The 144179-nt window shown below is 42.3% G+C and overlaps 3 protein-coding genes across 23 annotated transcripts in view; 2 read left to right on the top strand and 1 right to left on the bottom strand.

Moving 5' to 3' along the window:
• The window catches only part of KY (kyphoscoliosis peptidase), a 54457-nt gene extending 38925 nt beyond the window's left edge, over positions 1-15532 (top strand). Inside the window, exons 9-11 of one of the 2 annotated variants that reach the window (XM_040233057.1) lie at positions 5366-5554; positions 7127-7317; positions 11185-15532. In XM_040233057.1, coding sequence (XP_040088991.1) covers positions 5366-5554; positions 7127-7317; positions 11185-12080 — 1276 coding nt within the window. In that variant the 3' untranslated portion in view covers positions 12081-15532. The remainder of the gene's footprint in view (positions 1-5365; positions 5555-7126; positions 7318-11184) is intronic. The other variant, XM_040233066.1, reaches the window with a different exon arrangement.
• Positions 15533-35701: 20169 nt separating this feature from the next.
• On the bottom strand, positions 35702-115146 carry CEP63 (centrosomal protein 63). Of its 12 annotated transcripts, XM_040232880.1 has the most exons (16): positions 113642-113734; positions 111228-111265; positions 104040-104108; positions 101606-101783; positions 84554-84649; positions 83592-83714; positions 78157-78270; positions 55087-55320; positions 54695-54834; positions 51056-51193; positions 47682-47796; positions 46608-46805; positions 45203-45289; positions 39138-39343; positions 38076-38361; positions 35828-36227 (listed from the first exon to the last, which is right to left on the bottom strand). In XM_040232880.1, the coding sequence occupies exons 2-16, from the start codon at positions 111254-111256 to the stop codon at positions 36069-36071; spliced, it is 2172 nt and encodes a 723-aa protein (XP_040088814.1). In that variant the 5' UTR covers positions 111257-111265; positions 113642-113734; the 3' UTR covers positions 35828-36068. The 12 variants fall into 12 exon arrangements, with proteins under 12 accessions (XP_040088805.1, XP_040088840.1, XP_040088845.1 ...); XM_040232871.1 differs by lacking the exons at positions 111228-111265; positions 113642-113734 and adding an exon at positions 115080-115123 and having other exon boundaries at positions 35702-36227; XM_040232906.1 differs by lacking the exons at positions 111228-111265; positions 113642-113734 and adding an exon at positions 114704-114839 and having other exon boundaries at positions 35702-36227; positions 84554-84702.
• On the top strand, positions 114895-120981 carry ANAPC13 (anaphase promoting complex subunit 13). 9 transcript variants are annotated; one of them, XM_040233035.1, is made up of 3 exons: positions 114895-114931; positions 116238-116368; positions 120575-120981. In XM_040233035.1, the coding sequence occupies exons 2-3, from the start codon at positions 116270-116272 to the stop codon at positions 120698-120700; spliced, it is 225 nt and encodes a 74-aa protein (XP_040088969.1). In that variant the 5' UTR covers positions 114895-114931; positions 116238-116269; the 3' UTR covers positions 120701-120981. The 9 variants fall into 9 exon arrangements, with proteins under 9 accessions (XP_040088969.1, XP_040088980.1, XP_040088917.1 ...); XM_040233046.1 differs by lacking the exon at positions 114895-114931 and adding an exon at positions 114940-114958; XM_040232983.1 differs by lacking the exon at positions 114895-114931 and adding an exon at positions 115122-115264 and having other exon boundaries at positions 116236-116368.
• The last annotated feature ends 23198 nt before the right edge of the window (positions 120982-144179 follow it).

Here is a 144179-nt window from a genome sequence, read left to right as displayed (position 1 = left end):
ACTGTGAAACACAAGTCATGGTTATGCATGTCATGCTGCAGTGTAGAAACCACAAACTGGTTTCCCCGGTGGCTCAGTTGGTAAAGAATCCGCCTGCAATGCAGGAGACCCAGATTCCATCCCTGGGTTGGGATGATCCCCTGGAGGAGGGAAAGGCTACCCACTCCAGTATTCTGGCCTGGAGAATTCCATGGACTCTATAGTCCATGGGGTTGCAAAGAGTTGGACACGACTGAGCAACTTTTGCTTTCACTTTCGTTTTGGAATTATATACATACTTAGTTTTTATTGAAATATAGTTGATTTGCAATGTGGTGTTAGTTTCAGGTGTACAGCAAAATGATTCAGTTATACGTATATATATTCATTTTTACATTCTCTTCCATTATAGATTATTTTAAGATATTGAATATAATTCCCCGTGCTAGATGGTAGGACCTTATTGGTTATCTATTTTACATATAGTAGTGTGTATGGTTTAATCCCAAACTCCTACTTGATCTCCTACCCCGCCTCCCCTTTGGGAACCATAAATTTGTTTTCTGTGACCTTCTTGAGGACCATTTTGGGAACTACAGGCCCTAAAAATTCTAATTCACGTGTTTTCCCGGTTAAACTGGCCATTGGGCTTAAAGGTAATGAAACCGTGTTTCCTAATTTTACTATTAGAAATCGCCATGTTTTCCTCAAGACAGGAAAACAGAGCATGCTTCGCTACCTCTCCTACAGCTCCTTTCCACCCTCCCTCTTTCCCATGTGGCCCCGACATCCAGGGAGAAGTGGTCAGAGCTAAGGAAGCCCACTGTGGTCAGAGGCTGATGTGTGCGGGGTGCACCGTCCACCCCAGGCCGCTCAGCCATCCTGCTGTTGGGGCCCGGATAGTCGCTGGTTTTTTTTTTTTTTTTTTTAATTGGAGGCTAATTACTTTACAATATTGTAGTGGTTTTTTTGCCATACATTCACATGAATCAGCCATGGGTGTACATGTGTTCCCCGTCCCGAACCCCCCCACCCCGCCTCCCCATCCCATCCCTCAGGGTCATCCCAGTGCACCAGCCCTGAGCACCCTGCTGTTTAAAGTGACAGTCACAGTCTGGATCCATTGTCTCCTCAGTATTACCCCTGGCGCTGAGGTTTTCCAAACTGTCAAAAGTAAAAACCAAGACTCTGCAGCCTGAGGTTATTAGACACATCTCCTTGGCTGATATTTGGGGCTCTAGGATGGCTGGTCGGGGTTCTTTAAGAGGTGGAAGTGTTTCTCATCCTCTGCCCGTTCTTCACTGCTCTCTCAGATCTTTCCAGCAAATTCCTCCCCCTTTGGGTTTCCTGAAAGAGCTATGCTTAGTTACTCAGTTGTGTCCAGCTCTTTGCGACCCCATGGACATAGCCTGCCAGGTTCCTCTGTCCATGGGGATTCTCCAGGCAAGAATACTGGAGTGGGTCGCCATGCCTCCTCCAAGGGATTTTGCCAACCCAGGGATCAAACCCAGGTCTCCCGCATTGCAGGCAGGTTCTTTACCGTCTGAGCCACCAGGGAAACCCAAGAGCTATGCTTATCACTAGCATTTTTGTCATGGTTCACATATTCATTCTCTTCCTACTATGAGAACATCTAGGGTGGCCAGTGAGCTTTATTTTTAGAGCATTATAATTTATTATGTTATAGAATTTATTATATTTCTAAATGATATGATATGGGATATTATATCATACAGGGGATATGATCCCTTGTACAGCGCTTTGCAGAGTGTGTACAGTCAGCAGTCTTTGGAGGCCTGAGGTGGTTGTGGGTCACCTGACCAGCAACTAGCAGCTAGAATGACTAGTTCCACATTTTTGCGTGAGAGTTATGGATTATTAACAATAATATTCTACATTATGACTGCTTTGTCCAACTCATCTTGCACACTGCTGCCTGGTAATAAAATATCCTCATATCATAGTCAAGCGTGGCAGAAGCTTACCGCTGAGGGGATTTTTTTCATCTTTATTCTGCCCCAGGCATTCCCCACAGTCCTCCCAGCTTCTCCTCAGCCTGTCAGTGGAGAATCAACCCCTAGAGATCATTTAATACCAACCTTTCGTTTTGCCCGTGATGAGCCTGGCAAGGTCACAATGGAGTGAACAGGTTCTCCTGGCTCAACCCAGGCCAGTCTCACCCCCTCCCCCCTGAGCGCTCAGGGAGGACATCCAGACACTCCCTTCTCCCTCTTGCAACCCTTCCCAGGCACAGGGTGGGGTGTTCATGCTTATTCCCCGACTTGGTGCTCAGATCTGACCTCCAGTTTGGCCCTGGGTGGGAGGATACCTCTGCCCATGGCCACGGCTTCTCCCAGGAGGACACTTAGCTCAAGCCAGCCCTCTACCCGCATCAACACCAGCCCCGTCTTTATCATAGCCCCCGGAGGCCATGTGGGAACTCAGTGCCTCTCCTGCCTCCCCTGATGTCGGGTGGCTCTGAGTGGAGGACAAGCGTGCTCCTGAGGACCATAGCTCCTTCCCTTCCCTGCGAAGCCACCCCTTCCCATCCTTCACGTGCCGGCCACTCATTTCTCCCTCCTCCAGTCCTAGAAATTCATGGGCACCAACATTCTGGCCAAGAAAGGAAAATAACTCACTAAAAGTGTCATTTTCAAGTAGCACTTATGATTTTTTTTTCCAATTCGAAAAGCAACACATAATCACCATTGAACATTTTAAAAATAGAGAGAAGTTTAAAGAAGAAACTTAAAATCATCCCAAATCCCATCACTAAGAGACCAGATGACTTTTGTGCTGTCTCTCTCACTCTGCCCTCCCCCTCAGTTTCTGGTTCTCCATGCACACACGTGCACGCATGCACATGCACGCGCACACACACACACACACACACACTCAGGGATTGTGCTGATGATGGGGTTTTGTAGAAGGTTGTCAATTAACAGTGAATGTGTCAGGAGCATCTCTTATCTCGCTAAATATTTTTCACCACATTCCTTCTCCTTATTCACTCTCTGAGTATGTGGAGGCCTATCTCCAATGGAAGGCCCCGCCTATCCCAGTATCTTCATCGCACCCCTCTGGCCTTGCATGCACCCCTCCCTTCTCAGGGATTCCCTGGTGGCTCTGCAGTGCTGGAGGCTGGAGTTCAATCCCTGGGTCCGGAAGATCCCCTGGAGAAAGAAATGGCAACCCACTCCAGTATCCTTGCCTAGAAAATCCCATGGACGGAGGAGGCTACAGTCCATAGCATCACAAAGAGTCAGACATGGCAGGCCGCAGTCCATAGGATCGCAGAGAGTCGGACATGGCTGAGCAACTGCACTTTCACTGCATTTTCACTTTCTTTCACTTTCTCCCCTCTCTAAGGGGAAGGTCTAAAAGACCTCTAAGTATTAGAGGCCTTTTTTCTCTAAGACTGCAAACTCATTCAGATCACACCTCCTGAGAACAAACCCCCTGGGCCTCGCGTCCCATTGTAGCTATGAGGAGGGGGCTGTCCCAGTATGCCTGCTTCTTCCCCCTGCTCCCGCTCCGGGCTTCTAAACCTACCCACGCTGGGCCTCCTGCCTCTGGGGGGCTCTTCTGCTCCTGGAGTCAGTGTTGGCTTGCGCCAGCAGAATCCTGACATGGGATCTACTTTCTCTTGCTCTCTGCTCGCACCCCCGAGTGCTTCCGAAATCCTTCCCACGGGCCCAGCTGGTCTGTTCTCATGGGATTTCTTTGACAGTCTGGGGAGCCTGAATCTCCTTTTGTGAAGCGGCAGGCAGAAGGGATGGGGACGTGGGGGGCAAGGGTGGCTGTAAAACTTCCCAGCCCATAAGGAGCCTCAGCAGGGCAGGCCTGCCGCTGGGCAGAAGACGGGAGTTCAGGCCATGTGGGGACATGAGTGGTGCCCTTGGCAGGGTGGAATCTGGTGATTTGCAAGCTCCACATCTTGCCCCACTCGCTCTCTCAACAAGTGATATGTAAATGCAGATAAGTCATATTTAATCCAATATTCTGCTAATTGTTCATTAAACATTCATTTTTATATGGATAATGTCCAATTTCTGTCCCCATGCCTATCCTATGGCCATTTCACCCCATTACCCTGAGGCTCCATGACCTCTTGTTTAGAGCAACTGAGGCTGTAGACCTGCTTCTGGAGGGACCCCCACCAAGCGCTTCCCTGATAGAGGCCCAGCCACACTAGGAGCACAGCCCCAGTTCATGCGAGGGGAGGGCGGAGTCGGCAGACAGCTCGTGCTGAGCCCCATCTGATGGGCTGGTGCGAGCATCCTGGGTATCACCCATTTGGGTGTTGATTACACCAAGGTTCCACAGTGAAAGGAAAGGGGTCTTGAAAAAGGAGTCCCTTGTTCTAACTCATACAAAGGCCCCAGAAAGGCTAGCACAGAGGGTCCCCTGGGTCAGAAGAGCAGCCCACCCCTCGACTGCCATGAGGGGGGCAGGGCTGCTGACGGGCAGGGCCAGCTGCCCATGGCAGGACTCTCAGGGTGCTTGCTGTAGCCGTGGGGCGATGCCCCAGCTCGGGTCTGAGCCTCAGGGTCTCAGCTACGCGTGCCCGGTGCACGTATAATTTGCCCGCGCTGTCTCCAGAGGTGACCAGCGCCCACCCGCCACTGTCCAGGCCAGCTTGTTGCGAGCACTGGGGGAATGCATTGTCAAAGGGGTCTTGATAAAAGCTTGGCTGACCGGTCATCACTTCCACTCCCGGAATGACAGCCATCAGGAACTCTGAAATCATGGCCAGGCCACTTAGTCAGAAAATAGCCTTAATGCACCATGGTGGTCCTGGCAGTGGGCCAGTCCTCTCCAGGTCCGGGCAGGGACCCCAGCTAGCCTGCCCCAGGGGTCCTCCCACAGCTGTCTGTGGGCTGGACGTGGAGGGGAGGTGGGCTCAGCTTCCTCCTGCACCCTCATATCTAGCACCCCTCCCTGACACCTAGGTGTCACCTAGGCCCAGCTCCCCAGCCACGTGTCTAGAGTCACTCTGGTTTTTCCGGCACACTGTCCTGCCCCTGGTTTCCATGTTCACCAGGCAGAACTCGCTGTTGCACCGGTGTCCTCCTGCAGCTGCCAGCAGAGCCCCCAGGTCGACTCGGGGGACAGCCCGAAGGGCTGTGTACAGGCTGGAGGAGCCTGCAGCCAGTCTGTCTGTGCCGGAGGTGGCAGGGGACCAGCCAGCCCATGTCGCCTCCCACCCCCACCTCTGCAGATAAAAGCCCTCAGGCTGTGTGTGTGTGACTGTGTGAAAGGCAGGGAATAGGAGAGGTACGGAGGGGCTGACGGCAGGCAGGCCTGAGGCAGGGCCACAGACAGACTTGCGGGGGCGGAGGGACCCCCAGCAGGAGCCGCCTCTCAGAGCCGTGTCCCGCCCCAGGGTCGCTGGCGTGCAGTGCGTGACCGTGCCTGGCTACTCCAAGGGCTTTGGCTACCAGCTGGGGCAGAGCTTCTCTGGGGAGTTTGACCACGCCTGGAATGCCGTGTTCCTGGAGGGGAGATGGCACCTGGTGGACAGCACCTGGGGCAGTGGCCTGGTGGATGCCTCCACGTCCAAGTTCACCTTCCTGTGAGTACCTCAGCTCTAGGGGGTCTGGTCGGTGGAGACAGGGGTGGGAGGAGCCTGAAGGAGGTGGCAGTGGAGAAGGCCGGTGGGAGGGGAAGGAGAGCTGGGGGCCTCTGTGTGCGGCGGGCCCTCACCCCCTTCCTCTGGCTTCAGGGGTGAGCTAGCGCCAGGCTGGTGACAAGAGCCCAGACCTTTCTGTCACCTCACCCTTCACTGTCTCAGTTCCCCTTCTGGCTCCCCAGCACTCCTCTTCCACACAAGGGCTAAAAGCACAGTGTCTGCCCACAGGCCAGGTGCCAAGAAAGACAGGGCTGAGAAGCTCCTTTAAGTGTCTGGAGGTTCCCGTCAGGCTTTCAAAAAGGCCTAGCTGCTCAGTTGTGTCCAACTTTTTGCCACCCCACGGATGGTAGCCCGCCAGGCTCCTCTGTCCGTAGAATTCTCCAGGCAAGAATACTGGAGTAGGTTGCCATTTCCTTCTCCAGGGGATCTTCCTGACCCAGGGATCAAACCAGGGTCTCCTACATTGCAGGCAGATTCTTTACCTTCTGAGCCACCAGAGACTCATAGTCGGGCCTTTGGCCATTGACTATGTTATTATTTGAGATGCCAGGATTCTCTCCTACTGCTTCTCCCAGAAAGCAGGGCTTCTCCTCCTCCTCTCCGGTATAAATGCAGCCATATCCCACCTCTGAGGGGGGGGTCTGGCTTGAGGGAAGGGGTGTCAGGGTGCTCAGCATCCCTGTGGGTACTGCAGGGCAGGGTGGCTGGGAGGCAGGTCTGGAGCACGTTTGTCCTCCAAGGCTCTGGCCTTAGCCTAGGCCATGACATTCGCGCTAAAGCTTGATGTCCATCAGCAGCTCAAATGCCTTTTCATCCAGAAAAATGAGAGTGCCGCCCCACTTGTGCAGTTTAAATCCTGACAGCCCTGCATGCGGGGCAGACACAGTGGGTACACACAGCCCGTACTGGGCGGAGGTGTCAGTCACACCCGCCTTTGCTCCGTCAGCTCTGAGTGCTGCCCGCCTTGGGCTGAGTGAAGGCTCTCCCATCTTGGAGGGGTCCCCCCTTCTTCTCCTGATCCCCATCACTGACCTCTAGAGAGCTGCGTCTAGCCAGCCCAGGGGACCACATCAGGGCCTCCCCCTGCACAGCTGCCCACAACAGGTCACAGAGTGCATGGAGCTGGCTCCCCAGTCTCCCTGCCTGCCTTCCCGCCAAGCCACACCCACCTGGTCCCTGGGTCCTGGCTTTGCTCCCTTCAGATCCCTTTGTTTTTGAGAGCAGGGGAAACCCATTCTCTGCCCGGACACACACTGCCAGGGCGGTGGCCTTCTCTTAAAAGGGGGCCTCAGATCCTGCTTTGTCTTCTATTTCTGGAAGCAGTTACTGAGGGGGCATCTGCCATGCCCATGTCAGGGTTGGAGATGGTGCCTCTTCCCTTTGGGTTGTGGGTAGGACCCCCCATGTGTTACCTTCAAGAAGACCCCAAAGACCCTCTGTGGGCCCCGCCTGCCCCTCTGCACGGCTGGGGCCTGTGCCTCCAGCATGGCTTCTGACCAGCCATCCCCGCTCCAGCTACAACGAATTCTACTTCCTCACCCACCCTGCACTGTTCATCGAGGACCATTTCCCAGACAACAAGAACTGGCAACTGCTCAAACCCCCTCAATCCCTGAGGCAGTTTGAGAACAACATGTATCACAAGAGTGAGTTCTACAACAAGGGGATGCTGAGCGCCCAGCCGCAGACTTCCATCATCAAAACAGGTAACCGGGGCCGGTGGGTTCATGGGCTGCCCTGCCAGTGCCCAGCTCAGTGGAAGTGGTATGTGGGGGCTGTGCAGGGGCGACTGAGGCCGCCTAGGCCATTGGGCCATCAGGGCAAGACGCAGCCGCAGGTCACATCTGCAAGGACAGAAGCCCCTCCCACCAGCATAAACCAAGACAGGGGCGTGCAGCTCCGGAGGGCTGAGCTTTCGGCCAGGCATGCTGGAGAGCCAGGGCTAGTGGACCCACGCTGGGGGGCCTCTCTCAGCTCACACAGCAGGGAAAGGACTGCTTCAGCCTGGCTTCCGCCGCCTGCCAGCTCAGGTGCGTGACAGAAGCTCCTAAACTCCTGGTGTGTGCATGCCAAGTCGTTTCGGTCATTTCTGACTCTGAGACCCCGTGGACTGTAGCCCTCCAGGCTTCTCTGTCCCATGGGGCTCTCCAGGCAAGAATACTGGTGTGGTTACCATGCCCTCCTCCAGGGGATCTTCCTGACCCAGGGATGGAACCTGTGTCTCCTCCATTGCAGGTGGGTTCTTTACTACTAATGCCATTTGGGAGGCCCCAAACTCCTCCCAGCAGGCTCCAAAGGCCTCCCAACAGACCCAGGTGAGCTCTGGCCTTCTCTCCTGGAGCACACAGGCAGCTCTTGGTGGGAGTGTAGGGGTGCACTGACCCTGCTTAGCTGAGCCCTAACTGTGGTGCTGCCCCGCCTTGGGACCCGACTCCCAAATGCCTCCCAGTCCACATCCAGCTGCCTGTGGCCCCTGTGGAGAGATGGGGAGCGAATGCCAGTCCAGGCCAGCCTTGGGACAGCTAGGGGTCCTGTACACCCAGCCCAGGGGAAGTTGCCTGGAAAAGGCTGGCTCTGCCTGCAGGCAGGAAGGAGGCTGATGAACAGTCATCCAGGTGGTGAGGGGAGCCCTCAGAGGCCGAGCTGCGTCCCTGGAGCCCAGCCTTCATCTGGGGCACCTGAGCTCAGATGTGGGAGGCCTGCTGGGTCCTTTCTGAAACATGTCTGTCCCTGTCTCCTGTGATGCCTGCTCTCCTCCAGTTCCCAACACTGCTGCTCAGCAGCCACCTTCCTTATAAAGCCCCCAGCACTCTCTCCTGGGAGACCCCCACTGCTCCCCGACTAGCTCCTTAGGCCACTGGCATGCAGAACCCGGCCCAGCTTGGCCAATGCATGCCCACACTCAGGTGACAGGGCACCCATGTTAGTCCCAGCCGATTCTTCCCTTCAACCTCACGACGGTCTCCATAACCAGGCTGCCGAGCTCTGGGATAATTTTTAAAACGATGAATGCCTCCTGCTGCTAAAATAACAGCGTGAGGCTGCTGTCTCAGAGAGTGTGCCCGTGCCCCCGGCAAGCTTGTCAGACAGGGGCTGCTCCAGCCAGCAGGGGCCACAGGGAGGAGTGCGCCAGGCCACACAGATGCCAAAACAGTGCCACCAAGGAGCTCACCTCTTTAAGAGACAGAGAAATGTAAACACTGGGTTTCTGAATACACAGTAAACCTAAAATTTGATTGCATATTCATGAAGCATATTTAAAGAATAGTTCTTTGCCGGAGCTAGTTTTGTTAAGAGGGGAGATGAAAAGAAAGCAGAGAGGGAAACACTTAGGCTAAATGCAAGGAGGGGATAGTGAGAGGGTGACGGAGGGATGAGGGGAGGAGGAGGTCACAGGCTCTAACAGAGTCCCAGCGGTCTCCGATCCTTTATTTCCAGCCTTCCCAGCCATTCAATTCACCTTCACCAGGAACCCCCTGAGGTGGGCACCCCAGCCAGGCCCAGGACATGGCAAGAAAGGAGACAGGCGGGCCCTTCCCCGTGGTGCCCACACCCAGCAGGGAGGATCCGCATTACCCATCACTGATACATTACTATGCCGCTAAGTTCCCTGGAGGAGAGGGAGGGCCGGGGAGCAGCTTCCAGGTCACTCAACCGCCTGCCCTACCCCAGGGCATCAGAAAAGCCTTCTTTGTGGTCAGAACATTGCCTTGAGGTCTTAGCCAAGTTTGCGGGACGCTGAGCATATGTGAGGGCCCTGGAACATGAAGGGGTGTCCCCATGGAGGAGGTACAGGAATACCATGTGGGCCTGAGGATGGGCCTGACTCGGGCAAGGCAGGAAGGGACAGACCTCTCCACTGGCCTCCAGTTTGATGGTGACACACAGAACGGAGCCCCAGGGTGACTGGGTAAATATTTTCAGGAGCCCTCAAGCTGCCATGTGGAGATGCCAGGAGCCCTCATGCATCAAAGCTGAATTGCACAGGGACCTCACCACCAGCTGGGGCACGACTTGGAGCAGGACAGGGTCCATGAGTATTGAGGCAGCTTCGGCCCCCGAAGAGGGTTTCAACTGAGAGAAGTTGATAGTGATCTGCTGTTCTTGGTCACTTTCCTCTGGAGGTCACCATGTCTCATGGTGGCTGACAGCTATGGAGAAGGAGCATACACAAAGAAAATAGCACAAAAACACAAAGAATACCACCATTCATGTAACAGAAAGGAAAGGAATCAGAGGCGGTGGGGAGGCTGGGCTGGGGAGGGTGGCGGATGCAAGACGAGCAGCAAGGTGGATGTATGATCGGCAGCCCAGATCCTCCAAGGAAGTCACTGAAGACCTGGATAATGGGGCCGAAGCCAGATTTCAGAGAGCTGAGTGAGTGGGAGGGAGCTGCAGTAGGGAGGGGCGTGGGAGGAGAGGCAGGTGAGGCGCTGGCAGCACCTGAGAAGGCAGGGAACATCTTCTGGTTGGAGGAGCCACAAAGAAGGTCTTGGGGAGGTGGGGGAGGCCAGTGGAGCCCCCTTCCCCGTGTGGGGACTCTCACTCCCAAGGTGGGAGGCAGCATTGAATGCAGCAACTGAGCAGCCTGGAGTTGGGCCTCGTGGCTGATTAGATGGGAAGTCTCACAGATACTCATCCTACAGCATCCTTGAGCATGCTTTCTGCCTCCAGAGCAGGAATTCTGGACCCCGATGGGGGAGAGGCTACTAGAGAGTGTGAATGAGACAGTAGTCGGAGGTGGCTGGGTGGAGGGGCAGGTGATCAGCTTCTGAGGGAGGAGAAGGCAAGGCTCTCAGAGAAGCCCTGCCCCTCCCTGTGGTCCTGCAAAGCAGCAGGGACCAGGGAGGGGAGTGCCTGTGGGCTGTAAAGACAGAGAACTGACCCCCCTGTACCCCACAGCAATGACCAGGACACAGGAAGACGGCGCAGGAGGGCAAGGGGCGAGGCGCGTGTGGGATGCACACGATCGTCTTGTGCACTCGACTCCATTCAGGAAGCACAGCCTGGAGTGGAGGGTGGAGGTGGGGCGCGGGGAGGACCCGCAAGGAAGCGGTTCTGTCCCTGGAGCACAGTCTCCAGGAGGGAAGCATCCAACGAGTTGTTAAGGTGATTGTTGACATGCCAGCTGTGAAGGGAGCAGGGTGAAGCAGGACTTGAGACTGGAGGCAGAGTCAGAGATGGCTCTCCAACCAGGGTCTTGGCCTCTGTGCCCCTCAGCTCTCTCCCCTGCCCTGGAATCAGGTTAAGCCCCCTGCAACATTTACCTGATGTGAATCAAATGGGCAAGGCAAGCACATATGACTGGGGGCAGGTTTTTCTTGAGACCCACCACCCCCAGCTTGCAGTTCTCGAAGAGAACCGCCCCTCTAGAGGTATGCTGCCACCGGCTTATATGATGTTCAGTGAGGTCATGCTGGTGGCTTAAAATTATTGGGTGATGGTATTCCGACCAGGGAAATGGGCAGACGCTGTAAGTCAGGGTTCCCCGCCCAGAGATCCTATTGTTACACGGTTACCAGCATGTCAGCACAGGTCGGGCTCCTCTCACCTGATCCTGGCTCTCCCCACAGTGAATGGAAAGGCCACGGTCACCATCGAGAGCTGTGCTCCGACGCTGTTCATGTTCATGCTCAATGGCAAGCAGGAGCACGGGCTGCTGAGCCTCCGGAAGAATGGGATGAAGCTGGATGTGTACCCGCCGACCGCGGGCACCCACAAGCTGCAGATCTTTGCCAAGGGCAACTCGGAGATCTACAGCTCCGTGCTGGAGTACACGCTCAAGTGCCACTGTGCAGACATGGACGTCCGGCTGCCAGCTGAGTTGCACCAGCCCGTGGGCCCCAGCTGGTTCTCAGAGCAGATGGGCATCACCAAGCCGTCCCACCCCGAGCCCGTCATCTACACCAGCGACGGGCGCTGCTCCGTCAGCTTCGGTGTGGAGGAGGGCATCAGTGTCCTGGCTTCGCTGCACGGAGACGATGGCCCCGTCACTGAGGAGACCCAGCGCCGCTACATCTTCCAGCTGCACCAGGAGAAGCGGACGGAGCTGAAGGTGCAGCTGCCGCACGCCGGCAAGTTTGCGCTCAAGATCTTCGTCAAGAAGAGGCAGGAACCGGGCAACTACCTCTTCGTCTTCAATTACCTCATCTGCTGCACCAACAGCAAGGTGAACTGGCCCGTGTTCCCCGAGAGCTTTGGCAACTGGGGGGCGGACAAGGAGCTGCTGGAGCCACTGTCGGGCGTTCTGCCCGCCAACCGCAACGTCCCGTTCAAACTGAAGCTGCACGGCGTCGCCAAAGCCCTGGTGAAGGGGCAGGACACGCGGCCGCTGACCCTGAGCCCCGAGGGCTACTGGGAGGGCAGCTGCAGCACCGCAGGCTGCCGGGAGGTGTACGTCATGGTGCTGGAGAATGCCAACCACAGCTTCTACTCCTACATCCTCAAGTACCAGGTCAACGCCCAGTGAGGGCCACCTGCCACCCCCACCCCTGCCGGGCCACGCCCAGAGCCCGGACACCACTGAGTCTGCATGGAATCCCTTCTGGACCTCTGCCTCGTGTTCCTGCTCTGCCGGAGGCTGCGACGTCAGTGGCCAAGGGGACAGAGGCAAAGGCCCTTTAGAAGACAAAGGTGCTATGTAAATCCAAGGTATTGTAACTGTACTCACTGCCCAGACACCCGCCTTCTCATGCTAACGCTGTCCTTGTTCTCAGGCCCGGGGCCAAACACGTTTCCCGTGATGGGGAGAGAGAAGCGGGCGTGATCCAGGAGGCTGAGTCATCCTGAATTCTCAAGCCCCTTCCCAGGAGCTGCACAGAGCTTCTCACCAACTCTTGGACCCCAGGGGGAGGTCAGACTGTCATCTTCTTTCCAGACCTGACCATCTCCTGCATTCCCGATGCTGCTTCTTATTCTTCCAGGTCCTGAGAAGGAAGGTGCAGAGAGGAAGCTAACTGCCCCCCAACTAGCCCCGAGCCTGAGGGCCTCCACAATCCCTGTATGTGCCTGAAATGTGGCACCAGAAAGGTCATGGGAGACTTCAGGGCCGAGAGCAGCCAGTGCCTGCTCTTGTTCTGGGTAGGGGCCAGAGAGGCAGGGATGTAGTCTCAGGATGTAAGACCCCTGACTCTGCTCTCAGAGAGATTAATTCCGTCTACTTGGTCTATTAGCAGTTCACTCAGCTCCTGCAAGCCCTCTCAGAGCCTGTGCCTCAGGCCCCAACCTGAAACCCACACTGGGAACCCCAGGAGGCTTCTGGGCCCTTAGAGACCCCTGGCAATAACCCTCAATAAAGACTTCAGGTAAAGCAGTAAGAACCCTGCAGTGCTGGGGGCCCCCACAATAGCAGGGTCCCACCAGCCCCAAGATTTCTACCACCAAGGTCACACCTGGGGAACCTCGACCTGCCCTGGGAGCAGTTTGTATCCCATGTCCCTTCCTTCCTCTCAAGAGAGACCCCCAGGGTCTACCTTCTGTAGGGATCATCCAGACCTCCTTGTTTGCTCAGGCCTGAGAAGTCTCGCCTGCCCAGCCGGCCCTTAGCAGCACCTCAGGCCAGTGTTGCCATGGCAACAGCAGAAAGACTGGCTCCAATGAGGGCAGCAGGAGGGAAGGATGGAGAGGCCCTGAGAGGCCCTGCATGGCCACTGCAGCACCATCCCAGCACATGACAGGTTGGAGGTGGCCTCACCTGCCCTCCTGGCTCCTTCGGCTCTGCAGCCCTGCCTACCAGGGCCTGGGCCTGGAAGAGCCAGCGCTGCCCAGTACTCCCCTCCCTGCACTGCCGCTCCGGATGCCCTGGGCTAGCTACAGCCGAAGCTGCTGGGGCTCCTCACGGCGTCCTTGCCTTCACCCTCACATTTGTGTATTCAACCAATGTTCGTGGAGCACTTAACCAGGTACTGTATCAGCCGATCCTTCGTTCTGGGGCTGCAGCCCTGCCCCGGCCATCCCAGAGCAAGGGTGGCAGCTGCCGCCCTTGTCCAAGCCTGTTTCAAGTTCCAGGCTCCCAACACTCCAGTCCATCATCTCCCTAAGGTCCCACCCCACAAAGATCCCCACCACCCCCAGCATGAACCCGGTCCAGAGGAATGTCTCAGGGGGCCCATCCTCCACCAGGCCGGGGGTCCTGGAACACAAGGGCAGTACACCACGGTGGGCTGAGCTGCCCTGGCTTGTGTCCAGCGTCCTCTGGCAGGCTCTGCCACCCAGGCATTCAGCACTGTGTCACTCACGCCTGGAAAATGCACAAAGGCTGCAGAGGCGGAACTGCTGTGCACCACAACAGGGAAACAAGAGGAGTTTTTACACCCTGGAAACAGCCTTTTCTCACCCCTTTGATTTTATGGGCTGAAAGAAATGCGCTGTGTTTCGTCAAAATAATAAGTGCCTTCTGTGACTCATGTCACTCACTGGACCCAGAGCTGGCTGCTAGTCCTGCTGGGAACAACTTGCATCCTCTACAAAACAATATAATTAGTCTATACATTCTGGAGCACACAAAGGATGCCACCCAGCAAAACAGGAGCTGTCCCAAGCAGGAGACGGTGGCCCAGCCTCTCCAAGCGCCTGGGAGCATCAGCAACCCCTCCCTGCTCATTTAACCAGGCGCCCCCCCCCCCGCCCCCCGCTCCTTGTAAAGACAGCTGTAGGCACAGACAACACCTGCATTTCTTTCCACTGAAGTAAAAATACATGAAATGAAATCCAATCTTCATGAATTTTTACACTCATGCTGCTCAGGGTAGAATTCGGGGTTGCATTTTGAAGTCTTTTATTCAAATCCCCATCTTTGTTTCCCGATCGAGGCGTTCTAGCGGCCAGTGGAATGGCACGGGCGTCCCCTGCTGTCCGATATGAGAGCTGCAGGTGCTGCAAACTCCCGTGAGGCTGGGGTTTTTATGCAGCATTTGAAAAAATGCGGCTGGGATGTTTATATTAAATTCAGAGTGCCTTCTCGTGGCTTCTCAGAGTTTTCTCATGTATACGTGGAGCACGTCGTTCCCACACAAGTTGTGAGGCGAGGCAAGGAACTTCCTGGCATGGTGCGAAGACGAGAACGTGATAACAGTTTGGGAATATTTTGCTCGGAAATCGGGTAGAAGTGGATGGGACAGTTTGACCACATTCATTAGTAAGTCAATGAAAAACTGGAACTGACCGAACTCCGAAAGCTTTTGCTGCCAGGCCTAGGATGGCAGCCCTGAAGCTACAGAAGGGCACAGAGGGTCGGGTAGGGTGGGAGAGTGGGACGAGGCAAACGGGCGAAAGCCACAACTGCAATTAACTTCTGTTCTACCTGTTTTGGAAGCGCCACCAGCGCAGCTGGACTCTGCCTCCAATCTGATTGTGATCATTGTGTGTTCCCCATATGTTACATTGTCCCACCAGGACAAACCCCTGACAGCCTGCTGAGATTAAGAGGAAATAAATAGATTAACCGAAGCATGAAGGATTGGGGCTAGACATAAAGAAGTATTTCCTGTTGTTAAGCAGGAGGGACAAGTTGCCAAGAAAGTTTGTGAAATCCTCTTCTCAAAGGACTGGAAAAGTAGAAAAAATTTCTCAGTGGTCTTGGGTCTTTGCTGCCATGCTAACCAGTTCTTTCCAAACCAGTTTAATTCTTGAAATTCACTGGATTACTCACAGCAAACGGGGGACCGAATAGCGTGGTAGCGTCCTTTGCTGTTGGCAAAGCTTTCAGAGGTGAGAGGTGGTGAGCATCTGCGTCCCCCGTCAGTTTATCTGAGGTCGATCATTTCTTTTCATTTGGAAGCATAGTTGGAGCTTTGAAGAGGTGATTACTTTTCATAACGTGTGCATTGAGTTGTGTGGGCCCACTGGCTGTTAGGTATGCTTTCCCCTCATTGTTGCTGGTGTTGTTTTTCAATAAAATTTATATTCATTTTTACCCAACAATGTAATTATCGATCCGTTCTTATCACTGTTCTCACAAGCAGGAGAAAAAAAAACACTTTCATGTTCAAAGGGAACGTTAGGAAAAAAATCAATGTCCCAGCTATTTGAATGTGATGGTGAGATGCAAATAGAATGTCAGGCAAATAGCTATTTCACATTAAAGGAAACATAATTAGGTTAGCTCCAGCCCCTCTCCAGCTCACATGCCTTTGAAGAACATGAAGGCAGTGAATCTTGTTTAACTTGAAATTTTTAAAGTTGATCCTAATTTCTGTTTTTAATGGGAGAAAAAAAAATGTTCCAAAAATGCCCATCAGCCTACTTTTTGTTGTTGTAACTATATATAAATATATATTCCTTGATATTCATATACTTGTAGAAACTTTCCAGCAGGTTACCTAAACAGATTATTCATAAATTAGACATTTAGGGAAATATAGCAAATGAAAATCTAGACATCTCTGAGAAGCTGCTGTAACCATGGAGACCATTCTTGTAGCTGTCATGTGAAGGACAAAAAGAATTCGTGTTCCCAAATTTGGCCTTGTTGCGCTCCTCACTGCTAGACCCACAAACACGAGCCCGCGCATGCTTCTCCTTACCAAGGCTTCCACGAGTGACCCATATCTTTAACAGCATGTTAAAGGAGAGTCTGAAGAAACAGTCTTTGAATAATAGAAAGAAGAACTCTCAAATTGTTAGAACAGTCTGAAAGTGCCAGCCCTGAGGCTGCTGTGGATGACCTCTAAAGTCCCTTCCAGTCCGGAGAGTTTGTGATGCTGTGTCTCCATGAACAGATGCTGGCAGGCGGTAGGCCTGAGATTGTCAGTGGCGGAGCATCTGAAGGGCCCTGCTGTGTTAAGAGCCTGCCCTGCAGCCCCCACCAGACTGCGCTGCTGGCTCTTTTCTTGCCCGAGGGCAAGGGGCTGGAGAAAACCCAGCAGAGGGACCAAAGGGGAAGCCGCAGCCTCTGACAGGATGTTGCTTCTCTCTGATTTTGCGAACAGAACTAAAGAAAACCAAAAGTCAGGCAGCAACTGGGATGCCCCCTCTTGGATGTCCTGCCAGCCTCCCTGAGTCAAAAGACTCTGAACCCAGGTCACTTCTCTCCCCCAGATTACCTCTGCCTCCTCCTGGACTGCCAACACAGTAAATGTATCCCCATGCCCAAAGTCAGACTCATGGGGGCCACTACTGACTCCTGCATCCCTTTCAGTGAGAAATCTGCTCCATTCCACCGTGTTCCATATTTGACCTGCTCCTCCAACTCCATGTCCACTCCACTCCAAAGCCTTTGTCATCGTTCAGGCCCTCCTCACCTCCCAGGGATACATGTGATTGCTTCCTATCATGTCAAAAAGCATAAACACTTTTACTGGCAAAGTCTGAATATTTTCAGGGCTGCCTTCAGGAGGGTTGATGTCTCAGAAAACAATGGTCCAGTGAACATCAGAGCTCCTGGTTCTTTAAGCATCATTGTCCCCAAGACTAATCCTCTCAAGAGAAGTGCTTGCAGGATGAGACATAAGAAAGACAAAATGCCCTCAAGGTCCTTGTGTATCCAGTGGCAAAACTGAGACATGAGGTTTTGAGAATGGATGAGAAGGAAACCTGGGCTTAAAACAGCTCTCCCGATGCTTGATCACTGCTACCTGCGTACCGGTTAAGGATTCTGAGGTCACAGTGGGCTCAGTAGGAAAGAGGACTGTGATTAGCAGGTGATCCTTAGACACTGGATTGAAGAGTGAGGTGTGCCATGGATTTGCTGAGTATGACTAAAAGGAAGGCAAACCCAAGCTAAGATCAAATGACACAGGAGATTGTTCAGACCAGTGAGTGAGTGCTGGCTTCCCAGCAAACTCACCCACTGACAGACAACAAGTCAACTCCCACCATAGGTGCAAAGATGCTCTGGAGGTATCCTGACAGCCTCTGGGAGCCCACCCAACCCACCGCATGGAGCACCCAAATGCATAGCACTCCAGGAAGAATGAGGCACCCTGAACTTGTGCACTTTTTCATCTCATGATGAAATGGTACCTTACATTTAGACTAAACGATCACTATGTATTCAAAGTGAACATCAGTTGTTCTTTCAAAAACAAAATTCTAGACCATTGGCTTTATTTACAGCATTGTTGACCCAAGAGATTTTTTTCCCAACTAACTAAAAAGTATACGCAATGAGCGCCTTTGCCTCTGTGGGAAATGTGGGTTTACAGGAAGGCAAAGATTGCCACCTGGCTCTGCGCACTCCTGGTGTTCACCTCCAGGAAGCAGTCAGGGAACTGATTGATCTGAGGAGTGCCCTGCTTCCTGGGGGGCCTGCCGCCCTCAGCTTGCATTGGGATTGCTTTGTTTCCATCAGGGGGATGGCTGACTGCCTCCACGACACAAGGAATCAGCCATCATTTCACCCTGGCTGTGCAGGGACCAGGTAGGGACATCCCATTCCAGACTGGTGGGGAGGATGGTGGGGAGGTTTGTGCCATGAGGGCAGAGGGGCAGCCACACCGTGAACGGCCAAGAAGAACTGGTGCACGTGATTAATGGAGAACAGATGTCAGCAGTGAGGGGCCCCGGGCAGCTCCCATATGGACAGAATGGTGATGGAGGAGGAAACTGTATATGGAAGAAATGACTGCAGGATGACAAATTGTCCAGTGAACACTCTGCCAATATGTATTAATATATGTATCAGTGTGTATGTGAACACCAAGCAGAATCTGAAAGTTAACGTTGATCATTTCATCATATTACAAAAAATTAAATGTATCCAAGATACCGCCGGTGTTTGGAGGCCCGACTCCATCCTGTGTGGTCATCCCGCCCTCAGGACTGGGGTGAATGTGGATACCGTGAACTTTTCATGTCCATTGCATCCGCACCAGACCCCTTCCCCACCTCCCAGGAGAAACAACAGAGAGAACCTGATCCCATGAGGAAATCGCCTCTGTTAAAGCTTCACTTGACGTTTTTAGACCTCAGCTGCTGCTGCTAAGTCACTTCAGTCACGTCCGACTCTGTGTGACGCCATAGACGGCAGCCCACCAGGCTCCCCCATCCCTGGGATTCTCCAGGCAAGAACACTGGAGTGGGTTGCCATTTCCTTCTCCAATGCATGAAAGTGAAAAGTGAAAGGGAAGTCGCTCAGTCGAGCTCAGCAATAGTGTTCAAAGTCCATTTTAAAAAGAAGCCAATGGGCTTCTTCCTGGAAAGGTGACCTCTTAGCCTGCTGGTCGCTGAGGACTGAAAGCTGTCATGTGGGGTCAAGAGCCACAAATGCAGGACTGAAGCCTTTGTTTCTCTCTGTAAACCCTGGCTTGATTGGGGGCTCCCCAGACACCTCTTCCAGCAGAGCTCCCAAGGCTGGGGGAGGCCTGCAGCCCAAATCCCTGGATGACATCTGGATGGTACAAGAGTTAAAGGCACCAACTCTGCAGTCAGCCACCGGGCTTCCATCCCTGCTCGGCCCCCTACCGCTGCTGTTGGCAAGTTAGCGAGCCTCCCGTCTCAGTGTCCTCAGCAGTAAAATGGGGGTAATCATAGCACCCACCATGGAAGCTTCTTTCGGGGTTTGAATGAGTGAACAAGGGCACAGTAAATGAAGTCTCAGCACTAGGGGGCGCTGAGTGAGGCTCAGCAGTCACCACCACATCAGTCTTCCCCAGCCTGTGCGAAGATATTGACGTGTTGCGTGTTGTTCCCTGAATAATCTGAAGGTCATAGGCCCCTCATAAAATCATACCAGCCCCTGACCTAATTAGAAGAAATCCTGTCTCCAACTGTTGGCCACCCTGCCTCTCCTAGAATCTTCAGAGACCAGGAGTTCAGCTAGGCAACTGTTACATTACTGGCACTTCTTTGAAGGGAGCCTTAGTTGAGAACAGTTAGCCAGTCTGCACACTGGCTGGGGAACATATCTGTTACATTCCAGGGCCACCGTGTGGCAGGAACCCTGAGCCCCCAGCGCAAGACCCATCTGAGGCACCCAGCCCCCTCACCCTTCCCCATCTCCTGCTTCAGACAAAAGGGTGGGAATTCTTACTTTCTCTCAGTAACATTTAGTAAACTTTTGTAGACCCTTGAGTATCTTTTATCAGATGTATTTCTAGATATGCATGGATGTATTTTTCATGATGCAGTAAATGGTATCAATTTTTAAGTTCATTTTCTGCTTTTTTTCCCTAGTGCATAGAAACACTATATAGTACCTGAAATCTTGCAGAGTGTTCTTTGTGAATGCATACAAATACAAAGATACGGTTGTGAAATGTTAACACCATCATGAAATTAGAAGGGCCACAGAAGTTTTCAGCAATCTGTTATGTTAAATAAGTTTTAAAGCATATATGATGAAATGCTGGCATTTGTTAAATACAGGGGGAAATGAACCATCCATATCACCATCTAAGAAAAAGAATCATTGCCAAACCGAGATCATGAAGATTTTCTCCTGTTTTGTTCTAGAGGTTTTATCTCTTAATGGAAGTCACTCTATGATCTCTGTTCTCTCAGGGGGGTGGAAGGAGCATGTGGCAGCCAGCCAGCTGCCGCAGCGTCAGTATCCCTCAGAGCCCTGCAGACAAGGGAAGATGGCCTGTCCTCCTGCGGTCCTACCCACCCCCTGTCCTGGGCGCCTTGGCTGTGGTGATGGACCCTGGCCCCAGGTCAGCCTTATCACCCCCATACTGGGGTGGGCAGAGTTTGCAGATCTTACTGATCAGCCTGTACAGTGTTAGCTGATGAGAACATTTAAAAATCAGTGGACTTCCCTGGGGGGTCCAGTGTTAAGACTTCACTTTCCAATGCAGGGGGGTGCCAGATCCATCCCTGGTCAAGGAGCTAGGATCCCACATGCCTCATGACCAAAAGAATCAAAACATAAAACAGAAGCAATATTGTTACAAAATTCAGTAAAGACTTTTTAAAATGGTCCACAGCAAAAAAAACCTTTTAAAATTTAAAAAAATAAAATAGCATTTAAAGGACTTCTCTGGTGGTCCAGAGCTCCCAATGCAGGGACCCAGGTTTGATTCCTGGTCAGAGAACTAGATCCCACACGCTGCAACTAGAGACCCTGCAGGCCACAGCAAAGATCCTGACTCCCACTGCTAAGACTCAGCACAGCCAAATAAATAAATATTTACAAATAAGATAATATTTTAAATAAACAAATAAAAGTGAAAATTCTATCAAAATCTGATTGACAGCCTTTCCCGAGAAGCCTGTGAAAACCTCCACAAGGAAGAGAGCTGCAGAGTCCCTTTTGGACAGGCCAGCTGCCCAGGTGTCCCCACGCCTCTCCCTCTGACTGTCTCCCAGACCCTAAGGCCACCCATCCCTGAATGGATGCTTTCCTACAGCTGCCCTCTACAGTGGTGGGTCTTACCTGTGAGGTCCCATCTACAGCTTTTTGATTCTCTTCCCTATTCAGCATCTCACCTGGCCTCACGACAGCCTCGCTGAGTGAGTATCAGAGTCTACATTCTGCATATGAAGAAACTGCCCAAGGGTGTACAGCTGCTAAGTGGAGAGCCGGCTTTGAGGCTTCCCTCTCCGAGCTCAGACTCATTTCACTCAGCCCATTGCCCTGGGCACTGGGGCCGTCTTTACCTATTGATGATGCAAATTGCTATGCTAAGGGCGCAGGTGTGTTACTAGACCCTCTGAGCACACTTGTCAGAGGTTCTGGGAGCAAGAAGGGAGCTGGGGTCTGTGTCGCCAGCATCCTCAGGGAAATGCAGGAGCTCACTCTGCAAAGATGAGAAGTTTGCTTGATTAAATATTTGATGAATGAATTAATAAATGGATGAACTGTCATCTGAGTAGCCCACATACATTTAACCATTAATCAAAACACATTTTAGCTGCAGAAATATTTTAGCTCAGGCATAAAGGAAGGGAAGGGAGGGTTGCCTAACCAGCTCCAGACCCTCCCTCACCACCGAGGTCTTTTCTGCTCATTTAAGGGAGGACTTTCCAGGAAAAGCATAGACAATAATATGTGCACAACCCTCTGGGGTAAACTGGAAAGGATTTAAGGGTGTCTGTTTGAGACAAAACTCATTAGATTTTCTCTCCAATATGTAATTAAGATGATAAAAATAAAATGCAAGTATTAGGAAAGACATTGAACTTATATAAAACTTCTAATATGATCATTTCAAAAATTTTAATGAAAGCCCTGAGCTTTCTTTCATGATCTTAACATTTTTATTGAAATATAGTTGATTTACAATATTGTATTAGTTTCAGGTGTAAGCAAAGCAATTCAGTTATAAATTTTACAGATTATGTTTCATTATGTTAATATGAAATATTGCATACTGGTCCCTGTATTACCCAGTAAGTTCTTGTTTCTTATCTATTTTACATGTAATAGTTTGTATCTGTTAATTCTATACTCTTAATTTATCCCTCCTATAAGTTTGCTTTCTGTCTCTTTGAGTCTGTTTCTGTTTTGTAGATAAATTCATTGTTTAGATCCCACATATAAATGATATTGTATGATATTTGCCTTCCTCTGTCTGACTTGCTTCACTTAGTATGATAATCTCAGGTCCATCCATGTTACGGCAAATGGCAATGTTTCATTTTTCATGGCTGAGTAGCATTCCACCTCTTCCTTACCCATTCCTCTGTCGATGGACACTTAGGTTGCCTCCATGTCCTAGCAATTGTAAATAGTGCTGTGATGAACATTGGGGTGCACTGGTCTTTTGGAGCTAGAGTTGTTGTTTCTTCCAGATATGTGCTCAAAAGTAGGACTGCTGAAACATACGGTACTTCTAATTTTAGTTTTTAAGGAACTTTCAGGCATTCTCCACAGTGGTCAACCCAGCTTACATTCCCACCAGCAGTATATGAAGGATCCCTTTTCTCCACACCCTCTTCAGTATTTATTATTTGTATTCTTTTCGATCATAGCCATCTGACCAAAATGGGATGTTGTGGTTTTGATTTTTCATTTCTCTAATGATTGGCAATGTTGAGCATCTTTTCACATACCTGCCAGCCATCTGTATGTCTTAAGAGAAATGTTTCTTTTGGCCTTTGCCCATTTTTTGATTGGGTTGTTTGTTTTTTGATATTGAATTGTATGAGCTATTTGTATATTTTGGAAGTTAACTCCTTGTTGGTCACATCATTTAAAAGTATTTTCTCCCTTTTTGTAGGTCGACTTTTCAGTTGGTTGATGGTTTCCTTTGCTGTGCAAAACCTTTTGTTGATTAATGACCTTAACGTTTTATATCAGGATTTATGCTGGAATTTGTTAAAAACAATTCCTACGATGTTTTTAACTAACAGTATCTTTAAATTCTTTCTAGTCCACTTTGATGAGAAACTTACGAGAAACATTATTTTCACTATAAAGTAGTGATAATTTTCTTTACAACATTAATTTGAAGATTACAACACCACAAATGTATTTAAAAACTAATTCAATTCCTCTAATTTAACTGACAGATTTATTGTTGAAGTTTCTAGTAATATTATGGAGAGATTTTGAATCCAATCAACGTTTTTAGTGCAACTGTTAAATTATGAGAAACACTAATTTAGGGAACTTCTGTTTCTTGTTGGAGCAGTCATCTTGCTGCTGGCTTGGGATGACAGGCAGCAGACACAACAGAGAAGTACAAGTATCTGACCATTGCTGGTTAAAACGTTTGCTTTGTCTATAGGATTTAATTTTAGGCCAAGGGTCTAAAATGAATGTCTTGAGATTCAAAGACAACTGGATTATTTTGTGAAGACAGATTCAGGCCTGCCATCTAGGGTAGTATCCACAGGAACATCAACTGGCTTCTCTGTTACCACCCAGAGCTCTTGGCCTCCTTAATCAGTAGAAATTGATCAGAGGCCAGAGGAGACATTCAGGAAAGTCTTTACTGTGGCCCCTGCTGCAGGAGGGAGGAGCGAGAAGAAGTCCCCTTGCTTGTTGGGGCAGGCAGGGGTGCCCAGGGTGGGGGTTAGGGCCAGCTGGATCTTATATCCTTATATTGGGTGAGGGTAGGGCCAGATGGGTGGTTTAGGTGGTCTGCCTACCCCTTGGTGGTGCTGTGTGGGGTTTTGGTCTTTTTGTATTTTGTTGTTAGTAATTTGCCCCAACTGAGCATGCACACTCTTATTTTTAGTCCTTTACAGTTTCTTTGTATTTTGGTGTTTGAGGAGACTTTTGTCCAGGTGCAAGCCCTGCAGCAAAGGGTCCCAGGTGTCTCACTCAGTCTGTCTCCCCTGCACCAACTACCCTCCCCTTGTCCCCTGCCCCACAGTCCCCAGGTGGCTGCACTTGGGCCACACAATTCTCCCTGCATGCACAGAGCCCCAGCTCCCCCGTGTGTCATGGCTCCTTGTCCCCAGCAGACAGTGGCATCCTCTGCAGCTCTGTTGGGGGAGACATCTGAGTGGTCCCGCTTCTCCCTCTCTCCCACTGGGCTTGTCACCTCTAGGGACCATGGGCTGCTTGACCAAGCCTAGTTTTCTCCCAAGTAGCCCCAGGTCAGGAGCTCTGACCCTCCCAGGCTTGACCTGGCTGTCCTAAATTCTGAGGGCAGCCAAGGGCCCAGGGTCCCCCACAACTCGGGTGGAATGATCTGACCTGTTGAGTGATGACACTAGCTCTCCAAGATTCCCCAAAAGGGCTCCCCTTGCACAAGTCAGTTTATGATCTCATTCGTTTAAGGACTGAGTACTTAGAATCACAGGTGACACTAAGTACAAATATTGCCACCACCACACAAGTGAATGTTCACAGGCAACCAGACTGACCAGGGACAAGGGGAAGCATGAGTGAACTCTAAGCCTCTAAATTCTTAATCCAGCGTCCATGGACTCCCTGCCAAGGGATCCAAGGAGAGAATTTAAGTTTCTATGAACTTGGATGGAAAAACTTGATGTCCTTATTCTCAACTGAAGCTCTAATTGAAATTTAGTTTCCATTCTATTAGGAATCTTAGCAATAAACTACAGCAGTGTTAGCAGTACCTGCAGCTTTATTCCAAGAGAAATTAAGATATGTCCACATCTTACAGCAATTGTTGCAGACACTCAGAATAGTGTGTTCATGCATCATTGCTTCGAAACCTAGTGGGCAATGGACCTAACCTCAATCTCGTCATTTAATGAGTTAATAAAGAGGTACATGTCATACCTTATCACAAATCTATTTCTTATTAGATTTTGAGAACTGAATGTCAATGTGATTGGTTTTCTTTTTAACACTATATATTTTATTTTGTGGACTTGGTCACTATTTTGAGGGATCCACGGGATTCATCACTCTGCCAGAGAAGTCCCTGGCACACAAAGGCCCAGTGGCCTGGGAAGTAGAGGGGGCCCATCAAGGGATGGGAGAGCCAGTAGGAGGAAGAGAGGCCGCTCCCTCACTTCATCCCGGCACTGAGCGGATGCTATGCAGCCTTTCCCATTCTGCTTTGGTACATGTCTAAGGAACACTTATCAACACTTTGAGGACATTCAGATCTCTAGAAAACAGTTGGAGAAATGTGGATTTAAGGAATGACTTAATGTGGGAACACACGGGAATTGAGTGGTAGTGTTAAACCACGTGTTGGAGTTACACCTTTTGGGAATAAAATAAAGAGTTCTGTGATGCCTTTGTCGTTCACAAATGGTAGCTCATGCAGGGAGCAGCAGTTGAATACATCATCCATCTAGAACTTTCTCCACCCTTTGCTGTCAGTCCAGCACTTCCTAATATGAACGGGCTGCTGCCGTGTCTCCACGCTGGGTTGAGGGGCCTTTACCCCAGAGGGGCATCCCTGGGGAAGCCGCAGGGCTCCTGCCCCAGCCACCGCTGTCAGGCTACACAGGGACCTACACAGCTGAGCACACGCTCCTGCTGGGCATGAGGGCTGGGCTCAACCATGGCTGAAGGGATTAACTGGTAGAAAACATTTGCTGCCTTTTTATGGCTTTTACTTTTAGGCTGAGGACTGAAAGGCAGGCCCTAGACTACAGAAAGATTCAGACTGGTGAGCTGTTTATATTATACATCAGGGTCAAGACAGATCCAAGAGACAGTCCAGCGAGCAGCCCTTGTGGCTTCCTCAACCAGGATAGCTCTGGGGGCTGGTGGCCAGCTCATCCACACCGGCTGCCTCCCAGAGCGCGGCCAGTCCCTAAGAGCAAAGTCCTGTGGGGCAGCGTTGCCTGATCTGCTTCCCACAGCTGAAGATGTGGGCGGCTGTATGTTGTGTGGCTGGCTTTTCTTACTGGCCACCACGCTTGTAGAGGCCCTGAGGACTGGCCTGCTTGGGGCACAGCCCCGTATTCCCACACTTCCCGTCAGTGGTCAGGAGCCACAGACGTTGTTGTCAGGGCCCTCAGCTCTCCTGGAAACCAGCCCCATGGTGGACAGCATGAGCCCGCGCTCCACTGCCAGGACAGGAGCCCTGGGTGGCCTGGCTCCTGGTGAAGCCTGTACCCATGGAGCCTCAGTGAGGCTCCACCTTGCAGCCCCACCCCCGCCCAAGCGACTGTTCAGGCAGAGCTGGATGTCCACCCCTAAAGAGGGGCACCACGGTCACTCCCAAGTGTGAAAGTGGAGAATATGAAATTTTAGAATAGCATGTGTTATATGTGCTGTGATGTTTTCTGAATATAAACTTGACTTTTTTTAGGTGTTGCTGTGCATCAGAGGGTTTTTTTCCGTAAGAGCCTTACTAAAATATAATTCACGTGCCATTTAAGTTACCCATTTAAAGTGTACAATTCAGTGGTTTTCAGTTGTGCTATATTCAGAGTTGTGCAGCCATCACAATCAATTTTGGAACATTTTCTTAGCTCCCAAGAAATTTGTACCCTTTCGTCTTCACCCCTGGCCCCTCCACACCCCCCAGCCCTCAGCAACCACCAACTACTGTCTCTATAGATTGCCTATCATAGATTTTTCATATAAATGAATGAAGCCACACATATGTGGTCTTTTGTGACTGGCTTCCTTGGCTTAATGCTTTCAGGTTTCATCCATATTGTAGAATCATACTTCATTCCTTTTTATTCCCAAATAATACTCCATTGTATAGATATACCATGTTTTGTTTATCCGTCTATCACTTAGAGGACCTTTAGATTTTTTCCATTTGGGGGCCTCTTATGAATAATCCCATGAACGTTCATGTACAATTCTTTATGTGGACATGTCTTCACTGAGCTTGGGCGTATACCTAGGCTTGATATTGCTGGGTAATATGGTAAATCTAACTTTTTAAGGAACTGCCAAATTGTTTTCCAAAGTAACTGAACCATTTTACATTCCCATCAGCAGTGTATGAGTGTTCCAATTTCTCCACATCCTCAACACTTATTTATCGTTTTATTTATTACAAGTGCGTGTAAAGTGTTTTGAGTTGCATTTCCCCGACAACTAATAATGAAGAGCAACTTTCACGTGCTAATTAGCCATTTGTATATTGTCTTTAGGGAAGTGTCCTTCAGATCCTTTGCCCACTTTTAAATTGGGTTGTCTTTTTATTATTGAAAAGCTTGAATTTTTCATAACTATTCAACTGCACTTTAAAACTCAGCCCCAATAGGAATTGGTTAGACGTCTCCAATTTTGTATCTCTCCCCAGGAAACAGAACGCCATTCTGGGAGAATTCCAGCCCCTAAAATTGTGGTTCTTAATCTCTTTTTTGGCTCACAGATATCTCTGAGAGTCTGGGAGGAATTATGGATCCTCTCCCTGCATTTAATATCAGGGAGTTCCTGGACCTTCCACTATTCAAGCTTCGCCTTAACTAGTTTCTTTTCATAAGAAGAGTATAAACCTACTTCTGATTGGGTTGTCAAATCATTTGAACTTGGCCTTAATGGGCAATGTTAGTTTCCCAAATTCTAGGTTCCCACAGAAAGAAAGAGTGAACTGTTATTCAAATGATTAAAACTGCACAGTGGAGAAATAGCTTTTTATGGGAGATTGCTTTTATAGATGATTGCAGTCCATCATGCCTCTAAATTTTCCCTTTTCATCAAGCCAGGCTACAAGAGCTTCACGCTGTCATGTTGGTGACTTCTGAAAACTGGTTCCTCAGTTGCACTCCAGCATTATGCCAACAGCCTGCACTGAAGCCCCCTGTAAGGAAGCTGTACTGATCCTCTTATTATTCAATTACAAAAATGCTATGGCCCACTCCCACTGCTCAGACACACACAGAGTACTTCTCTTGAACCCATGGTGTGTTTCAATTTTGTAATAATAAATATTAATTTAATTATGTACTTAAGTAATAAATAATACTTTTTTCTCTTCTCCTTTGGCCTTTAAGAAGCTCAGAGGTAGTGTTGCTACCTGCCTCTACCAACCAGGCTGGACTAGCTGTTCCTCTGTGACCAGCATTTAAGGCCCTCACTTGCCCTCTGGCCCAGTCCCACCATTTGTTCCTTTTGGATGCATTTTTGTACACTATTTCAATCTGTTTCTAGAACAAGTCAACACGTTTCTTTTTCTAACCTTGCCATTCTGCACCTTATGTTCTACACTTCATGAAGTGCTGTGCATGACAACTGTTTACTCAGTGTATGTTCTCAATGACAAAGCTGCTTCTGTAGTTATTTTTCTTACCTGTAACTTTTAGGTTTTGGCCTCAAGGGCATTTTGCAAACAGACCACCATCACCTATAGTTTGCCTGATGTCACACATCTGTGTATGAAAAGGATGACAGAATTTTCTGCAGCTAAACCGACATAATCGAAATAAAGAGCATGGTATTGTTTCTATTCAACAAGATACTTCCATAATTTTTACTGGATCAGGCACTCTTCTAAGTGCTTCACAAACACTATGAGGTAGATACGATTTTATCACCCCCCACTTTACAGATAAGAAAACTAAGGCCTTTGAGAGGTTATTAATTTGCTCAGGGTCACGGGGCTAGTAAGTGGCAGAGCAAGGATTCGGAACAGGGTTGTGTGCCTGCAGAGGCCACACTCTCTACCCGCAGGCGCTGTTAGAAAGCCAAGCCACTTAAATCCTTCCTGGCACATGGGAACAACGACACCCACTGCCTCCTAGACTTGTTGAAATCAAAAGAGGCTCCATGGAAAGGTCATGTCCAACCCATAGTGGGAATTCATCTTTGTCTTCTTCATCTAAAATCTGCATAGAAATCCAGACACAACTTCACTAGGATCCAGGCCAAGAAGAATAACTCACCCAAGAAAATGTCATCTGAAAACCCACAACCAGACGACAACACCCTTATCTTTTCAGCTAATTCGGGCACCCCACTCACTGGGAGGTTTCGTAAAATGTATATGAAGAAACTGACTCAAATTTAATTTTGACACATTTTAATATTTGGCATATCTTTTTGAAGAATAAAGTTAAGAGATTAAATTACAATTAGATGTTCTGACAAATTCAATCAGTTAACGATTTCAGCTTAAAATAACACAGTACTGTATAAATTTAAGAAAATACATAGCACCTCATGACTCTTTATTTCCAGCAACTACAGTCTGCCATGGTTTCTCCTAGTCAACAGGTAGTATGAACATTCCATAAGCTTGGGACAGTCTTAAGACTCAGAATCCCCTTATAACAGTCCATTTTGATACAGTATTTCCAGAGTCTACAAAGCCCTTTCAGAAATATCTTTTCAGTAAATCCACTCAGCCCCCTGAAGTATGATCCATTTTACAATGAAACCTAGAATGGTGGTGATTTTCATCCACCTAGTACTTGCTTAGTATGTACTATGAAAGGCAACCTGCGGACTGAGGACAGCCCCTGCTTTTGAGGAGGTTTCAGTTCAGTGGAAGACACAGAAATTGAAGAGAAAGCACAGGGCGGTTTGAGCTTTGAGAGGTGCACATACAGAGCACCGTGAGAAACAAGGAGGCCCCCTTCCCGGGATGTGTGTGGGAAAGCTTTGCCAAGCAAGGTACTGGGGCATGGGGCGGGAGGTATGTGGGAAGAGAGGCTGGCTGAAGGGTTGGCAGCATGTACGAAGGAAAAAAAAGTGTGGCATCTGAAGAAAGACATGTATTCCCTGGTTTCTGAACTACTTGAGTAGCTCCAAGTGCTGGGCTTGTGTGGAGAGGTGAGGGCCCCATCAGACAGCAAAGTCCTTCCCCTCAAGGAGCTTAATTCTAAAGGCAGAAGTGACAATAAAAACGCAAATCAAGGGACAAAAGGATTGCAGAGTGCTGAGTACTATGAAAGCAGTAACTCTGGGCAGGGAGCAAGAGAAACCGGGAGAAGTGGATTTTGGAGACGGCAGTCAGGGAGGATATGGAGAAAGCACCTATCGTGGGTGAAAGAATGGGACAGGTAAACAGCAAGTGCAACGACCTGCACAGGTTAAGGCTGGCAGCACTCAAGAACAGAAAGGTCAGGGAGGCTGGAGCACAGGGAAGGACAGTGATGGAGTGGGTGATGGAGGTGGGCATGGAGTGTTACGGGTCTTATGGGAGATGACATGCAACTCACATTTAAACAGTGGAATACGGAGCCTTTGCAGGATTGGAAGGGAGGTAGCAGGGACACTGTTTAATTCACATTTCTAAAGGATAACTTAGGAGGCATTATGGAGAATGAAGTATTGAGTCAGGAATAGGAGTAATAGCAATTAGGAGGCTACTGCTGGAATCTAGAGACTGAGTGGCAGGCATGAGGAGAGAAATGGTTGGGTCTGAGACAATAGGCAGAATTGACAGGACCTCCCAGAGGCTTGGATTCGGAGGTGTGGGTAAGGAAGGAATTAAGGAATAACTCCTACCAACTGGCACACATGATGCCACCCTGACATGGAATCTAAGCAACAGGGAGATTCAAGAGCTCTCGGAAATCTTCAGCCTAAGGTTCTTATCAGACATTCAAGTGGAGATATTCTAAGGCAGGAGCTCTGGGGAGAGGTCAAAGGGGTCACTGACCTACAGATAGAATTAAAAGCTTAAAAGTTGAATGCTTTTAGAACTAAACTAAAAGTTGAATGCTTTTTAGAACACCCAAAAAAGATGTCCTTTTAATTACAGGGGACTGGAATGCAAAAGTAGGAAGTCAAGAAACACCTGGAGTAACAGGCAAATTTGGCCTTGGAATGCGGAATGAAGCAGGGCAAAGACTAATAGAGTTTTGCCAAGAAAATGCACTGGTCATAGCAAACACCCTCTTCCAACAACACAAGAAAAGACTCTACAAATGGACCTCACCAGATGGTCAACACTGAAATCAGATTGATTATATTCTTTGCAGCAAAAGATGGAGAAGCTCAATACAGTCAACAAAAACAAGACCAGGAGTCGACTGTGGCTCAGATCATGAACTCCTTATTGCCAAATTCAGACTTAAATTGAAGAAAGTAGGGAAAACCGCTAGACCATTCAGGTATGACCTCAATCAAATCCCTTATGATTATACAGTGGAACTAAGAAATAGATTTAAGGGCCTAGATCTGATAGATAGGGTGCCTGATGAACTATGGAATGAGGTTCATGACATTGTACAGGAAACAAGGATCAAGACCAGCCCCATGGAAAAGAAAAGCAAAAAAGGCAAAATGGCTGTCTGGGGAGGCCTTACAAATAGCTGTGAAAAGAAAAGAGGTGAAAAGAAAAGGAGAAAAGGAAAGATATAAGCATCTGAATGCAGAATTCCAAAGAATAGCAAGAAGAGATAAGAAAGCCTTCTTCAGCGATCAATGCAAAGAAATAGAGAAAAACAACAGAATGGGAAAGACTAGAGATCTCTTCAAGAAAATTAGAGATACCAAGGGAACATTTCATGCAAAGATGGGCTCGATAAAGGACAGAAATGGTATGGACCTAACAGAAGATATTAAGAAGGGGTGGCAAGAATACACGGAAGAACTGTACAAAAAAGATCTTCATGACCCAGATAATCATGATGATGTGATCACTAATCTAGAGCCAGACATCTTGGAATGTGAAGTCAAGTGGGCCTTAGAAAGCATCACTACAAACAAAGCTAGTGGAGGACATGGAATTCCAGTTGAGCTGTTTCAAATCCTGAAAGATGATGCTGTGAAAGTGCTGCACTCAATATGCCAGCAAATTTGAAAAACTCAGCAGTGGCCACAGGATTGGAAAAGGTCAGTTTTCATTCCAATTCCAAAGAAAGGCAATGCCAAAGAATGCTCAAACTACCCCACAATTGCCCTCATCTCACATGCTAGTAAAGTAATGCTCAAAATTCTCCAAGCCAGGCTTCAGCAATACGTGAACCGTGAACTCCCTGATGTTCAAGCTGGTTTTAGAAAAGGCAGAGGTACCAGAGATCAAATTGCCAACATCTGCTGGATCATGGAAAAAACAAGAGAGTTCCAGAAAAACATCTATTTCCGCTTTATTGACTATGCCAAAGCCTTTGACTGTGTGGATCACAATAAACTGTGGAAAATTCTGAAAGAGATGGGAATACCAGACTACCTAACCTGCCTCTTGAGAAATCTGTATGCAGGTCAGGAAGCAACAGTTAGAACTGGACATGGAACAACAGACTGGTTCCAAATAGGAAAAGGAGTCCGTCAAGGCTGTATATTGTCACCCTGCTTGTTTAACTTATATGCAGAGTACATCATGAGAAATGCTAGACTGGAAGAAACACAAGCTGGAATCAAGATTGCCGGGAGAAATATTAATAACATCAGATATGCAGATGACACCACCCTTATGGCAGAAAGTGAAGAGGAACTAAAAAGCCTCTTGATGAAAGTGAAAGAGGAGAGCGAAAAAGTTGGCTTAAAGCTCAACATTCAGAAAACGAAGATCATGGCATCCAGTCCCATCACTTCATGGGAAATAGATGGGGAAACAGTGGAAACAGTGTCAGACTTTATTTTGGGGGGGCTCCAAAATCACTGCAGATGGTGACTGCAGCCATGAAATTAAAAGACACTTACTCCTTGGAAGAAAAGTTATGACCAACCTAGATAGTATATTCAAAAGCAGAGACATTACTTTGCCGACTAAGGTCCATCTAGTCAAGGCTATGGTTTTTCTAGTGGTCATGTATGGATGTGAGAGTTGGACTATGAAGAAGGCTGAATGCCGAAGAATTGATGCATTTGAACTGTGGTGTTGGAGAAGACTCTTGAGGGTCCCTTGGACTGCAAGGAGATCCAACCAGTCCATTCTGAAGGAGATCAACCCTGGGATTTCTTTGGAAGGAATGATGCTAAAGCTGAAGCTCCAGTACTTCGGACACCTCATGTGAAGAGTTGACTCATTGGAAAAGACTCTGATGCTGGGAGGGATTGGGGGCAGGAGGAGAGGGGGACAACCCAGGATGAGATGGCTGGATGGCATCACGGACTCGATGGACGTGAGTCTGAGTGAACTCCGGGAGATGGTGATGGACAGGGAGGCCTGGCGTGCTGCGATTCATGGGGCTGCAGAGTTGGACACGACTGAGTGACTGAACTGAACTGAACTGAAAAGTTGAATGCCATAGCCTAGGGAAACAGCATGTTGAGTGAGAAAACTCACACCGAAGTCCTAGCGGGGTCCTTTAGTAGGGGAAAATTCAGAAGAGTAGAATCAGACGGAATGAGTAGGAGTGTCAGGTCAGAGAAACCAAGAGACGGTGAGGGGGAGACCAAGCGTCTGAAATGCTGCTCAGAACTGACAAAGTCACTGGCGGCCTCCAGGCCAGGAGAGCAGTTTCACGGTGGGGAGACAGGTGGGGTTAGAGAGGATTAAGTTAAGAAAATAATGGGACACATCTATCATCTTTGACAAAGAAAGCAAGAAAATACAATGGAGAAAAGATAGCCTCTTCAATAAGTGGTGCTGGGAAAACTGGACAGCTACATGCAGAAGAATGAAATTAGATGTGCTCATTTAACATGCTAGTAAAGTTGTGTTCAAAATTCTTCAAGCGAGGCTTCAATAGTACATGAATCGAGAACTTCGAGATGTACAAGCTGGATTTTGAAAAGGCAGAGGAACCAGAGATCAAATTGCCAACATCTGTTGGATTATAGAAAAAGCAAGGGAATTCCAGAAAAACATCTACTTTTGCTTCACTGACTATGCTAAAGCCTTAGATGTCTGGATTACAACAAACTGTGGAAAATTCTTCAAGAGATGGGACTAACAGATCACCTTATCTGCCTCCTGAGAAACCTATATGCAGGTCAAGAAGTTAGAATCAGACATGGAACAATGGACTGGTTCCAAACTGGGAAAGGAGTACATCAAGGCTGTATATTGTCACCCTGCTTATTTAACTGATATGCAGAGTACATCATGTGAAATGCCAGGTTGGATGAAGCACAGGCTGGAATCAAAATTTCCAGGAGAAATATCAACAACCTCAGATATACAGATGGTACCACTCTAGTGGCAGAAGGTAAAGAGGCACTAACGAGCTTCCTGATGAGAGTCAAAGAGGATGAAAAAGCTGGCTTAAAACTCAACATTCAAAAAACGAAGTTCATGGCATCCAGTCCCATCACTTCATGGTGAATAGATGGGGAAACAGTAGAAACAGTGACAAACTTTATTTTCTTGGGCTCCAAAACCACTGTAGATGATGACACAGTCATGAAATTAAGAGATGCTTGCTCCTTGGAAGAAAAGCTATGCTAACCTAGACAGTGTATTAAAAAGCAGAAACATCACTTTGCTGACAAATGTCCATATAGTCAAAGCTATATGGATATGAGAACTGGACCATAAAGAAGGCTGAGCACTGAAGAATTGATGCTTTTGAATTGTTGTGCTAGAGAACTCTTGGGAGTCCCTTGGACCGCAAAGAGATCAAACCAGTCAACCCTAAAGGAAATCAACCCTGAATATTCATTGGAAGTACTGATGCTGAAGCCCCAATACCCTGGCGACCTGATGTGAACAGCCAACTCATTGGAAAAGATGCCAAAGATGGGAAAGACTGAAGACAGAAAGAGAAGGGAAAAACATAGGATAAGATCGTTGGATGGCATCACTGACTCAATGGACATGAATCTGAGCAAATTCTGGGAGATAGTTAAAGACAGGGAAGCCTGGCATGCTGTAGTCTATGGGGTCACAAAAAGCCGGACACGACTTAAAGTCTCTGAACAACAATAACAGAACACTTCCTAATACCATATACAAAAATAAACTCAAAATGGATTAAAGACCTAAATGTAAGGCCAGAAACTATAAAACTCTTAGTGGAAAACATGGGCAGAACACTCTTTGACATAAATCTCAGCAATATCCTTTTTGACCTAGAGTAATGAAATAAAAACAAAAATAAACAAGTGGGTCCTAATTAAACTTAAAAGCTTTTGCACAGCAAAGGAAACTATAAACAAGATGAAAAAAACAACCCTCAGAATGGGAGAAAATAATTGCAAATGAAAACAACTAACAAAGGATTCATCTCCAAAATCTACAAGCAGCTCATGCAGCTCAATAACAGAAAAAAACAAACAACCCAATGAAAAAAATGGGCAGAAGACCCAAACAGACATTTCTCCACCGAAGACATACAGATGGCTAAGAAATACATGAAAAGATGACCATCACCACTCATTACTAGAGAAACGCAAATCAAAACCACAATGAAGTTATCACCTCACACTGGTCAGAGTGGCCATCATCAAAAATGTCTACAAACAATAAATGCTGGAGAGGGTTTGGAGAAAAGGAACACTCTTGCACTGTTGGTAGGAATGCAAACCAGAGAGGGCTGGGTCACAGGAGCCCCATCTTGGGTGACAAGAGCCCTCCACCTCGCCTTCTGGTCTCTGGTTGCACGTTCCAGCTCCTCTGCTGGATCTAACCACATGATGCTCATGTGCTGGTGTCCTTCGGGCCCCAAGTTCTGCTCTTCTCTCTCCTTGCCCTCCTCCTCCAGATCTCCACAGCTTCAAATGCCTCTGCACCTTGACATCTTTGTCTCCCCTTCAAACCTCTCCTCAGAAATGCAGATGCCGAGATTTCTACTGAGTGTCCCCAGGCTCCCATGCTAGCCCAGTCCCAGGCCCTGTGCCCACCTCTTTCCCACATCTGTCTTTTGAATAGGAGAGGGCTTCCTGTCAAACTTATCCAGCCCCTTCACATAATTCCGCCTAGCCTCGCACATTACCAACCCAACTGGCTAGTGAGGAGCAAAACCAGTACAAAACCCAGCAAAATCTGGATCACTCTGAGATCCACGCTTCCACTATAGACACTGCTCCCAAGGGAAGCTCCTACAGTTACTTTATTTCCAATATGTATCATAAAATCTTTAATTAGTCTACAGCTATTACATTTAAGTCAGCAAAAGAAAGTATTACTTTATGATAATAAATATTAATGTGAGAAAAAAGTCTAGCAAAGTGGTTTATTTACATGCTATTGCTGGAAAAAGTCCTTTAAACAAGACAGTGCAGAGAAAACACCTTAGAGCTAAGTATCAGCTTCTCAGATTCCTCATGGCAGCTTCAGTACATCTCATTTTTATGGCTTCTATATAGTCATATGTTCAGGTTTTCAAAGAGCTGCTACTTCATGATGACAGTAACTCTTCAGTGTTTATTTTTATTTCCAAGTTTGTGATTTTTAAGAGGCTACTTTAGGACTGTGAATTGTTTCACTGTCTTTTCACTTTCTCGCTTTAGTTCTTCGATGTGGGCATCTAGGCGCTCTAGAATATGATGAGACCTCAGCTCTTCCTCTTCCAAAAATCTTGTGGCTATTGAACCAAGAGGAGACAGAGGCAAGGGACACTAGAAGAGAAACAAATTTTGACATGTGTAAGTTGAACAGTATATTTCTAAGACACAGTATTCATGATATTTTCTAACTACCAATATCAAAAGGGGAATGTTCTCCTTTGACAAGATATTGTCTTTATCCTAATGATAATAATAGTTAAAAAAAAAAAAGGTTCCACAAAAATTAACACAGATCTCTTCCTTTCTGACACAGTTATGTAAGTGTGAAGTGGCATATAAATATATTAGTTACTCATTTGAAAACTTTCAGAGCCTTCTATATACTAGAAGAGATATACTTAATGCCTATTTATTTCAAACTCACTTATAAAAATCTGAATGTTACTTTTTAAAGCATAGAAAATCTACCTGTAATAAATTAGATACCAGTTAAAAATCAATATTTTCCTTCCTCCAAAATTTGAGTCTACAGCCCCTTGTCTGAGATCACTGGTTTCAGAATTTAGATGTACCATATTCAGTTGATCCTTATCTGCAGTAGTTATTTTCTATAACGTCACCTCTAACACTGAATTAATGAATATTGAAACACTGCTCTTATGGGAAACACAAACACATACATACAAACTTCACACAGATTATAACCCCAACTTCTAAAAATAACTCACCAGGTAGATTCTGTTTGCTTTATTTCACAAAAAACAAGGTTCACAGTGTTTAGTGACTTGCCTGAGGCCATCCCATTAATGGGTGCCAAAGTGGGGGTTCAAACCCTGTTCAAGCCCAGCATCTGAGCTTCGTGCACTGTACTGCCCCTGAGTGGCTCTATCTTCTGGGCCTCTCAGCACAAGAGCTGAAACAAGAGGGTAACATACCACCTTGGCTGACCTTAGCTGTAAACATGCAAGTCCAGTGACTCACATTTTGTCCAGCTCTGCCATGTTCAAGAATAACTGTGGAAGTGCTTATGAGTTCTGCTTACAGGTAACAAATAGTTTAGCAAGTAGATGAATTCACAAATATAGAATACAGGACCTATGATGAGTCTGAGGTAATATCCCATCATCAAACACATTGGTATTTCTGACATAAAATGTTAAGTGGGATCAATCAACATTTTATCACATCACATTGGTTCAGGCCAGGTCAGGTCTTAGTGCCAAACTTAAAAAGAAAGTTAGTCATCAGGTCTTTTTTGGATTTCAGAATTATATATATAGTACATTTATTTCAACAACTAAAAGAGAACTCCTATGGACTTGTTGGCACATTAAAAAGTCAAAAATACTGAACTTTCACAGATACAGGACCATCAGGGTGATGAGAATGAACGGCCAGAGGTGAGTGCTTCAGCACAGAAGGGTGGAGAGGAGTCCTCACATCTGCTGCAGGAACAAGGGGCCAGCCCTGTCGAAGGGCAGCGTCTGCCACCAGGGCCCCATGGGGCGGCCCAGTCTATGGTCTATAACAGACACATCATCTGCCATTACTTCCTCTGCCTCAACCCCACTCTTTCCCTTTCCAGCCATTCCTTTTCTCCTTCACCACTGTCTATGCCCCAGGACTATCTTGGCAGGCAGAGATATTCTTTGAACCAATCATTTCCAATACAAAGGTGACCCTCTCTGAAAAAAGGCAGGAAGGGAATTTTCAATTTTGGCTAAAAATAAATGAGTCCCTATAACTTATATTTAATAAGACACATTTTGAAAAGTACTTGTGGCTGAAGTCTTCACAGGCAAAATCTTAGGACAGAAATAAATAAGAATAACAAAGGGTACTTAAAAGAAAGAACCAGTAAGGAGACAAAAAGAAAAAAAAAATCCTCCATCTTAAAATTTTTAAAAAAATCAAACTAAACACACTTAATAAACTAGTAAGATCAGAAAGTTTCCATACCGAAGATGTAAAGTCTTCTGGGTCATTTATACTCTCAGAGATAGTGTCAGAAAAGTTGGCTTCATTTGTATCTAGCACTGAAGGCAGAGAGTTAGTTTTGCACAGAAAGTTAGATGGCAGGGAGACATTGGAGCAGCAAGAGCTGATCTGATGGCTCAGTGGGCTGAAGCCCCGGGACAGGGACACAGGCTCTATGCTATCTGACGCTTGTCCTTGCGGAGAATGAAGACCTGCTTTGTAGGGCTCAGCCTTCATCCCATCATGCCTGTGCTGGCCATGGGCTGAACTGGATAGCAGATTAGAAAATAAAGCAGATAAACATTGTAGCAATTTTCCTCCTTTAAAGAAACAGACTTGTTGTTGGAAGTTCAATAAAAATACAGAACCAGACTAAGGAGAAGGCTATAATTTACAAAATCAGAAGCCCGTTCAGACCAGGCATTCTTTTTCATCACCCTGGCCCCAAATACCCAATCCCCATGACCACGTCCCTGCCCCCACAGACTTACACAACAGCAAGGAAGACACGTAAGCTATCTAAGTGCCCTAGTGGGGTTGGTGGTAGGACAGAGGGAAGTACTGTGCAGAGAGAAGTCCCTTATCTTCACCTGGGGGTGAGGTGGGAGTGGCAGAGAGGGTGTCAGCAAAGGTTCCTGGTAGGAAAACATGTAAGAGCTGAAGCCGGGTGGTTTTTCATTGAATGCTGATGTTTTAGGTAACAATCTATTATTAGTTCACCAAAAATGCAAAAGAAGCTTTTTATAAAAAGCTAACTTCCACTTCTTATGGGACAAGTGAAGCTAGAAAGGTGGGAAGCAGCATGACAAAACTCAGGGGAATTAGGCTGTTATTCTCACCTACATCTAGAAGTTTATAGGAAAGTAATATATAACCCCCTGCATTTTTTAACCTAACAGCTTTACTTGTACACACTGTACATCAGAATTAAACATAGGGTCCTTTGATAAGGGTTTAATTTCTATAAATTGGAAATTATTATCAAAGAAATGAGCGTTACATAATAAAGATACATATTTTAAATAAACTATGAAGAAAATTTACTTGAACTCTGTATTCTTGAACTCAGGTACTCTGCTGTGTATTGGTTTAAAGATCCTGTCCCAGTTTTTTTTGCATATCTGAGTAGAAATCTCCAGCTGACCTTTGGTATCCATCAAATCTTTCTGTAGTTGTTGATTTTCAGATACTAATTTATTTAATGCCTCAATATAATTTTCCTGGAGGTCTGCTAGTGAAATCTCTTTTGCCTAATAAAAAAGAACAGAGGCACTTAATTTGCAAAAGAATACTTGTGATCTGTGATAGTTCTGGTGGAAAACTACTTTTAGCTGTGACTAGTTAATCTATGGTTTTACTTAGGAAAAAGTATAGATCTGGTTTTGGCACCTTAAAAAATAAAAAGGATGTATTTCTTACAGTTAATGGGGTAGGAGCACAATGGGCTTCCCTGATGTGTGAAGGAATATCCAAGGAGCTGGAGGAAGGCTGGAACTAGGATGGAAGAAAGCTACCAATGAGAATCAAATACAGACAAAAAGAAAGAAAACAGTAACCATGAATTCTTTTTTAAGAAAAGAGAAAGTTGAGCTTAGTGAAATAAATCAGACAGAGAAATACAAAGACTATATGTTATCATTTATATGTGGAAACCAAAAAATAAAACAAATGGATAATACAAAACAGAAACAGATTCACAGACACAGAGAATGGTTACCAATGGGGAGAGGGAAGGGGGGTGCGGCTAGACAGGGGAAGGGGATTAAGAGGCACAAACTACTATGTATAAAATAAATAAGCTACAAGGATATATTACACAGCAGACAATATAGCCATTAATTTACAATAACTTTAAACAGTATAACCTATAAAAATATTGAATAATTATGTTGTACACTTTGATATAATATTGTAACTATGCAATTATACAACTACAGTTTAACTTAAAAAAAAAAAAAAGAAAAGAGGGAGAAAGGAGGTTGAATAGCCCCACAATACCTGTGGAAGAAAATCAAGAGACCTATTTCAAAGAAAGACATCTGAACATAAGGTTCTGAAAAGGAATTCTGACTGGCATGGACAACTTTTAAATAAATAACTCTCTGGTCTTAAAACTTTTACATAATGTTGTACCTATTCTGGTATGTGAGATTGATTTTGACATGATAAGTCAGTATTCAACAAGGATAAGGTACAAATTACTACTCTGATATGGTTTGAATTCTGTAATTACAAATTTTACTGCTCTTCAATTCTAGGTGTTTCCTAGTAATACAGTACCTAAAAAAACAGAAGGCTGGACCATTTTTTCCTAATGACAAAATATTTTCATTAGCATTCTGAAAAATTATGGTTATCATCTTTGGAATTTAATATGATGTTTAGCTTGCCCTTTTCTATAAAGAATTTTTTGAAAATAAGCTGGTCAAGTAGTTTGACAAACACAATTTACCTAACAAAAAAATAAAGCTTAAAATACAACCATTTAACTATCTGTACTAGTAGTGACAATAAGTTATAAAATCTTGCAGCAAGTTGTTGACAGGTAAAATCTCAAAAAAAAAAAAAAATCTGCAGGACATAGGAGTTAAAACTATGAACTACTGGAGACTTTTATTTTCACTGTGATAAATAATTTATCAGAGCTATTGCTCTCATTACAAAGCTAATTAGATACTTTTATTAAGAGTTATTTAGCCAAAATTATTCATTTGTAAAAGTAATATCACCTTCCTAGGAAGGTAAATGCAAAATGGAACTTTCTAATAATTGTTCTTAATACATACATCATGTTTATACTGTAACTTCAAAATCAGAGGAAGTCTAAACTGCTGACATGATCCACAACAGCCAGAGTTTGATATCTGATATCATTAAAGATATCTTTTAGAAGAAGATAATGTTTGCTTTTTCCAGGCAGGCATCATTTAAATTTATCTCAAATTTACTATTTTATTAATAATAATTACAAATAAATGAATGTGAAAAGTAATATAAAAAGTGCATAGCAAGCACACACCTGGCTGTGTGAAGAAAGGACATCACTACCACTGTTAGAGGTTTCAGGAGAAATTAAGCTGAACAGAATCTCTGGCCATAGTCTGGGTTAAGCACCTCTGAGAGTTCCCAACTCTACAATATGAACATTACATAAGATGAAAGTCTCAATCAGCTATTTCCAAATCCTGAGCAGTGACAGGCTTTATTTTCTTGGGCTCCAAAATCACTGCAGATGGTGACTGCAGCCATGAAATTAAAAGACTTTTGGAAGAAAAGTTATGACCAACCAAGACAGCATATCAAAAAGCAGAGACATTACTTTGCCAACAAAGATTCATCTAGTCAAAGCTATAGTTTTTCCAGAAGTCATGCACAGATGTGAGAGTTGGACCATAAAGAAAGCTGAGCACCAAAGAAATGATGCTTTTGAACTGTGGTGTTGGAGACTCTTGAGAGTCCCCTGGACTGCAAGGAGATTCAATCAGTCAACCCTAAAGGAAATCAGTCCTGAAAATTCACTGGCAGGATTGATGCTGAAGCTGAAGCTCCGATACTTTGGCCACCTGATGCAAAGAACTGACTCATTTGAAAAGACCCTGGGAAAGATGCTGGGAAAGATTGAAGGCAGGAGGAGAAGGGGACAACAGAGGATGAGACGGTTGGATGGCATCACCGACTCGATGGACATGACTTTGAGCAAGCTCTGGGAGCTGGTGATGGACAGGGAAGCCTGGTGTGCTGCAGTGCATGGGGTCGCACAGAATCAGCCACAACTGAATTGAACTGAAATACTGAGCCTTTTGAAGACTCTGGTGCAAATCAGGTTCTTGGTTTTCTCCACTAGCTTAGTATTGCTTATCAAGGTGTACAAAGTTGTTTTCCTTCCTTCCATCTATGCATCCCTCCTTTCTTCTTTCCTTCTTTCCATCCACCTTCCCCCTTACAAAATACTTAGCTGTTGTCTCCTCTCCTACTCTTTCCATCCTTGTTGGTTTGCTTTAAAAAACAAAGTCCTTTCACTTTAGTTTTAGAGGCATTTGGCGAGGGAGCATATGTTCATCTGCCACATTAAATGACGGCATAACATTTTCCTAGTAAAGAAAATCCAGAAACCATCCCTCTACAGACTACATTTTTAAAAAATTTTGGATCCTGCAAACAACACTGAAATGACCGTTTCCAATCATTTGCTTCTCCGGGATGGCTTCTCCGGGATGGCTTCTTTGGGAATGCAAACTGATGACAAAAGGAGAACAATTCAGCAATGACAACCAAAATCAGAAATGCACATGACTCAGGACTTTATAGACTGCATGTATTTACATTCGGTTTAATGGACATTGCTAAACTGCCCTCCAGAATAGCTGTGTCAATTTACTTTCTCATTAACAGAGCACTAAAGAGCCTGTTGCTCTATATCCCTGCCAACACTGGTTATATCAGTTTTTAAAAAATCACTGTCATGTCAATAAACAAAAGAATATTTATTTCTTTTGATTATTAAAGGGATGTAACTGCTTTTCTTCTTGCTGAATTTCTGCATTACTTCTATGATTATCTGTTTATGGACTGTGTAGATCACAACAAACTGTGGAAAATTCTTCAAGAGATGGGAATACCAGACCACCTTACCTGCCCCCTGAGAAATCTGTATGCAGGTCAGATAGAACAGTTAGAACTGGACATGGAACAACAAACTGGTTCCAAATTGGGAAAGGAGTATGTCAAGGCTACATATTGTCACCCTGCTTATTTAACTTATATGCAGAGTACATCATGAGAAATGCTGGGCTGGATGAAGCACAAGTGGAATCAAGACTGCTGGGAGAAATATCAATAACCTCAGATATGCAGGCTTAAAATTCAACATTCAAAAAACTAAGATCATGGCATCCAGTCCCATCACTTCATGGCAAAGAGATGGGGAAACAATGGCAACAGTGAGAGATTTTATTTCCTTGGGCTCCAAAATCACTGCAGATGGTGACTGCAGCCATGAAATTAAAATACACTTGCTCCTTGGAAGAAAAGCTATGACCAGCCTAAATAGTATATTAAAAAGCAGAGACATTACTTTGCTGACAAAAGTCCATGTAGTCAAAGCTATGGTATTTCCAATAGTTGTGTATGGATGTGAGAATTGGACTATAAAGAAAGCTGAGTGCCGAAGAATTGATGCTTTTGAACTGTGGTGTTGGAGAAGACTCTTGAGAGTCCCTTGGACTGCAAGGAGATCCAACCAGTCAACCCTAAAGGAAATCACTCCTGAATATTCACTGGCAGGATTGATGCTGAAGCTGAAGCTCCGATACTTTGGCTACCTGATGCGAAGAACTGACTCATTTGAAAAGACCCTGATGCTGGGAAAGATGGAAGGCAGGAGGAGAAAGGGACGACAGAGGATGAGATGGTTGGATGGCATCACCAACTCGATGCACATTAGTTTGAGCAAGCTCTGGGAATTGGCAATAGACAGGGAAGCCTGGCCTGCTGCAGTCCATGGGGTCTCAAAGAGTCTGACACGACTGAGTGACTGACCTGTACTGAACTGAACCTATTTTCCTACTAGATCCCAATGATTGTATTATCTTTATAAGGCCTTATATATTAATATTTTATATTAACCTTTTGTCTGTTAACAGATTGTTTTCCTCTAGTCTATCAGTCTTTTAAATGGGGCCTTTTGCAGTCCAGAAATTTTATATTTTTATGTTGTAGAATTCTTTATGTTGTAAAATTCTTTGTGGTTTCAAGATGCTAAGGGAGTCTCACCCTCTCAAAAGATTATAAAAATGGTTCCCTGTATTTTCCTTTAGCTGAAATAAAGTATTCGTGTAGTGTTTTGCATGTTCTTACACCCCAGCCTCCACAATCCTTGAGAGTGAAACTAAAACTACTTAGGAGCCAACAGGGCCATTGTATAACCATGAATTTTTGGAGGCATAGACTCTCCAGAAAAAGAGAAAAGAATTTCTAAAATCTCTGGGCATTTGACCCATATCAAGAAAAGGGGTAAGCAACAGATGGGTCATTTTGCAAAAATAACAATTTTATAACAAAATAGTTAAAAGAGCACCCACACAGTTGGTAACTCTCTGTTAGCTACTCCTGTTCTCTGGTTTCATAGACGCTTGCTTACATTTCTTATCCTCCCTATTGGATTACCCTCAGTCTTGTAAAGACAAGAATCTTATTCATCCTTGTATCTATTACACCATCTACTAAATATTTTGAGCATAAAAGATTCTAGAATATTTGATTAAATGAAGTGTATTTTCTCTAGTGGCTCAGACGGTAAAGAATCTGCCTGCAATGCAGGAGATACGGGTTTGATCTCTGAGTTGGGAAGATTCCCTGGAGAAGGGAATGGCTACCCATTCCAGTATTTTTGCCTGGAGAATCCCATGGACAGAGGAGCCTGGAGGGCTATAGTCCATGGGGTCGCAGAGTCAGATACAACCGAGCAACTAAACCTTTCACTTAACACTTTTACCTTGTAGAAATATATTTAAAACAAAAATACTTAAAAGATGACATACTGTATAATGAAAAGACTGTGAAAATAGTCATTACAGTAATAATAACAGCATTAAATATTTATTATATACCTACTAAATGCCAGACATTATGTTAAACCCTTTATATATATTCTATCTTACATGTATTTTTATCACATATAGTATTTTTTAAAATCTTCCAGTTGCTGGAGTGAAGAGTGATATTTTGCTCACTCCTATCACTGTCTTGACTTTTTTTTGAGAAAGTTTTTGCAGAAGGATCATTTCATAGTTTGATCTTAGCTTTCTCTTTACAATATCAGTATTTACAAAGTAATTTCTTATATGAGCTTCCCTGGTGGCTCAGACGGTAAAGCATCTGCCTACAATGTGGGAGACCCAGGTTCAATCCCTGGTTCGGGAAGATCTCCTGGAGAAGGAAATGGCAACCCACCCCAGTATTCTTGCCTGGAAAATCCCATGGATGAAGAACCTGGTAGGCTACAGTCCATGGGGTCACAAAGAGTCAGACACAACTGAGCAACTTCACACACAGCAGAAAAGCTATACAAGAGGCTTGTATAGCAGAAAAGCAAGTTTCTATATATGTACCTCATGTAAACCCAATTCCAATTTCATCACCATTTCAGAAAGATGACGATTTTCTAACTTCAGTGATTCCAGCTGACCCAACATCTCCTGAGAAGGGAAAAGTAGAAAAAACTAAATAAATGTAATGAATAAATCAAATGCATCTTAAAAATTTTTTCTATATATAATTTTCATTAGGTGAAATTACATTCTTCATTCATATATACAAATACTTTCTAAAACATTTTTTGAAGAGGTGTTTCAACATGAATTTGTACTCATGCAATTAAGAGTATTATTCTAAACAGATCAATCCAGGCACTGGTGACACCCTGGCACTCCTCTTCCTGGCCTCTACCTCCAGTATCTTGTAATCTGCACTCCTTTCAAGGATAGCAGCTTATTCCTACTTGAAGATTCCTGCCTTCCTTGGCTTCCTGCTTCTTTTGTGAAAACTATCTGGTTTTCTTCCTTATTGTCTCTTTCCTTTTTAGCATCATTCTGGCACTTTTTTACCCTAAATGAGTAGTTTCCTAAGTTGGGTTCAAGTCTCTTCTCTTCACACTCTATGCCTTCCCCTTACAATATCTAAGTCTCCTGGGGTTTCAAATGCCAACTTCATGTAAAGACTTCCACGGCTAAATGTCTTACCTTGATTTTAATCTTGCACTCCAGGCCTTCTGTGGAACTATTAGATATTTCCATATGAAAGTCCAGATTTTATCTCAAACCAGTGTCCCATCTGCCAGCTTCCCCATTTTTTGTCCCTTTCATACAAATTCATTATCCTCCCCAAACCTGCTCCTTATCTTTTCTATATTTCATTAAAAAGCATCACTCTCTCTAATCAGTTTCCCAAGCCGGAATCCTAGTGACATCCTTCCCTAACTCTGTCTAACTCACTCTCCCTGTCCAGTCAAATACAAAGTCTAGTCAATATTACCAAGCAAGTATCTCCAGAATGCATCCATTTCCCTGGGTCTCCCCTGCGCAGTGCTCAGGCCACCATCTCACTGCTGTGACAGCATCTGAGTGGTCTCTCTGCCTCCCTGCTTATTCTCCATACAACCACAGAAACTTTTTACTCCTGTTTAACCCATTCTCTACAGACCCCAAGATAACATAAAAACTCCTGCACAGGGCAGGCAGGCCCTTCAGGAGCTAATCCCTGCTTTCCCATTTCATCCCTCACCACTTGTCCCACCTGCCACAGTGAACAGGGTAACCTTCACCACTCACCATAGAAATAGTCTTTTCACTTGTCTGAACTACTTAACTCCTGCCAATCTTCACTAGACTACTTGTTAACCAGCCTAAAGAAGAGGGTTAATAAAAATTTACTGAATTAAACACTATGGAAATTATACCTTTAATAAATTGAACCTTCAAAAACAAACTTCAAATAAAATTTTTGTTCAAGTTTCACCTTATGCTCGACTGCTTTTTCTTCTGCCTTTTGTATCTCTGCTCTGAGTCGCTTTTCCATGTCAGAGGAAGAACTTTTGGTGGAAGCAATAGTGATATCTCGCTGATGTAACTCTCGAGTTAGCTGGGAGATCTCCATCTTCATTCCTTCTAGTACAGAACTGTAACTCTGTTCAGCCTGTAAAATCTGTTCTTTCAACTGCAAAAAAAAAAACAGAAAGCATTACAAATTGAGAGAAGACATGTTAGATAGAAAAATATATTAATAATAGAGTAATTTTTACCTTGCCTCAAGTCATAAATTTTTCCCTAATTAAATCTGCAAAAAATTAGCAATTTACCAAGCTGCATATCTGAACTGAAGGTCAGGTGGTTATGCCCACAATTATTTATTAGATCTCCAAACAGTGAGAGATGGCTGACTCAAATGCTGAGAACCAGCATCAAAGAGCTGAAGCACACATTGTTTAGAGGACAGCATTTGTTACCTTCACTCTTTCTGGTTGCAAATCTAAAACTTTTGTGTATATGGTTTCCTGGTCCACAGAAGATAACAGAAAAAGAAAAAGAAAGGAGCTAGAAGTAATCTCAAAGAAGTAATAATAAAAAAAAAAAAAACTGACTCAACAAATAGGACAGCTAGGGCCCACTAACACAGAGACTAATTCTACAAACTTCAAATGCCAATGAGGATATAACTACCCACAGTACAGAAGCGAATACACATTCATCACCACCTTCAGTCAGTAAGAAAATACTAAATGCTATCTCAGTTAATATGTTCATGTGTTCATGCAAGCAAGAAGGTGTGTTATCTTTTAGAAAATTTTTCATCAAGACATATTTAAAATAAAGTTGTAGAGTTCAAAGGGAGCAGGCTTCAATTATCTTGAAAATACTTAAACGGCATCCCTGAGGATGACACAGAAAGATATTCTCCTAAGCACCTTACAGGTGCTCTACTCATGAGCATCACATGGCCTCTGGATGAGATTTTTCTCTCATTAAAATTCAGTACTATAACCTCCCAACCCACTGCTCAGTCTACAAACACAGCGGGGTTTGCACCTCTCACCTTCTTGATCTCAGCCCTGTACTCATTGTTGTGCACTTCCATCTTCTTCAGCTCTCCATATTTTTCCATTAGCTCTTGGCTCAGCTGTTTACATGTTGCACTCACAGATTCTAAGCTTTATGACAAAAATAAGGTCACATAATTAAAACAAAACAAAACCCTGAATCCCACAAGTTGAGTTATTTAACTACCCTCTTAATGTCCAAGAAATAAACATCACTTTGTCCCCCAAAATAAAACTCATTTCCAATTTCCATATCAGTGGAGTCAGCAAAATCCAATCCACATTTCTGGGGAGAACTTTTGACTTCTGTGTTCACCTATATACCTTCTATCTGCTTAAAATACTACTGGTTACAAAATTCTAAATGTTATAGCAACTTAGGCAATTTTTTCTCTCTAGTTGTACACGAACTGCCATCATAATGTCAGTCTTCACCACGCTTAATTACAACCCCATCCTACACACAGCTGCCAAAATAATCATGAGTTTCCAACCTGTCACCTTTATTTATCCCTCATCAGATATAAGAACCTCATGGACACCATACCTCTCTTATCTCACAGCTCATACCCACTATAAAGTCCTTTTGCTCCTAAATTGCTAGGCTTTACAGTCTGCCTTGCGCCATGTGCTAAGCCTGACTTCTTTTCTTTTCACATATCACCTGCTTGGCCACACAGGACCTCCCCCTACCACCTGACAATGGACAGTCAACATCCTTTCAAGAATCGAATCAGCATTTACCTGGATGGAGCCACCCCGACCCTCATTCCCCTGCTGCTGCTGCTGCTAAGTCACTTCAGTCGTGTCCGACTCTGTGTGACTCCAGAGATGGCAGCCCACCAGGCTCTCCCGTCCCTGGGATTCTCCAGGCAAGAACACTGGAGTGGGTTGCCATTTCCTTCTCCAATGCATGAAAGAAGTCGCTCAGTCATGTCCGACCCTCAGCAACCCTATGGACGGCAGCCTTCCAGGCTCCTCCATCGATGGGATTTTCCAGGCAAGAGTACTGGAGTGGGGTGCCATTGCCTTCTCCTAAATCATCTTAAAAACAGTCTACTTTCAATTGTTAGAGTTTGAATGTAGATACTTTCTAGAACTTTCACTGAAATTGCTCTTAGGTCTTTTAATGTACATATTCTGTCTCTCAAACTACAAATTCTATAATTAAAATAATATCTTTAACTTCTCACTTCCCTTTAACCTTGTCCACCATACTCTTGGGCCCTTCATCATTCGGTTCCAGACTGTTCAATAAAGGCTTAATAACTGTTAGACTGTTCCCCCACACAGCCAATTTACCAGGTAAGCTATCGTTCAAAGTATCACCTTGGCAATACAACAACACGAAGCAGTCATGTGCATTCCTCCAGTTCCTGCTGCAGGGAGTGTTCTGTTCAAACTGAACGATACAGATAAGCTGCCTAAAAGGGTTCCTTTTTCCACCTGTCTTTTGCTATATAAAAATAATGTTTAAAGTCATTCAGTTTTATTACTGAACAGGGGTATTTGTATCCATTTATTCCAACCTCATTTCTAAAAATCCTAGAATGCTTATTATGTGGTACTTAGTACATGGCTATAATATGTCAAATAAAACACTGAGGTAGAGAGAGAAGAAAAATCAGAAATAATCTCGTCCTATCTAAAGATGGGAAAATTGATGCCTAAAGAGAATAAGGTGTTCCAAGTGGGCAGTGTGTCAGAAGCAAGACACAAGTCTTCAGAGTCTGCCGAAAGCATAGCAAAACATGTAAAAGACCACTAAAAAGTTAATCAATGGAAAATCTATGATAAAAAATATAAATGTTAGCTCTAATATCAATAACAATTTGTCATTGCTGTTTAGCCACTAAGTCGTGTCCACCTCTTTTGTGATCCCATGGATCCCCACCAGGCTCCTCTGTCCGTGGGATTTCCCAGGCAAGAATTCTAGAGTGGGTTGCCATACCTTCTCCAGGGCATCTTCCCAACTCAAGGATTTAACCTGTGTCTCCTTCACTGGTACAAATGGATTCTTTACCTGCTGAGCCACTAGGGAAGCCATGTCAACTAAGCTATGCTTAGTTGCATCCAGCTCTTTGCGACCCCATGGATTGTAGCCCACCAGGCTCCTCTGTCTATCGGGATTCTCCAGGCAAGAATACCCAAGCCCTCCTCCAGGGGATCTTCCCAACCCAGGGATTGAACCCAGGTCTGCCGCATTACAGGTGGATTCTTTACTGTCTGAGCCACCAGGGAAGCCCATCAAAAGAATACTAAACTTTATTTTATTCAACCTACAGTGTGAAAATATACTTCAGTAATGAGAGTTAAGAATATCTTAAGTATTTCAAGGTGAGAAAGAAAGCAAAAACTCTGTGGATGCATGTATATTTACTATGCAAAGAAAATACTTAGTGGTTTCCAAAAACAGAAATAAAAGATATATTAGTTAGAGTAGGGATAAAAATTTGTTACTTAAAAAGGCAAAATGGAAATTTTTGGGTTGTTTGTTTCCCTGCAGGCTGTTTATATATTTTTATCTTCTACATGCAGAAAACATTAGAGTACAAATGACTGTGATTTATGTTTAAAATAAAATATCAAACTGCTCCCAATCAAAAAGTTCTGCAGTATGACACACACAAAAAAAGTTCACTGTATTGTAATACAAGTGAGCTGGGCATAGTACAGCATAAATAAGGATTCAATCAACACACAAGGACATATCAACAGCATTTCAGAACAGAAGGAAGGAGCACCACATGTCCAGTGAGACCTCCCCAAGAGAAGCTCCAGTGAGGTGGCTGGTAGAGGGAAAGTCAGTCTAACTGAAGGCCTTCTGCATGGGAGAAATGTGAAGACATACAGAGAGTTAATACAGACACTTCTTGAAGAATTGGGTTTTGAAGAAGAGCAGAGAAATATGGAAGTAACTTGATAGGGATGTAGGATTAAAGGAGGGTTTTCATCTTTTTCCCAAGATGAGGAATATTAAAACATATTTTATACCAGGGGAAATGATTTAGCAGAGATTAAAAATTGACAATGTAAAAAAGAAAAGAAAAAACTGTAGAAACTATACATAAGTGGAATCTTAGAAGCATAGACATGTCATCCATTGATTCATCCACTCTTAATAGATTAAGGGCACAGACAGGTGCAGGCTGACTGGTAGGTTTGTTTGGTGGTAAAAAGATTAGGAAGTTCTACTTTAATTGAAATCAAAGTTCTCCTTTAATCTCAATGAAATCAGAAGTTAGGCCAATTTGTGAAAGCTGGAGGAAAAAACATGTTTTCATTTGTTACATTAGCTTACTTTATCAATACAACGACTGAAATAGTTTCTAACAATTTGAACATTGCTGAAATGCATGTAATTATCTACCTGCCTTCCAGACGCGTCACCTCTGCCTGCAGAAGCTCTTCACTAGTGTGGGTAAAATCCAGTTGGCAGAGCACGTTCTGCAAGTCCCCCTGCCCTTGAGAGGCATACCTCCTTTCTGCCAGAGGTTCCTCCAGCGATCTAAGGGAAGACATAGAAGGACTGTTAAAGGCCTGTATCTTTGCAAACAAAAACAACACAGAGGCAGTTCATATTTTCCCAACTCTTTTTAGTAATGAAACTCTTCAGAATTCTTTAGTCTGTTTCCTGGTTTACCAAAAAAAAAAAAAAAAAAAAAGTTAGCTGACTGTACAGAGCTTCTTCGTCTTTGGCTGCAAAGAATATAATCAATCTGATTTCAATACTGAACATCTGGTGATGTCCATGTATAGAGTCTTCTCTTGTGTTGTTGGAAGAGGGTGTTTGCTATGACCAGTGCGTTCTCTTGACAAAACTGTTAGCCTCTGACCTGCTGTTTGTACTCCAAGGCCAAATGTGCCTGTTACCCCAGGTGTTTCTTGACCTCCTACTTTTGCATTCCAGTCCGTATAATGAGAAGGACATCTTCTTTGAGTGTTACTTCTAGAAGGTCTTGTAGGTCTTCACAGAACCGTTTAGCTTCTTCAGCATTACTGGTTGGGGCACAGACTTGGATTACTGTGATAGTGAATGGTTTGCCTTGGAAATGAACAGAGATCATTCTATTGTTTTTGAGATTGCATCCAAGTACTGCATTTCAGACTCTTTCGTTGACTATGATGGCTACTCCATTTCTCCTAAGGGATTCTTGCCCATAGTAGTAGATATAATGGTCATCTGAGTTAAATTCACCCATTCCAGTCTATTTTAGTTCATTGATTCCTATAATGTTGATGTTCACTCTTGCCATCTCCTGTTTGATCGCTTCAAATTTGCCTTGATTCATGGACTTAACATTCCAGGTTGCTATGCAATATTGCTCTTTACAGCATCAGACTTTACTTCCATCACCAGCCACATCCACAACTGGGTGCTGTTTTTGCTTTGGTTTCGTCTCTTCATTCTTTCTGGAGTTCTCTCTCCACTGATCTCCAGTAGCATATTGGACACCTACCGACCTGGGGAGTTCATCTTTCAGTGTCCTATCTTCTTGCCTTTTCATAATGTTCATGGGGTTCTCAGGGTGAGAATACTGAAGTGGTTTGCCATTCCCTTCTCCAGTGGAACACGTTTTGTTAGAACTCTCCATCATGACCCATCCATCTCGGGTGGCCCTACACAGCATGGCTCATAGTTTCATCAAGTTAGACGAGGCTGTGGTCCATGTGATCAGTTTGGTTAGTTTTCTGTGACTGTGGTTTTCAGTCTGTCTGCTCTCTGATGGATAAGAGGCTTATGGAAGCTTCCTGATGGGAGAGACTGACTGAGGGGGAAACTGGGTCTTGGTCTGATGGGCGAGGCCATGTTCAGTAAATCTTTAATCCACTTTTCTGTTGATAGGCAGGGCTGTGTTCCCTCCCTGTTGTCTGACCTGAGGGCAAACTATGGCAGAGGTAATGAAGATAATGGCGACCTCCTTCAACAGGTCCCAGGCACGCACTGCCGCACTCAGTGCCTCTGACCCTGCAGCAGGCCACCGCTTACCCGCGCCTCTGCCAGAGACTCCTGGACAGGCACAGGCAAGTCCGGGTCAGTCTCTTGTGGGGTCCCTGCTCCTTTCTCCTGGGTCCTGGTGCACACAAGGTTCTGTCTGGGCCCTCCAAGAGTCCATTCCCCAGTCCTGTGGAAGTTCTGGCTGCTCTATGGTGGGGTTAATGGTGACCTCCTCAAGAGGGCTTATGCCACACCCAGGGCTACTGCACCCAGAGCCCCTGCCACTGCAGCAGGCCACTGCTGACCAATGCCTCTGCAGGAGACACTCAGACACAGTTCTGGCTCAGTCTCTGTGGGGTCTCTGGGTCCCAGTGGCACAAGGTTTGTTTGAGCCCTCTGAGCGTCTCTGGCTGGTATGGGGTTTGATTCTAAAGGTGATTGTGCCCCTCCTACCATCTTGCTAGGGCTTCCTCTTTGCCCTTGGATGTGGGGTATCTTTTTGGTGGGAGCCAACATTCTTCTGTTGATGGTTGTTCAGCAGCAAGTTGTAATTTTGGAGTTCTCACAGAAGATAAGCACATGTCCTTACCAGCTACTAATCATGATTTATCTTACCAGAGAAGGTAGCCTCCCAGGAGACATAAGACTATAATTCCTTTCATGTTTGGAGTTTCAACAGGGTACAAATTAACAGGAGACAGAGAGAGAAGAATCGCTAAGTCATGTCTGACTCTTTGCAACCCCATGGACTGTAGCCTGCCAGGCTCCTCTGTCCATTGGATCATCCTAGCAAGAATAATGGCGTGGGTTGTCATTTCCTCCTTCTGAGGATCTTCCCAACCCAGGGGATTGAACCCACGTCTCTTGCATTGGTAGGTGGATTCTTTACCACTGCACCACCTGGGAAGCCCATACAGATTGACAAAAGGGTTTCTAACTTTCTAAACATCAGAGTTTCTTGGTTAGGGGACCCAAACTGAAGGTAGAAAAAAATAGCCATACATTATTATCTAATACCCTAAAAATTTAACTCAGAAATTAAAACTAAGAAAACCTATAATATGATCAAGCACAAAATTATGAATATGTAATATTAAGTTCAGTTCAGTTCAGTTCAGTCACTCAGTCGTGTCTGACTCTTTGTGACCCCATGAATCGCAGCACATCAGGCCTCCCCGTCCATCACCAACTCCCAGAGTTCGCTCAGATTCACGTCCATTGAGTCTGTGATGCCATCCACCCATCTCATCCTCTGTCATCCCCTTCTCCTCCTGCTCCCAATCCCTCCCAACATCAAAGTCTTTTCCAATGAGTCAACTCTTCGCATGAGATGGCCAAAGTACTGGAGCTTCAGCTTTAGCATCATTCCTTCCAAAGAAATCCCAGGGCTGATCTCCTTTAGAATGGACTGGTTGGATCTCCTTGCAGTCCAACGGACTCTCAAGAGTCTTCTCCAACACCACAGGTCAAAAGCATCAATTCTTCAGCGCTCAGCCTTCTTCACAGTCCAACACTCACATCCATACACGACCACAGGAAAAACCATAGCCTTGACTAGACAGACCTTAGTCGGCAAAGTAATGTCTCTGCTTTTGAATATACTATCTAGGTTGGTCATAACTTTTCTTCCAAGGAGTAAGCGTCTTTTAATTTCATGGCTGCAGTCACCATCTGCAGTGATTTTGGAGCCCAAAAAAATAAAGTCTGACACTGTTTCTACTGTTTCCCCATCTATTTCCCATGAAGTGATGGGACCAGATGCCATGATCTTTGTTTTCTGAATGTTGAGCTTTAAGCCAACTTTTTCGCTCTCCTCTTTCACTTTCATCAAGAGGCTTTTTAGTTCCTCTTCACTTTCTGCCATAAGGGTGGTGTCATCTGCATATCTGAGGTTATTGATATTTCTCCCGGCAATCTTGATTCCAGCTTGTGTTTCTTCCAGTCCAGCATTTCTCATGATGTACTCTGCATATAAATTAAATAAGCAGGGTGACAATATACAGCCTTGACGTACTCATGCTTACTGCCAAACTACCCTGTGGCTAAGACTAATAATATTTAAGGTTATACCTTATGGTCTCTACTGTGTGTTGAGTATCTGCTGCCTTTAATTTTGCTTGCAGCTTCTCCTTTTGTATTCTTGCATCATGGATAAAATTTTCTTGAGTCTGAAGAGCTGCCTTCAATCCTCTCTTTTCTTCTTGAAGAACCTGTAAAAATACTCAGAAAAAAAGTCAGATGTTATTACAGTTTTTCTATTTCATGAGGAAAGGAAGCCAGGAGTCAAACTGTAAATTATATAACAGATACAGTATTAATAGGCCCAATATCAATATCTGATCCATTGGCTACAGAGTAGGTAAGAAACTGCAGATTTTGGAACCTAGTTCTAGGTTAGTTTCTCTTAAAACAGACATACACACATTTCCTCAGTTATAGTATATAAAAATTTAAAAATATACCTCTAGTAGTTTTTCAGATTCCCTCAATTTTTCTTCTTTCTGCCGCTGCTCTTGCATAATAGTCATATTGGTTCCAACCAAGTCATTGACTCTCATGGTGAGGCGCTCTATTTCCAACTCATTGGCACAGATAGTATCATTGGCCCGCTCCAGCTTACTGCTCAGGTGCTGAATTTCTGACTGGCTGGACAGTTCCACAGACTCTAATTTTTGTTTCCGATTGGCAAGCTGAGCCTAAAAATACACAAATTACCAAATGGTAAAAGTAAAAGAATAATCAATGAACAAGGAAGACTAAAGTGAAACTGAATTTTACCTCCATAAAAACATACAGCAATAGATCATTAAAAATATATAATTCATTCACCAGTCCAGTCAAAAAATGAACAAATATTTAAGCAGACATTTCTCCAAAGAAGACATACAGATGGCCAATCAACACAGGGAAAGATGCTCACATCACTCATTATTAGAGAAATAAAAATCAAAACTACAATGAGGTATCACTTCATACCAATGAGAATGGTCATCAGCAAAAAAACTACAAACAATAAATGCTAGAGAGGATGCAGAGAAAATAGAGCCCTGCTGCTCTGCTGGTGGGAACGTGAACAGGTACTGCCACTACAGTATGGAGATTCACAACAAACTAGGAGTAAAACCACCAGGTGGTGGTGGTTTAGTCGCTAAGTCATGTCTGGCTCTTGTGACCCCATGGACTGTAGCCCATGGGGCTAGAATATTAGAATGGGTTGCCATTTTCTTCTACAGGCGATATTCCCAATCCAGGGATCAAACCCACGTCCCTTGAGTAGAAGGTGGTCTCCTGAATTGCAGGCAGATTCTTTATCACTTACCCACTAGGGAAGCCCCCAAACAATGATATGACCCAGCAATCCTACTACTGGGCATATACCCTGAGAAAGCCACAATTCAAAACGACACATGTACCCCAATGTTCATCACAGCACTATTTACAATAGCCAGGACATGGAAGGAACCTAGATGTCCATCAACAAATGAATGGATAAAGAAGTTGTAGAACAATGGAATATGCTCAGTCATAAAAAGGAATAAATTTGAGTCAGCTGTAGTGAGGTAGATGAACCTAGGGCCTCTTACATAGAGTGAAGTAAGTCAGAAAGAAAATAACAAGTATTATATATTAACACATATATATGGAATCCAGAAAAATGGTACTGATGAACCTAGTAGAGAACAGACTTGACACAGCGGGGGGAGGTGAGAGTGAGATGAATTGAGCAAGTACCACTGACATACATACACTATCACGTGTAAAAGAGACAGTCAGTGGAAAGTTGCTATATAATACAGGGAGCCCAGTCTGGTGCTCTGGGATGACCTAGAGGGGTGGGATGTGGGCAGGGGAGGAAGGCTCAACACGGAGGGGATATATATAAAATTATGACTGATTCACATTGTCGTATGGCAGAAACTGATGCAACATTGTAAAGCAATTTTCACCAATTAAAAAAAAGCTAGAAATAAAAATAAAGTAGCTGTGGTACATATATACAATGGAATATTACTCAGCCATAAAAAGGAATGAATTTGAGTAGTTTTAGTGAGGTGGATGAACCTAGAGCCTATTATACTGTGTGAGTAAGCCAGAAAGAGAAAAACAACTATCATATATTAATGCATATATATGGAATCTAGAAAAATAGTACTGATGAACCTATTTACAGAGAAATGGAAATGCAGATGTAAAGAACAAACTGGTAGACATGGCGTGGGAAGCAGAGGGCAGGACAAACTGAGAAAGTAGCACTGACATATATACACCATCATGTGTAACACGGGTAACCTTCCTAGTGGGAAGCTGCTGCATAACACAGGGAGCCCAGCCTGGCATTCTATGACAACTTAGAGGGGTGGAATGTGGCAGGTAGGGAGGCTCAAGAGAGGTGATATATACATAATTATGACTGATTCACACTGACGTACTACAGAGACCACCATAACATTGTAAAGCAACTGTTCTCCAATTTAAAAAATATATATACATACACATATATGTGTATATATAATATATTCATGATAGGAAAAAAAAAAACTCCATGATAAAAACTAAGAATAGAGAGGAACTTTCTCAACTTGACAAAGACTTTCTACAGAAACCATACAGCTAATGTTATACTTAATGTTGGGAAACTTGACACTTTCCCACCAGGATCAGATATAAGGCAACAATCTATCCTCACATCACTCCTTTTCAACCATCACAGTGGATGTCCTAGTTAATGCAGTAAGAAAAGGAAATAAAAGGTATACAGATCAGGAAAGAAGTCATAAAACTACCTTTATCCACAGATGATGTGATCATCTATGTAGAAAATCTGAAAGAATCAACCAAAAAAAAATCCCTAAGTTAATAATCAACTATAGCAAGCCTGCAAGATATAAAGTTAATATATAAAAGTCAACCATTTTCCTATATGCCAAAAGTAAACATGTGAAATTTAAATTAAAAACAAAACACAGGACTTTCCCAGTAGTCCAGTGGTAAGAATCTGCCTTGCAATGCAAAGGACACAGGTTCAATCCCTGGTCAGGCAGCCAAGATCCCACATGCCTTGGAGCAACTAAGCCCATGCACCACAACTACAGAAGCCGATATGATGCTGCAACTAAGACCCATTGCAGCCAAATGAATAAAATAAAAATTAAAAAACAAAAAAACACAGCACTATTTATATTAACACCTAAAGAAATTACTTAAGTATAAATCTAATAAAATATGTACATGATCTATAAAAGAAGAACTACAGATCTCTGATGAACGATATCAAAGAATAAATGAAGAGATATTCCATATTCATGGAAAGGAAGAATCAATACTGTCAAAATGTCAGTTCTTCCCAATATTATCTATGATTCAATACAATCCTAATCAAAATATCAGCAAGTTATCAATATTTTGTGAATATCAACAAAACTGATTCTAAAGTTTATAGGGAGAGGCAAAGAATAAGAATAGCCAATACAATATCAAAAGAGAAGAACAAAGCTGGCTGTCTGATGTTACCTAACTTCAAGATTTACGATAAAGCTATAGTAATCAACAGTGTAGAATTAGCAAAAGAATAGACAAATAGATTAAGGGAACAGAATACAGAGCCCAGAAATTGACCCTTATAAATGTAGTCAACTGATCTTTGATAAAAGAGCAAAGGTAATAAGATGGAGGAAAGATAGTCTCTTCGACAAATGGTGCTGGGATAACTGGACATCCATATGCAAGGGAAAAAAATGACATGTCTGACAAAGGCTTTACACTCTCCACAAAAATTAATTAAAATGGATCATAGACCTAAATGTAAAATGCAAAACTTACAAAACTCTTGGAAGATACTATAGGAGAAAATGTAGCTAACTTTGGGTATAGTGGTATCTTTGTAAATACAACACCAAAGACATGATCCCCGAAAGCAATAACTGATAAGCTGAAATTCAACAAAATTTAAAACTTTTGCTCTGTAAAAGACAATGTCAAGAGAATGAGAAGACAGTCACTTTAGCAACTGTCTCATGGACCTGTAGTACCCAATTCCTATAGATTTGGATGATTTTTAGGCTTTGTATCCCAGCTATACAGTTTTTTTTTTTTTATATATATACTGGTTTTTAGCTCCCAACTTTCTAGTTTTTCACAAGTTTAATTCCAGCATCCTGAAAGGTACTTCATCTTCACACTGAAGATAGACATAAAGCATTTGTGTAAGTAAAACTTCCCATATTCTAAGTATTTTTAAAAGGTAAAGCATACAATTTTATTTTAGAAATTTAAGTCTCTGGGAAATCTATCTGCTGTGTATTTAAAGATTTTTATTGTATATAGTACAGGGCAAAAATCCTACTAGGGTCACATAAAGTAGATGCTCAATGATGCCCATAAGCCAGAGAGAGGGGGAGAGGAGAAAGGCAAAGAGGCAGAAAAACATTGTTTATATAAATTACAGACCAAGATTCCAGCATAAAGAATCAAAAACTTTTTACCAGATTCCTACAATAGTGTGAAAAAAAGAACATCAAATAGGTTTAGATGAACAGGAATAACTGCCAGGATGCACTGGCTCCAAACTTTTAAAATACCACATAAACTACCCACCTTAACAAGGGGAAACCTTACGCAGAATTCTGCACAGAATAAAACACTGAAGATATTGGATGATGGTGGTAAGAGAAAGAGCCCAGCTTACTGAACCTCCCAACCCTATTTTAAATTGCACAGTAGCCCTGGGGCTTGGCAGAACACAGCTAGAAAACCACTGCTTAACTGGATGCTCAGGATGAAAGACAATACGTGATTGCAAAACATTAGCATTGTCTTCTTAACACTGTAATAGCTATTTAACATTCAGTTCAAATCTGTGATTTTAAAGTAAACTGGTGTTGAAATTAATAGTTTAACTAAGCTATAGTTTAACCAGTGAGTCTAGATTTCATACATAAAAACTAACCAACATCTTAGTTCTACAGCATCAAAAATATAGCCTTTTTTCCCCTTTTTTTTACATTGAAGAAAGGAGATCAGCCCTGGGATTTCTTTGGAAGGAACGATGCTAAAGCTGAAACTCCAGTACTTTCACCTCATGCGAAGAGTTGACTCATTGGAAAAGACTCTGATGCTGGGAGGGATTGGGGGCAGGAGGAGAAGGGGATGACAGAGGATGAGATGGCTGGATGGCATCACAGACTCGATGGACATGAGTCTGAGTGAATTCCGGGAGATGGTGATGGACAAGGAGGCCTGGCATGCTGCGATTCATGGGGTCGCAAAGAGTCGGACACGACTGAGCGACTGAAGTGAACTGAACTGACAGATGACATACAGTATGTTAGTTTCAGGTGTAAACATAGTGATTCGACACATATACATTATTACTGATAACCATGACAAGTCTAATAGCCATCTGTCACTATACAAAGCTATTACAATATTATAAACTATATTTCCTATGCTGCACATTACATCCCATGACTTAATTATTTTATAACTGGAAATTTAAATTAATTTCCTTCACCTATTTTGCCCAACTCCCCTCATCCTCTCCTCCATGACAACTACCAGTTTGTTCTCTGGATCTATGAGTCTGTTTCTGTTTTGTTTCATCTCTTCGATTCCACATGTAAGTGAAGTCATATGGAATTTGTTTTTGTCTGTCTTATTTCACTTAGCATAATATCCTCTAGGGACATCCACATTGCTGCAAATGGTAAAATTTCATTCTTTTTTTATGACTCATATACCACATGTTCTTTATCCATTCATCTATCAATGGGCACTTGGGTTGCCTCTGTATCTTTATTACTGTGAATAATGATGCAAAGAACATCAGTTCAGTTCAGTCGCTCAGTCGTGTCCGACTCTTTGCGACCCCATGAATCGCAGCACGCCAGGCCTCCCTGTCCATCACCATCTCCCAGAGTTCACTAAGACTCATGTCCATCGAATCCGTGATGCCATCCAGCCATCTCATCCTTGGTCGTCCCCTTCTCCTCCTGCCCCCAATCCCTCCTAGCATCAGAGTCTTTTCCAATGAGTCAACTCTTTGCATGAGGTAGCCAAAGTACTGAAGTTTCAGCTTTAGCATCATTCCTTCCAAAGAAATCCCAGGGCTGATCTCCTTCAGAATGGACTGGTTGGATCTCCTTGCAGTCCAAGGGACTCTCAAGAGTCTTCTCCAACACCACAGTTCAAAAGCATCAATTCTTCGGCGCTCAGCCTTCTTGACAGTCCAACTCTCACATCCATACATGACCACTGGAAAAACCATAGCCTTGACTAGACGGACCTTAGGGGTGCACATATCCTTTTGAAATAGTCTCTCTTTTTTTTTTTTTTGCAAAAATGGACAGAATTGTAATTTTTAGATCATATGATAGTTCTTTTTTTAATTTTTAAGGAATCTCTATGCTGTGCTCCCAATTTATATTCCCACCAACTTTGCTTGGGGGCTTCCCAGATGGCACAATGATAAAGAATCCACCTGCCAATGCAGGAGACGCAAGAGACTTGGGTTCAATTCCTGGGTCAGGAAGATCTCCCAGAGTAGGAAATGGCAACCCACTCCAGTATTGTTGCCTGGAAAATTCCACAGACAGAGGAGCCTGGTGGGCTACAATCCATGGGGTTGCAAGAGTTGGGCATGACAGAGTACATACACACAACAGTGCACGAGGGTTCCCCCCCCCTTCATCTTCTTCAACACTTATTTGCTACCTTTGGATAATAGCCATTCTGACAGGTGTGAGATGGTATCTCACTGTGGTTTTGAATTGCATTTTCCTGATGATTAGTGATGCTGAATATCTTTTCTCAAGTCTGTATGTCTCCTTTGGGAAAATGTCTATTCAAGTCCTCTGCCAATTTTTAAAAATCAGGTTGTTTTTTGACCTTGACCTCTTTAAATTCTTTGTATATTTTAGGTATTAAACTCCTTACAAAATAAATCATTTGCAAATATGTTCTCCAATTCAATTTTCTTGGACACCAAAATCATTGCAGATGATGACTGCAGCCATGAAATTAAAAGATGCTTGCTCCTTGGAAGAAAAGCTATGATAAACCTAGACAGCATATTAAAAAGCAGACACATTTTGCTGACAAAGGTTCGTCTAGTCAAAGCTATGGTTTTTCCAGTAGTTATGTATGGATGTGAGAGTTGGACCATAAAGAAAGCTGAGCGCCAAAGAAATGATGCTTTTGAACTGTGGTGTTGGAGAAGACTCTTGAGAGTCCCTTGGACTGCAAGGAAATCAAACCAGTCAATCATAAAGGAAATCAATCCTGAATATTCATTGGAAGGACTGATGCTGAAGCTGAAACTCCAATACTTCGGCCACCTGATGCAAAGAACTGACTCTTCTTCTGACACTGGGAAAGATTGAAGGCAGCAGGAGAAACGGACAACAGAGGATGTGATGGTTGGATGGCATCACCAACTCAATGGACATGAGTCTGAGTGAGCTCCAGAAGCTGGTGATGGACAGGGAAGCCTGGTGTGCTGCAGTCCATGGGGTTGCAGAGTTGGATACGACTGAGCGACTGAACGTAACTGATTCAGCAGTATACCTTTTCATTTTGTTGATAGTTCCTCTGCCATCAGTTCCTGTGCAAGGCTTTTTAGTTTGATATAGTTCCACTTGTTTATTCTTGCTTTTGTTTTCCTTGCCTGAAGACACAGATCCAAATATATAGATATAGATATAGATATAGCTAAGAACAATGTCAAAGAACATATTGCCTATGTTTTCTTCTAGGAGTTTTATGCTTTCAGGTTTCACATTTACGTGTCATCTATTTTATTTTTATACAAGGTATAAAAAGCTGTCGTTTCATTCTTTTTTCCCAGCACCATTTTTTTAAGAGACTGTCTTCTCCCCCATTGTATATTCTTGGCTTCCTTGTCGTAAATTGGTTCACTTCAGTTCACCCACTCAGTCATGTCCAACTCTTTGCAACCCCATGGACTGCAGCACACCAGGCTTCCCTGTCTATCACCAACTCTTGGGGCTTGCTCAAACTCATGTCCATCGAGTTAGTGATGCATCCAACCATCTTATCCTCTATTGTCCCCTTCTCTTCCTGCCATCAATCTTTCCTAGCATCAGGGTCTTTTTAATGAGTCAGTTCTTCGCATCAGGTGGCCAAAGTATTGGAGCTTCAGCTTCAGCATCAGTCCTTCCAATGAATATTCAAGACTGATTTCCTTTAGGATGGACTGGTTGGATCTCCTTGCAGCTCAAGGGACTCTCAAAGAGTCTTCTCCAACACCACAGTTCAAAAGCATCAATTCTTCGGCGCTCAGCTTTATGATCCAACTCTTACATCCATACATAACTACTGGAAAAACCATAGCTCTGACTAAACTGACCTTTGTCAGCAAAGTAATGTGTCTGCTTTTTAATATGCTGTCCAGGTTGGTCATAGCTTTTCTTCCAAGGAGCAAGCATCTTTTAATTTCATGGCTGCAGTCACCATCTGCAGTGATTCTGGAGCCCAAGAAAATGAAGTCTGTCACTGTTTCCATTGTTTCCCCACCTATTTCCCATGAAGTGATGGGACCAGAAGCCATAATCTTAGATTTCTGAATGTTAAGTTTTAAGCCAACTCTTTCACTCTCCTCTTTCACTTTCATTAAGAGGCTCTTTAGTTCCTCTTCACTTTCTGCCATAAGAGTGGGGTCATCTGCATATCTGAGGTTATTAATATTTCTCCTGTCAGTCTTGATTCTAGCTCATGTTTCATCAAGCCCATCATTTCGCATGACGTACTTTGCATCTAAGTTAAATAAAGAGGGCAACAAGATACAGCCCTGACATACTCCTTTCCCAATTTATATGGTCATAAGTTAATGACCATATAAATGTAAATTTATTTCTGGGCTCTCTATTTGGTCCATTGATCTGTGTCTGTTTTTATGCCAGCACCTTCCTTATACTTTTGATTACTATAGATCTGTACAATAGCTTGAAATCAGGGAATATGATAATTACAACTTTCTTCTTTCTTAAGATCGCTTTAGCTCTTTGGGGTTTGGTTTTGTGTGTGTGTGTGATTCTATCAAACTTTAGATTCATCTGTTCCAGTTCTGTGCAAAATATCACTGGAGTTTTGATAGGGACTGCACTGAATGTGTAAACTGCTTTAGGTAGTATGGACATTTTAACAGTATTAATTCTTCTAATCCATGAGCATGGTATATCTTTCAATTTATTTGTGTCATCTCCGTCTGCAATTTCTCTCAACATCTTAGTTTTCAAAGTACAGGTGTTTCACATTTTTTGGTATTTTAAACTTTTAAACTTTTTGATGCAGTTGTAAATGGGCCTGAAATCTTAATTTCTCTGATAGTACATGATTCGTGTACAAAAGAGCAACAAATTTCTGTGTATTGATTTTTGAAGACATCAACTTTACTGAATTCATTAGTAGCCATTTTTTGTTTTTATTATTGTAGAGGCTTTAGGGTTTTCTGTATGTAGTAACATATCACCTGCAAACAGTTTTACTTCTTCCTTTCCAGTCTGGGTACCTTTTATATTTTTCTTGCCTGATTGCAATGGTTAGGATTCCTAATACTATGTTGAATAAAACTGGTGAGGATGGGCATCCTTGTGTGTTTCCTAATCTTAGTAGAAAAGCTTTCAGCCTTTCACAGTTGAATATTATTCTAGCTATGGGTTTCTCATATTGTTGTTGTTCAGTCACTAAGTCATGTCCTGCTCTTTGCGACCCCATGAACTGCAGCATGCCAAGTTTCTCTGTCCATTACTGTATCCCCGAGGTTCTTCAAACCCATGTCCATTGAGTCAGTGATGCCATCCAACCATCTCATCCTCTGTCACCCCCTTCTCCTGTTGCCCTCAATTTTCTCCAGCATCAGGGTCTTTTCCATGAGTTAGCTCTTTGCATCAGGTGGCCAAAATATTGAACCTCTGTCAGCAAAATGATGTGTGTGCTTCTTTATACACTGTCTAGGTTTGTCAAAGCTTTTCTTCCAAGGAGCGTCTTTTAATTTCATGGCTGCAGTCACCATCTGCAGTGATTTGGGGGCGTAAGAAAACAAAATGTCACTGCTTTCCCTTTTTCCCCTTCTATTTGCCCTGAAGTGATGAGACTGGATGCCACAATCTTAATTTTTTGAATGTTGAATTTTAAGTCAGATTTTTCACTCTCCTCTTCCACCTTCGTCATGAGGTTTTTTAGTTCCTCTTCACTTTCTGCCATTAGATGGTGTCATCTGCATATTTGAGGTTGCTTGTTTCTCCTGGCAATCTTGATTCCAGCTTGTGACTTACCCAGCCTGGAATTTCACATGATGTACTCTGCATGGAAGTGAAATAAGCAGGTGACAATATACAGCCTTGACGTGCTTTCTCCCGCAATTTTGAACCAGTCCATTGTTTCGTGTCAGGTTCTATTGCTTCTTGACCTGCATACAGGTTTCTCAGGAGGCAGGTAAGGTGATCTAGTACGCTCATCTCTTTAAGAATCTTCCACAGTTTGTTGTTATCCACACCATCAAAGACTTCAGTGTAGTCAATGAAGCAGAAGCGGATGTTTGGGGGAATTCCCTTGCTTTCTCTACAATCCAGCGGATGTTGGCAATTGGATCTCTAGTTCCATTGCCTTTTCTAAACCCAGCTTGTACATCTGGAAGTTCTCGGCTCATGTAATACTGAAGCCTACCTTGAAGGATTTTGAGCATTATCTTGCTAACATGTGAAATGAGCACAAGTGTATGGTAGTCTGAACATTCTTTGGCCTTGTCTTTCTTTGGGATTGGAATGAAAACTGACCTTTTCCAGTCCTGTGGCCACTGCTGAGTTTTCCAAATTTGCTGGCATATTGAGTGCAGCACTTTAACAGCATCGTCTTTAAGGACTGTCAAGAACTGAGCTAGAAGAATTCCATCACTTTCACCAGTTTTGTTCGTAGTGATGCTTCCTAAGGCCCACTTGGCTTCACAGTCCAGGATGTCTGGCTCTAGAGAGTGACCACACCATCATAGTTATCTGGGTCATTAAGACCTTTTTGTACAGTTCTTGTGTATTCTTGCCACCTCTTCTTAATCTCTTCTGTGTCTGTTAGGTCCTTACCATTTCTGCCCTTTATTGTGTCCACCTTTGCTGGAAATGTTCCCTTGGTGTCTCTAAATTCCTTAAAGAGACCTCTAGTCTTTATCATTCTATTATTTTCCTCTATTTATTTGCGTTGTTCACTTAAGAAGGCTTTCTTTTCTCTCCTTGCTATTCTTCAGAACTCTGCATTCAGTTGGGTTTACCTTTTCCTTTCTCCTTTGCCTTTTGTGTCTCTTCTTTTCTCAGCTATCAGAACGGCCTCCTCAGAGAACCATTTTGCCTGACTGCGTTTCTTTTTCTCTGGGATGGTTTTGGTCACTACCTCCTGTACAATGTTATGAACCTTCATCCATAGTTCTTCAGGCATTCTCTCTGTCTCTTCATCTTCAGGCACACTGTCTTTGTCTCAGGCACTCTGGTGTGTGTATATATGTATATATGTGTGTGTGTGTGTGCCACATCTTTTTTTAATTTTTAAAGTTATCTATATTTTTAACTGAAGGATAATTGCTTTACTGAATTTTGTTGGTTTCGGCCAAACATCAACAAGACTCAACCATAGATATACATATGTCCCCTCCCGCTTTAATCTCCCTCCCATCCCAACCCTCTAAGTTGATACAGAACCCCTGTATGAGTTCCCTGAGATATACAGCAAATTCCCATTGGCTATCTATTTTACATATGATAATATAAGTTTCCATGTTACTCTCTCCATACATCCCACCCTCTCTTCCCCTCTCCCCGTGTCCAAAACTCTGTTCTCTATGTCTGTTTCTCTGCTGTTGCCCTGCAAATAAAATCTTTGGTACCTTCTTTCTAGATTCTGTATATATGCATTAGTACAGGATATTTATCTTTCTCTTTCTGACTTATTTCACTCTGTGTAATAGGCTCTAGGGTCATCCACCTCATTAGAACTGATTCAAATGTGTTCCTTTTTATGGCTGAGTAATATCCAATTGTATATATGTACCACAACTTTTATTCATTCATCTGGTGATGGACATCTAGGTTGCTTCCATGTTCTAGCTATTGTAAATAGTGCTGCGATGAACATTGGGGTACACTGTCTTCTTCAATTTTGGTTTCCTCAGGATATATGCCTAGGAGTGGGATTGCTGGGTCATATGGTGGTTTTATTCCTAGTTTTCTAAGGAATCTCCATAGTGGCTGTATCAATTTACGTTCCCACCAACAGTGCAAGAGTGTTCCCTTTTCTCCACACCCTCTCCAGCATTTACTGTTTGTAGACTTTCTGATGATGGCCATTCTGACCAGTGTGAGGTGATATCTCACTGTGGTTTTGATTTGCATTTCTCTAATAACGAGCGATGTTGAGCATCTTTTCATGTGTTTGTTAGCCATCGGTATGTCTTATCTGTAGAAATGTCTGTTTAGGTCTTTTTCCCACTTTTGTTGTTTTTCTGTTATTGAGTTGTATAAGCTGCTTGTATATTCTGGAAATTAATCCTTTGTCAGTTGTTTCATTTGCTATTATTTTCTCCTATTCTGAGGGTTGTCTTTTCACCTTCTTATATATATAAATATGCTATAGCTTCTTTATCCATTCATCTGCCAATGGACATTTACACTGCTTCCATGTCTTGGCTATTGTAATCAGTGCTGTTATGAACATTGGGTGGGGGGCATGTATCTTTTAGAATTACAGCTATCTGTTGACATATGCCCAGGAACAGGATAAAGCTGAGTCATATGGTAACTCTCTTTTTAGTTTTTAAAGAAACCTCCATACTACTTTCCATAACAGCTACACCAATTCACACTACCTGCCAACAACAGTGTAGGAAGGTCCCTATTTCTCCACATCCTCTCCAACATTTACTATTTGTAGATTTTTTAATGATGGCCATTCTGACTAGTGTGAGGTACAACCTTGTTTTGATTTGCATTTCTCTAATAATCAGTGGTGTTTAGCATCTTTTCAAGTGCTTATTGGCCATCTATATGTCTTCTTTGGAAAAATGTCTACTTGTGCCCATTTTTTATAATATTATCTTTTTGTTATTGAGTTCTATGTACCCTTTCTATATTTTAGAAATTAAGGCCTTGTCAATTACATTGTTTGTTAATATTTTCTCCCTGTTTGTAGTTGTCTTTTCATTTTGGTTATGGTTTCCTTAAAAGCATCTAAGTTTGATTAGGTCCCATTTGATTTTTTTGAATTTTATTACTTTGGGAGGCTGACCTAAGAAAACATTGCTACAATTTATGTCACACCATGTTTTGCCTATGTTCTCCTCTAGGAGTTTCGTGCTGTTTAGTATTTTCATTACCTCCTTTTTGAACTCAGGATGTGGTAGACTGGAGAGATCTGTTTCACTGTTTATTCTTTCAGGAGATTTCTCTTGTTCTTTTAATTAGGAGTGGTTCCTCTGCTTCTTTATAGTTATATTTCTAACTCTATAAATTTAGGAGAAACAGTTACCTACTTGTGGCTGTTTTTGTGTAGGAGCATCTGTGTGTGGCCTGCATGTGTCTAATATTTTTGGTGCAAGGGCTTTTAGTATAGAAGCCTCCCATGTCTTTCCTCAGAGTTTGCTGGCTGTTAGCCCCTTGATACAGGGTGTGAATGGCGTTGTAACCAGAGCCTGCACTGCATGTTGAGCAGGGCCTCCTCTTTGCTCTGCGGCTGTCAAAGCCCTGTCAGGAGCATGATCTGCTCCCCAGTTGTTGGAGCAGATGCCCCTAGATCTGCTCACGAGCTACAGTGTGGGGTAGGTATAACTGGTGCACTTCCACTGGGAGAGGAGTCACTGATTATTCCTCCGCAGGAGCTATCCACCAGAAAGTACTCTCTTCGGTATCAGCTTTTACCCAATGTGCATGCTCACAAAGTACACTGCTGTTACACTGCTGCTGGCACTGCTTTCAGCTGTGAAAATGTAGGAACTGGATGTCCCTCAGGCGCTGTGCTCACAAAGTCATCAGCAGAGATCCACTGGCACAGATCTACTTACGTCAGGCACTGGGACCCACCACAATCATGAGTAGTTGCACACCTGGACCCACTATGGGAGATACAGTATCATCCTGGCCCTGGCTCCACATGTCCCTGCCCACAATGCCCACAGCTACTACCTCCAGACCCACCTCAACCAGTAACCGGAAATCTGCTCGTATGTCCCACCACCACTAAGCTTACAAACACTCTTCAGGTGTAAATCTGCTGAAATTGCAAAGCCACCAGATAAAGTTCAGATTTCAGCCCTGCTTCCAAAGTCATGTGGCCCCTGGGGACCTGCTCTGATTTCAGTCTTGCTTCTGTGTTGGACAACCCTTCTGTGTTTGCATGCTCCCAAAGCTCATGGAGGCAGAGTCATACCCACTGCAAGCACGCCAAAAATGAGGCTCTTATAGTGAGGCCCCACCTCCTCCTCTGCATGCTTGTTAACCATGCAGCTTCTATGTGGGACCTCAGCTCTGTCCTGCCTACACTCCCGGTTCTGGCCCACACTCCCAACTCCTTCAGGGTGTCTCCATGCAGCCAACTCCAGTCCTATAGTTTGATCTCTGAAGCCTGAGTTTTAGCACCCAGCCCCTGCATGCACCATCAGATATATATCACAGGCTGGGGAGTGCAGTGAGGTTACCCAGATCATCTATCTGTGTTTTTGGTCTCTGTTCTGCCTGCCGTAAGATATCTTCTCCACTCTCCTCTGAGCCTCTGAAGCTCCCTTTCTGTCCTGCCTGACCTCCTAGCTGACGAATGGGAGTTCCCAGGATGAGGGAATCTTTCCCCTTTCACAGCTCCCTCCCAGGGGCACTTCAGATCTTTTTCTTTGTGCTCTTTTGCTGGAGTAATTTCTACTACCCTGTCTTCCAGATTGCCAATCGATTCTTTTACATCCTCTAATCTGCTGTTGATTCCCTCTAGCGCATTTTCATTTCAGTTATTGTATAAATATATATATATTTATCACTTTGAGTTCTGAGTTCATCCATTCGTATGCCAAGTTTGGAGAATCTCTATGACTATTACTTTGAATTCTTTATCTGGTAAATTGCAGTATCTTTGCTTTATATATACATTTTTTTTCTTTTTCCTGAAGTTTGGTCTTAGCTTTCATTTGGAAGCTATTTCTTTGTCTCCTCATTTTGCTTAACTCCCATTGTTTGTTTCTATGTATGAGGCATATTAGCTACATCTCCAGCCAAGTGCTCCAGTGGTATCCCCCATGTGGGTATGTGTGCTCTCCTGTTTTTATTGAGCCATGATTACTGCAGGCACATTGGTAGGTGGGACTGGTCCCCAAGCCAGCCGGCTGTAAAGCTTGGCTATGACTGCTGCAGGCAGGCATAGCCTATCTTTAATTGATTCAGCATTTCCATTACATACAAATACAGTTTTTAAGCATAGTGAAAATCTAAATTTTCATTAACCAGAATTAATTAGTCTTAGTGAAAGTCATTCAGTCGTGTCTGACTCTGTGTGACCCCATGGACTATGTATATGAACATAGATATACATGAATGCATATATGTATATGAATTCTCCAGGGCAGAATACTGAAGTGGGTAGCTATTCCCTTCTCCAGGGGATCTTCCTAACCCAGGAATCAAACCCAGGTCTCCTACATTGCTGGCAGATTTGTTTCCAGCTGAGCCATCAGGGAAGGCCAAACCAGAATAAATACACTAGACCAATACAGCAGTCACAGCCATGTGGGGCCACTGAGCACCTGAATTGAGATGTACTCAAACATAATAGATCAAAGATTCATTTTTTTAAAAACTGTGAATGCTATAATAATACTTTCATAAAGTGAGATAATGCACTCAAGACGGCAGAGTAGAAGGATGTACGCTCATCTTCTCCTGTGAGAACACCAAAACTGCAACTAGCTACTGAACAACCATTGACAGGACAATGTTGGATTCCACCAAAACAAGGCCATTCAGGTATGACCTAAATGATTATACAGTGGAAATGACAAATAGATTCAAGGGACTAGATCTGATAGACAGTCCCTGAAGAACTATGAAAGGAGGTTTGTAACACTTACAGGTGAACACTGAGGCTGAACAGTGATCAAAACCATCCCCAAGAAAAAGAAATGCAAAAAGGCAAAACGGTTGTCTGTGGAGGCCTTACAAATAGCTGAGAAAAGAAGAGAAGCTAAAGGCAAAGGAGAAAAGGAAAAATATACCTATCATAACAACTGCAGAGTTCCAAAGAATAGCAAGAAGAGATAAGAAGCCTTTCTAAGTGAACAGTGCAAAGAAATAGAGGAAAACAATAGAATAGGAAAAAATAGAGATCTCTTCAAGAAAATCAGAGATACCAAGGGAACATTTCATGCAAAGATGGGCTCAATAAAGGACAGAAATGGTATGGACCCAACAGAAGCAGAAGATGTTAAGAAGACATGGCAAGAATATACAGAAGAACTATACAAAAAAGATCTTCATGACTCAGATAACCAAAATGGTGTGATCACTCACCTAGAGCCAGACATCTTGGACTGCAAAGTCAAGTGGGTCTTTAGGAAGCATCATTATGAACAAAACTAGTGGAGGTGAGCTATTTCAAATCCTAAAAGATAATGCTATTATAGTGCTGCACTCAGTAAGCAAATTTGGAAAACAGCAGTGGCCACAGGACCGGAAAAGGTCAGTTTTCATTCCAATCCCAAAGAAGGGCAATGCCAAAGAATGTTCAAACTACCGCACACTTGCACTCATTTCACATGTTGACAAAGTAATACTCAAAATTCTCCAAGCTAGACTTCGACAGTACCTGAACCATGAACTTCTAGATGTTCAAGCTGGATTTAGAAAAGTCAAAGGAATTGGAGATCAAATTGCCAACATCTGCTGGATCACAGAAAAATCAAAAGAATTCCAGAAAAACATCTACTTCTACTTCATTGACTGTACTGTGTGGATCACAACAAACTGTGGAAAATTCTTCAAGAGATGGGAATACCAGACCACCTATCTGCCTCCTGTGAAACCTATATGCAGGTCAAGAAGCAACAGTTAGAACTGGACATGTAAAAATGGACTGGTTCAAAACTGAAAAGGAGTACATCAAGGCTGTATATTGTCACCCTGCTTATTTAACTGATATGCAGAGTGCCTCATGCAAAATCCTGGGCTGAATGAAGCAAAAGCTGGAATGAAGATTACTAGGAGAAGTATCAATAACCTCAGATATGCAGATGACACCACCCTTATGGCAGAAAGCAAAGAATAACCAAAGAGCCTCTTGGTAAAAGCGAAAGAGAAAAGTGAAAAAGTTGGCTTAAAACTCAACATTCAAAAAACCAAATCATTGCATCCAGTCCAATAACTTCAATAGATGGGGAAACAATGGAAACAGTGATTTTCTTGCCCTCCAAAATCACTACAGATGGTAAATGCAATCACAAAACTAAAAGATGCTTGCTCCTTGGAAGAAAAGCTATGACCAACCTAGACAGCATAATAAAAAGCAGAAACATCAGTTTGCTGACAAAGATCCATACAGCCAAAGCTACGGTTTTCCAGTAGTTATTTATGATGGATGTGAGAGCTGGATCATTAAGAAGGCTGAGTGATGAAGAACTGATGCTTTTGAACTGTAGTGTTGGAGAAGACTCTTGAGAATTCCTTGGGCTGCAAGGAGATCAAACCAGTGAATCCTAAAGGAAATCAATCCTAAATATTCACTGGAAGGACTGATGTTGAAGCTGAAACTCCAATCCTTTGGCCACCTGATGCAAAGATCTGACTCTTTAGAAAAGACCCTGATGCCGGGAAAGATTAAAAGCAGGAGGAGAAGGGGACGAGAGAGGATGAGATGGTTGGATGGCATCATCGACTCAATGGACACGAGTTTGAGCAAGTTATGGGAGATAGTGGGAAGCTGTAGGAGGACAGGGAAGCCTGGTGTGCTGCAGTCCATGGGGCCTCAAAGAGTCAGGCACGACTGAGCAAATGAACAACAAAACAGAGATAAATAGAATATATTAATTTTATCTGTTTCTTTTTAATTTATTAATGTGACTTCCAGAAAATTTTACACATAGGTGGTTCATATTATATTTCTATTGGACAGAGCTACACTAGAATATCTCAAGACTACCTCTTCCAATATGAAAAGTCAGAAAGGAAAATATAAACTTTTATAAAATGATAACTTCTCTTAAATATCTAGGGTTAGATGTATCTTAAAGCCAATATATTTTTAAGCTTTTTTTCCCCCACTAGCCACTGCCACTAATTTTTTTGAAAACCAGAGCTTTCTCTTATTAATATAACATATAGCATTTTAACTATTCTAGTGGAGCGTGTGTGTGTATTATTTGCTCAGTCGTGTCTAACTCTTTGCAACCCACCAGGCTCTTTTACTCATGAAATTCTCCAGGCAAGAACACTGGAATGGGTAGCCATTCCCTTCTCTAGGGCAATCTTCTCGACCCAGAGATCAAATACAGGTCTCCTGCACTGTAGGCAGATTCTTTACCATTCTAGTAGAGTGGGTGGAATTACTTCAACAATACAAATCACAACAGAGGTAATTAAAAATAAAGAAATAATTAAGAAAGTAATTTATGTCATGGAGATAAAAATAAAAGCCAAGGGTGGGCAGCTAATGTGTGGGAATAGGGAAAAGGCTGGGGATTGCGGACTGAACTCAAATCCTCCTTTGGCTTTGTGGTATATAATCCTTGGGCTTCAAGAAAATAACTTTTCCATATAGTGAGATTACTGAGAAGAATATGATACAAAGCAACAAGTGTTCTTTTTTTAATTTTCCAAAGAACCCCAAAATGAAGTTATGCCACTGTAGGCATCAATTTTTACCACACTCTCCATTAGAGTAAACTCCAAACAAGTCAGTGCAGAAAACAGCTCTGCAGCATTTACACTAAAGAAACATCTTGAAAGACAGCCCATCAGAGGTATAGCTCCCAGTAAGACCTTATCACTACTGTGTCTCTGTCATCATAAACTTTTAAACAGTAAATCTGAGCCAATTCAATCAAGTATATGATAATTCTACCAAGACAGTAGATTAACATTTGTGTTAGGATCATCTTTTTTTCATAAGGAAAATGGTGCCTTTAAAAATATAATATATATTCAAATCTGAACAATATCATATAGCCCATCTAAATACTTCAAAAGGAAAACATATACAATGCAGGCTTTACTTTTCTCACATACCATGTATAAGCTAAATATTTTACATTCTGAGCTGGCTTAAAATTTTAATTTTTTTCAAATGTTCTTAATGTTCTCTAAGACTTCCCTGAATGTTTCCTTTTCACTCACTGTATTATTTGGACAGGAGGGAAAGTGGCAAGTGATTATTTGCCCTGTAAACAGAAATGACCTTATGTTTTAGTGATTATTCTGATGTTTTCCTATGCTTATACAACCATCACTCTGTCTTTGCATCTAATAAAGTACTTACAACTGTTTAACAAGTGTACTTTTAAATTTAATATATTTTAATATTTGATAGAACAAACATCACCCTTATAAAAAATGTTCCCTGGTACCATTCATTTATCCTTCCACATGAATTTTAGAATCATTCTGCAAAGTTTTCAAAATGTAACAGACAACAAATTATGTGGATAACCATTTGGAAAAAAATATAGATCTCTATCAAATTCCTTGTACCAAAAGAATTTTCAGATCAAATATATTAACAAGAAGTTATAAAGCATTAGAAGAAATCCTGGCTTATGTAAGTCTTTATGGTATGACAGCAAAGATAAAAAGCTTAAAGAAAAATTAATAGACTTAACGCATTCTAAAAATTGTCTGTAAAACAACTGTATTTCCATAAAAATTACTAGGCAAAATTAAGGTAAACTGGGAAAACACACACAATTGCAACAAAACAGCAAAGAGTTAATATATTCAATGTATATATTAAGAGTTCTTTCATCGTATAATATAAATATTCTTGAAAAATAAGCAAGGGACAGAAATAATTTACAAAAGAATGGAAAGTCATAGGTAGATTAAAAATGCTCAGCCTCATTCATAATTAAAGATGCAAATTAAAACAAATAATCAGATACCATTTTTTTTCCACCTATCAGACTGGCAAAGACAAGCCTAAAAGTAGGGGAAATTAAAAGAAATATTTAAATAAATAATAGTGCTCAATAATGAGAAAGTGTGAGAAAACATACATTCTCAAACACTGCTGGTGAAAGTGTGCATCAGTACATCTTTGAAGAGCACCTTGACAACATGCATTAGACTCTTTAAGAATGTGTGGCTGCTTTGATGCAGTAATCTTATTTCTAGGGCCATTTCTGAAGAAAATAAATGGACATAAACACCTAAATATTTAAATAAAGATGTTCACCCAAGCTCTACTTAAGAGTGAAAAAAATAAAACCCTAAAAATTCTACAACAAAATATTGGTTATATGAATTAAGGCATTTAATGGTAGACTAAGCTTCTATACAATCATTATGACTCATATTTGCTGACATGTCTTATTTAAAGAGGAAAATTTTTAACTGGTAAAAATTAAATAAAATATTGTAAACTGCTTAGCATACTGCTTGTCACACTGTAAGCAAATAATTTGCATTTTCACATTATGTTCATGGAAAATTTCATAGGTATATAAATATGGGAAAAATAAGATGATGAACCCTTAAACATTCATCACCTAGCTTCAACAATTATCAACTTTTTGCTATTTTCAGTAATTTTTTAAGTTTGCAACTATTCCTCCATTCCCATACACACATATAGTTTTCTCCTATCAAATGTACATGAATGCAATGTACACTGCATACAAGCACAGAAAAAGTCAGAAGAAATTTACATGCAAATGCTAATTATGGTAAATCTCTAAAGGATGGAATTATGAGTGATTTTATTTAATTCTCATTTTCTCAGTTTTCTAAAATGAACATGTTTTATGTCATTTTAATAGCTGACGAAAACAAAAAAAACTCAAGCAAATATATGACTCAAAGGGTGAAAAGTTATTCGGAACTCCACTTTTCTTTCTCTTTTTTTCACCAGGCAGCTTGTGGGATCTTAGTTATCGAACCAGGGTTGAACCCAGGCCCACAGCAGTGAAAACACTGAGTACTAGCCATTGGACTGCCAGGGAATTCCCTGAACTCCACTTTTAGATGTTAAAAAAATATAAAAGAAAAAATTTTTTATCTTTTTTTTTTTTAATCTGGGGGTAAGTGTGGCTGTTAAGGGCTTACCAGGTGGCGCTAGTAGTAAAGAACCTGCCTGCCAAACACAGGAGACATTAGAAAGACGGGTTCAATCCCTAGGTCAGGAAGATCCCCTGGAGAAGGGCATGGCAATCCACTCCAGTATTCTTGCCTGGAGGATCCCATGGGCAGAGCAGCCTGGTGGGCTACGGTCCACAGAGTCGCAATGAGTCAGACAGGACTAAAGCCACTTAACATGCATTTGGCTATTGATATCCATTTATCCAATCTACAAAGTTTTCTACTCTTATTGTTCAATGATGATTCACTTATCAACAAAATACAATGTTTCAACCTTAAGTGAAGTTCAAAACATTATTTCACACAACTTGGGACATTTGAAAAGATTAAATTATTTAAGAAGTGTTTCAGTCTGTTAACATGACAGTGGTATGTTTAATTTTTTTAAGTCCTGACCTGCTGGGAAATAAGATAATATCTATAATTTGCTTTGCAATATTTCAGCCAAAAAAAAGTAGAGAAGAATGAAATAAAATTGGCAAAATGAGTTGCTGTTCAATGAATATAGTCTTACTCTTGTAAGTTGAAAAGTTTTAGAGACTTGTACACAAAAATGGACATATAGTTAATACTGTACTGTACTCTTTAAAATGGTTAAAACTAGGTTTTAATATTTTTTACCACCAATTTTTAAGATTGGCAAAATGGTAACTATTAATGCTGGGTAATGGGTATAGAAATTTCTTTTAAGAACTTTTTTTTTAAATGAGGACCAGAGAGTACTGCTAAGGGAGAAAGACATAAAAGTAACAGTCTTTCCTTAATCAGAACAGTTTTAGTTTAAACAAAACTATCAGAAGAGTTCAAATATAGAAAACAAATGTTGGCTTTTTAAAGGCTTCTTACTCTAGCTCTAGCTGAATTATGGTAAATAAAAATCTCATTTTTTCTAACAATGAAGCTTTAATTATGTTCAGTAATCACAATAGCAAATTAAAAAAAGGATCTACAATAAGCATACTACATAGAAGAATAATTGAGAACTTAAAAACTAGGACTCAATTTTCTTTTTTGCCAATCTGAAGCCTATAATATCTTATAGCTATTTATGTTTGTACAGTGCTTTAGCATTCAGGTAAAAATAAAGAAAACTCTCATCTACACTTTCAGGATTTTATTGGCCCACGCTGGCTGCATAGCTTGCTGCAGCCTAGTAAATAATTTTGATCCTTTAGATTGCTGTGGGTCCCTTGCGCCATTCTGAGTGGAGTCACTAGCAGCAGAGCCATTCATGGCAGTTTATTAGCCCACTGATATTTCAGGGTAGATGACTAAAAGCCAATGTATTACTAAGACTTGGAGCAGTAAATAATGCAGATTGTTTTTTACCTTTTTTAACTCGTCCCTCTAGCTCTTCTTAATTTCTCTGGTAATTCCCTCTTCTATAAAACTGAGATTTCTACCAACCTTGACAAATTATCATGATATTAAACAGACAACATATAATTACATATTCTAGATAACTACATTTAGAAGAAGCATTGAGACAGTGTCTAGCACATTGCTGCTGTTGTTGTTCAGTCACTAAGTCATATCTGACTCTCTTTAACCCCACGGTCATAAATATTCATTACCTTCTATCTTCACTTCCCTTTTGATCTTGGTTTTTAATTGAAAAAGCAAACAAACTGAATATGTTCCAAGAAGAAAATTCCTAAATTAGGTAGCTAATTTTTTTGTTTTGCTTAAGCCATCAGTCCTTCATTAAAAAACTTTCTAGTAATGTTGTAAAAAGTGTTTCTGTTCCCACAAAGATACTGCTTTTTGTTAGCATGAATCTTTCAGCATTTGTGTTCGAACAGGCTGACTGGCCGAAGCTCCCTGGCTGAGAACCTCAGCTAAGGCACCCCCAGCTATCAGAGATGGAACAAGACACAGACAGAAGTGGGGCCAAGGCAAGAGCAAGAAACAGCCAGAATATGTCAGAGCCAGAAAGAAATGGAAAAGGAGACGGAGAGCAGAGGTAGAAAGAGAAAGGAAGAGAGAGTGAAACGAAAGCGTGGAGTGAGCAAGAGAATGCAAGTCAGTGACAGACTGAGAGAACAAGAGTGAGCCCGAGTGGGGGAGGAAGGAACCAGTGAAGGAAAGCAGCAAGCAAAGAGCAGTGGGCGTGAGGATGGGGTGAGCACGGTGAGCACACGGCGCTGCATTTTTTAAGCTGGTTCAAATTTAACTGAAACCTCTCCGCCTCTCATTATTCCGAAGATGTCTTAAACTTACCTGAATTATCTCTGATTGTTCAGCTAGAGCCTTTCTTTGTGCCTCCAGAGAAGACACCTGTTGCTGATAAATCAAGCGCTGCTTCTCCCAGTCCAGTGATTTCTGACGAAATTCCTGAAGAGGCAATTAAGGTACTTAACTTCTAAGTGCTTCTCCTTGCTGTCACCACCTTCCAGATTCACTTTTACTTTAATTTTTCCCCAGGTCCCTGGGTACACATGCACCTTTCTCCACAGCAGGAGCCCCATTACTCACTTAACTGATAGAACTGTAGAGTAATACTAAATTCCTTACATACTGTGCCTCTGGATATCTGTCTTTCTAAATTTAACACACTAATGGTGAAGAGTACGAAACATAGATACTAAACACTGGATTCAAGATGATTTTCAAAGATCTGCTGCCACCTAAGGGTTGTTATGTTTTTAGTGATTTTTCAGAAAACTGATGTTAAGATAATGAAAATTTCAAAATATGATTATACTTAACACTCACTACCCAAATTCTTGATATCCAAACCCAGGAACTGAACAGATTCAAACAAATGTTCAGATAAATCCCTGGGGAGCCCAATTCTCATCAGAGTCTAAAACTCAGGAACCAGACAGATTCAGTTAACACAGTATCCTTTGATATCCAAATTTTTATTATCTCAACAGAACTATAAAGACATGAATAATAAAAAAATCTGTATTAAATTTTAACAGGTATCTATAACCCAAAGCCAAAGAGTTCAAAATTAATGATGGATCAATAATAACTTCAAGTTGCACGATCAAGAAAATGAGCCCAATATTCAGGAAAATGAGGCATATCAAAGGGAAAGGAAACTCAGTCTTTCTATCACTGTCCTCCAAGAGTCTCAACCCCAGAAGCATGCTAGCTTAAGGTAATTACTGTTCACCAGCTGATATTCACTTACTCATTGTTTCTGCCACATATAGTTCAGGTACTGTTCTAGTGCTAGGGATACAATATTTAACAAAACAAACAAAAATTCTAGCCCCACTCAATTGGAGGGAGACAGGCAACACATTATTGTACAGTAATTAGATAGCAATACGGTCATCTGTCAGTATCTGTACAGGACTGGTTCCAGATCTCTGTCGTTACTAAATCCACAGATGATCACGTCTCTTATAAGAAATGGTATGTTATTCACATGTAACTAATGTGCATCCTCTCACAGACTTGAAATCATTGCTAATTACTTATAATGCCTGATACAATGTAAACGCTGTGTAAATAACTATAAATACAATATAAATGCTTGTGCATAACAAATTCAAGGTCTGTTTTTTGGAACTTTCTGGAATTTGGTTTTCCCAGAATATTTTAGATCCACAGTTGGTTAAATCCATGGATGCAGAACCAACAGAGAGCCAACTGTACCCATTTTGGGGGAAATCAAGCATGGAGTACTCAGAGTTGGTGGTTGCAGTTTGCAAAAGGAGTGGTTAGACTGAGTAACATGAAAGTAAACACCAGGGAGATGGAGATGAAGTTATACTATTCTGAGAAGTACAAGGCCTTGACATGGAAGCATCTTGGCATGTTCAAGGATGAGCAAGAAGGTTGGTGTGGCTATGGGGGAGTGAGTAAAAGGGAAAAAAGGAAGAGAAAGGTCAGAGTTAACAGGCAGTAAGACTCTACAGTCATTATGATAACTTTGTCTTTTAAGAGAAACTACTGTAAATTTATGTATAGGAGAGAATATGATTTAACTTAAACTAAACAGAATCATTCTGGCTGTTTTGCTGAGAAAAGAGAAATCATGGGTGACTCCAAAGTTTTTGGGCTTCAGTAATCTGAGGAATGGAGTTACATTAACTAAAACAGAAATGGTGCTGGCAGATGAGGAAGAAGAAAGTCAGGGCTTTTTTTTAGACATGTCAAGTTTGAGACAGCTTTAGATACTGTATGGAGATGTGAAATGGGAAGTTGGAAATTATTCTGTAGCCAAAAGTCAAGACTAGATATAGGAATATAGGAATTACCAAAATATACACAGTGCTTAAAACTATGAGACTGAATAGTATCATCAAGGGAGTAGCCTCAACAGAAAAAAGAAGAGGTACAACAACACAGTTGTAGGGTGTTCCAATGCTAAAAGGTTGGGGAGAGAAAATAATTGAGAAGGAGTGGCAAACAAGGTAGGAGAAAACCCAGGAAAGTACAATTGTTCTCCAAGCCAAATCCAGAAAGCCAAATCCAGCTGAGTCCAATGCAGCAGACAGGATATGGAAGATGAGGGTGGACACAGGCTTCAGTAATGTGAATTCACTGGTGACCTCCATGCCAATAGCTTCTGCAGAGGAGAGAAAGGCTTACTGAGTGAGTGTAAGAAAAATAGAAGAAAGGAACTAGAGACAAATATAGGTACCTAAAGTCATTTAGTTAAATGACTAAACAACTTTAGTTAAACAACTTCATTTTTTATAAAATGAAGGAGAAAATGAGACAGTATCCAAAGGACAAAAATAGAGGTCAACAAAGGATATTTATGAGGGGGAAAATTTGCATGTTGGTGGAAAATATCCAGTAGGGAGGAAGAACCTGAGGATGCAGAATGGAGGAGAATTTCTGGAGTGGCATCATGGAAAGGGAACAGGGAGAGCATGGACAGATCCTTCAGTAGGAAGGCAAAGTATATGGAAACAGTTGCAAATAGGAAGCCAGAAAGGCTGGAAGCTGTGAAAATTATCTTTTCATTGCCTCAGTTTTCTCAATGAAATATAAAGGTCATTACCCAGAAGTGAGGATGTGGGGTAAAGTGTTAAAAATTCAAGAAAAGAGGAAGTATGAAACAGTCATTATGGAAAAATAAGGGGAGAGTGAAAAGAAATATGATTCTGGACAGCATGAGGACCCATCTGAGGTGAGTGAACACAAACTGAAAATGAGGCCAGTCAGCAAGATCATATTTTTCTCCAGCCATGATCTGCCACAAATGACAGGTAGACAGTGGGGAGAAAGCTGGATTTAACGAAAGTTAAAGGAGGAGCCTGGTGCACCATAGTCAATGGGGTCCCAAAGAGTCAGACACGACTGAAGTGAGGTGACTAACTAAGCTATGACAAACCTAGACAGTGTATTAAAAATCAGAGACATTACTTTGCAAACAAAGGTCCTTACAGTCAAAGCTCTGGTTTCCATAGTAGTCGTGTACGGATGTGAGAGCTGAACCATAAAGAAGGTTGAGCGCTAAAGAATTGATGCTTTTGAACTGTGGTGCTGGAGAAGACTCTTGAGAGTCTCCTGGACAGCAAGGAGATCAAACCAGTCAATTCTAAAGGAAATGAACCCTGAATATGTGTTGGAAGGACTGATGCTGAAGCTGAAGCTCCAATACTTTGCTCACCTGATGGAACCGATTCACTGGAAGATGCTGGGAAAGATTGAGGATAGGAGAAGGGGGCAACAGAGGATGAGATGGTTGGATGGTTATCACTGACTCAATGGACATGAGTTTGAGCAAACTCAGGGAGAAGGTAAAGGACAGGGAAGCCCTGCAGTGCATGGGGTCACAAAGAGTCGGACACAACTGAGCCACTGAACAGCAACAGCAAAAAAAAAGAAAAAGAGAGGGCACAGGAACGCAAGGGGAATATAAGGAGTGTAACCATGGGACAGAAGGAATGGTAAGTGCAGACACGAGGTAGGTATGGAGCAGTGACAAGTGGCCGGATCCAAGCACTTTAAGGAATGGGGAATCAGGTGATTATCGAGCATTAGGAATAAGAGGGAGCAAGCTGAAAAGACGGGGATGGTAGTCAGAAAGAATGAGATGCTTAAAAATGTGATTCTTGGAGGGTTGCAAGTATTGCTAGTGACAACACCTAAGGAATTGCAATGGGAAAAGGGAAAAGAGACAGGAGATCAAAATATCTCTAGAGGAAAGAACATCAATGAACCAAAGACCACAGTATTTTAAGGATCATCCTTGTGGACACCAAAATCCTCAAGAATTATGGTAAGAGCAATGTTGAAGAGAATGACAATCAACCAGGGGAGTAATCAGGGCTCAGAAGATGACTAATTTTGCCTGTATGTACATTGTTGTTGTTGTTGTTTAGTCACTATGTTGCGTCTGACTCTTGAGACCCCAAGGACTGCAGCCTGCCAGTCTCCTCTGTCCATGGGATTTCCCAGGCAAGAATACTGGAAGGGATTGCCATTTCCTTTTCCAAGGGATCTTCCCAACCCAGGGATGGAACCTGAGTCTCCTATGTTGACTGGCAGATTCTTCACCACTGAACCACCAGGGATGGTGGTTTATGCTGATGACATGAAAATCAAAGATGGAGACTCTGAGGTACAAAGAAAACAGAATGGTCTGGAAGCGGTAACAGGGAATAAGAACATGAGGGGTTTTGTGCAAAAACCCAGGTACCAGTGAAGCAGGCTGGAGAGAAAGCAAAATCTGATTCTAAGCTCTTCAAACATAGAAAAATATTGAGATGTAAAAAAATATTAAAAGTAGACATTAAAATTCTAGGTAGTAATAATATAATAGTATTAGTGGGTGACTAATAGTATTAGTGGTTTCTACTCAGTGTTTCTGAGTAGAAACACTGTAAGTAATCATACAAAGATGCTGAACAATGTTTCTCAAATTAACATCAGCTGGGGAAGCTAGATAAAATGCAGAGTCCTAGCTCACATGCCATACTACTGGATCAGAATCTCTGCGAGACTAAAGAGGACCCTGGTTAACACTTAGGTACACCTGAGAACCAAGAGCAAAGACAGAGGAGAGGAGTGGTGGATTCAAGGGGGAGAAAGTGACAGCCCCGTGCTTTTCTTGGTGGTGTTGTCTCAACTTCCTTAACTCCTCTGGGGAATCAAGATATACAATAATCATGGAGTTACTCAAACTTAACAAAAACTTAGCAAAAAGGGAGGCAAGTGACTTATCATATCTAAATGGGAACTAAGAATAAATAATCTGATATGCAAAGTACTGTGTACAAAAAAGCCACATACCTTTAACACTTACTAAGCCCTTCTGTTAGGTGATAAATAAAACAAAGACAATACCCACAGAGGACAGCCAGTAACAGGTATCAATGTTCCTTAGTATTGGCATTTGGGGTACAACAGGTCTTTCCTGTGTGGAACAGGCCCAGTCATGTTAGTGTCCCTGGCTCCTGTGCCCTACTCACCAGTTTCACTCCACTCATTGTGACAACCAAAACAATGTCTCAAATATTTCCAATGCCCTCAAAGGATGGTACCACCCTCTTGAGAACTACTGATAGCTAGTAACCACAGGGAACCAGATGATGACAGGACACCTTCCCACCTTTGAAATAGCTCAGTGGTAGTCCTGCAGGTGAGAGGAAATTGGCTTCATGAAATAGCACCATTAGAAACAGAGTTTTCCTACATGAAGGCTGACAATCACTACAAGCCAATCAGTACTGTGAACATACCTCTATTTTTCCAGTTAACCTCTCAACTTCAGACCGATCTTCCCTGTGATTTTTGGCATTTCCTCTGAAGTCTCTTACATGTTTTTTCTGGAGCTTTTCATAGCTTCTCTTCAGTCTGCCTAACTGTAGACACAGTTATTTCTAGACTTAAAATTTAAGAATGTGTAAATAGTGCTGATAAAACAAACTGGCATTATGAAAGCACAAGTAGAGCTAACTAGCATCCCTGAAAATAGAGAGCACATTAGCTAAAATACAAAACTCAAAACTACATACAAAAAGTAAACACCAGAGGAAAAAAAAAAAGTCAAAAAAAAAGTAAGGAGAAAAGTTTAATAAATAAATAAAACAAAGGTCTAATTTTTTATTATAATATACAATAGCCCTGCACTTAGGGGCCCCACAACCCATCCTCACAATAAAAGCAGCAAATAAACACTCTTTTTCTTTTCTCCAGGCCTGTGGTTCTTAAACCATTCCCCAGTGGAACACTGATACTCACTATGCAGGAGGGGAATGCTTCGGAATTGAACAAAAAGTATTTTTTTGCCAATCTGAAGAATACAATTCAGTTAACTGATAGAATTTTCTTACCTTTCTAATCTATCCCAAAATGCTTCTGAAACCTTTGAATCTTCCATTATTTAAAATCTACTGACTCAATGCAAAAATTAAAACACTTAACATAAGCTTTTGGTATCAGCATTTCATGGTATTATACAAAAATAGCTCTATTTCTTTCAGATACTCAACCAAGAAACATACTTTAGAATCACTGTTGTAGAGAACATCAAATATATAAAAGGCAAAATTCTGGGTTTAAGAATAGAGAAAGATTTCTACCCCAATATCTTCCATGGAATATATACATCCACTTTATAAAGTAGAAACCAGCTCATTAACAAAATCCTCAAGGTTGAAGAGACAGAACTACACAATATACAATAGAATTAAAATCTTACCTCTTCATGTAGTTTCTTTAACTCCTGCTTATACTCCATGGCCATCTCTTGCTTGACCTTTTCATGGTTTTCTACCTGCTGATGCAACATTCCAATCTAAAAGCAGAGAGGTGGTAGTATTTCTTATTATTACCATTGAAACAATTATCCTGAAACATAAAAATAGAAAATAACCTTTGTATTTATCTGTAAAGACACATTCTCAACTGTACAACTTCTCAGGAAGTCAAATACCTAATTATTTAATAATTTATAACACTTCCAAAAAATAGAAAATAAGCAATTGTTCTAAAATTTCTAGGTTTAGATGAAAATTTCCTCTATCTCATTTATTCTTCCTAACCCTTTTTACCAGAAAAAAAAAAAAAACATACACACACACAAAAAATTAACAAGTTACAAGAACCTTGGAATCTAAAAATATTGAACAAAAATCTATGCAAGTTCAAGAATAAACTCTATAAAGCAAAGCACAGAATACTAACATTAGACAGAAAGACACCAGGAGGCTGAAAGCTCTTATTATATACAGTCAATATTCATTTAGATTTACCCACAAATTTAGTGTTGTGCTAAGTCCTTCAGTCGTGTCTGACTCTCTGCAACTCTAAGGACTGTAGCCCATCAAGCTCCTCTGTGCATGGGATTCTCCAGGCAAGAATACTGGAGTGGGTTGCCATTTCCTAATCCAGGGGATCTTCCCCACTCAGGTATTAAACCCGTATCTCTTGCATTAGCAGGTGGATTCTTTACTACTGAGTCACCTGGGAAGCCCTATTAGATAAATAGCTAAGACTAAAACTTAAGAATATGCCATAAAATGTTATTTAGAAATAAGAGGAGAATGCCAAAAGAAAAAAAAAAAGGAGTTAAAGATACCAAAAGAACTGTCTTAGAGAAGCAAGAATCCTACGTTCAGAGGAATAGGGCAGATGATCATTGTTTTTTCGTATGAGACTTAAAGAACTATTTTTCTTTTCATTTATTATAAAAGTCAAAACATTAGTATAAAATGTGAAGAAACAATTGTTAAATTTTATTTATTTACCAGAGTCTGGTTCATAATAGTCAAGCAACAATATTTAAATTTCTTAATGAAAGTATATTTCTTACTAGTACAAACAACTCCCTCACTCTCAGTAATAGGCATTAGGCAGAGAAAAGGAGGTCAAATTTTGAAAACTGTCAGTATGGATGATATCATTGTAACTACAATTTAGAGTTTTTAAAGTGGTTTCTTAAACCGTAACTCAATCTTCACAACATAGGAATTATATCCTCATTTTGCACAGGATGAAACAGGTTCAGAGACGTTAAGTTATTTTGTCCACCACCATTCAGGTGAAAAAATGCACAGCCAGGACTCCAAACCCCTTACTTGTTTCATTAGGTCTACCGGCTCTGTAGGGCACTGGAAGGTAACAGCAGCAGCAAGGTCCATTAAAACCAATCCAATCCAAACAGTGTAATCAGAAAACAGATAAAGCATTCACTTATGAAATGAGCTGTTTATACTAGTACTCCTCCAAGTATGAGCTGCAGATGGGCTGGACCTGGTCACAACAGCAATCCAACATGAGCTAAGAACCTTGAAGCAGAATGTAAATCAATTATGTTACAAAAAACACTGTTTGGTGCAACTGACATTTTTATACAGCAAAACTTTCTGTGACGTGAAGGATGCAATGCACTGATTTACATTCTGATGCAAGTGTTACCTCACCATGAACCTGTCATTTGAGTAGCATTGGTTTATACCATGGGGCTAACTGCTCCTAGGCCTGAAACTTACAATCAAAAATGACAAAAACTTCAAGGCCTATATTCTAATTCTTCTATCATATGCTGTTCAAGTAGATTAATAAATATATTACTACCAATAACAGTGAAATTACAATTTCACACACCAACTCTATGGAACAGATTCTTATCATTAGTATTTGGTAAACGCACTTTACCTCTAGACACTTAATCAAGTTCCAGCAACCCAATCAATGACGCAGCAAATCACTGACAGCTACATTTCTAAATATCTTTTACGTCTTGATGCCCAAACTTGTAATCTTCAAATCCTTACAAAGGAGCCCATCTGCTCAATCCCGTCAGTTTATCTTTTTAAGTGTTAAGTATGGAGATACCTCAGAAATACTGCAGGTTCCTTCCAGATCACCACAATAAAGCAAATTTTGTGATAAAATGAGTCATACAAATATTTTTGGTTTCCCAGCACATATAAATGTTATGTTTGCACTGTCCTATAGTCAACTAAATGTGCAAGAACATTATGTCTAAAAAGCAATGCATATATCTATCTTAATTTAAAAAACATTGTATTGCTAAAAAAAAAAAATGCTAACAATCATCAGAATCTTCAATAAGTCATAATCTTTATGCTGGTAGAGGATTTAAAATATTGCAAGAATCAAGTCTCCCTGGGGCCTCAGTGGTAAAGAATCCTCCTGCCAATGCAGGAAACACAGGTTTAATCCCATCCTATGCACAGTACAACTAAGCCCATGGGCCACAACTATTAAGACTACACCTAAGAACTGTACCAAAAAAGGTCTTAATGACCCAGATAACCCAATGGTGTGGTCACTCACTTACAGCCAGACATCCTGGAGTGTGAAGTCAAGTGGGCCTTAGGAAGTATCACTACAGAGTTAGTGGAGGTGATGGAATTACAGCAAAGCTATTTCAAATCCTAAAAGATTATATTGTTAAGTGCTACACTCAATATGTCAGCAAATTTAGAAAACCCAGCAATGGCCACAGGACTGGAAAACATCAGTTTTCATTCAAATCCCAAAGAAAGAAAATGCCAAAGAATGTTCAAATTACTGTACAATTGCACTTATTTCACACGCTAGCAAGATTACACTCAAAATTCTTCAAGTTAGACTTCAGCAGTATGTGAACCAAGAACTTCTGGATGTTCAAGCTGGATTTAGAAAAGGCAGAACCAGAGATAAAATTGCCAACATATGCTGGATTATAGAAAAAGTAAGGGAATTTCAAAAAAACATCTACTTCTGTTCTGCTTCATTGACTACGCTAAAGCCTTTGACTGTGTGGATCACAACAAACTGGAAAATTCTTAAAGAGATAAGAATACCAGACTACCTGACGTGTCCCCTAAGAAACCTGTGTACAGGTCAAGAAGCAACAGTTAAAACTGGACATGGAACAACAGAGGGTTCAAAATTGGGAAAGGAGTATGTCAAGGCTGTATACTGTCACCCTGCTTTATTTAACTTATATGCACAGTATATCATGAGAAATGCTGGGTGATTCATGAGAAATGAATCACAAGCTCAAATCAAGACTGCCGGGACAAATATCAACAACCTCAGATACGCAGATTACGCCACCCTTATGGCAGAAAGCAAAGAAGAATTAAAGAGCCTCTTAATGAAAGTGAAAGAAAACAGTGAAAAAGCTGGCTTAAAACTCAACATTAAAAAACTAAGATCATGGCATCTTGCCCATCACTTCATGATAAACAGATGAAGAAAAAGTGGAAACAGTGACAGATTTAATTCTCTTAGGCTCAAAAATTACTGCAGATGGTAACTGCAGCCATGAAATTAAAAGATGCTTGCTCCTTGGAAGAAAAGCTAACACAAACCCAGACAACAAATAAAAAGCAGAGACATCATTTGCTAACAAAGCTACAGCTTTTCCAGTAGTCATGTATAGTTGTGAGAGTTGGACCATAAAGATGGCTGAGCACTGAAGAATTGATGCTTTTGTACTGTGGTGCTGGACAAGACACTTGAGGATCCCCTGGAGAGCAAGGAGATCAAACCAGTCAATCCTACAGGAAATTAACCATGAATATTCACTGGAAGGACTGATGCTGAAGCTGAAGCTCCAACACTTTGGCCACCTGATACAACTGACTCACTGAAAAAGACTCTGATGCTGGGAAAGACTGAAGGCAGAAGGAGAAGGAGGCGACAGAGGATGAAACGGCTGGATGGCATCACTGACTCAATGGACATGAACAAACTCAGGGAAATAGTGAAGGACAGGGAAGCCTGGCGTGCTGCAGACCATGATGTTGCAAAGACTCAGACATGACTGAGCAACTGAACCACCACCACCACCAAAGACCAGGAGCCACAATTACTGAGCCCATGTGCCACAACTCCTGAAGCCCACGTGCTCTAGAGCGCACGCTCTGCAACAAGAGAAGTCACAGCAAAGAGAAGCCATGCACTGCAACTGGAGTAGCCCTTGCTCCCTGCAACTAAAGGAAAGCCTCCGCAGCAACAGAGACCCAGCACAGCCGACAATAAATAATTTGTTTAAAAAAAGAAATATTTAAGAATTACCAAAATTAGACACAGAGACATGAAGTGAGCAAATGCTGTTAGAAAAAAGATGCCTACACACTTGAGTTCAACTCAAGGTGGCCGCAAACCTTCAGTCTGTAAAAAATACAGTATCTGCAAAGTGCAATAAAGTGAAGCACAATAAAATGAAGTCTGCCTGTAGTGCGGTAGTGCCTGTGACATCAAAACTGACCTACAGGAATAAATTTAAACAGCCCTGGAGTGACAAAATAGCCTCACGATTACACACAAGGGAATTTCTTTAATTCACAGAAACATACATGGGAGTTTCTAACAAAATAAACAACTTGGACATCTACATATACAGATATGACCCCTGAACAACACAGGTCTGAGCTGCACAGATCCACCTGTATGGGAATTTTTTTCAATAAACATGTGTTACATACTGCACTATCCAAAGCTGATTGAATCCACAGATTCAGAACTACAGATACAAGTGACAATGTTAGTCGCTTAATCGTGCCTGACTCCTTGTGACCCCATGGACTGTAGCCTGACAGGTTCCTGTGTCCATGGGATTTTCCATGTAAGAATACTGGAGTGGGTTGCCATTCCCTTCTCCAGAGGGTCATCCTGACCCAGGGACTGAACTCGGGTCTCCTGCATTGCAGGCAGATTCTTTACTATCTGAGGCACCAAGAAAGCCCCAAGATAAGAGTCAACTGTAAAATTGTACATAGATTTTCAACTGCATGGGGGATTGGTGCCCCCTGGCTCCCAGGTTGTTCAAGGGTCAACAGTACAGTGTTTAACCAGGAAACCACTATCACCTTAACTTACTAAATGGAACTACTTGTGTTTTGCCCCAGAAGAAATAAGTAAGTGGTAACTAAAGTAACTTACCAAGGAGCACTGACTCTACCTAAATTACAAAAAATATATATACATATATGATTATCATTCCATGTACTTTTTCAATAACTTCAGTATCTTTTCATGAGATATAATTTTAAAATACATTCTCAAAAGTCTACCCAAATTTTAAAATAAATTCCAGTTTAGCAGGTAAGCATCTCAGAATACAATCTAACATAGCCAATGTAACTATGTACAGTTGATCCTTAAACAACATGGTTGAACTTCATGGGTGCACTTATATATAGATTTTTTTTTCAATAAATACTACAGAGCTACATGAATTCATGAATGTGGACTCTCAGATAAACAAGGTGAAAGTAGCTCAATTGTGTGGGACTCTGCAACCCCATGGGCTGGAATTCTCCAGGCCATAATACTGGAGTGAGTAGCCTTTCCCTTCTCCAGGGGATCATCCCAACCCAGGGATCGGACCCAGATCTACTGCACTGCAGACAGATTCGTTATCATTTGAGCCACCAGATAAAGAAGGCTGACTATAAAGAAGGCTGACTATACAGTTCTATGTGGATTTTTGAGTGCACTGGAGTCAATGCATCTAACGCCCACATTGTATAACAGTCAACTGTACTGCTATGACCCAAACTGCAAAAGGCCAACCCACTGACAGATTCTCTTGACAAGGAAAAAAACACTTTATGAAGCCTAACACTTTCCTTGTGACGTGAAACATTTCTAAGATATTCTTGATAAGTGCAGTACCATCAACAGAATCAAAATCTCAGTGTATCACTCACAGAAGTGCCCTTAAGAACCAGAACAACAGCACTAATGAGTGGTGATCCTACTGGTAGGAAAGCCCATCCAAGTGGGGCTTTGGACCAGTTTTACCTACAGTCCTTCCAATCCTTCTGAGATTAGTATTTATGCCAGAAATTTAGGGGACGTTCTTGCACTTATATATGCTTTCTTCTTCTCTTCCAATATTCAATGTTCTTTTTATTATATCAGCTAAATTAAGAGAAATCAATTAGCAAATGTTATTAAACTTTTCCCAAAAATCATCAATAACACTGGGTGGTGAGATCATAAATAATATTTATTTTCTTCTTTTCTTTCTTTTCCCCTTTTCTTTTCAACAAGTGTAAATATACATTTTTTTTTAAGTTTTCTGAATTTTATTTTAAACCTAACCAAAAGAAGCAAACTGTTGAATCTGGGCTTAACTTTTTAAACTAATCACACAATGTGGCCAAAAACAACATTCACTAAACTCAGTGATTATTAACATGGGCATGTAATAGAATGATCATGTGACTCCCTTTACATTTTCTTAAAGAAGTTACATATGTACTACATGTGACCAAGGTAACATGATCTTTGAAATATTAAAAACATTAACATTTTTATGCATTTTCACCAATGAATTTTTCTTCTGAAAAAAAAAAAAAACAGAATTTGACATACAAATACTTTCTATGCATTATAAAAAAGAGCATTAACAATTCAAGATAGCGATGTAGGAAGATTCTGAATTCACCTCCCTCCTCAGACTCACTGGATCTACAGCTAAACATGGAACAATTTCTTCTCAGAAAAAAATTTAAAGCTTGGTTGAGGGACAACTACATGTTGGACAAAAGAAAAGAAAACCATACAAAAACCTGTAGAGGAGATGGAGACACAATCTCACCATAAATCTCACCCCTAGTGTAGCAACCATAACCAGAGGGAACTCAAAACTCAGAGCTTCTCCTTGAGGAGCCAAGGGTTCAAACCTCACCTTGGGCACCCCAACATTTAAGACATGCATTTGAGAGGTGAGCCCCCAAACATCTAATTTTTGAAAACCAATGGGTCTTGTGTCCCAAGATCCACAAAATGATAGCAACCTGAGAAATACCTCTTAGAGGGCTCATGTTCTTGGACTCACCCATCCCAGAGTCCAGCTCAGAGGCAGCCAATTGGGGCCAGACTTAAAGTGAGTAAGGCCCACCATTAAAACCTCAGCTAAAGGGACAGGGGTCTTATTCAACACACACAGCTAGGATCCTGTTGGAACACTCTGGAAACAAAGACTAGAAGGTACCATCTTTGTCATGCTCCAGATCACCACTATCTCCTGGAAGAGAAGCTTTCTCTGATGTCCTGATTTTTACAGCTCCTGCCCAGGCTATGATTCTAGATTACCTGGCTCTAGAGACCAAGGAAGCTTCACGTTCTGGGTCCTAAGGAACTGTTATAATCAGTGTCACCCAGAAAGGAGCTGACGCTCTAGTCAGGTGCCAGGATTTTTGTGACTGCTGCTACAGAACACATCTACATTAACTGGCTCTGGTGGTAAGTGGGGCCTTCCCTGGTGGATTTGCAAGAATCCACCTGCAATGCAGGAGACCCTGGTTAATTCCTGGGTTGGAAAGATCCCCTGGAGAAGGGATAGGTTACCCTCTCCAGTATTCTTGGGCTTCCCTGGTGGTTCAGACAGTAAAGAATCCGCCTGCAATGAGGAAAAGACCAAGGTTCAATCCCTGGGTTGGGAAGATTCCCTGGAGGAGGGCATGGCTACCCACTCCAGTATCTTTGCCTGGAGAATCCCCACTGGTAGGCTACAGTCCATGGGGTCACAAAGAGTTGGACATTACTGAGGGACTAAGCAAAGGTGGTCAGTGGGGATTATACTCATGGGTCTTACAGGACTGCAACCCAAGGAGAAAGAGTTCTTAAACAGCTACTATCACAAAGGCACAGCAAAAGGCAACAGACCCTGGAGTTGCATTCTTTCTGTGAAGGGAGACTATTAACGGATCATCGTGATTGCTGAGGGACAAGCTTCTGATTAGGCATGCATCTTGGCATTGACTGCAATCCTTTCCACCCCACAGTACTCTTGCCTGGAAAATCCCATGGATGGAGGAGCCTGGTGGGCTGCAGTCCATGGGGTTGCTAAGAGTTGGACACGACTGAGTGACTTCACTTTCACTTTTTACTTTCATGCATTGGAGAAGGAAATGGCAACTCACTCCAGTGTTCTTGCCTGGAGAATCCCAGGGACGGCAGAGCCTGGTGGGCTGCCATCTATGGGGTCACACAGAGTCAGACACAACTGAAGTAACTTAACAGCATCTCCAGTGCACAGATGGCATGGCTGTACACATGGCTTGTGCCCAGGGGCCTCCCTTTGATTACCTAGCTCTAGGTGGGAGGACCTGCATTCCGGGATCCCACAGGACTATGGCAATCAGAGGGATAGTTCTTAGCAGGCTACTACCCTTAAGGCACTGTACAGAAAGTAGAATGAGGCACACTCCCCAGGCTTTCTGTGAAAGAGTCCCCTTTACTTGTCTTGGACCTTTGTCCTAGGAGTAGGCTTCAAGTTTGGCTCACATTTAGTGGCCTATGGAGTTGCTCTCAAAGAACATAGGCTGTGGACACCTTCTTGGCATTCTCCCTCTGCCTTGCTCTAGCCCAGAAGTATTACCCAGAAAACAGCTCACATGGAGCCCACATGATGACCTCCAAATCGCCCGGCTCTGAGAACCAGTGTGGCTTACTCCTGCAGCCCTTCAGAACTATATATATTTGCATACTTTAAACGCTGCTGCCCCAGCTTCCAGTCAGTCTGAATCTAGGTGCTGAGATTCTCCACTTTGGGACAATGACAGGTCTTGGCACATCCTCAACTACTAGGTGCTACTAAAAATACAATAGGCTGCCTAGACAAGCACAGATGTTTGAGAAACAACCAGAAGCTGAGGCAGGGTTGAACTACAAGGTTCATCTCTTATACAAGGCCACTCCTTCAACACTGGAAGAGGTGGTTATTTCATTTACTATACAGAAACAAATGGAGAGTCAAGGAACAGAGGAATATGTTCCAAATGAAAATAAACCTCAGAAGAAACCTTAATGAAATGGAGGTAAGTAATTTGGGATTACCTGATAAGAGTTCAAAGTAATGGTCACAAAAATGCTCAATGAACTGGGGAGAAGAATGGAAGAACACAATGAGAACTTCAACAAAGAGACAAGAAAAATATAAGAAAGTACCAAGTAGAAATCATAGAACCAAAGACTACAATAGCTGAACTGAAGAACACACTAAAGGGGTTCAAAGGCAGACTGCTGCTGCTGCGGCTGCTAAGTCGCTTCAGTCGTGTCCAACTCTGTGCGACCCCATAGACGGCAGCCCACCAGGCTCCTCCATCCATGGGATTTTCCAGGCAAGAGTACTGGAGTGGGGTGCCACTGCCTTCTCCACAACGGCAGACTAGATGAAGTCAACTCACAGACAAGGCAATGGAATATGCCTAATTAGAGCAGCAAAATGAAAAAAAAGAATGAATACTGTGAAGATGGCTTCAGGAGCTTATGGGACAACATCAAACAGACTTTTACTTTATAGGGCTCCTAAAAGAGGAAGAGAGAAAGGAATAGAAATCTTAGTTTGAAAAAATTATGGCTGAAAACTTCCCTAACTTGGGCAAGAAAACAAGCATCCAGATCGAAGAAGTCCTGAGAATTGCACACAAGATGCTACCAGGGTTTCCCTGGTGGCTCAGTGGTAAGGAATCTGCCTGCCAATGCAGGAAACATGGGTTCAATCCCTGATCTGGGAAGATCCCACATGCCTCAGAGCAACTAAGCCCATGGGCCACAAATGTTCTACTTAGCCTGTGCTCTAGAGCCCAGGAGCCGCAACTACTGAGCGCTGGTGCTGCAGCGACTGAAGCCTGCATGCCCTAGAGCCTGTGCTCTGCAACAAGAGAGCCCGCTGTAAGGAGAAGCCTGCGCACCACAACTAGAGCAGCCCCTGCTCGCCGCAACCAGAGAAAAGTTCACACAGCAACAAAGACCCAGCACAGCCACAAATAAATGATAAATAAATAAAGTTATATTTAAAAAGAAGCTGTCAAAGAGACCCACACCAAGACACATTATAACTAAAATGTCAAAAGTTAAAGACAAGGAGATAATCTAAAAAGCTGTGAGAGAAAAACTAGTTCTGTGCAAGGGAACTCAATCAGCTATCAGCTGATCTAAAGCTATCAGCTGATCTTTTAGCACAAACACTGTAAGCCAGAAAGCATGATACATTCAAAGTACCAGAAGAAGAAAACGTCCAATCAAGAATACTCTGCCGGGCAAAGTTTTCATTCAGAATCAAAGGAGAGATAAAGGTTTTCAGACAAGCAAAAGTTAAAGGAGTTCACCACCACTAAATTGGCCAAATAAGAAATTTTAAAGCGACTCCTTTAAGCTGACAGAAAGGATGCTAATTATAATTAGTAACAAGAACACAAATGAAAGGATAATTATCATTGGAAAAGTGAATATATAGTGAAGGTAGTAGGTTAATCGGAGAAGGCAATGGCACCCCACTCCAGTACTCTTGCCTGGAAAAACCCATGAACGGAGGAGCCTGGTAGGCTGCAGTCCATGGGGTCACAAAGAGTCGGACACGACTGAGTGACTTCACTTTGACTTTTCACTTTCATGCATTGGAGAAGGAAATGGCAACCCACTCCAGTATTCTTGCCTAGAGAATCCCAGGGATGGGGGAGCCTGGTGGGCTGCCATCTATGGGCTCGCACAGAGTCAGACACAACTGAAGCAACTAGCAGTGGGTTAATTACTAATAAAGCTAATATAATGGTTAAATGAAAAAACTATGATTATGATAATTAGCTAAAAATGCACAAGATAAAAATATATAAAATGTGACATTAAGACATACAACATGAGAATAAATGTTGAGTTTCAGAATGGGATCAAACTTCAGATGTTATCAACTTAAAATAGGCTGTTACAGATAAGTTGTTAAATGTAAGTCTCATGGTAACCACAAAGCAAAAATCTACAATAAATAAACAAAAGAGAAAGAGAAATAGATATAAGAATACCACTAAAGAAAGTCATCAAATCACAAAGGAAGAGAGCAAAAGAAAGGAAGAGAGAAAAACTACAAAAGCTGCTAGGAGACAACACAATGGCAATCAGCACATACTTATTAATAATTACTTTATCTGTAAATGGACTAAATTATCCAACCAAAAGCCATAGAAAGGCTGAAGAAATAAAAAGCAACACACTCCTATATATGCTGTCTACAAGAGATACGCTTTAGATATAAGGACACACTGAAAGTAAAGGGGTGGAAAAAGAGATTCCATGCAAATGAAAACCAAAAAAGAAAGATGGATTAGCTATATCTGTATTAAAAACAAACAAAAAACAAACCTATAAGACATACTTTTTAATAAGAGACAAAGAAGGGCATTACATCAAGGGGTCAATCCAATGAGAGGATATAACATTTGTAAATATTTATGTACCCAAAATAGGAGCACCTAAATATGTCTCACAATTATTAATATGTCTCACCTAAATGGAGACATAGACAGCAATACAATAATAATAGGGGACTTTCATATCCCACTTACATCAATGAAAAGATCATCCAGACAGAAAGTCAGTAAGGAGATATCAGCCTGAAACAACATATTATACTATACGGACTTAACAGATATTTATAGAACATTCCATCCAAAAACAACAGAACACACATTCTTCTCAAGTATATATTGAACATCTTTAATAGATAGATAAATCATATGTTAGGCCAGAGATCAAGTCCTAATAAATTTAAGAATATTTAAATCGCATCAAGCATCTTTTCCAATCACAACGGCATGAAATGAGAAATTACATGACAAAAAACGGAAAATATACAACTATGTGGAGATTAAACAACGTGCTACTGAATAACCAATTGGCCAAAGAAGAAATCAAAAGAGAAATAAAAAATACCTTAAGAAAAACAAAAATGTAAACATTAACATGCTAAAACTTATAAAATACAGTAAAAACAGTTCTATGAGGGAAGTTTACAGTGATAAATACCTACTTCAAGAAGCAAGAAAAATCTCACACACAATCTAACTTCACCTTAATGAATTGGAAAAAGAAAATACAAAGCCCGAAGTTAGTACAAGAGAAGAAATAAGGATTCAGTTCAGTTCAGTCACTCAGTTGTGTCCGAATCTTTGCGATCCCATGGACTGCAGCACGCCAGGCCTCCCTGTCCATCACCAACTCCAGGAGTTTACTCAAACTCATGTCCATTGAGGGGGTGATGCCATCCAACCATCTCACCCTCTGTCATCCTTTAGAACAGAAATAAATGAAACAGAGACTAAAAAGACAACCAAGATCAGTGAAATTAAGAGCTAGTTTTTAGAAGGCAAACAAAATTGACAAAACCTTAGCTAGACTAAGAAAAAAAAGAGAAAGGACTCAAATAAGTCAGAAATGAAAGAGGAGATATTACAAGTGATACCACAGAAATACAAAGGATCATACAGACTACTATGAACAATCATATCCAACAAATTAGACAAACCAGAAGAAATGGATAAACTCCTACAAACATATATGCTCAAAGACTAAATGACAATGAAACGGAAAGTCTGAACAGACCAATCACTAGCAAGCAGATTGAATCGGTAATCAAAAACTCTCAACAAACGAAAGTCCAGGACCAAACGGCTTCACTGGTGAATTCTATGAAACACTCAAAGAAGAATCAATATCAATCTTCTTCAAACTCTTCCAAAAAATATAAGAGGGGGATCATTTCAAAACACAATTTATGAGGGTGGTATTACCCTGCAGCAAAACCAGACAAGAGTACTATTAAAAAAAAAAAAAGATTTTTTTTTACAGGCTAATATCCCTGATGAACATAGATGCAAAAATTCTCAACAAAATATTCAGCAATACATTAAAAGGATCACATACCATTATCAAGTGAAATTGATTTCAGAGACGCAGGAATGGTCCAACATCTGTAAATCAGTCAATGTGATACACTATATAACAAAATGAAGACAAAAATGCTATGGTCATCTTAATAGATGCATAAAAAATATTTGACTAAACTCAAATACACTCATTTATGATAAAAATATCAACTCTCTCAACAAAGCAAGTATGGAGGAAACATACCTTAACATAATTAATGGCACACATGACAAGCATACAGCTAACGTACTCAGTGTTGAAAATCTCGAAGCTTTTCCTCCAAGATCAGGTATAATACAAGGATGTTCACCTCACCACTTTTATTCAACACAGTACTGGAAGCTGCAGCCAGAATAGTTAGGCAAGAAAAAGAAATAAAAAGCATTCAAATTGGAAAGGAAGAAGCAATACTGTCACTGTTTGCAGATGACACAAACATAGCTAGGAAACCGGAGACTCCATCACAAACTAACAGAACTAATAAATGACTTCAATAATACTACAAGATACAAAATCAATTTAAAAATCTATTGTGTTTAAAAACAAGCTATCAAAAAGAGAAATCGAAGACAATAATCCCACTTACAACTGCATAAAAATAGTAAAATACCTAGGAGTAAATTTAACCAACAAGGTGAAATATGTGTATACTGAAAACTATAAAACGTTAGAGAAGAAATTGAAAAAGACACAAATAAATGGAAAGATGAAAGACTGAAAGAATCACTATTGTTAAAATGGCAATACTATCCAAAGCAAAATACAACTTCAGTGAAGCAGATATCAAAATTCTAATGGCATTTCTCACATAAATAAAACAAAAAAATCCTAACATTTGTATGGACCTGAACAGTCAAAGCAATCTTGAGAAAGAACAAAGCTGAAGGCACCATGCTCCCTAACTTCCAAGCATATTATAAGGCTATTATTACATGCAAACAGTAACGTTTTATTGGCATAAAATCAGAGACTTAGATCCATAGAACAGAATAAAGAGCCCAGAAATAAACCCACATATATATGGTCAATTAATTTATGACAAACCAAGAATATACAATGGGGAAAGACAGTTTGTTCAATAAATGATGTTGGATAAACTGGACAGTGACATGCAAGAGAATGAAGCTAAACCACTATCTTACACCATTCACAAAGTTCACTCAAAATGGATTAAAGACTTGAACATTAAGACCTGAAACCATAAAACTCCTAGAAGAAAACATAAGCAGTAAGCTCCTTGATATAGGTCTTAGTGATAATATTTTGAAACTGCACCAAAAGCAAAAGTAAAAAAAATTAAAAGCAGCAGAAGGGAAAATACACAACTGTGACTGCATCAAACTAAAAAGTTTCTGCACAGCAAAGGAAACCAACAACAACATGAAAAAGGCAAGCTACTGAATGGGAGAAAATATTTGCCCATTAGTAACTGATAGAGGGTTGATACCCAAAACACACAATGAACTTACACAATTCAAAAGCAAAAAAACCACAAATCATCCAATGAAAAAATGGGCAAAAGATCCAAACAGACTTTTTTCCAAAGGAGATATAAAGACAACTAACAGGGACATGAAAAGATGGTCAACATCACTAATCATCAGGGAAATGAAAATCAAAACCACAATGAGAGAGCAACTCAAACCTTGCAGAATGGCTAGTATCAAAAAGACAACAAATAACAAGTATTGGCAAGGATGCAGACAAAAAGGGAAACCTTGTGCACTGTTTGCAAACACTTAAGTTAGTGTAACCATTATGGAAAATAATAAGAGATTCCTCAAAAAATTAAAAATAGAACTACCATACAATCTAGTAATTTCACCTCTGAGTAGTTTTCTAAAGAAAACTAAAAAACACTAATTCAAAAAGATACATGCATCCTCGTGTTCACTGTAGAAGTATTTATAATACAAAGATGTGGAAACAACCTCAGTATTTACTGATGAATGAATGGATAAAGAAATCATGGGGTATGTGTATATATAAAGAATATTATTCAGCAATAAAAAACAAAAAACTTGCCACTTGCCACAGCATGGGTAGACCTTGAGGGCATTACACTAAATGAAGTAATTCAGACAAAGAAAAACAGATACTCAAATACTGTCTGATCTCTCTTACATGTAGAATCTACAAAAACAAACAAAAAATAAGCTCATAGATAAAACATATTGGTGGCTACAAGAGGCAAAACTTGGATCAGAGGGTGTAAGAAATGAATGATCGGTGTTTTGTTTTAATAAACGGAGTTTTAAAAAAAATTTAATGCTTTCTTCAACAAATATATGAGAAACATATTAGGTTGGTGCAAAAGTAATTGCGGTTTTGCACTGTTGAACTCTGCCATTTGATATTGGAATGCATTCTCAAATGTGATGGTTATACATCATTTTAATGCACATTTCTCACTTTATATTTCTTTGCTAATGACTTATTACTTGCTATTTATTTTACCTTTATTTTAGTCTATGGAACTGATGCTAGACAAAAAGCAAATTTGAACAATTTTCTTATTTGAGTTCCAAATGGGTTGTAAAGCCGTGGAGACAATTTGCAATATCAACAACACATTTGGTCCAGTAATTGCTAATGTACTTACAATGCAGTGGCGGTTCAAGAAGTTTTGCAAAGAAGATAAGAACTTTAAAGATGAAGAGCACAGTGACCAGCAATAAGAAGCTAACAACAACCAACCGAGAGGATCGTCATTAGATCCTCTTAGAACTAGATGAGAAGCTGCCAAAGAACTCGATGTTGACCATTCTACAGTCATCTGGCATTTGAAACAAATTGGAAAGGTGAAAAAGTGTGATAAGTGGGTACCCCGTGAGCTGACCACAAATCAAAAAAATCCCAACAACAATGAACTATTTCTTGATATGATTGTGACATGCAACAAAAAGTGGATTTCACATGCCAACCAGAGACAACCAGCTGAGTGACTGGACCACAAAGAAGCTGCAAGCACTTTCCAAGGCCAGACACACCAAAGAAAAAGGGTCATGGTCACTGTGTGCTGGTCTGCGGCCCGTCTGATCCACTGCAGCTTTCTGAACCCTGGCAAAACCATTCTATCTACAAGTATGCTCTGCAAATTGAGGAGACGCACCAAAAACTGCCACATCTGCAGCCAACACTGGTCAACAGAAAGGCCCCAATTTTTCTCCATGACAATGCCCCACCGCACATTACACAACCAACACTTCAAAATTTGCATGAATTGGGCTATGAAGTCTTGTCTCATCTGTGATATTCAGCTGACCTCTCGCCAACTACCACTTTTTCAAGCATCTTGACAACTTTTTTCAGTGAAAACACTTTCACAACTAGCAGGAGGCAGAAATTGCTTTCCAAGAGTTCATATAATCCCAAGGCATGGATTTTCATGCTACAGGAATAAACCTCTTATTGGCAAAAATGTGCTGAATATAATGGTTCCCATTTTGATTAATAAAGATGTGTTTGAGCATAGTTATAATAAAAAGCAGAGACATTACTTTGCCAACAAACGTCCGTCTAGTCAAGGCTATGGTTTTTCCAGTGGTCATGTATGGATGTGAGAGTTGGACTTAAAGAAAGCAGAACGCAGAAGAATTGATGCTTTTGAACTGTGGTGTTGGAGAATACTCTTGAGAATCCCTTGGACGGCAAGGAAATCCAAACAGTCCATCCTAAAGGAGATCAGTCCTGGCTGTTCATTGGAAGAACTGATGTTGAAGCTGAAACTCCAATACTTTGGCCACCTGATATGAAGAGTTGACTCATTTGAAAAGACCCTGATGCTGGGAAAGATTGAGGGCAGGAGGAGAAGGGGACAACAGAGGATGAGATGGTTGGATGGCATCACCGACTCAATGGACACGGGTTTGGGTGAATTCTGGGAGTTGGTGATGGACAGGGAGGCCAGGCATGCTGCAGTTTATGGGGTCGCAAAGAGTCGGACATGACTGAGTGACTAAACTGAATGAATAATGATTTAAAATTCACGGTCTGAAACCACAGTTACATTTGCACCAACCTAATAAAAGGCAAAGTGAAAATATCAATAAGAGCAGCAAATCGTCTGCATTACCTCTTTGTGTTTCAAATCCAACTGACTCCTGAGAGCCTTAAGTTCCCGTTCACGGATGTCCAAGCAAGTTTCTAGAGCGTGTGTCTGTCCTTCCCATTCAGATTTTTTATGAGCTACCATTATGTCAATCTGTTTCATGAGCTCCTGCAGTTCTGCTTCACAGGATGTCAAAAATCCCCTATAAATAAGAACAGACCCTTAAAAACACAGAACATATCTCCAAGTGGCTTTTCATCTTTCACATGTAAAAACAGAGCAAATGTAAACCTACCTAAGGTAGAACAATGTCAACAAATAATCAGAAGTAAAAAACTGGATCTCTGAGCTTTTCCCTTTAAGGCATATAAGGTGATCACCTATTCCACAGAACAGTCTTCCTCCAGCAGCCGATCGAAAGCCTACATCATGAGGCCAAACATAGACTGGTGGAAGTCTGGTTTGGGAGTGAGACTTCCACAACCAACAACTATCTCATCTTTAACATTTTAGGGAAGCTTTCCGAAGAATCCCGGCAAGCATATGTCATATTCTCAGCTAGCCAAGCAAATAAAAAGCTTTGGAAACAAGTAGGAAAATGACAACATAACTTTAAGAACTGTCCTAAGAAATTCATCCTTGAGCCAAATTTATTTCAACTACTTCTTTCCAACTTATTATTAACAACTTACTACAATCTATCTTCCTGTAAACTTACTGATGTCCTTCAGTATTTCAGGAGATGTCAGATATTACAAAGGTAAAAACACAAGTGGACACAAATGTATTGGATTCAACGAGGTTTCCAGGAATGGCCACAGAGAGCTTCTCTGCTGGGAGCCAGCAAGGGAGATCCCACCCATGACAAGGTCATGCGGAGAGGCCTGATGGGCAAGGCGAGTCAGGTCTCAAGGGGTCCTCTGTCTGAGCATCTACCCCGAAACCAAAATCTGTCTGTTTACTGTCTGCTATACTATACTCTTCTGACATTACCACCTTTTCTCTGGAAAGAGTTAATTCAGAGCTCCAGTTAACAGTCTCCTGCATATAAAAGGAATGTCTCGGCTTAAACCCCTTTTGATGGCTTTCTAACTTATCTGACTGGACTTTACAACTTATGGTTTGTTTACAGCCCCCAACTGTGAGAGGCACGAAGCTCAAAACATCTTAAAGATATAGAGCCTTTTAGAGTTAAGAATTAGTTTGGTGAAGAGTTTGTTGAGTTAATGTTTGCCGCCAGGCCTCCATATCCTTTATCTTTAGGCACCTGGGAGGATATTAATCAATGTAATCGGGATGCAGAAATAGGAATATAGTAGTTTTGATGTTAGCAATACCAGACTTTTGAGTTAATTAATTTTCTCTTTGTTATAAATCACTGTACTCCTTTTTCCTTGTTATAAATTGTTGTATCCTTGCTATGTAAGAATGTAACTTTATTTAGTGCTTTCTGAGAGTGGCACCAGACTTTGGGAAGAACAACATTTTTAAGACAAATAAGTCTTCTGGTTGACAAATCCTTATCAGAAAAGGGCCGTAAAATGTTAATTGGCCTTCTGGCCAGAAGATGATGTAAATCACCTAAGACTTGTGTATACAACTAGGTATGCAGAGAGAAAGCCTGGTCTCGATAAGAGTCAGGGCTGCTGACACTGCATAATTTTATATTATCCATTGATCTCTATGTACAAAAAAAAGGTATAAAAAGCCTTTACAACAATAGAGGAGGGGCCAGTCACTGGACTGGTTTCCCCTGCGTCTTCTTTACTCTATTTTCAGGCTGAATTCCCATCTGGAGCGGGGAGGCTCACCATGTCTACTTACTTGCCCCGGCTTCTAAGATCCATGAGAGAGGGAGCCCAAGGCGGGGCACCCTCCGCTATTCAAACGGGCGCCAGTGGCCCAATGTAGATGGTGCAAATCTCTTGTCCAGAGATTTTATTAGTTCTCCACGTAAACAAGTTATTCAGCCTCTTTTCTCCACTAAAATTTCCTACTATACTATTTCTTCTTAATTTCTTTTATATTTCTAAATAAATAAGTTTTCCTCGCCTACGCCGTCTCCCTTTCGAATTCCCTGGATCCACCGGGGCAGTACCCCGGCACTTCTCTGTCCATGGGATTTTCCAGGCAAGAGTACTGGAGTAGGTTGCCATTTCCTTCTCCAAGAGAGATAACTACTAAGGCTTAAATACTTAAAAAAAAAATCATTTGCTCTTAGTGTCACAAAATCCTTTTGTTTTTTAAAAGTCAAAAATTTAAAGTGGGTTGACAGAAAGTATCCAGCTGAGATGAGGGAAACACCCCACGGAGAGATGCTGTCCACAAACATGACATGGATCAGCCTAGATTTTGTTCACATTTCTGCTTCTGTACCCAAAGCACAAAATGTTCAGAGGCGTAACTCAGACATGCTTTTTAAACTCAGTGAGAAACTTAGGGTCAAAAGCAAACTTACCCATCATGCCCCCGATTTTGTATTCCTTCCAACAAAGCCTCCATCGCCAAATCTCCTTTCTTTTGGCAACTGGGAAAGCAAAAATGTCAGTCAGGAGAAAACTCATTTTTTATGTTGTAACATTCCAACTTCCAAACTTAAGAATGTGCATGAAAGCATACAAATTAACAATGAGAAAATGTAGCACTAATTAGGATAACTGTAGAAGAGTCAAGGAATATCCCTTCAAAAAACAGCAGAAATGAACACACTTCAAAATAACTTACAATGATCCGTGCTGCCAGGGACACTCCTCGCATGACTGAAGTCAAATACCTTATTGTGGCATCCCTACTCTCTCACAGAAGAGCAGGTCTGGGTGGAAGTGGGGTGCTAGCAGCAGAGGGACACAGACACTAACAAAACAAGAGGTCAGAGGAAACATGAGCTTTTTTAAAGAGACAGTGTTAAAAGGTAAATGTTCTGTGCTTGAACTTATTGGTCCATCATGGGAGCTCCTATTCAACTCTAGATGACAGGCCCATGAAGCTCCTAGAACAGCTTCCATCCCCTAAGAGGCGACTACTGACCTCCTTCCTCTGCACTTCATTGTTCTTAGTCCTTAACAGGTCATTTCACTAGTTACATCACACTGGAAATGTCTTTTTTCACACCTTTTTCCCTTACTATTCCACCCTCAAGGGCAGAAAACCAGTTTTATTTATACCTGCAGCTCCAGGGCTTAGTGTGGCATTTCAACCTGATCTGCGCGCTGAATGCTTTCGGCTGGCTTATCTCAATTCCCCTCCCTTTTTTACCTAGCCCCCTGTATAAACTGGTCTATAGCTGGAGAACTGCAGAGAAGAATCTAGCAGAGAAAGAAGGGAAGGGAGACAGAACAGACTATCACAGAAAGAGAAAGACACACCATAAAGAAAGGTAGATGAGACTAGAAAGACCGCCCTTAAATTTGGATATGCCAATGAACAGTAACTGCTGTAGGTTTCTCACTTATCAGAAATCTTCAGAATGTTCGTGTGTCAAACCACTACTCATTCCTGAAGAACTGCTTTCTTCCTTCAAAATTCAGAGGCTCAACTCTGAATCCTCTTCAAATTATATTGCTCTAAGAGGACTTGACCTATCTCTTGAGAAACCTGTATGCAGGTCAGGAAGCAACAAATAGAACTGGACATGGAACAACAGACTGGTTCCAAATAGGAAAAGGAGTATGTCAAGGCTGTATATTGTCACCCTGCTTATTTAACTTACATGCAGAGTACATCATGAGAAATGCTGGGCTGGAAGAAACACAAGCTGGAATCAAGATTGCTGGGAGAAACATCAATCACCTCAGATATGCAGATGACCCCACCCTTATGGCAGAAAGTGAAGAGGAGCTAAAGAGCCTCTTGATGAAAGTGAAAGTGGAGAGTGAAAAAGTTGGCTTAAAGCTCAACATTTAGAAAACTAAGAGTATGGCATCTGGTCCCATCACTTCACGGCAAATAGATGGGGAAACAGTGGCTGACTTTATTTTTCTGGGCCCAAAATCACTGTGGATGGTGATTGCAGCCATGAAATTAAAAGACGCTTACTCCTTGGAAGGAAAGTTATGACCAACCTAGATAGCATACTGAAAAGCAGAGACATTACTTTGCCAACAAAGGTCCATCTAGTCAAGGCTATGGTTTTTCCAGTGGTCATATAGGGATGTGAGAGTTGGACTATAAAACAAGCTGAATGCAGAATTGATGCTTTTGAACTGTGGTGTTGGAGAAGACTCTTGAGAGTCCCTTGGACTGCAAGGAGATCCATCCAGTCCATCCTAAAGGAGATCAGTCCTGGCTGTTCATTGGAAGGACTGATGTTGAAGCTGAAACTCCAATACTTTGGCCACCTGATGCAGAAAGCTGACTCATTTGAAAAGACCCTGATGCTGGGAAAGATTGAGGGCAGGAGAAGGGGACGACAGAGGATGAGATGGTTGGATAGCATCACTGACACAATGGACAAGGGTTTGGATGGACTCCAGGAGTTGGTGATGGACAGGGAGGCCTGGAGTGCTGCGGTTCATCGGGTCTCAAAGAGTTGGACATAACTAAGCAACGGAACTGAACAAACCACTAGATAATACAGTATTGAAACTGAAATAGTGCCTTTCAAGGAATTAATAGTCCAGTACGGGAAAGAAAAAAAATTTACTAAAATGTTCCCCTAAAGTGATAAATACAGGGATAGAGACATGCATAGGGTATCCTGCAAACACAGGAGAATAAGAAGACTGGAAAATACAACCACGGCACATTATCTGCACCTATTTCTAAAGTTACTATCAGGAGTATTAAATAACTATTCATGCATAAATATGGCAGAGAGGATTTCTTTCTAGTTGGTTTATCATTTTTATTATACCAAAATTAGACAAAATAAAAAGTTAAAGGTTTTCATGTTCTATTCCACTGTCTTTCAAACAATGATACAGTCAATTACAACAAGACAAAGATTCTGCTTTGCTCCACTGCAGGGAACTGAACGGCAGTACACAGTTCAGACAGTCCTATGCAGATGAAGATCCAGGACAGAGTCTTATTCTGCAACTAACTAGCTTTGTGTCCTTGGTCTTCACTTTCTTTCTTTATGAAGGGGCATGACCTATATCGTCTCCAAAATTTTTTCCCATTTTTAAAGGGATTCTAATGGCCAAACTCATACATACTGTAAGTACCATGCTCTTCACAACTCTATGTGGATATTTAGATTTAGTAACATAATACACAATATATTTTCTGGATGGCATTATTTAGTAACTAGCAATATTTATTTTGCTGTTGTTCAGTCGCTAAGCTGTGTCTGACACCATGGACTATAGCACGCCAAGTTCCTCTGTCCTCCATTAGTTTCAGGAGTTACTCAAATTCATGTCCAGTGAGAAGCAAAAAGTCACTGAATGCTCAACTGTTCTGCCTTGTCTATACTGTCTAATTCGATCTTCATAACAATCATAAAAGATATATACTATCATTTTGAGGAAACTGAGCCTTGAAAGGTTAACTTGATTATGGTAAACTACAAACCACAGTCCCAGGACTCAAACCTAGGCAGTGTGGCTCCTAAGCTCCAGCCAATAGGTGATCTTTATATATTTTACAGTATTCCAGATCTTAAAATATATCAGCATTATCTTCCTTTGATTTAATAATATCTTCCTGATATAAACAAAATGAAACCAAACTGAAAAGTCTGGACACAGGAAGAAATATAGACTGAACTATGACACCACCTCCATGGACACCAGAGGGCAGTAGCACAACAGTGAACACGGCCCATTTCAGAAATGAAAACCATGGTCTAAGTCTAAGACAATGAGCTCTGTGTCAAACAAAAGGTAGGGGTGATGTAGGGAAGGTAAGTAACAATTGCTATAGAAAATAATCTAATATATAATGTTTTTCTTAAAATACTTTCACCATCTTCTTGAGCAGCTAACAAACACCATCCCTTCTCCTTCCTGAGGATCAGGTAAATAGCAAGAACTCAGATTTTCTACGGACTTTTCTGAGTTTCTCTCGCAGCTGTATCACGGACTCCTTTTCTAAACAATCTGACCCTCATTCAGCTGAATGCAGTACATTACTTTGCTTTCCTTTTTGGCCTGTTCCATGCAATAATTATGTAAAGTTTATTCTTTGTCCAAAACAAATACAATTTTAAGTATTACATTGGTGCAAAAGTAATTATGGTTTTGCACTGTCAAACTTTGCCATTTGATGTTGGAATACGTTTTTATATAAATGTGGTTATGTTGTACATCATTTTAATGCAATTTCTCACTTTATATTTTTTTGCTAATGACTTATTACTTGCTATTTATATTTATTTTAGACTAGGGAAATGATGTTAGACAAAAAGTAAATTTGAACAATTTTCTTGAGTTCAAAATGGGTCATAAAGTAGCAGAGAAAACTCATAACATCAACAATGTATTTGGACCAGGAACTGCTAATGAATGTACAGGGCAATGGTGGTTCAAGAAGTTTTGCAAAGGAGACGAGAGGCCTGAAAATGACCAGCCATCAGAAGTTGACAACAAACAAGTGAAAGGATCACTGAAGCTGATCCTCTTACAACTACAGAAGTTGTTGAAGAACTCAACATCAACCATTCTATAGTCGTTTGGCATTTGAAGCAAATTGGAAAGGTGAAAAAGCTCAGTAAGTGGGTGCCGCATGAGCTGACCGCAAATCAAAAAAAAAAAAGTCATTCTGAAGTGTCATCTTCCCTTATTGTACACAACAATGAACCATTTCTCAATCAGACTGTGATGTGCAATGAAAAGTGGATGTTGTAGGATAAATGGCAACCACCACCTCAGCGGTTGTACTGAAAAGAAGCTCCAAAGCACTTCCCAAAGCCAAATTTGCACCAAAAACAGGTCATGATCACTGTTCGGTGGTCCACTACAGCTTTCTGAATCCCAGTGAAACCATTATATGTGAGAAGAACGCTCAGCAAATTGATGAGCTGCACCAAAAACTGCAATGCCTGCAGCTGGCACTAGTCAGCAGAAAGGGTCCAAGTCCTCTCCACAACAACGCCTGACCACATGTCACACAACCAACACTTCAACAGTTTAACTAATTGGGCTACAAAGTTTTGCCTCATCCCCCATATTCACCTGACTCAACCGACTACCACATCTTCAAGCATCTTGACAACTTTTTGCAGGGAAAATGCTTCCACAACCAGCGCGGTGGCAGAAAATGCTTTCCATGAGTTCACGGAATCCCAAGGCATGAATTTTTATGCTACAGGAATAAAGAAACTTATTTGTTGTTGGCAAAAATATGTTGACTGTAATCGTTCCTATTTTGACTGGGCTTCCCAGGTGGCGCTAGTGGTAAAGAAACTGCCCACCAATGGAGGAGACCTAAGAGACATGGGTTCGATCCTAGGGTGGGGAAGATCCTCTGGAGAAGGGAATGGCAATCCACTCCAATGGACTGCAGAATCCCAAGGACAGAGGAGCGTGGCAGGCTACAATGGGGTCGCAAAGAGTTGAACATGACTGAGCAACTTAACACACTATTTTGATTAATAAAGATGCACTTGAGCCTACTTATAAAGATTTAAAATTCACAGTCTGAAACCACAACTATGTTTGCATCAATCTGTTAATTAGTTTGATAATCTGTTATTCCTTGCCATTAACATAAAATGTTAAAGTAGTTAAATGGAAACCTTGTAGCTCTATAATTGGTACAAGACAAGCTTACTCATTTCAGCATTTAGACCAAGACATCAACAAACAAAAGTTATAAGTTATAATTAAAAATCTCCACTGGAATGAAGACTGTTTTAAATCAGTGAAATCTAGAATAAGGTGGTTAAAGGAAACATAGGCTTTTTCATCAAGTCTGGAAAGCTGGGAAAACATACTTTAAATCTTAGAGAAAAAGAATCCGAAGAGGTTATATAATAATGGGCAAATCTTTGAAATTCATTAACATATTGGAATTTAAGAGCTAGAAAGGACCAGAAGGCCTCCAATTTAGCTTCTTCACTTCATAGGTCAGGAAAAATATCCAGAGGTATGTGCCTGAGATCAAATTATTCACAAAATGGGATACAGAAAGAAAATCTAGTTGGAATTATGAATTAATCCTAAGGGAAAGAATATGTCTATTCATCAAGTCTCATTTTAAAGGAGGATTACAATGTTTTGTCCCTTACCTGCCTTGGTGTTATTGTGATTACAAAGATCTGTGGCTGTGTCAGATACACTATGACTCAAAAACTGTACCTGCTCCAACAAATAATCAGTATCATTTACAAATGCCCAGAAGGGTTCCTACTTAAGGGAGAAAATTATCAGATAAAAGATCAAAGAAACCTCCCAAAATAAAAGTGAAATTTTAAAACATGGTCTAAATTATGACTCCAAATTCAGAAAGAATAAGGGCAAAGACTAAGAAATCTTTAGTAGATAAAAATACAATCTTACATGGTAAAAATGCCGTAAGCAAAGCTGAAAGATAAATGAAAACAATATTTAAAAGTTTTACCAAAAAGGGTTAATTTTCCAAACGCATAAAGACCTTCTAAAAACTGACAGGAAAAAAGAAATCTATAGAAAAATGGACAGAAGATATGAACAAAGAGTTCAGAGAAAGAGAAATCCAAATGAACTTAAACATATGAACAGATCCTCAACCCTGTTCACGGTAGAGAAATATAAACTACATGTTATGCGTGATTGTCAAAATACATTAAGCATATAAAATTATATGCAGATATATAACATATAGTGCATTGGTTCTTACATAAGGACAAGCCCCAAACTGGTAAATATGATACCTATAAGAAAGGGAAATAGTCAGGGTGGAGAAAACAGAAAACTAAACTTGTCAGGATAGACCTTAATGGGTACTTGTTTTATAGGCACTATGCCAGTGTTTTACTTATAATGAAACAAATCCAAATGAAGAAAGAAAAAAAGCAGTATTGAAAATTACTGGAAACAAAATAAACTATCGACTAGATACCAAGTTGGCAGCCTTACCATGTAACAAATTGCTTCATATGCTTTGAAAACACTACTGTACATATTTCAAGTGGGGTAGGTACTAAGGACAAAAAAGTACTACAAAGAAATCCTAAACACCATTCAGGAAACAGTTAACAGTAAATTTGATATCCTTAATTTAAAAGAATTACATACAGGAAAAAAGTAACTATGTTAATAAGCAAAAGGGAAAAAGATATAAAAAATATAAAATCAAGTGTTTTTAAAAAGCTATGAAATTAAATTGGCAATATCAATGTGAATTCTGTATGGTTCTTGTTTTTTAAATGTACCTATTTCCTAACTCTGGCTACTGTAAATCCTAAAACCAATGACCAACCTAGTAGCAAGAGCACCTCTGGCACCCAGACTTATCTCTCAAATCACCTCAAGGAACCAGGGCTTCTTGGTGGCCAGAAATGTGTAAGTGAGCCAGGAACATGTTTTAAAAGAAAATAAGGAAACTCTCAAAGACTACCACTGGTCATATCAAAGTGGACAGGAGCCAACTTAAACAGGCTGCCACTTGCCAACAACTTAAGTATGCAAGAAGAAAAAAAGACTGCAATAGGTTGAGACAGTTAAAATATATTCAAATCTATAAGTTCATGATGATTTAAAAAAAAGAAAATCCTCATGGTTACCTTTGAAGGTTGCTAGGCCACCAACTCATTACTGTGCTCTGAAAATAGAGGGAAAGAATTAAGCATTTTTCTTGCTTGTCCTGTACAAACTGTATTTCAAATAGCTGGTGGGGTAATCAAACAGCTGGTGAGTTAAAAAGTTCTTCATAAAAAATTTCCAGCTAATAAATACTAAGGAATGATGGAATCAGAAAATCACTATATTGCAGCCCCTAATGCAATGGATATAAGCAATTTAAATCCATGAAAGGATCTCACCATTAAGTGAATGGTTCATGGATAATTTCATGATGAATGGATTGGCTGACAATACCTGAACCCACGCTGCTCAATCTTAACATTAAGAAAGAGAGAAACTCAGAAATAACATGCCTCACTTAAGTATTTTCCACCAACAATGAAATCTTCCTCTGCTTCCTCCCCCAAAAGAAGTCAAGCTTCTAGATCAGTGCTGTTCAACCGAATTTTATGCAATTATGAAGACACTTTATATATGCAGCGTTTGAAGAGTAGCTATTTGGCATATGTGACTATTCAGTTCAGTTCAGTTCAGTTGCTCAGTCGTGTCCGACTCTTTGCGACCCCATGAATCGCAGCACGCCAGGCCTCCCTCTTCATCACCATCTCCCGGAGTTCACTCAGACTCACGTCCATCGAGTCCGTGATGCCATCCAGCCATCTTATCCTCGATCGTCCCCTTCTCCTCCTGCCCCCAATCCCTCCCAGTATCAGAGTCTTTTCCAATGAGTCACCTCTTCTCATGAGGTGGCCAAAGTACTGAAGTTTCAGCTTCAGCATCATTTCTTCCAAAGAAATCCCAGGGTTGATCTCCTTCAGAATGGACTGGTTGGATCTCCTTGCAGTCCAAGGGACTCTCAAGAGTCTTCTCCAACACCACAGTTCAGAAGCATCAATTCTTCGGCACTCAGCCTTCTTCACAGTCCAATTCTCACATCCATACATGACTACTGGAAAAACCATAGCCTTGACTAGACGGACCTTAGTCCGCCAAGTAATGTCTCTGCTTTTCAATATGCTATCTAGGTTGGTCATAACTTTCCTTCCAAGGAGTAAGCGTCTTTTAATTTCATGGCTGCAGTCACCATCTGCAGTGATTTTGGACACTTGAAATGTGGCCAATGCAACTAGAAACTGAATATTTTAGTTTTATTTAATTTTAATTCATTTAAATAGCCACAGGTGGCTGACACCTACTATATGGGCTGTGCAAATCTAGATCTCACTACCAGTTTATTTCCTTTAAAGGAAATAAAGGGAACAGGTGTACAAGTTAAAAGATGGCATCTGGATGCAATGAACTAAATCTAGAATGTTAAGGGTAAAAAGGGAGGCAACAAAATTGTAACATTAAAAAAGACTGAGGGACTTCCCTGGAGGTCCAGTGGTTAAGACTCTGCCTTCTAGTACAGTGGGTTGCTGGTTCCATCCCTGGTCGGTGAGCTAAACTCCCACATGCCAAGTGGCCAAAAAACCAAAACATAAAACAGAAGCAATATTGTAATAAATTCAATAAAAGACTTTAAAAATGATCTTCATCAAAACAAACCAAAAAAATCTTTAAAAAAAAATACAGAAAAAGATTGAAAGAGTGTATCAACTCAGTGCAACACATGGATCTCTATGGGATTTTAATCCAAACAAGCTGATTTTAAAAACACATATATGGGACAGGTGGGAAAATCTGAACCCAGACTGAATACTGACAATGTTGTTCAGTCGCTAAGTCATGACCAACTCTTCCCAACCCCATGGACTACAGCACGCTAGGCTTCCCTATCCTTCACTATCTCCTGGAGTTTACTCAAACTTACGTCCAATGAGTCAGTGATGCCATCCAACCATCTCATCCTCTTCCACTGCCCCTTTCTCTTCCTGCCCTCAATCTTTCCCAGCATCAGAGTCTATAGGATACTAATTTTCATAGATGTGATGACAAAACTGGTTTTCTAAAGCTGAAAACACAATCTGAGTTCTTAAAAAAATTTAAAGTAACACAGAAACCAAAAATTCAATTCCTGAAACCGAGGTCAGTGTCAGTTTTAGCTGAATTTCAAATCAAGCTTCCGAAAAGTAGGAAGCTCTAGTAAAGTTGACTACTGATGCTGTTACCATCCAAAATACTACGTTAACTGCGAACGGGAAGGGCCAAAGTTGTTCTACCTTTTAACGGGAGACAAGTGGCATCAATACAATTAATACATACAACAACTACAATAATTGTTAAAACCTGAATCTATATCTATTTTAAAGAGCATTGTAACTGAATGTTTATAAATATCTAGCCCATTTTAATTTCAGTCGTTCTTACTATACTGATCACTGATGATATAGTCAAAAGGCAAGAAGCTCAAGATAAAAAGCTAATGATACATTTCAAATAAGAAAATACATACCCTTTATTATATCATTAAGCTACAGCTATGATCAGTATAGAAATATTTGAAGGTAACATGTAGTTAATGATCCTTATGGTTTCCTCTTCGTATCTAGAAAATAGTTAAATGCAAGCATGTGGGGAACTGTGTAACTACAGGGTACAAATCCTACAGTACTGTTTTATTAAAGGAAGGAAAAAAATGTTAACACTGGTTTAAGGAACCGTTTGTAAGGCTTAAGGAAAACTACTCTGCGCAATACGTGTGCTTTAACTAGACGCTGTAAATGAACACGAGTCGCTGACAGCAAGCTCACTTTTACTCTCTGATGTTGTAAAAACTACATTATGAGCCTAGGTTTACTGCTTTCAAATATGTTCATGATTATAGTGTTTTATGGACCCATCCCTTTTTTTCTCTCTTTATTTCCCATCCCTGATTTCTATGGAGCAATAAGTTCAGGGTTCCCCAAATTCTGTCCTTCAGGATTTCTGCCACATTACCGTACCTCTGGAACTAACATTAAGGTTTTTAAGTCAATTATTTTTAAAAACGTGCTAAATTTCCCGCCCACAAATGAACCACTATCACCTGCCGTCAGTAACCTAAGCCGCAACAAGGCTAGAAGCTAGCCAGATGAGGCAGCCCAGGCGGGAGGGCTGGGCCGAGGGTACCTCCCCAGAAGTGGCAGACCGACTCGCTGCCCACTCCGCTGGGAGAAGAGGAGCAGCTCGCCCACCCCGCCGCCCTCCCGCCGGCCGGCCTCAAGGGAAGGGCTGGACCACCTGGCTAGCCCGAACTGCGCGCCGTGGGAGGCCATAGCTTGCTTCGCGGCTCCGCGAAGCGTTTGCGGCGAGGAGGGGCGGGGCGCCGGGGCGGAGCCGGGCCGGCGGAGGCGAGCCTGGAGGCCAGCGGGCGGCTGAGGAAGTCGGCCCCCGGCCATTCGGCCGCTCAGTCTGCGGCCGCACTGCAGCCAGGGCTGCCTCCGGTTCCGGACACGAGCACCCGTCGCCTGTTGGACTTTCACACACGCGGTTACAGGCCTGCCACGAGCGCGCCCCCGAGTCTTCCCGCCGTTACCTCCGGACGGGGGCGCGCACGCGCGTCACCGCCAACCTGACGTCCAGTCACGGTCTTCGGAACATTCGTTCCGCCTACTGCTCCCCTGACTTTTGATTGAAGCAACGTCCTCCTTGACTCCCCCTCCGCCCGCCAAATGGGCTCACCGACATCCGGGGATCGGAGAGCAGGGCGCGTCGGTCACATGACCGCTGGGGGCGTGGTTCTGGCCGCGCTGGGCCAGTGCTGGTAAAGGTTTCCCGCGCCCTAGCTTAGGTAGTGTAGGAGAGGCGCGTGTTCGGGTTTCGGCCGATCCTATCGGCAGATGTCGTTGTCCTCACCTCATCCTCATTGCTGCCTCCCTTACCGCTCGTCTGGAGGGTAGAAAGGGACTTACACGACGGTCCTGCACTTCCCCCTCTTCCGCATTTGGTAGAGACCGCCTTGGGCCGGAAGCCGAGGCTGTGGGGCGGGATCCCACGCCGGTACGGACGGTAGTGGCCCGAGAGGGTCATATTTAGCGGGGGAAAAGGCATTCCAGGTTTGCTCTTTTAACTACAAGTTTACGGAGCTCTAAAACAGGTGAATAAAACTGCCCCTTGTCCCGGAGAAACGCACGCACCGCTTGTCTGGGAAGACCCTGTAACGGGCAATGTAACAAGCTCCTGATGGGGCCCATTCACTGCGCCCAGAGAAATATGGAACCTGCGGAGGGGCGGATACCGCGTTCTTCTTGGAGCTTAGAGAAAGCTTCCTGCAGGAGGCAACCTGGGAGCTAAGTTGTTTAGAGTGACTGGGGGTTAAATGAGGAAAAAAGGAAGACGACAGAGCATTGCAAGCTTTGGGACAGTCACGTGTGTAAGAAAGATTTTGTTCAGGAAAGTGGTAACAGTTAATTATGGGGACTGGCAAGTGCCTGGGACCCTGGCTGTGACCTGGTCATTGCCCGCCTTGTACTTTCCACGCTTCCAGGCCCTGAAGAGTGAAGGCACCTTAGCGCCTAACTCTGGAAATGAGATGTTAGCCCCGATGAGCTGACACCCAACTTTGAGTTTGGAAGGAAAAATAGGTGTTCGTGATGGGGCAAAGAGACCTTTTTAGGTGCAAAGGCTGGAAAGCGTGACAAGTTAGATATATTCTAAAGAAGAATAGGTGAAAAACGATTTGAGGCCAAATTGGGGAAAAGCATGCTGAATCATTAATAAAAAATTTATGCACAGCAATTGAAAACTAATGCTTGAACGATCAGTCATAAAGCCAACTTAACTTGCCTAGTGAATCATAAAAACAAGGAACCATTCAAGGGCAGAATGCATGCTGACGCTGAGTGATCTGAGAAAGCTTTACCAAAAGATGGAATCCACGTGTGACTAGGAAGATCAGCTGGGACGTACTGTGATGTTATAAAGAAACTGTAATCTAATCCAGGTGAGATGAGTCTCCCTGGATGATCCAATGCCAAACATCCACACTAGAAAGCCTAGAGAACCCTAGTAGCTGGATTACATCATCTTTTCATTCTTCATGTTTAAGAAATAAGCTCTTTGGTTTACAGGTCCCATCCGACAAGATCAAAGCTGCAAGAGAATGGACAGTGAGGTACAGAGAGATGGAAGGATCTTGGATTTGATTGACGATGCTTGGCGAGAAGACAAGCTGCCTTATGAGGATGTTGCAATACCACTGGTAGGCTGTAATGTGTGCTGAGGGTGATGGGTTAAAGGTCTGATCTGGTAGACCCTAGTAGCTGTAGGTTATCAATGGACAAATCTAAAGTCAAAGAAATCAAAACTATGGAGTCCTCTGACGCCATACTCTGGAGAGTATTTAGCTCAACTTTGTATTTGAAGAGAAATGTGGTTCAGATTGCTGAGGTGACCAGCTCAATTAGAGGTCATATGAGAACTAGAACTGAGGTCTTCTGAGCCATGTTCTGCCCACCACACCAAAGGTAGTAAAGAATTTAATGCACACCATGAGGAGGAACAAGAAACAGTGGTATATGCACTTAATTTCCCTACCTGTGGCCTGTCATTTTTAGAAACTCACAGTTTTGGAACACATATCTATTCTAGGTTCCCTGGAAAATATTCAGAAGAGACCTGGCTTTTCTTCTTTTACATTTAGATCATCAGGCTCTTTTCTTTCCTAATCTCTGGAAAATTCTTCTGCAGGGAGTTTGTTAAGCCTCACGTCATAAGATCTAAACGTTTTACTCGAATAAATGCTTACTAAAAATTCTGTCATAAAATTTTTGTCATAGAAGCCTAACAAGAAGAACAAGGACTGTTTTTCTTTAGAGCCTGCCAAGAGTTGTCGATTAAATAGAATTTGCGAGCCGGTGGTCTGCTGCAGCCATATGTTTTCATTTAAGAATAAGAGGTAATGTGTTCAAGGAATAATACACGTAACAGATAATAAATGACAGCTTAGTTCAAGTTTAGAAAAATAAAAGAGCATAATAAGAATTATAGCTCCACTTTCATTGAATACCTGTTTTGTGCCATGGACTGAGGTTGCAACCTGACTTATTTTATCTATATCCTTAAAAGAACCTTCGGGGGTGATGATGATGTCCCCACTGTACAGGAAGAAAATAGGATCAAAGAGGGGATCTTGCCCAAAGGTTGGTAGCTAATAAGCTGGACTTCACACTGAGGTCTGTGAGGCTCCAGGTCCTGTCCTGTGGACTTTTGTTGGTTCTTTCATTCCACAAGTGATTCTTTGAAGCCTATTGTGTGCCTTAAGACTAGGTAAACATAAGGATGTTTTCTGCCCCTCTGAGTCTAGAAAGGCAACATACATCAAAAAATAATTGTAATAGTAAATGTTCTGAGTGGAGGTCATGAACAGCTGTGTCGTCTGAAAAGTGACTGCTTGCCTGGTGGGCGTTAGAAAGGGCTTCAAGAGGAAAATCACATTTAAGCTGGTCGTATGGGAGGAACAGAGGGTTAGCGAGGGTAGACAAGCAGTGGGAACAGATATGCGAAAGTTTTGAATGGCTTTGGGAGATAGTAAGGTATTCAGTGTGGATGGAAAATATAACTGTTTTAAGTAAGAAGAAAAATTGGTCTTGGACCTTATTTTGAGAGGAGCATTTGATACCAAGCTTACCCCTCATCCTGAGGAGTGAGGATCCTCAAAGTAGAGATCTGCTATGTTCAAAAATACTAGAAGATCAGTTCAGCAGCATTATTAGAGAATGTCTGCCAAGGAGAAAGGAGCTGGTGACAGAGCAGAGAGGCCAGTTAGGAAGCTAATGCAGTGTCTAGACAAAGGAGGAGGGCCTAAACAAAGGCAAGAAAGTGCAGAGGAATTGCTAAATTCTGGACATGCTAACAGCAGGATTTGGGGACCATTTGTGTGGATGGGGTTGAGGGAGAGGGAAATCTTTATGCTGACTTCCAAGCTGTAGCCTGGCCCTGTTGCTAATCCATGTCTTTTCCCCAGGCAATGTCTTTTCCCCTAAGGCAATGTTTGTGTCAGTTAGCTTTTGCTGCTGCCTAACAAATATCCCCAAAATATGGTGGCTTAAAACAATAGCTATTTATGTCATGATTTTGTCACTCAGCTGAGTGTTCTTGTCTTTGCCAGCATGGTTGATCCCTGCTGGACTTGGTATTTTACAGTGGGCCAGCAAACTGGCTGGTGGCTAAGTAATTATAGAGGCTTTGACATGTCTCACAGTTAGCAGGCTGTCAGCTGGAATAATGAGCTAACTAGGCCACAGTCTCATTATCCAGCAGATTAGCCCAAACTTCACATAGTCATTTTCAGATTCTAAGAACAGGATGAGAGGAAACTGCAAGGCTTCCTGGAGCCTAGACCCAGAAGTCACATGACCAACCCCAGCTGAGGGTTGGGGAAATAAACTCTGACATTTCACAGGAGTAGCTGCAAAGAATTGTGGCCATTTTTTGATACTTTGTGTTTGTTTTCCAGGCACATAGGCAATTTTATATGTTGGCATTTGTTGCAAGAGACAATAGTGACCAAATTAAAGACATGCTTATTTTAGAATGAGATGAAATTAAATAATTGATTAACCAAGGACTTGTTTATGCTTTGTCAGCTACAAGTAGTTATTGAAACCAAATTTTCTCTTTGAGTGCATTATTGCTTTACAGTAAATAATCATTCCTTTCATTTTGTACAAGTGTATTTGAATCTGAGTTTTCCCTTTGTAGAGCAAAATGTGTGTGATTCAGATATACTTGTACATCTTACAATTAAATCATTTTATTCATATTGAATGTCATTTTGAAGGAAAAAGTTATTATATTCATACTGCAGGTTGGAGTCCAGTGGAAAATCCTGTCTGGATATTGAGTAACAGTTTGCTGCCCTTAAAAATAAAGTCTGCTAAGTCGCTTCAGTCGTGTCCGACTCTGTGCGACCCCATATACGGCAGCCCCCCAGGCTCTGCCGTCCCTGGGATTCTCCAGGCAAGAACACTGGAGTGGGTTGCCATTTCCTTCTCCAATAAAATAAATAAATAAAAATATAAATAAATTAAAAAAATAAATATAAATATAAATAAATTCTAAATTAAGATAAATGAAAAGAAATATATTGGTATCAGAGAATTCTAGTACTAAGCAGAGTTCTGATAGTAACAAATTTAAATACAAGGAAACTATCAAAAAATTCTCACCACACCACAAAAAACTGGTGAACTATGTGAGTTGATGGACGTGTTACCTAGCCTTACTGCAATAATCATTTCACAATATATACGTGTATCAAATCGTGTTGTACACCTTAAACTTACACGATGTTACATGTAAATTAAATCTCAGTGAACCTGGAAATACATAAGGACACTACCCCAGATTCTACACTAAGTGTGGCCCATAGCTTACCATTTTCAGACAATTGTGGGTAAGCTGTGTTGCTTTCTGTTGCCCTGCTCCAGCACTAGAGGGAAGTCTCTTCTATTGTCTTATGTTTCCATGCTCCCCACTTACCTCCATTATGTAACAGAGGCACGTTGGATACCTTTGAATTGTTTTGAATGGATTGTTTTGAATACCTTTCTCGTGCGTAAGGAATATGCCAGCAGCTGTGGCATTCTATAAAGCAGCCTCCCCACTCCACCCACTCCAAAAGATTTAGTGCTGGCTGATTTCATTGTTCCTAGCCACTGGTGCGGAGAAGGCAATGGCACCCCACTCCAGTACTCTTGCCTGGAAACTCCTATGGACAGAGGAGCCTGGTGGCTGCAGTCCATGGGGTCGCTGAGAGTTGGACACGACTCAGTGACTTCACTTTCACTCTTCACTTTCATGCATTGGAGAAGGAAATGGCAACCCACTCCAGTGTTCTTGCCTGGAGAATCCCAGGGACGGCGGAGCCTGATGGGCTGCTGTCTATGGGGTTGCACAGAGTTGGACACTACTGAAGCGACTTAGCAGTAGCAGCAACAGCCACTAGTGAGGATGGCAAGTAGTTCATGCCCTGGACACCCCATGCAGTGCTGGGCACCTGACCTGCGTTACCTCACTTAGCCCTCACAGCAGTTCTGTGAGGCGAGGACTACTTTTTTCTCTCATTGCTGAAAAGGAATCAGTCTCCCAAGGTCTGAATACCTTGCCCAAGTACCCCAGGAAATGGTGGAGTAATGGGCTAGGATCCCAGTGGCTCCAGGAATCCTGTGTCTTTAGCCTTCTGCCATAGTGCCTCCCATACAAGCCCCAGAGTCATGATGCGGTTGTTCTGACTGGAGGCAGATGGGGCACGTTTGATCAAAACTTGTGGGTTTTTTCCTCACTTTTCTTGATTCTTGCTTTTTCTGTAGGATATATTTCTATACTACCTGTTTCAGAAACTCACAGGTTTTCATTACATTTTCAAAGTAAGCCATCGTTCTGAATGTCCTTTGTACCTTTTCAGAATGAGCTTCCTGAACCTGAACAGGACAATGGAGGCACCACAGAATCTGTTAAAGAACAAGAGATGAAGTGGACCGACTTGGCCTTACAATACCTCCATGAGAACGTTCCCCCCATAGGAAACTGACTCCTGGCTCCTTGTTCATCAACAGAGTTTTTTTAAAAAAATACAGATACAAAACATTTTCTTTCTGTCTCCTAACTTAAATCTTTTAGTGATAGATGAACACTCAAAAATGTGCAACTAATTTTGTGGCAGCAAAATACAGTGTGAAAATACTCCATCAGGTTGAGAAGCTGATTGCAGTTTCTTAGGGATGGAGAACATCTGGCCCTTTGAACCTGAAGTTCTTCACTGACTAGCTTGTGTCTGAACATGATTCATTAAACATTTGCCTTTAATTCTGATTTTGCTTTACTGTCAGAGTTCATCACTTCCCGACTACTTTTATGTGTCCTGTGACACAGGTGACGACTGGGGATATGAGAGGGAAAGGTGAAGAAAGACAAAGTCAGACGTGAGAATGAACTCCCATTCTGAGACTCATCTGAGTGGAGTCTGTAGATGCTGTGGATACATAGCCTGGTCACCAACTACTGGGATTCCTAAAATTCCCCATGAAATTTTCAAAACTTAGATAAATTTACAAATTAAAAGCTATCTTGACAATTAACTTCTCTTCTCCCTACAACTTTCTGTGGTGCCTCAGGAAAGGTGAGATGGACCACTAGTTTTACCCAGTAACAGGATTCTTTATTTTCTCAAAACCCTTTAAGGTATAACTGAAGCACTGGAGAGTCAATATTTGGTTACACATTTGAGTAAGAACTTGTATTTTGAATAACACATTGATGGACATTTATTTCCCAGAATTATTTGCCTCTGTACGTGGTATCACTCTTGTGCTCTCCCCAGATTGTAAACTCTGCGGGGAGAGGCCCTGGTTTTAACATCTGTACCCCTCATCATAAAACTGGAAACACTGAATAATTGAAATCTCTCATCATTTTTAACTGGGTCATTTTATTTACATACCTTTTAGGAATAAGAAGTATACCACAAAACAAATGAACTGATTTTAGGGTTTCAATCAGAAACATGGTTGTAACAACTCACCTGTCATCCAGACGCACCCAGGCTGATGGGGTCCCTGGATATCAGTGACTTGCCCAGAAGTCATTCATCTCAGGATAAAGGGCTCAGTTCACCAGTCCCTCAGTAACCAAAGACAGCTCAGTAAAAAAGAAAATTAGGATGTTCAGAAAAAAACATACCAAGAGAAAACAAAGGTTTTCAAAAAATTACCTAAAATTCCACAGTTTTTCCACATTCTAGTTATCTGAGAGCTTTACTACAGCTTTACTTGTGGTATATAATAACCCAAGACACTGACATCTGGAAATCCAGCCTTGCTTGTGGGCCCAACCTTTCCCAGGAGTATTGGTAGACCAGTCTCGCAGTATGAGACTGGTAAACTAGACCGTTGTTGGTTTATCTGCTTGGTGGTGACCCTCATCTGAGAACTGCTCCCACAACACATTTGTGACCCGTGATAGGGTGGCAGAACAGTAGCTCACTGCAAGGAATTAGGTGACCGATTCTAGGCCAAATTGTCAACTGCAGCTTTAGAATCTGCCCACCTAGGCCTGGCTGGATGGTGGGCTCAAGAGATGCTAGGCTGCCCTTGTAGGGTGCCTCCCTAACCACAGGAGCTGAAATACCCGCGGAGGAAGGTGTCTGCAGAGGGGCTGAAGGGCTGTGTCCACGTGGGCCTCCTGTGGTTCCTGTGCCTTGGCTGCTGTGCTTTCCAGTTCAGCGCATGTGTGCTGCTCTCTGTGGGAGGCACCCCACTAGGTACCGGTAATGGCAGTGAACAAAAAGCACGGCTTCTGCCTTCATTTAGTGGGGAACAGTATTAAACCAATAGGCATACGAATCTGTGGTTTTAAGTTGTGACACATACTAGGGAGAAAAAGGATGTCCCTTAGGTTCCCAGAAGCAAAATCAGAAGTGGTTTCTTCTGCAAGGAGTTTTTTGAGATTAAGCTCCCTGGAGAAGCCTGTGAGGGAAGCAGGGTGGGGTCGAGGAAGAACCTGAGCAAAGAAGGGCTTCAGCTGGAGTCTGGCCTGTGCCTCATTCCTGGGAGCTACAGAGCATGATGTCACGAGAGTCTCCCCACCTTGAGGCAGGGTCCTAGGCCTTTGAGCCCAGTATCTGGTGGTCAGTCATCAGCTCTGCCCTCTTGGGCCTCCCTGGCGGCTCGGATGGTAAGGAATCTGCCTGTGATGCAGGAGACCCATGTTTGATCCCTGGGTAGGGAAGATCCCCTGAAAAGGGAATGGCAACCCACTCCAGTGTTCTTGCCTGGAGAATTTCATGGACAGAGGAGCCTGGCAGGCTGCAGTCCTGACATGGGGTCACAAAGAGTCCGACATGACTGAGGGACTAACCAAGGAGGGCATAATCAGGCACTGCTAGGGGACAGGACTCTCCAAGGAATAGTGCAGCTCTTGACAGTCAACAGTGAGGGAGTAGGTGCCCAGACAGATCAAGCAGAGGGGATCTGGGCCCCAGCAGTGACAATTGCAGGGTATAGAAAGTAGAGAGTATGACTGGGGACCTGATTTAGATTAGATGATCACAGTGAAACCCTTTTGGTAAGTAGGTTTTATAGCACATATTTTGTTTCTGAATTTTTCCCATCCTCCAGTGAAGTGGCCAGGTCCTTAGTGCTTCCTGTTCACACCAGAGAGGAACCCTAATCCTTGTTTGACGAGCAGGGAAGGGATGGAGAGGAGGAGCCTCTTAGGAGCAATGGAAGTCTGCGCCCCAGTGGCTGGTGGTACCCAGCAAGATGGTGATCTTCAGAGGCTTGAGGTTTTGGGGTCCCCCAAAGGAAATCTGAAGTCAACCTGAGTCTCTCAGCCTGAGCAAAGACCCCTGAGCACTGGAACCACCTCCTTCAAGGCCCCTCAGAGTTGGCAGTGAGGATAGGAGCAGGCATGCAGATGGACCGGAGCTCCTTGCCCATTTTTGAGCATCCTGAATGCTTGTGAGACCCTCAAAGAAGAAAGGATGCCTCAGTGGCAGAGATCTAATTTCTGCTGCAGCACAGCAGAATGGAGCCAAAAATACTTAATTTGCTCTGAAAAAATTAGAAAACGTGATATTTCTTGTACCCTCCTTGAGTTTGTGAGCCAACACCAGACAGATGGGTAGGAGTAGCCAGGGGAAGAATTGGAGGGTGAGGGTTGATGGCCGAGAGCAAATTGCGTAAAGCCCAGAGGTGAAACTGGCATCACAAGCAAGGTGGGCGGGGGGGCAGGAGAAGGTGGGGGAGGGCCTGATCAGATTTTATTTTATTTTTTAAACATAGATCACTCTGGGTTTGAGTTGGCAAGAACAGAAACAGAAAGACAGAAGAGGTTTTGCCTTGGCTCAGGTGAGGAATGGTGCTGGCTTGAAGCAGCAAGATGGAGGGTGGCAGTAGAGGGACCTGTCCTCACATGCTGAGTGAGAGGTGTGTATCAGGCAGCGAGCACCCTAGGTGGTGGCTGTGTGGTTCAAAAGAGACTTGCGTGTCCAGTGCGAGCACTAACCTGTGACCAGGAGGCAATTCTCTGAGCCAGACCCAGGGCTCTGGATGCAGCCTCTGTCCTCTAGAAATGGAGGATACAGTCCAGGAGTTACCCATCCTTTGAAGTCCAACTTAAACCCAATTCTTAATAATATAGTAAAAATAATACTGTTAACTGAGCATTTATTCCTGTTCTAAACACATGACCAAGAGATGGAGGCTTAACATTGAACAGCTTCTTCCAAGATAAAGTCACTTAAATAGTAAATGGGTTCCAACCTAAGTTTACTGATCCTAAAACCCACATCCTCTCCCTGGACCATGTTATGCCCCCTGAAAAACTTTTGATGACTCTCTTCTGAACTGGGAAGAAAATCCTATCCGATCATTTAGAACTTCCAAATGTTTACCTTCTTTTATAATTGAGAGAAAGAACTGAAAAAAATCATTTTTATTAAGATCCCAGGAGTCATGAAGCAGGAGACCACGGGTTGACCCCTGGGTTGGGAAGATCCCCTGGAGAAGGGATAGGCTACCCACTCCAGTATTCATGGGCTTCCCTGGTGGCTCAGCTGCAGTGTGGGAGACCTGGGTTCAATCCCTGGGTTGGGTGGATCCCCTGGAGGAGAGCATGACGACCTACTCCAATATTCTTGTCTGGAGAATCCCCATGGACAGAGGAGCCTGGCAGGCTACAGTGTATGGGGTTGCAAAGAGTTGGATGCAAGTGAGCTACTAAGCACAGGAGTCATGAAACATTTACAAATACAACCTATTACCAAACCCATATATAATTCATGTAACTCTTAATTTTACCATTATGAGTTATATTGTTATCATTGTTATATTGTTATACAGTTTTGTATACAAGGTCAAATCCCTTGGAGAAGGAAATGGCAACCCACTCCAGTACTCTTGCCTGGAAAATTCCATGGATGGAGGAACCTGATGGGCTACAGTCCATGGGATCGCAAAGAGTCGGACAGGACTGAGCAACTTCACTGGTTCACTGGTTCAGCCCTTCAGATGTGTTTTCAGATTTTGGTGCTTTGACAGCTTCATGTCAATGCTACCTGATCCCCAGCAGGGGGCACTCCGTTTCTTTAAGAAAGTCTGAATTGCTGGTGGACCTTTAAACTCTAAACTCAAGGTCCTGAATAAATGTGGTGTTTTGCTTGGGAGTGATTCTGCATATCTGGGTTCCAGTGTGCTGGGTATGGTTTTCTGTGAATCCCTGGAATTTTGGCCAGCACACGCGGCCTGGACAGCTCACCTAGTGGGCTCCACACTCCCGTTTTGTAAGGATCCAAGAAGGCACGTGGAAATTGTGTGCAGTTCAGAACTTGGGCTACAGTGAAAGAGAGCCAGAATCAGGGTTTTGCCCACCTGAGACTCAAGCTCATACTCACAGTCAGGCCTGGAGTCTCCTTCCTATGCTGTTCTCCAGCTCTTTGTGTTATTTGGAGATGTTATTCACCATCATAAAATGAACCATTAGGCTTTAGAAAAACTATTTCCAAAAGTTTCCTTTCTTGACTTAACCCTGCTTCACCCACAGTTAAATTCATCCCCCAGTCCCTTGCCACGCTTCCCCCCATCTGTGGGCTCCTGTGGAAAGTGGCGGGGGGTGGTCAGTTAGGGACTGGCAGGCGAGGGCAAGTGCATGGTCACTTGAGAAGACACCCATCTGTGGCCTTCCTGGCCTTGACCTCTGCACCTGCACCAACCAGGACTGGCTTCGTGGGCACACAGCCTGTGCAGACGCACAGGCCCCACTCGCAGAAGGCCCCCACTGTGGCTGTCTTGAAAACTTTAATCATTTTTGAACAAGCGGCTCACGTTTTCATTTTGTTCTAGGTTCCGGAAATTATGTAGCTGGTTCTCGGCACCCATCTATGGGGTTCCATGATGGACGGTGCCCTCACCTTGGGAGTGACAATTTAAGACACCATGAGCATTGGCCTTAGGGGTGATAGAAGAAAGGCAAGAGAAAACCTGAGGCCAACCTTCAGGCTCCCTATGGAGTCCTGAAAGTTATTCTGGTTCCTCACAAAATCATACAATGCGTTACTGAAAGTGTTTTCCTGAGCTCCTATGTCTACAATGCGTTACTGAAAGTGTTTCCTGAGCTCCTATGTCATTCTTGTTGCCTGAAAGTGGCCCCTGGGGTGAGGGGTATGTAGAGAAATGCTGGAAGTGCAACAAGGTGGTTTTGTGGACGGCTAAGCAAACCTCAAGAGAGGTGTTCACCCAATCCTAGGTATGCTTTTGCCCAAATTTCATCTGGAGCTCAGCCAACTGCTACATGGATGTGTACCCCGTGGCCCTGAGTTCAGTAGTGCAGCTGGCTCAGAAAAGGGCCTCTAAGAGGAGAGGCACAGCTGCAGAGCTGGGAACTTCAGTCCATGCATTCCTTCCGGATGGTTCTACCCAGGTTTTTCTTTAGTTTACCTTCTGTGTTGGGCCATATGAAAAAGCTATTTTTATAGGTCAAAATAGTCACCGTTTCCTCTGTTTTTAGCTAATATTATTCTTTCCTAGAGCCAACTGTGCATGAATACACCCAAAGACACATGCATACACAAGGCACACACACCAGACTTGGTGAGGGAGGCAAGGATCTGGCAAAGGGTGGAGAATTTGAAAACAGCCAAATGACTGGAAAGGAAGTGAGAGAGGTTGATGCGTAAACCCATCCCCGTGATTCCATGCCTAGCCTGTGACTCAGCTCCCCTTTATCGTGGCCACCACCCAAGGACAAGGGGGTTTTCCTCCGCCCACGCCATGGTCTTGCTGCCCCTCTCCAGGCACCGCTCCTGGTGCCGCCTCCTCCTCTGTCAGCTCAGTCTCAAGCCCTCCCCTTGACCCCCTTGCCATGCTCGCAGACTGGTATCCACTTTAACTGGCAGGCAGTCTAACTGTCCGAACTTCTTGAAGAGGGAGATCACTAGTGGGAAAACCCTTGTATCTGTCATCCGATAAGACACCCCCCCACCTCATCCTCCCTAAGCGCAGCCCAGAGAGATGTGCCTGGTGAGGCCCTTCTCTCCTGGCCCATCTTTTTATTTTATTAATTGAAGATAACTGCTTTACAGAATTTAGTTGGCTTCTGCCAAACAGCAACAAGAATCAACAACCATAGGTATACATATATCCCCTCCCTTTTAAAACTCCCTCCCATCTCCCGCCCCATCTCACCCCTTCAGATTGTCAGACTTTCAGATTGTCACAAAGGCCATGTTTGAGTTCCCTGAGTCACGGAGCAAATTCCCATTGGCTATCTACTTTACATATGGTAATATAAGTTTCCCTGTTACTCCCTTTCCATGCCTTTCACCCTCTTCTTCCTCCCCGCTACCCACATCCATAATTCTGTTCTCTATGTCTGTGTCTCCGTTACTGCCCCGCAGATAATTTCATCAGTACCATCTTTCTAGATTCCATATAAGTCAGAAAGAGAAAGATACGTTTTGTATACTGGCCCACCTTCCTGGCTTTGCTTTTCCAGCTGCTCTCCTCCCACCCAGGCTCTCAACTCTCACGGCTCTGTGGGTGTTGAAAGATGCTCTTTCTGCTCCGTTCACAGCTCCTGCTCACCCGGGGCTGCCCTCTAGGAGATTCAGTCCTCACAAGTCCAAGTTCTTAGCCCTGGAGGACAGGCAGTAGTGGCTCCAGGAGTATAAGAGAAATGAGCCCCAGGCCAAGCTGGAGGATTCCAGGTAGACTGGACTCGAGACAGGAGTGGAAGGGTTGTGCCTCTGGTCCCCCTCCTCCTATTGACTGCTTCCTGCCTCTTTCACCCAATTACTTTCTCTAAGATCAATCAAGGAATCAGTCTTTCTCTGTGTATGTTCCTATTTCTGTTCTTGCTTATCTCCTTTTCACTTATTTACCTAAATATCTTTCTCTATGCATTAGACTTATCTTTCTTCTTTCATGTTGTAAATTCCTTTAATAGAACCCACATCACCTTTACATCTTGTTTTATTTTACATAAAAGTTACTTATGTGAAATTACATATAAGTAAAATATATACAACCCACTGCACTATTTTTGCCTGGAGAATCCCGTGGACAAAGGAGCCTAGCAGGCTACATTCCATAGGCTCGCAAAATTGGACCTGACTGAAGTGGGAAATAGATGGGGAAACAGTGGAAACAGTGTCAGACTTTATTTTGGGGGCTCCAAAATCACTGCAGATGGTGACTGCAGTCATGAAATTAAAAGACGCTTACTCCTTGGAAGGAAAGTTATGACCAACCTAGACAGCATGTTCAAAAGCAGAGACATTACTTTGCCAACAAAGGTCTGTCTAGTCAAGGTTATGGTTTTTCCAGTGGTCATGTATGGATGTGAGAGTTGGACTGTGAGGAAAGCTGAGCACTGAAGAATTGATGCGTTTGAACTGTGGTGTTGGAGAAGACTCTTGAGAGTCCCTTGGACTGAAAGAAGATCCAACCAGTCCATTCTGAAGGAGATCAGCCCTGGGATTTCTTTGGAAGAAATGATGCTAAAGCTGAAACTCCAGTACTTTGGCCACCTCATGCGAAGAGTTGACTCATTGGAAAAGACCCTGATGCTGGGAGGGATTGGAGGCAGGAGGAGAAGGGGACGACAGAGGATGAGATGGCTGGATGGCATCACAGACTCAGTGGACATGAGTCTGAGTGAACTCTGGGAGTTGGTGATGGACAGGGAGGCCTGGCGTGCTCTAATTCATGGGGTCGCAAAGAGTCGGACATGACTGAGTGACTGAACTGAACTGAACTGAAGTGATTTTGCATGCACACACGCAAAACATATATAGGCTGCTGCAAAATATAGTGGCTAAAAGTACAGACTTTGGAGGCAGAAAGACCTAGGTTCAAAACCCAGAACAGAAAAAAAAAAAAAAAAGCCAGGGTAGCACATCAGGTGCCCACCCCCAAACAAGTTACCTTTCTGAACCTGAGTTTCCACATTGATAATTGAGTTGACAATACTGCTTACATGATGGCTTACTGGAAGACTGAATGAGACAATGCAAGTGAAGTACTTAGAAATGTTTCTGGCACATGGGAAGCACTTGATAAATATTAGCTGTTGTTTGTTTTCGGTATAATAAAATAAGCATTTCCAAAAATTTTCTACACTGACCATCTGAAGTCAAACAAAGGATAATTAATTTTCTTATATAAATAATCATTTCTAAATAATCATTGGGGATTATTTTATATAGTAGAAACAGCAATGAATTAGAAGGCAAAACATCTGGGTTCAAATCCTAGACCACCATTTACCAGCTGCATGACCAGGAACCTGCCTGTCAACCTCTCTGAGCCTACATCATGGACTTAGTGAATAAAATGTGTACAATAAATTCAAAATTGTTTTGTAGTTATAAAGAACTGTATACACTTGTGTTAAACATCGTAATTTATTTGCTTCGTAAGTTGAAATTTATTCTAAAATTCATATTTCATATAGCTGTTAACATATGTGCTAATTTAAACACAGAAAATGTACATGTAGGCAAATCTATATACAAATTATGTATGTAGGTAAACATGCTTTTACAAATCTGGAAGAAAAGACAAATTCTTGGTAATTGTTACCTCTAGGGACAAAGTTAGACCAGCCAAGAAAGAAATTGGCACATCTTAAGTCTAGCTCCTTCTAGAAAAGAATAGTGCTGAGGTTATGGGTAACCTTTGAAAATAAGAATGTAGATATTGTGAAAGTCAGAATGGCATTGCTTTTTAAAAAGTGTTCTTGCTGCCTTTGAATAAAGATTTGGAAAGTACATTAAAACTTGCATCAGATTTTGATAACTCACTCTACTGACATTCAGCAGAACACTTGGTGTGAAGCACTCTGGAGGATGCAAAAGTAGATCAGATGTGGGATTTTACCTGAGATTACAGCATGTTAGATCAGATAAGACACTGAGGCAAAGGGTCATAATCTAAGAATAAAGTGGTCAGTGTGCCTCGGGTACTGTAAATACTTACTGGATAGATGGACACAGAGGTGGATGGATGGGTGGATAAATGGATGGATGGATAAATGGATGGATGAGTGGATGGATGAACAGATGAAGATAATGCCATGAAAGAAGAAAATCAGAAGAGAAATAGATCTAGAGTTGAGAGAATTTAGAAAAGCTTTGTAGGAAAGATAGCCTCTGAAACACAGGCTAGATTTCGACATCTAGAGGTTAGAAGGGGAGTTAGGAAGATGGGAAGGTCCCTTAGTGACTATATCCTGTCATTTCTGATTCAATCCCAGCTTTTCCTTCCCTCTCTCACTTCCTTCCAGTTAAGAGACAGAGCTAGCGTGTTTGGAAACATAAGCTATTTTGGTTGTTAGTAACTGGGATGGAGATGTCAAAAGTTACTACTGCATTCAGTGGTATGTTGGCCAGAGTTGTTAAATATACTGCAGTAAAGAATTGTTCTAAAATATTAATGGTGACCACACTGAGAAATACCAGTTAGCGAGAGAAGCATCATAAATAGATTTTTACAGTGTCATAAAGAAAGTGCTGACAGATACATGCACATTTTCTGCTTTTGTAAGCCAAATCGAATGTTGTAACTTTTCTTTCAGGCAAAGGAGAAGGAAATAAGATTGGAAAGTACCATGGTGGATGTTGAGCAGGCAGATGGCTAGTCCACAGTGATTAAACCTAGGTCTTGAAAAGGGGGCACAATCAAGGTCTTTGATTAGGGGAATGATCTTGTCATACCTCCACTTTCAGTTCAGTTCAGTTCAGTTCAGTCGGTCAGTCATGTCCGACTCTTTGCGACCCCATGAATTAGAGCACGCCAGGCCTCCCTGTCCATCACCAACTCCCAGAGTTCACTCAGACTCACGTCCATTGAGTCAGTGATGCCATCCAGCCATCTCATCCTCTGTCGTCCCCTTCTCCTCCTGCCCCCAATCCCTCCCAGCATCAGAGTCTTTTCCAATGAGTCAACTCTTCGCATGAGGTGGCCAAAGTACTGGAGTTTCAGCTTCAGCATCATTCCTTCCAAAGAACATCCAGGGCTAATCCCCTTTAGAATGGACTGGTTGGATCTCCTTACAGTCCAAGGGACTCTCAAGAGTCTTCTCCAACACCACAGTTCAAAAGCATCAATTCTTCACGCCCAGCCTTCTTCACAGTCCAACTCTCACATCCATACATGACCACTGGAAAAACCATAGCCTTGACTGGATGGACCTTTGTTGGCAAATAATGTCTCTGCTTTTCAGTATGCTGTCTAGGTTGGTCATAACTTTTCTTCCAAGGAGCAAGCGTCTTTTAATTTCATGGCTGTAATCACCATCTGCAGTGATTTTGGAGCCCCCAAAAATAAAGTCTGACACTGTTTCCACTGTCTCCTCATTTATTTCCCATGAAACCTCCACTTTAAGAAATGCCAAATCTTTATCTTAAAGAGAACCAGAATATGAAGTGATAAGTTAATTTTTTTCAGCTTTACCTGGTTCTGCATCAGTCAATGCTAGGCAGTCTTTCTATATTTTTTAAACTTCTGCAAATTTGAAGTATAATAAAGTAAATTCATTCAACAAGGAAAACAAAACCTAGGTTAGATCCATATCCCACACCACATATTCAAGATGGTTTAAAGAATTCAGCATAAAATATTTTAAAGATGTTGGGCGAAAATGTAGTTGAATACTTTAGGAAACTTAAGATAGGAGAGGCCTTCTTAAATCTACAAACCCCAGGAATCAGAAAGTACAAAAATAGGTGAGCTTAAGATTTCTACATGCAAAAGGTATAACATTGAAAGAATGGAAGTTGGTTTTAACTTATATAACAAAGATCATTTTCCAGATAACCCATAAGGCTTCTATAAATTAATAAGAAAAAAAAACCCAAATAGAAAAATAGGCAATAGGTCTAGTCAGGCTATTCACAGAAAGAAAACAAAGGTACAAAACATGAAAATATGATTATGGCAAACTCTTCAGATTGAGTCACTCAACCCTGCCTACCACTCTGTAGCTTGCCTCGCCACATGCTGGAGCTTGAAAAGTTAATGCCGACAATTTTCCAGTTTCTTTAGGGCTGAGCTTCAGCATGTGCCTTGGCTTTCCCTGAGCAGATGCACCCTCCAGGAAATCTACTGGCTCTGCTGGTACACAGAGTTAAGGATTTCTTTTTTTTTTTTTTTTTCCTTCCCTTAACAGAGTTAAGGATACACAGAGTTTCTTATTTTTCATGACTAGTTTGATTTTTTTTTTTTTTCCGTTCATCAGTATAGTAGAGATCTGTGTCTAGATGCAATCTCCAGCTTCATGGGTGTTGTGGACAGGGTGCAGGGCATTTATTAGGCAGCTGAGGCAGTGTGGTCCTGGAGACCAGGCCTGGCTGAGGTTTCCTGGTTTACAGATTGCTGAGTCAGCAGTTTGTACACAGCTTTCCCAACCCCCAAGTTTCCTGGTCATGGCAGGAAAGACTCCTTTGCTAGATCTGTTTTGAGCTGGAGTTCCAGGAGTCAGTCCTATAAGACCAAACTAGAAACTGCTTTTCCAGCTAATCTGACAAAACTATAAGCACCCAATTCCCTATTTTAATTCAAGCAGTTACCCTACCCCACTGTCTTTCTACATAAACTGGTAGAGTGGTTTCTGTTATCTGTAGTTGAACGTTGATACAATAATCAACCTTACAAATAATCAAAGAAATGCAACTTACACCAAAAATGAAATAATTTCTCATTCATCAGAATGTGAACACTTAAAGTGAAAGTCACTCAGTCGTGTCCAACTCTTTTTGCCCCCATGGACTATATACAATCCATGGAATTCTCCAGGCCAGAATACTGGAGTGGGTAGCCTTTCCCTTCTCCGGGGGATCTTCCCAACCCAGGGATTGAACCCTGGTCTCCCACATTGCAGGCAGATTTTTTACCAGCTGAGCCACAAGGGAAGCCCATGAACACTTAAAAACAATGGTAAAATTCATCATTGGTGAGGATGAGAAGAAATGGGCTCTCTCTTGGTGGCTGTTGGAGCAGCCTTTTGAAAAGCAGTTTGGCAGTATTTATCCAAATGTAAAATATGCATCACATTCAACCCAGCATTCCACCTCTAAGCATCTGTCAAAGAGAAATACTACCACCTATCCTGAAGGAAACATCTTCCAAGGATATTAGTCACATCATTGTGAGAAATGGAAAAATAACAATAGCTGAAACATCCATCAAGAGGAAATAGTTAAGAAAATTAATGTACAACTATCCTTTGGAACTTCTCCACAGTAGTTAAAGAATAAGACAGAGCTCCAAGTACTGATATAGAAAGTCTTAAACATATTTTCAAATGAAGAACAAATTGCAAAAGAGCATGTGTAGTATAATCTCATTTATGTTTAAAAATACATATAACAAAAGTGTAAGTTTCTATTTGAATATGCTTATGTCTGCAAAAAATCAAAGGTCAGTTCAGTTCAGTTCAGTCACTCAGTCTTGTCCAACTCTTTGCAACCCCATGGACTACAGCACCGCAGGCTTCTCTGTCCATCACCAACTCCTGGATCTTGCTCAAACCCATGTCCATTGAGTCGGTAATGGCATCCAACCATCTCATCCTTTGTCGTCTCCTCCTCCTCCTGCCTTCAATCTTTCCTAGCATCAGGGTCTTTTCCAGTGAGTCAGTTCTTCGCATCAGGTGGCCAAAGTATTGAAGCTTCAGCTTCAGCATCAGTCCTTCCAGTGAATATTCAGGATTGATTTCTTTTAGACAAAGGTCAAGAAGAACACAAATCAAAGTACCCTGAAGGCTGAGGAGGGACCAGTGCAGGGTTTTGCTTTCACTCTCTAATCTTCTGTATTATTTGAACATATGAATATTTTACAATAAGAATGCACTCATGTATATTAAATTATTATAATACATGAATTGAAAGTTTATATAATACTACAAGGGCAAGATCCCAACTTCCAAATGCCTAGACATTAGATACAGAGATGGATCTATCTATTATCCCTCCATCTATCTAGAAGGACAAGGAGAGAGAAAGCAAATATGTCAAAATTTGTTGAACCTAGGTGGGACGATATGGGTTTTCATTGTATTATTTTTTCAAGTTTTCTGTATTTTAAAATTTGTCTCATAAAGTCGGAAATAAAAACATATCGAAAACACAAGCAAAACACACACACACTTTTCCTGCGCAAGCAAATTTTTCCAGATGTGGGAGCAAAGCCTGTGGCTTGCCCAGATGCAAAGGGCCAAAAAGCATTGGCCATCCTTCCCTCTGGCTTCTTAGAGCCAGTGCATCTCACTCCTGTGTCCTGAGTAGCCTGCAGAGACCTCAGTGTGCATTAATGGAGAGGTCAGAAGCCCCTTCCCCAGTCTCCCTGCAGGCAGAATCCAGGTCAGTCCCTACTGGGGAGCAGAGACCTAGCTGAGTCTCTGCCCCTCTTCCTAGAGAGGCAGAGTCCACTTGCGGTTTTATGTTTAGCCGCTTCAGTCATGTTGGACTCTCTGCGACCCCATGGACTGTAGCCTGCCAGGATCCTCTGTCCATGGGGATTCACCAGGCAAGAATACTGGAGTGGGTTGCCATGTCCTCCTCCAGGGGATCTTCTCAACCCAGGCATCAAACCCAGGTCTCCTGCATTGTAGGCAGATTCTTTACTGTCTGAGCCACCAGAGAAGCCCAAGAATACTGGAGTGGGTAGCCTAACCCTTCTCCAGGGGATCTTCACCACCCAGGAATAGAACTGGGGTCTCTTGCATTGCAGGCAGATTCTTTACCAGCTGAGCTACCAGAGAAGCCCTAGAGCGCCGGTATTTAACTTGAAATATAACCCACCCAGTGCCTATTTATGCCAGCCAACCCCAGGAAGGGCAGAGGTGGCCACTGGTAGGAAGAGGACCCGGGGACTCCTTCATTGCCTTCATCTGTTCTCCACCTGGTGTTTACTTTTGGGATAGAAGGGTGAGGAGAATGGGGGTAAAGGAATTGCAAAAATAAAAAAAGGAATTGGAATTTTAATGAGAACCATCTGGAGTGCTTGCCAAGGGTGTAATGTTTGGTCTAAGAAATTCATTCTTAGTTTAAATGAGGAAAAGAGAAGTGGAGGAAACTATTACATCGTGCTTACCCCCCAAAACTAACTCTGAAGAGAATCACCTAGAACACGCACATCACACACAATGGGGGTGAGGCAGAGCTGAGGGGAGGAGGAGAGCGCCTCTCTTCGCCCTGGCGTGCGGCAGAGAGGAGGAATGTCTCTCCTCTGCCAAGGAGACTTTGAGGGATGCATTGTGGCGGGCTCGGGGCCAGCGCAGGAATCTGGAATCTGGGTAACCGTGGAAACGGGCCCGCGGGTGACAACAAACACGGGCTGGAATTTCAGCATTCGCAGCCAGGCCACGGAGGAATGGGAAAATTCGGGAAAGTTTTTCTGTTTGTTTTTAAGCCTAGGATGGGGCGGGGGCGGGGAGGGAAGCGCTGGAGGGAGCCACAGGGCTCCGAATAAACGCTCCCTGCCGGCACCGCAGCGGAATCACAGGGAGCCAGACTCTCGAAGTCTCCATTTTCACCTTATTCTCTTCTTTCTTTATAGCCCGCCGCATTCCACCAAGCATTCTACCAGGTCTAAAGCCGCTCCTGAGGGGTGTCGGTGCACAGTTGGATCCCTGTCCTTCCCCAGCAGCAGGAAAATCACAGATCCCGAGGACGCCCCCTTCTACGTCGTCTCAATTCAGCCTCACAATAACCCACAACGACCAGGGTGGCCAGGTCCCCACTTTACACATGGGCGAAGGAAATTCAGAAAGCCAAGATTCGAGGGCGGTCTGCCCAACCCAGGCCCATCCTCCTCGCACCAGAATATCCCACCCTTAATCTTTATTTTGAAATGAATGAATAATTATATGGTAGTCAACATTCAAGAAGGAGAGAGGCTATATTGCTTGGATCAGCATACATATGCCAGCTATCCTTGTGGCTAAAGATGTGGGTCTTGATTAAATGAGAAAAGATCTATGTGATAGAAGGAAGAAATTTTTAGAGTTAATAGGCAGAAAAAGAACTCTCGTGAAATAGATAAGCAACAAGGTCCTACTGTATAGCACAGAGACTATAGTCCCTGTAATAACCTACAATGGAAAAGAATCTGGAAAAGATGTATATATAAATATATACATATGTATATTTACCTGAATGATTTTACTGTACACCTGAAACATTGTAAATCAACTGTGCTTCAAAACAAACAAACAAAAAACAACCTATGGACCCTAGAATTTTCTTCTCTTGAAACCTTTAGAAATAGAATGCCTGGCAGAGTACCTGGACAGAAGCAGGCCTGCTGCTGCTAAGTCGCTTCAGTCGTGTCCAACTCTGTGCAACCCCAGAGACGGCAGCCCACCAAGCTCCCCTGTCCCTGGGATTCTCCATGCAAGAACACTGGAGTGGGTTGCCATTTCCTTCTCCAATGCATGAAAGTGAAAAGTGAAAGTGAAGTCGCTCAGTCATGTCCAACTCTTAGCAACCCCATGGACTGCAGCCCACCAGGCTCCTCCGTCCATGGGATTTTCCAAGCAAGAGGACTGGAGTGGGGTGCCATTGGTACCATTACTTTAAGGCAGTCACTGCGGGTTTGGTGCTTTGCACATGGGGAAACCAATGTAGAGTCGGGCTGGGCCCCACGTCCTAGGTCCAGGTACAAGGTTCTCTTCTGGACAGCATGTCCCCAGAACCTCTGGAAACAAGCCCATAGTTGACCTTGGAGTCCAAAATGGGTTTTGATGAAACAGATGAATCAGCAGGGTTAAAATAGGAGGTCATAGAACCATTACAGAGCAGAGGATGGTTACAGAGAAGGGGGGAAAGTGCTTAGCTTTGCATTCTTCACAACTGAGATCAATATGGTGTACAATCCTCCCTACTTTCACTGTTATGACCATCGATAGTTAAGAAGGTGTGTCTGTTCTGAAAAAAAGAGGCTCAATTCTTTGCTAAATTCTTTAGAAAAGAAGATAGTTTTAAATCACCAGAGTTACATAACTTTATAACAGTTTCAAGAAATCATCTTGAAACTTCATTAGTAAAAAAATGCTCCTGAAGAAGCCAACAGGAAATAAAGAATTGCAAGGAATTTTTGGAAATAAGAGGATGTTTTCTTTTGTTTGTTTTCGAAGTGGGAAAAAAAAAAGTTTTTAAGGAAAAAGGAAGCCCTGACCCACATAAAGATAGGGTTTCAGTGAAACTAATTTGAGCCCAAGAGGGAAAGTGTTGGCTGTTTAGCAGTGTGAATGCCCAGGCCATAGCAGGTCTATGTGGGCTGTGGAGAGCATCAGCTTTCCCTGAAAAAGGGGCTCCAGAACAGAGCCAGTTTTACACTAAAGGTGAAATTTCATTCACAGAAAAATAACAAATCTGCCTGAGAGTGTCCGCAGCCATGTTGAAATTTATACAGAAACTTAAAAAATTGTTTTAGTTCGTAATTCAGGAATAGCTGCTATTTATCCTGAAGTCACTGGTTTTTCCCAAAAGCTCTGCCCTATACTTTTTAATCCTGAAACCCCCATTTCCTTTATTTTGTTGTTAAAAATAGGGGAAAGTGTCATTCATTTTCTCAGCAAATCTTTTTTTGAAGATTTTTTTTTTTTTTGATGTGAACCATTTTCAAAGTCTTCATTGAATTTGCTACAACACTGCTTCTGTTGTTTATGGTCTGGTTTTTTTGGCCGTAGGACATGTGGGATCCTAGTTCCCCCACCAAGGATGAAACCCACACCCCTGTAAGGGGAAGGCAAAGTCCCAACCAATGGACCACCAGGGAAGTCCCTCAGCAAATATTTTTAACAACATACTCTATGCCGGGCTCTGAATAAAGTGGGGCTATGGTATCAGATTATTGCCTCTTGGGTTTCACACCATATCTGAGTTTTTAATATTAAAATGCAGCGTCTGTTGTGAATCTCTGAGCCTCCCACAAAGTGTTGAGAGTACATAATACTGTAAGCACTATGCAAGCTTAAAGAGGCCACTGCCCATTCTTAATGAGAAACTTCTGTTTATGATTCATGGATTAAACCCCCATAAATGGCTTCATGTACATGGCCAAAATATGTGGATCCACAAGAGGTCTGAGTGTATTCATGTAAGTATGTGTCTGCTCGTGAGAAAGTGTGTGTGGGAGGGAGGGAAGGGGTAGAAACTGTTTTAATTTTTAAAAGCTAGAGGGGCAAGTAAAAACTATTTATATACATCATTAAGGAAGTGAGTGTATAAGACATAAAGATGGGAGAAGCCAATGCGTTTCCAAATTATCATTCCTTTAGCCCTTGAAAAGATGACTCCTTAATGGGAAACCATGGACTAGTGTTTATTTTCTCAGTGATAATTGCACTGTTGTTGTTTTTTAATCTCAGTGACTCTAAGAAGGGAGTTTAAATAGGATTTAAACAATCACTTTTTTTATTCTTTTATAAAAAGCCTTTGATCCTTTCATAAAAATCTTATTAAAAAATCTTTATCGCCCAACTTTTCATTATCTCAGTTATATTTACACTGAAAGGACCCTACTGCTGTTGGCATGGTGGCCTCCACCCCATTTTAGCACGCAGCACTAGATTTGAAGGGGCCTTAGACGAGATCATCTCAGCTCAGGGTGCTCAGTTATTTGTCATGAGAACGTGTTCTCCAGGCAAGTTGGCCCTTTCTGACCAACTCCAGACTGTACCCATTGGATGAGCAGAAGCCTAAGTAGTGGATGTGCTCTGACCGAGGACACCCTGCAGACCCTTTCCTGTCCCCTCCCCCAGGCCCGTAACCAATGTGTGTTCCTAGCCTTCATGGGAAGAAGTAACCAGGAACACTGGAGCTATTACTTAGGTGTTCTTTCTACACTGTATAAAGTTGAGGAGCATCACTTCTGTTTTTGCCAAAACATCGATGTGAAACTGGATTTTTCAAAAATAACTTTGATTAAAAAAAACCATGAGTCAGAATATTTTGAACTCCAGTTTGTATCATGCTGTCAAATGTAAGCCCCAAAACAAGCCTGTATCAAACAAGGTAATATCTTATATCCCACAAGGAAACAAGCACTATGTGTGTGTCAATTAGGATGCTTTTGGTTGCAAGTAATACGAGACTCAACTAACAGAAGCTAAAGCAAGGGGATTTATTATTTCATATAACCAGGCCACATCCAGGGTTGGTTAATTCTGCAGCCAAATGACATCATCCAGAACTCAAGTTCCTGTCCATTTTTAAGGTTCTTGGGTCTTCCTCACCTGTCATAGTCACAAGATGGTGGTCACAACTCTGGGCAACATATCCTCACTCCAGAAGCAGAAAACCATTTATATTTCCCACCTGCTTCAAGGATAGGCAGATGGCAGAATCAGAGCCAATAAGAGCACAGTTGGGAAGGTGGAACAGAGGTGAGTATCACACATACACACTGGATGGATACAGCCATATGCACTGCTGTCTTATAACTATGTGGCAAGTGCATATCTGAGAATGATCTGACTGTTCAGAGAAGAATCAAGCCAAGAGGCAGAAATGGATACAAATGCCATTCTGAAGCCACATATGCCCTTGGCCTTTTAGCTTCTTGAGCCAATAAATTCCTTGTTTGACAGGATGGTTCAGGGTTGGTTTTCTGTCACTTGCAACACAGAGACCTGCTTTATGTAACTTTTCCAGCCCTAGACGGGTCCTCCAATTTTGGTTTGCTTCCTGAAAACATTGGGGTGTCTTACATATAGCTGGCCAGTACTCAATAAAACCGACAAGGCATAATAAACAAAGACCGAGAAATGGTCTCAGATTGTAGGAGACTAAGGACGCATGAAAACTAAATACAAAGTGGGATCCTGGATTGGATCCTGGACCAGGGAAAGGATAGTAGTGAAAGAAACTAGGAAAATCCAAGTAAAGTCTGTAGCTTAGTCCATTATATTGCACCTATGTTAATTTCTTAGTTTTCACAAATGTGCTGCGGTGTGTGTTAACATTAGGGGAAGCTGAGTAAAAGGTATGTGGAATCTCTCTTTATTAGCTTTACAACTTCTCTATCTAGAAATATCTAGAATTCTTCCAAAATAAAAGCTTTAGAAATATATATTACCAGTCGCTAATACTCCAAAGTCTAGTAAACACTGCACTTGTCTGACTTCTTCAAGTCAGAGATAAGCACATTAAGTCCCAAAGAGGTTAAGGGACTTGCCCATCACTTGGTGATTCATGTCAGAGCTGAGCCTGGAATCCAGATCATATCACCTGGATGCACAAATCACAGGGGAACCAGGGACCTTGCTCAAAGGAATTAGTTTCCATGGAAACAGCTCTTCTCAAAGCATACTAAATTCCTTTGCTGCTCTCCCTGTTAGCTCTGGACTATTACATTTCAAAGTCCATTTTTCACATTGATAAATTACATAATTATAGCAGTCCAGGAATGAGCTACAACATCATGGAAAAGGAATTTGTACCAGAAATTTAAACTACCATATGGTCAATGGATTAACATCAGTCATAAATAGAAACCATCACATTCTGTGGTGCCTGCCAATTACATTCATATGAATTAAGCATTTTCTGAAAAGCAATACACACAAAAAATGTTAATGCAGGATAAATCCAAGCCACAACATTTCCAAAGACGGATTTTTAAAGGGACTGTATCTCTAACTTAGGTGGGAGAGAACATGGAATTCAGAATAAAGCTATATTACACGACTCAAAAAGTGACTACAGTGATGATAGACACTGATGTCAAAGACTCATTCGTAAAGTTTGGATAAAGTGTATTTCATAAAATGTGAAGGAACAAGCAGAATAAGCCCCAACCCCCCCAGAACAATCTCCTCTGTCATGCTGAGTTCCTCCATAGAAATGAACAAATACAGCCTCAAGATGAGACTGTTTGAGTAAAAGGAGCCACCTCTGGTCTCCCCACAAACCACCAATCCTATCCGCCAGGGTACCCTCCTGTAATGCTCTGTCGTTCACACCCTGGTGCCCGGAGCTGGGCATGGACACAGAGTTGGTCACGGATGTTAGTTCCCTCCTCCTGTCTTTTTCCTCCTCTCTTCACCCAGTTGTTACTCTTCTTCCATCTTGCGAGCACTGGCCCCTGGGCAGAGCCCAGCACTTGCATGTCGATCACAGAAGGTCATAACCCATGGGACCCCCAAGAAACATGGTAACTAGCACCCTACCCTCTAATTGCTGGTGACTGTCGGAATTATCTGATAAAAGTTATGACAGTATTTCCTCTTCGTTGGCACAGAGATGATTTGGGAAGCACATCTCGATAGAGGGAAAAACCACAATTTCTGATGTTGGCTACAGTGTCCCTCATTAGCTAATGGTTTGTATGACAGAAGATAAAATATGAGCTTGACAGGCAGGAATAATGGGCCCCAAATGACAAAATGTCATTTAGAAAGAATGTAGGCAGTGCCCGGCAGTTAGGTTGCGGGAAGTGCCTTGCAGAGGCCCAGGAAGGCAGTGTGTGGTGACAGCAAGAGCAGAGGCCTGGGCCTGGGAGCCTTAGACCAGCTGGCCATCCTTGGACAAGTTACTAGCTTCAGGGAATGCAGTTTTCTCATCTGGAAAACAAGAAACTCAATGGGGTGATCTTTCCTGTACTTCCCAGATTTGAATCAATTCTTTGCCAACAACAGGAAGATGACTCGGTAAATAATGGTGTGTCTTCATGATAGGGAATCGTGCAGCTGTTACAAGCCCTTTGTTTCCCAAGAATATTTAAAGTGAGAAAGTGCTTGTGACATGATGGTAAGCTAAAATTAAAAGTAGGATGAGAAAATTAAATATAGATTATGGTTCTAATGGTGCAAAATGGAATAGATACTTCAGAGAAATAAAAGACCAGAAGGAACCACACACAAAAAATTAACGTTGTTTACCATGGGTGCTTTAGTTTTTACTATTCAGAGCACTTAAAATTGTATTTATTAATTGAATAAATGCTCAATAGTCCGTTCCTTTTAGCCAATTCTCTGTCAAATAAACTCCAATGGGCAAAATTATATTCTACAAAGGTAGTAAATTTTTGATTAAAAACTCCAACAATATATAAGTATATAGAGTAAAATTTAAAGTTTCTCCTCTTTTTCTTCTCACTGACACTCCCCAGACATAATCTATATTAACACTGTGAAGTAAATGAGACTTCACCAAGTTTGAAGCTGAATTTGCTAGAAGCATCTTTTGTTACAAGCAGTCTACATTGAGAAAGCACAGATGGTTTTTATTAAAAAAAAAAAAAAACCTTTACAATCATTGCAAATCCTAGGAAGAAAGTTTCAGTGAGATATTAGAATAAAAAATTAGGATAAATACTAGCATAATAAATAAATTCAGGTGCTAGCATTTTTGTAAATGATTTTAATAGAAATCTAATAATCAGTTTTATAATGACTGTGATATTTGAAGTTTGTTTGTTTCTTAAGGTATTTGAAGCATTAAGAAAGTCTAATATAATGGATTTATAATTTTAGAATATGATTTAGAGTATGATAAATGCTTAGAAAATTATTTTCCCATCAGTGGAAAAATGACTGGGAAAATTTAATTTGTAAGACAATGAGTTTTGATTTACAACTGTGTAAGTATTGTATGAATATGTAGAGAAATATGGAACATTTAAAATTAATGGAATGCTTATCATTTGATTAAACTTGAAACATCAGTGAGTGAACCGTTAAACAAAGTACAGAAGTAGTAATCCTTCTCCATCCTCAAAAACTCTCAAGAATTGTTTATGTGCATGCTTAAAGCTTGGGCCATTCTTTGTTGAGGATCCTAAAGTATGAGTCTCAGCATGAGGATGTGGGAAGGGGAGAAGTGGGAAGTCAGCCTCCATCCTAACCTACAGACCCTCTGCTGAAGCTGTCCCTGAAGAGAAGACTCAGTCCCAGCTGACCACTGATTTTCACCTGTGACCAGTGGTGTGACATCCTTCCGTGAGGAGTACCCAGTGGCAGCAGAGGTCTCTAGGGACACTAGAGACATCCACTGTCATGCTTGATTCTTGGCTTCTGGGATAAGTATGAGTTCTTCTCCACCATGAGGCAGGATAAAACAAGTAAATACAAGTTAACAACTTGCATGCTTCTTGGTTTATCTGGCAGGGTAGACCCCAGGAAGAAAGGAAAGGTGAGTTCAGATTGGGACCTTGAGATCTTTAATTGGAATATTGCAAAGAGAGACGACCTCAATTGTATCCCAAGCAGATAAAGTGGAACATACTGGTTACTTTTAAATCGGTGGTCTAAATCATCTATTCACTCTTTTCTCCAGGTATCTGTACCTTACTTCTTTTCTGTGGGAACCACCTCTCCTTCATGGTCAATGTCTCTATTCCTAGTGCCATGGACTCCTACCCCTTCTGTACCCACTGGAAGGTGATCAGGACCAGGCAGTCAGAGTATCACTGGTAAACTCTGGAGTCTGGAGCCCTGAGGGCCATCACATCGGGTGCTAGAATGAACCAAACACAAAGGAAGGCTGTCTGTCAGTTAGACAGGGAGAAACCAGGCCCTGGACATTGACAGTCCTGGAGCATTTCCTGGACTTGTCAGTTACTTGGGCCAATAATTTATCTTTGGAGTTTAAATCTTTTTGATTTGGAGTTTCAGTCATTTGTTACCAAAAGGGTAACAAACTTGTGTCCTAACTGATATAAGTGTATCTGAGTACTTAGAAGGATCTGGAAATTTCACCAAGGAGAGGAGCTGAAGGACTGGTGATATAATCCAGAGAAGAGAAGATTCCAAGACTACACAATAACTCTTCAGATACCATATCAAGGGATGTTACCGTGTCCACTCAACAGGTAGATGAGTTTGCTAGTAATTAAAGTTGTACAACCAGCTCCTTCAGATGAAGGTGACCTCCTTATCAGAGGAACAATCCAGTCAAGGATAGATGGCCTTCTGACAAAGATGTTGGCACTGAGATCCCTTCACTGGGTGGGAAAGGTGAATTTTAAATGACTCTTCTGGCCCTAGTAGTCAACATAAAGTAGAAGATA

Source organism: Oryx dammah, unplaced genomic scaffold, assembly GCF_014754425.2.
Source record: "Oryx dammah isolate SB20612 unplaced genomic scaffold, SCBI_Odam_1.1 HiC_scaffold_2, whole genome shotgun sequence".
Classification (NCBI taxonomy): domain Eukaryota; kingdom Metazoa; phylum Chordata; class Mammalia; order Artiodactyla; family Bovidae; genus Oryx; species Oryx dammah.
This window is presented reverse-complemented; position numbering and strand designations above follow the sequence as displayed.

Bases quoted from the DNA above. Each gene is read 5' to 3' on its own strand.
- ANAPC13 (XM_040232977.1), top strand. From the start codon at position 115,381: ATGGAACCTGCGGAGGGGCGGATACCGCGTTCTTCTTGGAGCTTAGAG. The intron at 115,457-116,237 runs GCTAAGTTGTTT...TTTGGTTTACAG, and splicing joins CTGCAGGAGGCAACCTGGGA to GTCCCATCCGACAAGATCAA. The intron at 116,369-120,574 runs GTAGGCTGTAAT...GTACCTTTTCAG, and splicing joins AGGATGTTGCAATACCACTG to AATGAGCTTCCTGAACCTGA.
- CEP63 (XM_040232871.1), bottom strand. From the start codon at position 115,111: ATGCGGAAGAGGGGGAAGTGCAGGACCGTCGT. The intron at 84,650-101,605 runs GTAATGCAGACG...CTCTGCTTTTAG, and splicing joins TGGATTTGAAACACAAAGAG to ATTGGAATGTTGCATCAGCA. The intron at 54,835-55,086 runs GTATATTTTTAA...GTATTTTTACAG, and splicing joins AATCTGAAAAACTACTAGAG to GTTCTTCAAGAAGAAAAGAG.